The 121896-nt window shown below is 40.1% G+C and overlaps 2 protein-coding genes and 2 long non-coding RNA genes across 10 annotated transcripts in view; 1 reads left to right on the plus strand and 3 right to left on the minus strand.

Moving 5' to 3' along the window:
- C3H5orf47 (chromosome 3 C5orf47 homolog) overlaps positions 1-12781 on the minus strand; it is a 16017-nt gene extending 3236 nt beyond the window's left edge. Inside the window, exon 1 of the mRNA XM_049707862.1 lies at positions 12433-12781. Coding sequence (XP_049563819.1) covers positions 12433-12781 — 349 coding nt within the window. The remainder of the gene's footprint in view (positions 1-12432) is intronic.
- A 19051-nt stretch (positions 12782-31832) lies between these two features.
- On the minus strand, positions 31833-96290 carry CPEB4 (cytoplasmic polyadenylation element binding protein 4). Of its 6 annotated transcripts, XM_004272014.4 has the most exons (10): positions 93782-96290; positions 76371-76452; positions 57722-57772; positions 48779-48802; positions 46867-47040; positions 42401-42490; positions 41918-42036; positions 40406-40520; positions 38708-38889; positions 31833-36232 (listed from the first exon to the last, which is right to left on the minus strand). In XM_004272014.4, exons 1-10 carry the CDS (start codon positions 94904-94906, stop codon positions 36005-36007), a joined length of 2190 nt encoding a protein of 729 aa, XP_004272062.1. In that variant the 5' UTR covers positions 94907-96290; the 3' UTR covers positions 31833-36004. The 6 variants fall into 6 exon arrangements, with proteins under 6 accessions (XP_004272062.1, XP_033287987.1, XP_049564051.1 ...); XM_033432096.2 differs by lacking the exon at positions 48779-48802; XM_049708094.1 differs by lacking the exons at positions 76371-76452; positions 93782-96290 and adding an exon at positions 69501-69699.
- On the minus strand, positions 80693-93775 carry LOC125964026 (uncharacterized). Its single transcript, XR_007476533.1, has 2 exons — positions 88017-93775; positions 80693-87798 (listed from the first exon to the last, which is right to left on the minus strand). It is a non-coding gene; the product is annotated as an uncharacterized LOC125964026 (long non-coding RNA).
- A 10989-nt stretch (positions 96291-107279) lies between the features above and the next one.
- LOC125964028 (uncharacterized) lies at positions 107280-119946 on the plus strand. Of its 2 annotated transcripts, none has more exons than XR_007476537.1 (3): positions 107280-107456; positions 112665-112786; positions 119636-119946. It is a non-coding gene; the product is annotated as an uncharacterized LOC125964028 (long non-coding RNA). The 2 variants fall into 2 exon arrangements; XR_007476538.1 differs by lacking the exon at positions 119636-119946 and adding an exon at positions 113611-113680.
- Positions 119947-121896: the final 1950 nt, after the last annotated feature.

Raw genomic sequence — 121896 nt, forward strand, 5'->3', positions numbered from 1 at the left:
GACTTTAAAGGATTCACTATCCTGAGAATTGACAATTATAAATGTCTCTTGAGCTCTCTTTGGGGATATTTACACTTGTTGGTATATTTCAGATCACTAGATAATACCAGTTTACCAATTAGCTAATACTATATTGGAAAAAAATAAAACAAGAAAACTAAGGATAAAGTACCTTGGGGGTGCCTAGGAGATCTCCTTCCTTTACTGATTTGAAAGGTGAGCCCCCAAAAGGACAGCAACAGAGTAAATAAATACCAAAAACCACATCTTGCCCCAGGTTATCTCTATAGTCTTTCTTCTCTGTTCAACTCCAGGTACACATTATGCTTCCAACTGCACAGGAGACCATGTGGTTCCTCAAATACATCTTGTTCTTTACCCCTCCCAGTCTTTGCACATGCTGTTCTATTGGGCTAGACCACTGTGTGCATGCATGCCTGTACACACACATACAGACATACACACCTGCCAGGCAAATGTCTACCTGCTCTTCAAGACTCAGCCCACACATCACCTCCTCTCTACAGCCTTCCCTCAAACACCCACAGCCCCACAAACAGCGGGATAGACAGCACTGGTTCCAGGAACAGGTTCCAGGGACACTTTGTTCACAGCACTCAGCACACTTTTATAGCATGTGTTTATACTGTTTCTGCCACTAGGCTGTGACCTCCTGGAGGGTCAGTGTCACTGTGTGCCTTATTCATCTTTCTATCTATGCTACCAGACACAGAGTAGGTACTAATAAAGGTTTGTCAGAGTGATAAGCTTCCTGACTCTACTCACTAAACCATGCTGCCTTCCCAAATATTAACTGTGAGAAGAAAACCTAAGGGATTGTGTGTCCAAAGACAAACCTGTACAACAATGAGCATGTGTTCCCTGAAAGCTTTTATATTTATTCTCCTTTTCTCTGTAACACTCTATATATACCCCAACCCTTCCCCACCTCATTCCTGCCCTAGCACCACTCTATACCAGGCTTTCTTCTACTCCTCCAATACTTAGCTTTCCAGGGTTGGAGGGCCTTCTCTGATTCCACAAAGCACCCTATGCTCAGTTATCATAGGAATTATCACATTGTTTACTTGAGGAGTATGTTCTATTCTTCATTAGAGGTCCAGTACTGTATAAATTAGATACACAATAAATATGCTGTTTGTTGAGTGAAATAGAGTATGTTCTAAAATGGTATGTCCCTATTTAAAATGATGAAGGGGAAAAACCTACAACCAAAATTACTCTACCCAGCAAAGATCTCATTCAGATTTGACAGAGAAATTAAAACCTTTAAAGACAAGCAAAAGCTAAGAGAATTTAGCACCACCAAACCAGCTTTACAAGAAATGCTAAAGGAACTTCTCTAGGCAGGAAACACAAGAGAAGGAAAAGACCTACAATAACAAACCCAAAACAATTAAGAAAATTGTAATAGGAACATACATATCGATAACTACCTTAAGTATAAATGGATTAAATGCTCCAACCTAAAGACGTAGACTGGCTGAATGGATACAAAAACAAGACCCATATATATGCTGTCTACAAGAGACCCACTTCAGACCTAGGGACACATACAACTGAAAGTGAGGGGATGGAAAAAGATATTCCATGCAAATGGAAATCAAAAGAAAGCTGGAGTAGCAATTCTCATATCAGACAAAATAGACTTTAAAACAAAGACTATTACAAGAGACAAAGAAGGACACTACATAATGATCAAGGGATCAATCCAAGAAGAAGATATAACATTGTAAATATTTATGCACCCCACATAGGAGCACCTCAATACATAAGGCAAATACTAACAGCCATAAAAGGGGAAATCGACAGTAACACAATAATAGTAGGGGACTTTAACACCCCACTTTCACCAATGGAGAGATCATCCAAAATAAAAATAAATAAGGAAACACAAGCTTTAAATGATACATTAAACAAGATGGACTTAATTGATATTTATAGGACATTCCATCCAAAAAAAACCAGAATACACTTTCTTCTCCAGTGCTCATGGAACATTCTCCAGGATAGATCATATCTTGGGTCACAAATCAAGCCTTGGTAAATTTAAGAAAATTGAAATCGTATCAAGTATCTTTCCCGACCACAACGCTATGAGACTAGATATCAATTACAGGAAAAAACCTGTAAAAAATAGGTCTTCCCTGGTGGTGCAGTGGTTGAGAGTCTGCCTGCCAATGCAGGGGACACGGGTTCATGGCCTGGTTCAGGAAGATCCCACATGCCACGGAGCAGCTGGGTCTGTGAGCCATGGCCGCTGAGCCTGCGCATCTGGAGCCTGTGCTCCGCAACGGGAGAGGGAACAACAGTGAGAGGCCCGCATACCGCAAAAAAACAACAACAACAACAAAAAAAAAAAACTGTAAAAAGTACAAACACATGGAGGGTAAATCATACACTACTTAATAACCAAGAGATCACTGAAGAAATCAAAGAGGAAATCAAAAAATACCTAGAAACAAATGTCAATGAAAACACGAGGAACCAAAACCTATGAGATGCAGCAAAAGCAGTTCTAAGAGGGAAGTTTATAGCAATACAATCCTACCTTAAGAAACATGAAACATCTCAAATAAACAACCTAACCTTACACCTAAAGCAATCAGAGAAAGGAGAACAAAAAAACCTCAAAGTTAGCAGAAGGAAAGAAATCATAAAGATCAGATCAGAAATAAATGAAAAAGAAATGAAGGAAATGATAGCAAAGATCAATAAAACTAAAAGCTGGTTCTTTGAGAAGATAAACAAAATTGATAAACCATTAGCCAGACTCATCAAGAAAAAAAGGGAGAAGACTCAAATCAGTAGAATTAGAAATGAAAACGGAGAAGTAACAACTGACACTGCAAAACTACAAAGGATCATGAGAAATTACTACAAGCAACTATATGCCAATAAAATGGACAACCTGGAAGAAATGGACAAATTCTTAGAAATGCACAACATTCTGAGACTGAACCAGGAAGAAATAGAAAATATGAACAGACCAATCACAAGCACTGAAATTGAAACTGTGATTAAAAATCTTCCAACAAACAAAAGCCAAGGACCACACGGCTTCACAGGCAAATTCTATCAAACATTTAGAGAAGAGCTAACACCTATCCTTCTCAAAACTCTTCCAAAATATATCAGAGGGAGGAACACTCCCAAACTCATTCTACGAGGCCACCATCACCCTGATACCAAAACCAGACAAGGATGTCACAAAGAAAGAAAACTACAGGCCAATATCACTAATGAACACAGATGCAAAAATCCTCCACAAAACACTAGCAAACAGAATCCAACAGCACATTAAAAGGACGATACACCATGATCAAGTGGGTTTTATCCCAGGAATGCAAGGATTCTTCAGTATACACAAATCAATCAATGTGATACACCATATTGACAAATTGAAAGAGAAAACCCATATTATCATCTCAATAGATGCAGAGAAAGCTTTCGACAAAATTCAACACCCATTTATGATAAAAATCCTCCAGAAAGTAGGCATAGAGGGAACTTACCTCAACATAATAAAGGCCATATATGACAAACCCACAGCCAACATCATTCTCAATGGTGAAAAACTGAAACCATTTCCACTAAGATCAGGACCAAGACAAGGTTACCCATTCTCACCACTATTATTCAACATAGTTTTGGAAGTTTTAGCCACAGCAATCAGAGAAGAAAAAGAAATAAAAGGAATCCAAATTAGAAAAGAAGAAGTAAAGCTATTACTATTTGCAGATGACATGATACTATACATAGAGAATCCTAAAGATGCTACCAGAAAACTACTAGAGCTAATCAGTGAATTTGGTAAAGTAGCAGGATACAAAATTAATGCACAGAAATCTCTTACATTCCTATACACTAACAATGGAAGATCTGAAAGTGAAATTAAGAAAACACTCCCATTTACCATTGCAGCAAAAAGAATAAAATATCTAGGAATAAACCTACCTAAGGAGACAAAAGACCTGTATGCAGAAAATTATAAGACACTGATGAAAGAAGTTAAAGATGATACAAACAGATGGAGAGATATACCATGTTCTTGGATTGGAAGAATCAACATTGTGAAAATGATTGTACTACCCAAAGCAATCTACAGATTCAATGCAATCCCTATCAAACTACCACTGGCATTTTTCACAGAACTAGAAAAAAATTTTTCACAGTTTTTATGGAAAAAGAAAAGACCCCAAATAGCCAAAGCAATCTTGAGAAAGAAAAATGGAGCTGGAGGAATCAGGCTCCCTGACTTCAGACTAAACTACAAAGCTACAGTAATCAAGACAGTATGGTACTGGCACAAAAACAGAAATATAGATCAATGGAACAAGATAGAAAGCCCAGAGATAAACCAATGCACATATGGTCACCTTATCTTTGATAAAGGAGGCAAGAGTATACAGTGGAGAAAAGACAGCCTCTTTAATAAGTGGTGCTGGGAAAACTGGACAGCTACATGTAAAAGAATGAAATTAGAACACTCCCAATGCCATACACAAAAATAAACTCAAACTGGATTAAAGACCTAAATGTAAGGCCAGACACTCTAAAACTCTTAGAGGAAAACATAGGCAGAACACTCTATGACATAAATCACAGCAAGATCTTTTTTGATCCGCCTCATAGGGAAAGGAAATAAAAACAAAAATAAACAAATGGGACCTAATGAAACTTAAAAGCTTTTGCACAGCAAAGGAAACCATAAACAAGACGAAAAGACAACACTCAGAATGGGAGAAAATATTTGCAATTGAAGCAACTGACAAAGGATTAATCTCCAAAATTTACAAGCAGCTCATGCAGCTCAATATCAAAAAAACAAACAACCCAATCCAAAAATGAGCAGAAGACCTAAATAGACATTTCTCCAAAGAAGATATACAGATTACCAACAAACACATGAAAGAATGCTCAACATCATTAATCATCAGAGAAATGAAAATCAAAACTACAATGACATATCATCTCACACCGGTCAGAATGGCCATCATCAAAAAACCTACAAACAATAAATGCTGCAGAGGGTGTGGAGAAAAGGGAACCCTCTTGCACTGTTGGTGGGAATGTAAATTGATACAGCCACTCTGGAGAACAGTATGGAGGTTCTTTAAAAAACTAAAAATAGAACTACCATACGACCCAGCAATCCCACTACTGGGCATATACCCTGAGAAAACCAAAATTCAAAAAGAGTCATGTACCAAAATGTTCATTGCAGCTCTATTTACAATAGCCCGGAGATGGAAACAACCTAAGTGCCCATCATCGGATGAATGGATAAAGAAGATGTGGCACATATATACAATGGAATATTACTCAGCCATAAAAAGAAACGAAATTGAGTTATTTGTAGTGAGGTGGATGGACCTAGAGTCTGTCATACAGAGTGAAGTAAGTCAGAAAGAGAAAAACAAATACCATACGCTAACACATATATATGGAATCTAAAAAACAAAAACAAAAAAAGGTCATGAAGAACCTAGGGGCAAGATAGGAATAAAGACGCAGACCTACTAGAGAATGGACCTGAGGATACAGGGAGGGGGAAGGGTAAGCTGGGACAAAGTGAGAGAGTGGCATGGACATATATACACTACCAAACGTAAAAGAGACAGCTAGTGGGAAGCAGCCGCATAGCACAGGGAGATCAGCTCGGTGCTTTGTGACCACCTACAGGGGTGGGATAGGGAGCGTGTGAGGGAGGGAGATACAAGAGGGAAGAGATATGGGGATATGTGTATATGTATAACTGATTCACTTTGTTATAAAGCAGAAACTAACACACCATTGTAAAGGAATTATACTCCAATAAAGATGTTAAAAAAATAAATTTAAAAAAATAATAAAATGGCATGTCCCAATTTGTGAGAAACATGCCACTGATTCTGAGTGGGGCACAGACATAGCGCTAAAGAATATTAACTCACATGGTGAGAAACTCATTCCCTTTCAAATTCTTTTTCAATCTTCTGATTACAGCTAGGAGAAAGTCTGAGTTTGTAACTAGTATGTCATTAAGACTTTTCTAAGACTTGCTAATCTCTCTTTATGACTGCAGCAACCTCCAGCAGGCAACTTATTTGGCTAGAATTTAATATTGTTTTACCTTTATTAGATTGTTTTTAATTAATTTCTATTTATGGAAAATGATACATGTTTTCCACTGAGGTAATGATGTAAAGTGTTCTAAAAAGAAAATTAGTTGGGAGGAAAAACATGCACCTATTTAAATAAATACATTAAGTAAATGATAGTGCAGATGATGTGCAGATAAAACATAGGAAAATAACTTAAGTTTGGGAAACTCAGCTCTTCATATACCCATATGTATCCTTCCCTCTAAGTACCTACAACCTTTGGAATACTACACCAGCATCACTTCCAAATGTTTTCTGTTTGTTAGTCTTACATAACCTAGACATATACTCCTTGAGGTCATGATAGGAGCCATCACGTCTATCTGTATTAGTTGGGAATATAAAATATGTCAAGGAGTATAGCGGATGGGAAAAAGAAAAAAGGCAAAATTATTTCTTCCACTTATTTTGTGTACTTTACTGAGGCTATGGCTCCAGTGTATACCATAGATTTTTGTCCCAGCTTATGCTTCAAATCTGCCTCTCCTCCTCTTTCCACACACTCTGACCCAGTCAAAACACACTTCTCCTTCTTCCCAAATCATTATCCATCCCTGATCCATACTCAATGCTTCACTAACATGTTTTTCCTACCTGTAATCCCCTCCTGTCTCAGGAATATGTGTAAATTTCATGGAGCTACTTCCACCACCACGAAGCCTTCCTTGATTTCTTCATCCCCAAATTATTCACCACCTCCAAAGCATTTATTTGTACCTCCACAACAGCATTCAACATCCTCTACTATATATAAATTATGGGTATGTATCTCAAGTTCTGTGAGAACAGGGAACCAGCTTGACTGATTAGTCTTGTTTGAAACATTAGAAGAGTTACCTGACTTGGCTGCCCCTGGATTTCTAAACTATAAGACATCTCAAACGGCTTAAAAGTTTATCTTCCAGAAGTGTCTGTATCTCTGATAACTCGACTCCACCATTCAAAAATCTGCAGTGATTATAAAATTAGAGTCCCCAAGGCATTCCATAATGTGGTCCAAAACTAATTTTTCATTCATTCAATAAATATTTAGTGTATGCACTATGTGCTAGACACTGGGCTGATCACCTTCTCTTCCCTTAAGCCATTTCTGCTGACTGTGCCAACATATACTGGGCACCTACTCTATACCAAACACTGTGCTAGGCATTCTGCATGCATTACTTCATTTAATCTTCACAGTAGCTCATTAAAGTAGGAACTATTATCCCCATTTTACAGAAAGGGAAACTGAACATCAGAATAGTTAATTAACTTAGCCAATATTACACTGCTAGTAAATGAGAAAGCCAAGATTATGACTTTCTGACTTCCAAGCCAATGCTCTTGATAATATCCACTGTCCCACTAGCAATTTCTCCATTCATTACCTTGATTTCTTCCTTCTATGTCTCCCTTTTCCTGAACTACCAAAGCCCTTCTAAGTTGTCTCTCTTACAGCACTGATGCCTGCTAGTTTATATTTCCATTATTCACATTATTCATTTATAAGTCCCTTGAGAATAAAATATTTGTCTGATCTATCTGTGTCACTAGCACCTGACTTAGTGCCTACAGTATGGTAGATGTTAAATAAATGTTACTGAATGGGTTAATAATTCACCTTTGTTTCCAACAGAGAGCCAGACAAAAGTATGCAATGAATGTCCACTTAACGTTAATACTAAATACATCCAAGAATGAGTAAAATCATTAAGCACTTAGTGATTTTACTCATTTTACTTAATGAGTAAAATCATTAAGCACTTAAGCACTTTCTGGCTTGATTGAAATATAAGTCTACCTCAGGACCTCCTTCCCTTGACTCTATTGTTGGTTTCACAAGCACAGCAGAGTGGTCACCGAAGTTAATGGCTCCATCATCCACCCAGCTGCCCAGCACATAAACTTCAGACTTGGCCTCAACCCATCCTTCTCCCTCTTCCAGCCAGTCATCAGTCCTGTCCATTCTGCCTCCATTGCCACTGTCTTAGTTCAGGCCTTCTATCTTTCTACTTTATTACTGCCTCAAAACTGGTTTCTGGCTTCCAATCTCTCCCAATCCCACTCCCTCCCCGTTATCCTCCCTCCAGCTCTGATCATGTCACCCCTGCCACAAAGGAATGGCAAAAAATTCCAAAATTTCAGGACCAAACTTCAAAACAAACTGCATTATTGTTTGTTTCCCAGAAGAGAAGCCAACTAGAGGAAAGCCATTCTAGGTCAGCACAAACCAGCTACAAGAGCAGAAAGCTGGTTTCACAATCTCAGCTCTTTGCCATCCTGTTATTTCTACCTGACTTATGTGGGGATCTCCAGCACTAATTCATGCATCCTTTCCCTTCCCCGATGAGCTTCTTCACCTGTTTTTCAATGTTCTTCACTTCCAATCCACTATCTTAGTGCTGGACTACTATTTGTCTCTTTGATCTGTTGGTGCTAATGCAATACCAGATCCATTTTATTCTTTCCTCACTTCCTGCTCTCCCCCCTATAAAGGTGAAGAGCTCACCAACACCACCATACTCTCTCCAATTCCTAGAGTAAACCTTTTATCTGTTTTTATTATTCAAAGGAGGGGGAAACCTAGTGCTAAAGTGTCTTATACTACCCCTAAAATTTTTTAATCACCAGCGCAGGGGCCAAAAAAGACAAAAAACCTGAGTGCCTTTTAGCAATGGGACCTTTAGAGGAGCATGAAGTCTAAAATAGTGCCCCTGATGAAGGATCTCTGAAAAGCTTATTCTCAGGAGTCAATCAAGTTACACAGAGTACAGTTTTATACTATAGTAAATTTAAGTAAGTTAAATTATCAAAGTAAAATTAAGTAAGTTCTGAAAGGATACCAAAAAATATATTTATATATTTTTCAACTTGAGCTTCAGTCTTGCCTGCCTCCAATGCAATCTCCCGTATACAGCATGAACTAAGTAAATCTGACCCTATTACTTCTCTTGTTCAAAACCTTTCAAGGCAGAACTTCTGGGTAGCTCTAGACGATGTGATGGGGTTGGGGGGAGAGGCAGGGTATAGTAATCAACTTCCCAAAATTTCTCCCCAAACAACTTTACATTACAAAAATTCTACACAAAACCACACCCTCAGCATTACTTGAAGACAGAGAACGCTGGAAATGAAAAATAAATGTAAGCAAAACGAGAAAAGTCATTACATCGTGGCACTATGATCCCATTTGCTCAAACCTCACCCTAAACAGGGTTTTGTGGCCAGCAAGGAAGAGAAAGGAGGGACCCTAGAAAAGGTGGCTGCGGGAGAGCTGGAGCAACCAACAGCAAACTGAAATCCACCCTAACTCTGAAAATACTAGAAGATAACCAGGCAGATCACAGCACAGACTATAGGAAAGAATTTCAATGTACGATTTAAAGGGCCAGACGCCAAAAACGTGCACTTTAATGAGACTGATTTGGTTAAAGGGGCAAGCATGATTTAAAGGGATAAAAACAACTTAAAGGGACAGTCTTCCAATCTCTTGGCTTATGGAGGAGAGAAAGAACCAAAAGGAAAGCTCATAAATTAGGTCACAAAGAAAACATCAGTAACGTCCATAAAGTGGAGACATTACAAACAACACTCTGATCACATGCAATAAAACTAGAGTTTACTAGGAAAAAGAAAAAGTCCTGGAAATTTTTGAAAAATTAAATCTATTAAGCAACTCTAGAGTGAAAGTGATAATACAAACTGAAATTACAAAAAAATATATTTTTAAATGGTGACAATAAAACCACTATACATTAGAATCAGTGGGATTTAAAGTAGTGGTTAGAAGAAAACTCATTGCACTAAACACTTTTATCAATAAAAAGGAAGAAAAAAATTAATTAAATTTCTTGCTCAAAATAAAAGCACACAAGAACAAAGTAAACCAAAAGAAAGTATACATAAGGAAATAATGAAGTTTTATCTTTATTATTTACCTTTATTATTGAGGAAGAGACTAAAAACAAAATACCTAATTAACAAATCAAAATCCTGTGTTTTTAAAAAAATTAACAAAACACTGGTGAACTTGATCAAGGACAAGGAAGAAAGCACATACATCAAAAAAAAATGAAAAGGGGGAAATAACCATTGAAACACAAGGAATTTTTAAAAATCAAAAGACACTATTTTGCAGACCTCTATGCAAATAAATTTGGAAACCTAGATGAAATGGATAATTTCCTAGGAAAATACAGATTACCAAAATTGACCCATTAGAGTTGGAAAGTGTAAACAGACCAATTTCCATAGAAGATACAGAAAAAGTTATTAAGGAATTATCCCACAAAAAGCACTAGACCTAGATGGTTTCACAGAATTCTACCAAACCTTCAAACACCAGATAGTCTCAATGTTCTATAAATTATTCCAGAGCACTGAAAAGGAAGGAAAAGTTCCTAATTCCTTTTATGAACTAAGTATAATCTGATACCTAAACCAGATGAAGAAGTACAAAGAAAGAAAAACGACCCTGTCTCAAATTCCAATGCAAAAATCCTAAACAAATTATTAGCAAAGAGAGTCTAACACTATATTAAGAAAAAAGTACATCATAACCAAGTGGGATTTATTTCAGGAATGCAAAGTTGGTTCAATCTTAGGAAATCCATTTGTATCATACACCATGTTAATAAATCTAAGGAAAAAATATTATCTCCATAGATTTAGGAAAGCCTCTGACAAAATTCAACACCCATTCTTAGTAAAAACATTGAATGAAATTAAAATTGAAGAATACATTTTAATGTTTTAAACATACACCCCCTTAGTCTTAAAGCCAATACCTTATTTAATGGGGAAATACTAGAGGGATTTCCCCTAAGATCAGGAACAAGGCAAGAATGCTCACTATCTCCACTATTATTCAACATTCTATTCATGGTATTAGCCAGTGCAATTAGACAAAAAAAAAAAAAAAAAAAAAATCAACTGCAGGCATAAAAATGGGTTAAAAAGAAATAAAATTATCTCTATTTACAAATAATATGATAGTATACCTGGAAAATCATGAGCATTAATGACAAAACTAATTCAAATAATAAATGATTTCAGTGAAGTACTAGGATCAAAAATTAACGTACAAAAATCAGTAGGCTAAGTGAAAGAAGCCAGTCACAAAAGCGCCAATATTCTGTGATTCCATTTATATGAAATAGGCGGAATAGGCAGATAGGCAAATCCAGAAATTTGCAAATTTGGTATTTTCCAAATTTGCCTATTGTCCAGAATAGGCAAATCTATGGAAACAGAAAGTAGTTTAGTGCTTGTTTAGGGCTGGGGTTGGGGGCAGTGAAGGGGCACGGTGAGCGACTAGTTGCTAATGGGTACAGGGTTTGTTTGAGGGGGTAATAAAAGTGTTCTAAATTGATTTTGATGATGGTTGCATGACACTGTAAAAAAATATTGAATTGCCCGTTTTAAATGGGTAAACTGAGCGGATTGTAAATTACGTCTCAATAAACTATTTTTTCTTTTTTTTTTAAGCACAGGTAGAGGGATGGGCTCTCAAAAAGAGGTAGGACTTTTCCAGGTGATGGAAATGTTCTAGATCCTGATTGTGGTGGTGTACTATCAGGTGTATAACTTTGTCAAATCTCCTGAAAGTTGTTGGGTTTGTTTGTTTGTTTGTTTTAATCAAGAGGCTTTATATACACAAACAATGAACATCTGGAGGACATTACGGAAGAGGAAACCCCATTTACAACAGCAGAGAAGATTAAATACCTAGGAATAAATTTAACAAGATACATGAAAAACCGATAGAAGGAAAAATTTTAAAAACATTCCTGAAAGACACAAAAGTTGAGTGAAAATGGAAGGACATCCTCTCCTCTCTTTTCAAAGAGGAAGGGACATCATTAAAGATGTCGGTTCTCCTCAGGCTAACTTATAAATTCAGTGAGTCCTGAAAGGAATATGGACACACACGCCAAGGCCCCCATCATTCTGAAGGACTTCAGCGGCTCCATCCAAGAGCCTCCCCTCTCGGATTCGGAACTCAAATGACCTTCACTTGCCCTTCAGCGCCCTCTCGGGGCAACACCGAAGCGCAGGTCGGGATTGTCTCTCAGCCTCCGGACAGACAGGAGGGCCGACCACTGCCCGCGGCCAGCGCCAAGGCCTCTGAGCGACACTACGAGCCCGGAGCGGCCCACCGGGAGGGAGGCTGACTGGAAGCTGACAGGGAGGCCGCGAGCTGAGAAGCCGACCGCCCTGAGACTCGGACCCCAGGCAGGACGGCTGCCGAGGAGGACGGAAAGGCGGGCTGACCAGCCGGCACCCTCCACAGGCCGGGGGCCCCCTCCCGAGTCCCCGCCCGCCCGGCCCTTCGCGCCACCTGCATGTGCCTCCTGCCGAGGCCGGCTCCGCGAGCTCGACGCCCGCGCCGGAGAGGAGGCCGCGGGGGCCCTGGGCGGGGAGCCGGGGCACAGCTCCCCGCCGCCCGCTGCCCCCGGCACAGCCGCCTGCGGCTCCTCCCGGCTGCGGCCGGCCCCGAGCCCGGGCCTACACAGACCCTGAGCCCGGCGGCCGCCCAGCTGAAGGACGGCGCCGCATTGGTGCGAGCCGAAGCGAGTCACGTAGACGAAGCGCGTCCGGTCCCGCTCCTGCTCACGGCCCGCCGCCGTCATCGCTGCCTTTTTCGCGCAACCGCCGCGCAGTGCCCTCAGCGGCCAGCCCAGCGCGACTGGGGGCGGGCGACGCGCGGAGGAGGGGGCGACCTGGGGGCCAGACCACTGTGTGTGTGAAGGGGGGACGGGTAGAGCTGAGGGGCTGGACCACTGTGCACTGTGTAGGGGGTGAGGGGCGAGCTGTGGAGCAGGACCCTGGGGGCGTGGGGGGCGGCAGGTGGGTTGGGGCGAGATGAGGGATGAGGGAACAAGTAGGGGAGTGAGAGAGGCTACAGAAACCGGTCACCCTGTGGGCAGCGGGGAGAGGGGAGTTTGGACCACTCTGCACGGAGTGGGGAGCAAGAAGGTGTTTGGTTGGGGGGTGGATGATGGACCACTCATCTGAAAGGTGGAGTTAGAGTTTGGAGACCAGATCACTTAGGGGTGGGGAGCAGACCATGACGGGCAGATCTCTCTGAGAAAATGAACAGAACCAAGAGCAGGTTGGGGGGAGAGGGAAGAGACCAGGTCAAGTAGCTTTACCATGGACCATCTCTAAATCCATACAGCATTTTACAGAAGATCTGGGGCTCCAAAATGTAGAGTGACGTCCCCAAAGTAATAGACAGTGACAGAGACATACACTCTTAAACTTCAAGAAATTGGATTATAAATATGTGTAGAAAAGTGCACGAATCATCAGTATACATTTGGATAGATTTTCACGCAGTGAACACACCCACGTAGTATCCGCTGAGGTTAAGAAATGGCGCACCGCAGAAGCACATCACGTCCTTGCCCAGTCCCAATCCCTTTGCCTTCTTTCCTGATTTCAAACAGCATCAATTAGTTTTGCCCATTGTGTTTGACTTCTTTTACTCTGTATGTCTATGAGACACAATTTATTGCATAAGTTTATACATCATTTGAATATACTACCATTTATTCATTCATTCCACTGTAGAGGGAAATTTGGTTGTTTCCAATTTAGGGTAATCATCAATCAGTGCTTCTGGGAACAACTATATATATATAGTTGAATATATGTTATAGGATATGTACCTTAGTGTGGAATTGCTTAGGGTATTCATATGTTTAGCTTTAGCAGCTACTGACAGACAGGAACCTGAAGTGGTTGTACCAGTTTTCACTCCCACCAGCAAAGTATGAGAATTCCAGTTGCTCCACAGGTTCACCACCCTTTGGTGTTGTCAATCTTTTTCATTTCAGCCATTCTAATGGATGCGCACATTAGGACTCTCCAGAAAAAGAACCAATAGGATGTGTGTGTGTAGACAAGTCCATAATCTTCAGGATAGGTCAGCAGGCTGGAGACACAGGAAAAAGTTGATGCTGCAGTTCAAGTCTGAAGGTCTTCTGCTAACAGAATCCACCCTTCTTCAAGAGACATCATTCTTTTTCTGTTTTTTCTATTAAGGCCTTCAACTGACACCATAATGAGGTCCATCCATATTATAGAGAGTAATCTGTTTTACTCCAAATCTACTTGTTTAAATGTTAATCTTATCTAAAGAATACCTTCACAGACACACCTAGCATGTTTGACCAAATATCTGGGTACTGTGGCCTGGGCAAGTTGACACATAAAATTAACCATCACAATGTGGTATTACTTTCTTATAATTTGCATTTTCCTGATGATGTGTGAAGCTGAGCTCATTGGCCATTTGGATATTATCTTTTGCATTTTAATCTCTTGCCTCTTTATTTTTTTGGCTGTACTGGGTCTTTGTTGCTGTGTGCAGGCTTTTCTCTAGTTGCGGTGCACGGGCTTCTCATTGCGGTGGCTTCTTTTGTTGCAGAGCACGGACTCTAGGCGCACAGGCTTCAGTAGTTGTGGCATGCAGGCTCAGTAGTTGTGGCTCTCGGGCTCTAGAGCGCAGGCTCAGTAGTTGTGGCACTTGGGCTTAGTTGTTCCGCAGCATGTGGGATATTCCCAGACCAGGGCTCAAACACGTGTCCCCTGAATTGGCAGGTGGATTCTTAACCACTGCACCACCAGGGAAGTCCCTCTTGTCTATTTCTATAGGGGGTTCTCATAATGTTTGCATTCATTAAGAGGAGTTCCTTACATATTCTATATATTTGCTATTTGTTAGTTGTATATATTGCAAATTTTCTTCTCATCTGTGCTTCACCTTCTTATTCTCTTTATAAACTCAATAAATAAAAAAGTTTAGGGACTTCCCTGGTGGCGCAGTGGTTGAGAGTCCGCCTGCCGATGCAAGGGACATGGGTTCGTGCCCCGGTCCGGGAAGATCCCACATGCCGCGGAGTGGCTGGGCCCGTGAGCCATGGCCATGGCCACGGAGCCTGTGCTCCACAACGGGAGAGGCCACAACAGTGAGAGGCCCGCGTATCACAAAAAAAAAAAAAAAAGTTTAACTGTAACGTAGTCCAATATATCAATGTTTTTCTTTACTATTATACTTCTTGTGTTTGGTTAAATAAACCTTTGACTATTGCAGATATTCTCCTCTGTTATCTTCTAGGAGCTTGACTGTTTTATCTGTATATTTAAATACTCAATCCACCTGGAATTGATTTTTTATGAATAGTATGATGTAGAGGGACAAGATTAATTATTTGTCCGTATGTATATCCAGTTGATTCAGGCTAAAACTTCCAATATAATATTGAATACAAATGATGATAATGAACATCCTTGTCTTGTTTCTGATCTTAAAGGAGAGTTTCAATGTTTCACTATTAAGTATAACATTTGCTGTAAGTTTGTTTTTTGTCATATCATTTAACAGATTAAGGAAGTTCCCTTCTATTTTTAATTTGCCAAGAGTTTTTGGTAATAAATTGGTGTTAAATTTTATCTGATGCTTTTGCTAAAATCTATTGAGACAATTATTTTACTTCTTTATTCTGAAAATGTGATGTATTACATTGATTGATTTCTAATGTTAAAACAAACCTGCATTTTGGAATACGTCCAACTTGTTTGTAACATATCATCAATTAATATGTTTGACATACCTCTAAATTTGATTTGTTCGTGTTTTGTTTAGATTTTTTACTTCTATGTTCATGAGAGAGAATGGCTTCTTCCTTACGTATTTCGTAGAATTCATCATTGAAGACATCTAGTCATGAAGTTTTCTTTGTGAGTAAGGTTTCTGGTAATCATAAGATTATTCAGATTTTCTATTTCTTTTTGGGTCGGTTTCAATAAATTGTGTTCTATTAATTTGTTCATTCCTCCTATCCTTTAAAACTTGATGGCAAAAAACATGTTCAAATATGTTTTCATTATCTTCTTAATGTCCCTAGGAGCACTGTGATATCCCTTTTTCATTCCTGATACTGTTACTTTATGCTCTCTTTTTTAAAATTTGATCTCAACAGTAAGTTATCAATTTTATTAATCTTTTCAAGGAATCAACTTTGACTTTGTTGATTCCTTCTATTGTTTTCTAATTATTTTTATACTATCCTGTGATGGATACTTAAATCATTGATGTTAAGCCTTTCTTCTTTTCTAATGCAAGCATGTAATGCTATACATTTTCCTCTGAACATAGCTTTAGCTGCATCCCACAAGTTTTGTATGTCATATTTTCATTACTAGTCAGTTCAAAATATTTTATTATAATTTTTATAAGACCTATGGGTTATGATAAATATATTGTTTCACTTTCAAGCATTTAGGAACTCTCTACTTTTTGTTGTTTATTTTTATTTTTATTCCGTAGTGGTTAGTGACCATACTCTGAGTGATTTCAGTCCTTTGAAATTTTCTGAGACTTGTTTTAGGAGCCAGCATGTGGTCCACTTTTGGGAAGTATCTGTATGCATTTGTAAAGTATGTGTATTCTGTAGTTGTTGTGTCTAGTGTTATATATATACAAAATTAGATCATATTTGTGAAGTGTCTTATCTGGGTTTCCTATTCCAAGTATACTTGTTGATCTTTCTTTGATCTATTTGCCCTATCAATAGATCAGATTGTTCTATCAGTTACTGAGAGGGGTATGCTAAAAATTTCCCTCTACGGCTCTGAATTTGTTTGTCATTTTGGTTATATCAATATTTACTTTATATGTCTTTAACTGTTGTTAGGTGCCTACACATTTAGAATCATTTTGGTAGTTTGACTCTTTTATCTTTAGGAAGTGTTTCTTTGTCTCTAACGCTGCTTCTTGTCATATATTCTTGTGGTTAGTGTATCATGGTGTTATCTCTTTCATTCTTTTACTTTCAACCTTTTTTCATTCTTATGTTTATAATGTGTATGGTAAGCAGCATATAGATTTTTTAAAATTCTAGAATATATTTTAAACACCATGAGACATTAAAATTATTATTGTTTTATATAGTCAATACTCATTTTGATTTTCTGATATAGTTACACTTTTCATTGTTTTCTTTCATTCTTACATATCCATTCTTCCAAATGGGGTTATTTTCCCTCTACCTAAAGAACAACCTTTACACATTACACTAGTATAGTTCCACTGGAGATGAAGTCACTTAGTTTTTGTTTACTTGATATGTCTTTTTTTATAACTGTATTTTTTTTTTAATAACTGTATTTTTAAGCAATCATTGCTGGGTATAAAATTCAAGGTTGCCAGCTATTTTTTTTTCAGCACTTTGATACATTCTGTCTTATGGCTTCTACTATTTCTATTGAGAAGTCAGCTGTCAGTCGTATTACTGCCCCACTTGAAAGTAATACATTCGTTTTCCCTCTGCCTGTTTTTCAGATTTTCTTTTTGTCTTTGCTTTTCAGACATTTTACCATGATACAACTGAGCATGATTTTCTTTGCATCTATCTTGCTTAGACTTCATAGTGCTTCTTGAATATGTAATTTGTTATCATTTATCAGTTTTGGTGAATTCTACTCTAATCTTTCCCTTCTTTTCTGAGACTCCACTACACATTTTAAATCTTTGTACTCAGTTCCATTTATCTCTTTTGCTCTTGTCTGTAGTCTCTGTCCTTGTTTCTCTTGAAGCTTCTGTCTAGTTATTTTCTACTGATCAATATAGCAGTTCACTAATCCTCTCTTCAGTACCATTTAATCTTCAATTAAACTCCCTTACTGAGTTCTAAATTTCAATTATTATAGTTTTCATTTCTAGAATTTCACTTCCATTCTGCTGAATTTTCTTCTTCAGAATTTCTTCAGAATATTTTCTAGAAATGTTGATCAGAGTTATTTTCAATACCATTATGATAACTGTAACAACTTTTTTCTCTCTTGTGTTTTGGTTATCTGATTTTTTTTTAATCCTGGTGTGATGGGGAATTTTTTTAACCAAATGCCAGATATTGTATAATTAAAACTGTAGAGTTTATTGAGGGGTTGGGATGATGTTATCTTTTACAATTTACTTTTGATTCTGGCAGGCACTTAAGGTAGGGGGAACTCATCTTAATCCTATCAGAAATTGAGTTGTTTATAGCTTGGCTTCAGTCTTTACATAGGCGAGTGTATATCTTGTTTGGTCTTACTCTTTAGTGCTTAGCTCTTCAGGTCTCCCAACTTAAAGTCTCGGGCCTTCACAGCGCTCCACCCGAGATCAGCATGGATGGATACTGACGGGGTGACCAGCAGGATGACAAGAGAGCCTGGTGGGTGAAAGGGGTTCACATAGCCAGAACCTTCTCACCGTTCAGTTCTCAGCCTATAGGCCCCTCCTGAGAGCGCCCACCCTGGGACCCTCTGTCCAGAGCAGCCCCTGTCCCCAGTCCCTCCCTCATACATGGTCTCCACCATGGCCTGAAACTGTCTTTCTCATTTAGTGGTTTACTTGTTTATTGAGTGCCACCCTCTCCCCACAACCCCACAATTGCTACATGAAAGTGAGGACCTTGGCCCTTTTGTTCCCACAGCATGTACCCAGGTGCCTAATACAGTGCCTGAAACACACAGGCCTTCCACTTTCATTTGTTGTATTAATAAGGAAGTACAGGCAGACCCCAGAGATATTGTGGGTTCAGTTCTAGACCACCGCAATAAAGCGAATACCGCAATAAAGCAAGTCGCACGAATGTTTTGGTTTCCCAGCTCATATAAAAGTTATGTTTACACTATACTGTAGTCCATTAAGTGTGCAATAGCCTTGTGTCTAAAAAATGTACATACTTTAAAAATACTTTATTGGTCAAAATTGCTAATCATCTGAAGCCCTCAGCAAGTTGTAGTAGTAACATCAAAGATCACTGATCACTATAATAGATATAATAATCATGAAAAAGTTTGAAATATGGTGAGAATTACCAAAATGTGACACAGAGATAGGAAATGAGCAAATGCTTTTGCAAAAAAAGGGAGTGGATGGAGTTGTCCAAGCAAGGTTGCCACAAACCTTCAATCTGTAAAAAAAGCAATATCTGTGAAGCGCAATGAAATGAAGTGCAATAGAATGAGGTCTGCCTGTAACTAAATGAATGGGCAGACAAATTACAAAAGGGCAAGAGTAGAAGGAATGAACGGCAAAAATCCCACAAGAACCATCTCTTCCACACAAGACCTTTGCAAAGAGCAAGCTTCCTCCTTTCCTGGGTCTTGCTCTCTTCCAGCCCCACCCCTCCCTGCATGCAGCCTCCTGCATATCTCCCAGAACTCACTTTCTCCCTCAGAAAACTTCACCCTGCCCAGGAGGAGCTTATCCCTTGGTCCCTTCTTGTGTCTTGGAATCCCAAGCAATGCCTTTGGTGTCCGTCAGGCAGGCGGTGGCCTTCTCCGCTCTGTCCTACCTGATGGGGAGGATGGTGGTCGGACTTGAGTCCTAAGAACCAGGGTGGATGGGACTGTCCCAATCCCAGTTGGGTCTCTCTGTCAGCACAGCTGCTTCTCTTTATTAAGTCACTTAGCGAAGATAAACATTCATTTTCTGTGGCTACATACAGGTCAAAACTCTGTGGAGGAAGAGCTGTTTATTTCCCCTGCTAGCATTAGAGGCCAGATCTCTAATTCTCTCCTGTTCTCCACCTCACCTTGCTGGTGCCATTTCAAAAGAAGCCACCCCTGTCCTTAAGTGTGTTTTCAAGGGATGGTACCAGCTTCCGCATATCAGCTCCACCAGCTTCCTTTGACTTTAGTCTTCTGATAACAGGGGGAGAGAGTGTGCTTGTTCATTCCACCATTTACCTAGCCAACATTTCCTCCTACGTAATCAACCCTTTGTACCAGGGTGTCCCACCTCTGCCATTCCACTGACATGACAAGGTCATTCTCCACTTTTGACCTTGCTCTCCCGATTTAACCTCACCATGGCTCCCCGTTGCTCTGAAGACAAAATGCAGTCCCCTTCATGGGCCTCATAGGGCCCTTGCGGAGCTGGCCCCTGCCTGCATCTTCACCCTCATCCCAGCTCTCCCTTGGCCTCCAGCCCTACCCAACCTCTGTCAGTTCCTCAAAGGCACTGAGTCTGATTTCACTATGAGCCACCGCGAGCAGCGTTTCAACTCTGCTCGAACCCTCTTCTCCTTGCCTCAGTTGGCTACTCCTTCTCATCCTTTGGAACTCAGCTTACAGCCTCCTTCTTCACAAAGCATCCCCCTCCCCAGGTGTTAGTTGCTCCTTATGTCCTAGGGCACTGAGGACCATCCTGGAATAAAGTTATTTCAAATTATAATCACCCGTTTACAGGTCTAACTCCGCAGCTAGACCCTGGGGGTAAGGACCATGTCTATTTTGCTCTTCTTGTGGTTATTTGCTTGCTTGTGCCTGAATCCCTCCAGACAATGAACTCGATGAGATCAGGGCAATGTTTCTGCTCACCATCATATCCCCAAGGCACCACAGCATGCCCAGCACATAGTAGGTCCAAAGGTGCCCACAGCCCCATGTTTTTCTCCACACCATACCACCAACTAACTTTAACTGAATGCTTTCTGTGCACCAGATTTGTGCTAACCGTTTGTATGGAGCGTGTATTTTATGTCTCACAATCACTCTATGAGATAGGAAGTGTTAGCCCCACTTCACAGATGAGAAGTAGAGGCACAGAAGAGGTTTAGCAGCTCAGCCAAAGTCACAACAGAAAAGTCTTAGAGCAGGGAATCAAACCTGGGCGGTGTGGCTCCAGCACTCACGCCCTTAACCCCTACTCAAGACTGTCCCTATCACAGCATCCATCCCACTGTGCGGTGGCCAGCCCTCTCCTCCCCTCCACGGAGCTTCTCCGCGTGAAAACAATTGAGAAGAGGGAAGAAATGACTGAATGGCTGACTCATTAAAGCAGCCCTTTTAGTTGCTCAGTTAGCTTCATCCACCAGGTGGCAGTCGCACCTCCCAGATAAAATCATCTCTCCCTTTATTTCCCCCCATTTCCAGAAAGAAAGAACTCAATTTTTATATTTACCAAGGAATGAGTAGTCTGAATTCAAACCTCGACTCTTTTCGGTTGAGCTTTTTGAAAATGGTGCTTGGAGAAAGTGCGTTTCTAATCCCTAGGCGCTGTGGAGTGCGTGGCCCCCGGCTCCTCCACCAGGCTGGTGGAGAAGTTCAGCGCCTGCCTGGGGGGTGCCCTGCATAGAAAGACCGGGAGCAACTGTGCGAGATGTCTTTTCAGCCAGCGGAAGAGATGATTTGCTCCTCCCCCCACCCCTCATCAAACTGCTGCAGGAGCAGAAAAGCAAAAGATGCATATTCCTAGTCGTGAATTCCATTTGGCCAGCAGCAGGCATGGGGACATACGGTCCCCTGAGGAGATAGCCACAGATGACTGTCAGGAAAGGGCCTTCCCACCTCATCTGCGCCTGAAATGTTGTTCCTTCCTTCTCCACTGGCTCTGCCACACGCTTCTGGCAGCTTCCACCGTGTTCCTGAGAGTGGAATGGGTTTGGGGACTGAAATGGTTCTTGCTGCCAAGCCCACCTTGACTTTCCAAAAGCCAACCCCAGGACTTCGAGAAAGAAAGAAGCCCAGGCCAATTCCATAGCAGGAGGAGGGAGGCAAGGGAAAAAGTATACTTTATTATTTATTTATTTATTTATTTATTTATTTATTTGCGGCACGCAGGCCTCTCACTGTTGTGGCCTCTCCAGTTGCAGAGCAGAGGCTCCGGACGCGCAGGCTCAGCGGCCATGGCTCATGGGCCCAGCCGCTCCGTGGCATGTGGGATCTTCCTGGACCGGGGCACAAACCCGTGTCCCCTGCATTGGCAGGCGGACTCTCAACCACTGCGCCACCAGGGAAGCCCAATATACTTTATTTTTAAATGAAGAAATTGTGATATGTTTTAAATGCTTACATCAAACAAATAAATGCTTACATCGAACAAATAAATGCTGTTAACCCCCAAAATACAATGTAACAGAATTATGCTTTTCTCTAAGAAATCCCAAGAGTTACTTTTAAGACTGGATTCTTTGTGTTACAAGCAGAGGAATGGCCCTGAGCTTAAAGGGGTGTGATGGCTCGATTCTGTTCTCCTACTTGTCATTGGATCTCTATGGCCATTGTTTAATGTCAACTGTCTCCATTTTTGGCCCTTTGTGAATGAGAGGATCTTGGGTCCCAGGGGACCTAGCCTAACACTGAGTTTGTTGGGACCAAATGGATGGGAGGACCCCACCCTATGGGGAATTGAGAGAGAATCCTCTAGGCCTGGTAGCAGGGAAACTCAGCCCATTCCCCCTCCCCTGCTGCCTCACCATCACTAAACCAACACAGAATTAGAGCCTGTTCAATGCCACTAAGTGCCACTTGTTACTTGTTAAAGCAGGATCTCTTGTGCCCTTTCATACAAGCCAAGCATTTCAATGAGACTTCAGAGGACAGGGAGGGGACTGGGGTAAAGATTGCCCTTTGTAATCAACACCCTCCTTTCTGAAGCTTCTGTGTATCTGGGTAGGATTAGGACAGGCCTTGTTTCCTTCTGCTTTCACAAAGGTTTTGCCTTTGCCGAAGTGTTCCGAGGGAGTGGGGTTAGTACTGCATGGTAACTTGTATCTTCTCCAAAAATAGTGCAGCATGTGGGATTTTGCCAAAACCCAAGTCATTCTCAGATATCTTCCTCACTCCCCACATTTCCTCAAGCCAGTGTCATCCACTGACATCCACTGACGTTCACCGTCATCCACCATTATCACTCACAGAGACCACTGCCACCCCCTCCTAAATGGTTCTTCTGCTCCCACTCTTGCTCCCCTACAATCTATTCTCCATGCAATTGACAGAGTGATCACTGATCACTTCCCGTCCCTCTGCTGCAGCTACTCTTCGGTGGCTCTCCATCTAATTTAAAATAAAATTCAAAATTTTTACCCTGGCTAGCAAGGCCCTGCCTTCTCTGGCCCCTTGACCTCTCTGAGCTTATCTCATGACCCCTCTGTCTTGTCACAGCCTTGATATATCAAGCTCAGTCTTGCCTCAGGACCTTTGCATATGCTGTTCCCTTGCCCAGAACACTTTTCCCTCGGATTTTGGCCTGGCTAGTTTTTCTCGTATTATTCAGATCTCAGCTTAAATCTTACCTGTCAGAGATGCCTTCTCTAATCTCCCCAGTTCAAGTAGCCCCTTCCCAGTCTCCACCATATTATCCAGTTTCGTTTTTCTCATAACACTAACAGTAATAACATTGTCTTGTTTATATATGTGCTTACTTGGCGATTGTCTGATTTCCTCTTCTGAATATAAATGCCAACAAGATAGGGACTTTCATGGCTTTGCCCCCATAATATTGCCAGAGTATAGAACAGGGCAAACACTTAGATGAATGATTGAATGAGTAAGAAAACTCCTTGATACGATTCTCCTTTGCAGATTGCCACCATTGGCTAACAGAGAGCAAGTTCAAAATTCAGATTAGTGGTTCTGTGAATAATTATAAAACCTTATCTTTGTAAGGCATTATCTCCTGAGATCCACCCAACAACTCCCAATGCTGGGTGTGGGCATCACATTTCACTAGGGCTCAGATTACTGAAATGACTCACCAAAATCACATAGACACACACACACACACACACACACACACACACACAGCTTAGGGCTCAAATCCACGTCTTTGTCCCCAGAATGTAAATGCCAAGAGGACAGAGACTTTATGTGTCTCATCCCCACAGTATCCTCAGAATAATGTGCAAATATTTGTTGACGAAATGAATGAATAAATGAATGAGCAAACTCCTGGACAGAATTCTCTCTCTGGGACTAAGGCAAATTCTAAGACATAGCAGCTCCCAGCCTCTCGCTGTATCCGGCTGGTCTGTTCTAGCCTCAGGAGAGAGAGCTCTTTGCTCCTCCCCCTACCTCCCCCCGGGGGCCTGGGTCCCCCAGTCTCCAGTCCACAAGCTGCATCCCTAACCCAGCCAGACTCTCTTCTCTCAGCACCCACACTATCCCTGTCCTTGTTACTCCAAGGCTTCCACAGGGACTTGCTTCTTTCTCCAGCCTCCAGCGTGGTCTGAGAAGCTTGTTAGAAGGGCAGAGTCTCAGGCTCCCAGGGGGGCTGAACAAGAACCCACATTTGAGCAATATCCCCAGGTGAACTTGGCGCCCATTAGCATTTGAGGACTCTGAGCTGCTTTTATCGAGCATTCTGATCTCTATTTTGCTTGGGAAATACCTTAGGCTTGGGGCCCCATTGCAGCACAGCCATCCTCTTAGTGGCAGTTTTGAGAGCCGGCCTGGGAAAGAGAACTTACGTCAGGATCCTGTGCGTCACCCACTCAGCAAACATTTATTAAGCACTTACGATGTGCAAGGCGCGTGACAAGTCCTAAGGACACAATATGATTAAGACGGCATTTGTTTCCCCTACCCAAAAACGCAGGTACACAAATTACATAGCGTGATAATTAGTGTAATAAATGCTACTCAGAAGGAGCGCTTGTGATAACAATCAAGTGTGATGATGGTGAGTCGGGGCGGGGGGAATCTTTAGAAAGGGTGATTCAGGAAGTTCTCTCGGAGGTGATGTTTAATCCAAGCCCCAAAGGGTGAATGAGGAGCCTGGTCTGTTCTGAGTTGAGTTGAAGCGCGGGAGAAGGCAGAGCAGGGCCGGTGGATAATTTCTCACAGGAGGAAAAAAACGAGAGCGAACACCCTGCCCGAGGAAAGGGGGCTAGCGTTGGAGGAAGGAGAGGTTCGTCCGCTGCGTGGCTGGGCATGATGGAGACGGAGAGAAAAAGGAGAGGAGGTTGAGGTGGGAGCCGGGGCTGGATCACGCTAGGCGCCCAGGCCTGGGGAAGGGTACGGATTTTATCTCCAGGGCCAAGGGAAGCTGTTGGAGGGTTTTAGCAAAGCCTGGCAAAGCCAAATTTCTGTTCCGCTCTAGCTGCAGGGGGAGAATTGCAGCAGGGTGAGTGTGGCAGCGGGGAGGGGCCGCCAGGAGGCGCTGCTGCAGCCCGAGGGGCACTGGGCGTTCACATCACTTGATCCTCACCATCCCCTCCGTACAGAGATGGGTGGGGTAGGGTGTAATATCGCAGAGGGGAAGGGACTTTGCCGAGGTAGTTGCTGCCAGTAATGGCCAGATCTGGGGCAATAATGGTGACGATAATGAGAGTCTCTAATGTTTATAGTTGGGGTGTGTGTGTGTGTGTGTGTTTATGACTGCCTCATTTAATCTTCACCTCAACCCGATGGAGGTATTATTATTTGTCCCTTCTGATGAATGAGACCACAGATACTCAGAGGTTACCTACTGTGGCCAACGTCACTCAGCCAGCGGTGGCAAAGAGACAGAAATCCTGGGCGTCTCACCCCAGAGCCACGTCCTTAACCCTGGTGGTTCCTGTCTTTGGGGTTTGAACCCAGCTTTGCCTGACTTCAAAACCCATGTGGTCTCTACGATCCCACTCTGTGCCTGGGTCACTTTGCCTACAGTTTGCCACTCATTAGGGCAAAGGGGAAATAATCGAGGAACTGAACATCGTACTTTCTCAAAAGCAGTATAATGGAGCTGTCAGCTGAGAGACCCAAGGTCTACTTTCCAGCTCCACTCCTCTTTTCCTGTTTCTTTCCCTAAAGAGAAAGATTCCAGACAACCAGGGTCCCAAGACATAGCCCCTTGGAGTTCATGCTCATGCTGGTAGCACAGACTCAGCCCCTCTGTTGCAGAGTGTGGTCGCCCCATGGGAGGATCCCTGTTCCTAAGATGGGAAGGAAAATAGCAGGAACTGAGCACAGCAGCAGTGGGCACTGGGCCTGGAGTCTCTGCTTTCTCCGTCACCATAGCAACTCTGCCGGGGTGGATCTGGTTGAACCGTGAGAATAAGCAGGAGGTGGGAAAGCAGCATCAGAGGGTTCCACCTGCTGCCAGTGACCCTGCCGCCCACTCCTGCCCCCCCCCACCTAGTACAGGGACTCGCAATTCGTAAGGGTGTAGATAATAATAATAGCACAACAACTGTCATTATGATGCTACTAATTACAGGTAAACATATTGAGTACTTACTCTGTGATAACACGCACTAACTCCTATCAAAAAAAGACATGGCTGGAACCCAACTTTCGAGAATTATGGAGCTCCACTCTTCATATGTAATTCAGAAAAGAAACTATTATGATATAAAACAAGTATAAGGAAAGCCAAAAAAGATTCCAATTTCCCCCCTTTATGGGGGACTACAGCGTCACTACAAAATCGCCTCGCCCTGGGAGAGAGAGAGATGAGATTGCGATCAGGAGTGTGGGACGCTGTGTCCTGGTTATGGGGTGTATGGGGGTGGAGGGAGGTGCCAGTGGCTTCTGGACACTAAATTGCACCTGACAGTTGCATTCCACTGCCCTTCTCCTCCCATCCTTCCCATTCCCTCCACGCCCGCCTTCACCTACCCTCCTCCCCACCACCTTCTGACACCCCTCGAGGAGGGCTGCTGATCCTGATTTAAGTCGGACTCTTTAGGGCAGTAAATCTGCGTCCCCACTTGCATCCCTTCCAATTTTAGAATTTTGTATTTGGTCCTTGATTTGAATTCTTTGGGTGGCAAATAAAAAGGAAGTTACTGATGACTGTGTTTGGCTATGGCCTTAGTATCTCCCTCAGAAGAACCATTGTGCTGCAAATCTATGTTCCAGATTCTAAGTTGGTTCTTCCAGGCTCCACAGTGTCACATCTGTTCAGGAACAGCTGTTCAGGCTGCAGCAATGATCAAAGCTCTACATTCCAGAGCTCCGGTGCTCTAAAAATGGCAAACACTTCTTCTTTCTTTCTACATATATATAAAAATCAGGAACATAAATTCTCTGTAGAAATCTATTTTAACGATTCTGACATCTCAGCCCAGAAGCAAAATACTCAAGGGCTGTTCTGAAATTCAACAGGGCACACCAGTAAGAAAGCCTTTCCCCCGCTCCTTTGGATTTTCAGGACTATTTTTGTTCTGATTACAGAGATGGTGCAGAGTCTCAAAGGATGAGATTCATGAGGAGGCTTGATTTCTATATAGAACGTGTTGTTCAATTATAGTTCTACAGAAGGAAGTAAAACCCTTTCTCTTTGGTGGGATTTTCCTTGAATCTCAAAGAAAATCTGATGTATGGTTCTATACCTGTGTACCTTATCTGTATCTGTCTGTCTTGTCTGTCTGCCTACTTACCTACCTACCTATCCACGTAACCATCCATTCTCCATCCGTTCATCCAACCATCTGCCCATCCATCCATCCAGCTAACTAGAGATCCTTCCTTGGCACCCACGTGATAATGATTGGTTGGACCACTTCTTCGTCACCCGACAACTTAGCGGGCAACATAACAACCACAAGGAATAGCCATCACCTTATCTTTAAAGACATCCTTGTCAAACAAAATAAAGGAAAATAATTTTTTGATGGGTTTCTAAAATGGTATGTATCCTTTCGGTATAACGTCTTGGTGATTTCTTAGTCAATGCAGGGCGGGGAATAAAATTTTACTAAAATTTCTTTCTTGTTGGAAACTTACAAGGGGTGAGGAGAAACAGCACCTGGGTGTGAACCCTGATTTTGAAAACTGGTTAACCTTTCTAAATCTTGACCATGTTTAAAAGGAGCATGCTAACAGTACCTGCCTCATAGGACTGTGGGCAGAGGCAGAGAGGCACGATGCCTGCACCTGGTAAGCACTCCATCGATGCTAGTAGATGTTATCATTATCATGATTATTATTCTCACGGCCAGAGCTGCTTGTGTTTCTGGGATCTGGGGGTTCACAGTACTAGAGAAAAGGCCCTTCCTTTTTCCTTGTTTCCTGCCCCCCAAACTGATACGTGTCTTTTCCTGGTGGTGAAGTCAAAGAGAAAGGATATGCACTCAGGAGTCTGTAGTCCCTTGAAGTGAATAGAAATGACATTTCAACTCCCTTGCCCCTACTCCTGGAAATGTATACCCCAGTCTGGCTGCTGAATCACATACACACATTTAAGGGAGGCCAGTGGGGCAGACAAGAATTGTAGAGGTAAACAGGAGCCCCCTTTGGCCTCATAGATGGAAGCGCTTTGGCCTCCTTACCTGGCCTCCCCTACCCACCTATATGACCTTGAGCAAAATCCTTTAACCAAGAACCAGTTCTTGGGGGAGCAAGTGACCTCATGCGTGGACTCCAATCAAAACTCACCTTCTCTCTAGTGAATTGCTTCATCACCCTCTCTCTATACTTTCAAATACGAGAGCTTGCACCCGGATTAGGTTTAGGAATGACATTTTTTGTTTTGAAAACAAACCTAACTTAAAAAAAAAAAAAAACCCTGTCCATTGCTATTCCAGGGGCAGTGAGGTTTATAGAGGAAGAAGGGTTGTGGTAGGTGGGGATTGGAGTCCAGGCTTCACCACATACTAGCTGTGTAAGCTTCCAGGTCACCCAACTGCTCTGGGACAGGACACAGTTCTGTATTCTGTTCAGTGCCTCACGGGGGGAGGGGGGGAATGGGGGTTAACCTGCCAAAGTACGTAAGTGCCTGATGCACCACAGTCAATCAGCAGTCGCTAGCTTCCTCTTCCAGAACCAAACCATCGATCGTCCTCGCGGTCATGAAGCCATTCCACATCCCCTCCCCCACCCCACACAGTTAAACACACAAGGGGCCACTTGTATTTTCCTTCCAATATGAGAGGTGAATTATGCCTCCATTCGTTCAAATAAGGAGGCTCAGGTCTTTCCTGGATTCTGTCTAAAACCTTTTACGGTTTCACAGACTTAGGTTACTGCCAGTTCCCTTCCTGCTAACAAGTTTTAAATGCCCTCTTGTGTTTAGTGGGGATCCTTCCTGGCTATGTTTGGTTCTTCTCTCTTTTGGTGTTGGGAGTAGGGTCGGAGAAGCATTGAAAATAATCTCTTTAAAAATGGTGACATCTGCTTTGATCGCAGTGACATTTTGATGGTGTCAAAGCCCTGCTTACTGAAATAGAACTGCAATGAAAAGGTGAAGAAAGTGCAGGCTGAGCTTCTGGCATTGTATTCACTGATTCACCACCCTCCGCCTCCCACTTACCCACAAGCAGGTTTTTACCGACGCTTAATCAGATTATCCGCAATAGCAAACACTGCGGGTTTGGGCACACGTTGGATTTTGACGCTGCTGTTCATTTTTAACTTCCTTGAAACAAACTGTACTTTGCCAACTCTGGTCACCACAGTGAATCACAGTAAGACAAAACAATGACACCCAATTTGACTAGAAAAAGATTCCAAGTTAAAATACACCAACAAGACTCAGCAAGCCAAAACAAAACGTTCTCTAATAAAAGAGACCGAATAGGTACTGCTAGATAAGGGGCTCATAGTAGGGTAGAAATATTCGTTTTCTGAATTCTTAAGTGTATTTGAAGCCTGTGGTCCCTATTCTCAGAGCATGGGGTGTGGGGTGTGTGCTGGGGGAGGTTGGCAAAGGAAATTTCTGATGGAGGCAAATGATATGCGTTATCAGAAAGGTAGACAGTGCACCACAGATTCAGAGTACAGGTTGCTTGGGTGACGTGGTATTTGTGGCACTCGTGAGAAATAAGGGCCGATCTGAGTCAGCGAGGAGCATAATCAAAATAGCATTGCAAGGTGATAGTTTCTGCTGCAGAGTAAACTCTTTTTCTCCTGGGGTGGGAGCAGAGGGAAGAGGGAAGAAAGGAGGTGAACTGGAAATGGGACAGGGGTCAGAGGCTAGGCAAGTATGTCGAACCCAAGTTCAATGCAGACCATGGCAACAGCCAAGGATATGACTCAGGCGGGGCAGGAACAGGAGCCCTTGCAGAATACAATCCAAAGTGGGGTTCTAAGGCTGACACCAGCAAACGTACTACCAAGTAGAGCAGTGCACCCAAAGTATGTGCCGTGGGATCCTGCATTACCTGGAAACAGAGTCTACGGTCAAAGCAGCTCAGGGGGAAAACGCTTGAAACAAAGCAACTAGGTTTCTTCACTGTAGAACTTCTCAAAGCCTTAATAAGTCAATTGCCTATTTTCCAAGAAACAGGATGCTTTATTTTCAGTGCTAATTTAATGACAGAACTTTTTATTTTTTTTGTCCTTTTCTCGCGGTAAGGACTATCTTAATGCTCTGAAGATGAGAATCTGGGAAACAAATATTAAGAGTTTCTTGTTTATTATTCTGTCATTACATACTTCAGAAAAATAATTACCCTTTCAATGTGTTTAACTCACTTCATTGACACCTTCAATGTTCCTTAATTTTTAAAATCAGGAACTTATTTTCCCAAGGACTTTCTTTCTCTGACTTTAAGTATTTCTCAAACTTAAAAAAAAACTTATTTTCCTTCTGAACTGTGTATGAATACAAACCCATTACCAAAAGAAGTTATGACATAACTTCATTGTTAAGGACCGTTAAGAATGTAGTAAAGAGCTTTCCTTGTTGGGTGGGTTTAGGTAAGCTACCATTGAATAAAATAAGAAAATGCAGCCCTTATAACCTCACACAACCTTTCCAGATTCACTATTCCATGACTTAAGACACCAGAAGTACTACACCTACATATTATTTCAAGATACCAGTTACATCACTTATAGTTGATATATCACTTGCCTAAAATAAATATTTCCTCAAATAAAGAAACTAAATCTACTCATGTTTTTTTCTTCCCCCCTCTCCTACAGTGCTGAAACCATGCCAGCATGCCCAGGGATACAGCAGAGGTGGCAACCAAATGTCACCCACATCTCCTATGTCCTTGGGGCTTTCTCAGGGGCCCTTCACTGAACTCTGAACTTAGGTTTTGGCTACTGCCAGCCAAAGCTTCTGTGACCTAGTACTCCTGGGGGCTCCTAGGCACTGCTGGTTCAGCCTGAACTCTCAGAAACCCCTACCGTTGGAAGAGTTGTATATTGGGAATATTTAGACAACTTAGAAGCAAAAGACCTCCAGAGTCCGTTTGTCTCAGGACAAGAACTGCTTCTTCTAGTCTTAGGAATACAATACCCAAGGTAAGAAAGAGCAGAAATTAAATTTGACAAAGCAGGATATATTCAGTGTTATGTTTTATGCTATAATAAACCCTTAAAAGCTTGGAAATGCACTCTAAAATACAAATGACTAACACATCACAGTATTCAGTAGTCCACATGATTTATGGACCAACCCAAAGATAATACTTTCAATTCACATGCTCTACTGATTTTAATCCCAGAGGCCACATCCTGTGACGTCAGGATCTAGGGAGGAACTGGGTGGTTAAAATTCCAGAGAGACTTGTTAACAACCCAGATCCTCTTGTTAGAGTGGCCAGAAATCAAGGTTCTTCACTGACAAAGACCCAAAACTAAACCTCTCAAATACTCATCTTCCCTATTAAGTAAACACGTGTTCCCTTACTTTCACTGGACATTTGGCCTTAAAGCAGATGACTGAACGCTCGGATCCTGGGCTTAGGCCTCACACACATGCTGAAGGCTACAAATGAAAAGACCTCTGCAGGGCAGCGTGTGAACTAACAGTGCAGGCCAAAGACGACCACCCCTGACATTTATGGGTTTACATAAGCAAGGCACACTTGCCAGGAGTACTTATATGACCGGACATCTTTTCATTTCAGTTCCTTCTGCTTTGGCCAAAGAGTACATTCCTCATATTTTTAAATGTTATATCCCCAACCGTGGAAGCATAATCTACTTATGTTGAAAATAAATAAGTATATTAAAAGAAAGCTGAGTTAAAAGTTTTATTCATTCAACATCTCACATTACAAATATTTAAAAATTATATGCATACTGGTATAAATAGTCATTTGCAAACTATTTAATAACATTAATTTTCCACTAGCACTTCAACAAATGAACTCTTTTAAAAAAGGAACTGTGTTATATAACTTAAGAGTAGAACATACAAAAATAGGAACTTAACGTGAAAATGACTTTAATAAAAAATGAATTACCCTTATTTAAAATGCTATAATAAATACTACAACCTCCCCATACACAGTAAAAACTATATGGAAATTCAGCCAAGTAGTACAATTAACTGACATACTTAAATAACTTTTCCTTCTGATAATATGAGCAATACACTGGAAAAAAAAATTAGGGATTAGTAAAAACTAGACACCCACTTGCTAAAAGTTTCACTTCCAAAAAATATAACAAAAATCTGATGAAAATTATAAAAACTAATTATACTTTAAATTTTAAAAATATAAAAAATAAAACAGTTGAATACAATATTGTCCCAATTCTTACAATGCTATCAATCACAGTAGCTTTAAAATAAGATAATAAAATAAAGCAAATGACCAAAACCTCTTTTATTCCATTTTTAAAAATAATCTCAAATTTACATTAGTAGAAAGATTGAGTTCTGATTCTTTTCTTTAGAAACACCAGCAAGAAAGAGGATTACTCTTAACAGTAGAAAATGACATTTTTAAATGTCTGTAATTAAAAACAAAGAATTACACTGCAAAGATCTTTCAAAAGTTTGAAATAAGTATTGCACATAACTTGAAGTTAACTTGCCACAATTCATCACATTCAAGTTTTAAATCACCTTTTAACAGAAGATTCAACTCTTCAAAACAAAAAGGGTGAATTATCAAGTCTTTCCAACAGCACTCTCATAAAATGCTAAAGTCATTCACTGCAAGTTTTATTTTGCATTCTGCAGAGGTCTGTGTATGGAGAAGTATATATATTTTACCGAAGCTTGGGGACCAGAAGGGGAAGGGAGAGGGTTCCTTTACATAGAAAATAATCAGAAACACTTTATTTTACATTGCAAAAATAACCATGTAATTACTCTGTAACTACATTGTAAGTACATGGCTGGTGCCATGCTAGTGCGCTAGAACTACATGCTTGGTACATTGAAGTGATACCCTAAAATCTGTAAACTAATTACATGTTAATTATGTTTTGAGTTACATGGTAACTCCCAACTACAATCCCATGTAATCTGAAGGACATGTAATCAATAAAGTCCAGAGTAATAGATAATAATTGTTTATGCCCTGTAAATTGAAGTGTAACCAAATAATCTGTAAACACGCTTGTCACACAATCACAAGTAAATATTAGTAGAATAACAATTTCTTACATTAGTCATGCATACTAACATTACACACCTGTCCCACGGCAGGCTATTTTTTTTTCTTTATATATAATTTAAAAGAGCAGACATCTCTGAATCAAACACTTAACACCAATTTATTAATATTAAAAATGGCTAAACATTCACCAAAAATGTCTGCATTATGAATAATTTTAAAAACTTAGTAAGAAGCTGTAGACAATTTTGTTATTTTAAATTTCTACCCTATGCTTATGCATTTCATTTTTTTTTAAGGAACTACAGTGTTATCTGTCATTTTCATGCGAATTTTTTTTCGTTAATTTGTGACTTTACATAGACTATTTCTTAAATTATAGGTACACCAATAGCTGGTGCTGGGGAAGGATGTTTAAGCAACATGCTTTCTCTTCTCTGCAGACTCTAAAATAGCATTGCCAGTGCACAACATTCATAATTTAAAATGTATGCAGAGCACTGAAATGTATAAAAAGCAGAATATAAGAAAATAAAATTTATTAAAATTATTTATATTAAAAAATGAAGTATATGAAGATCTCTCAGTAATAAAAGTACAAAAAGCTACTCTTTGCAATATGAAAAATTGAGGTATTGCATAAAGAGATATCCCGTCAGTGAAAAGTGTGCCTAAAAATGTTCACTGTTGGAAAAACAAGATATACAAAAGTAGTGCATAACAAATATACATTATGTGCATGACAAAATAAGTTAGCTACAAAAACACTGTACCGAAATTCAGCAGGTCATGTACAAAGGGAAAAATTATTATTCAAAGCTAGTTCTTATTTCTTGTTAGCTCATCACACCTGTTTACTGAGTAGGAACAGCACGATAGCACACCCCAAGCCACCTACAAGCACTGAAAAGAAGAAGAAGAGGCAAATGAACATTCCAATTAGAATTATGTCGTTCAGGAGAAAAGAAAAAAAAGTCCCTGACCAGCTACGCAAGAGCACCCTCCATTCACATGACCGCTTTCAATATTTGCAGGGGATTCTTTCAAAGCAGCTCCCTTTCTGTATCTAACAGACAGCAAATGCCTCCATTTTGACCTTTGGAACTTAATAGGTATATAGTTCATTAAAGCCTGGATTAAAAATAAAGGACTGCTTTTCCAGATCAGTAGGGGTCATCAGCCAGGTGGTTCCACCGCACTCCTGGGGCAAGTCTTTGGTTTTGAAGGATCCAGATGGTACTGTTAGGTAGCACAACTAGCAAGATTGCCATTAGATTTTTTTTTTTTTTTAATGTTTTGCACACTGATGATAATCCTTTTCATGGTGGATAGGGCATTTCATAAGAGACTGTCCATAAAAATAAAAGTTACTTCCATGACCAGGGCTTCAAGAGACTATTTTCAATTTACCCCTGAAGCATACTGTTCAACACATCATAACGCCTTTCAAAAGCTAGTTTTATTTATAATAAAGCATGCATTACTTGATGAAGTTGGCACTTCAAACACTGACTATGTCCCATGCTAAGTTCTGAAACTGTAATGTTATTTTATTTTATAGGAAGAGTAAGATAAACAGACGTACCTTTGCACAGATTTACACAGTTACTTAGTTCAACAGTGCAAAACACTTTGCAACTACTTAACTTTTTTTAAACTTTTTTTTTTCGTTTTCTATGTTACAACTAAATTACAGGATACCCAAAGTAACTTTAAATCTAAAAGTAAGCCAATCGGCAGCCAATTTGAATATTGGTTTTGTCTTCCAGTTTGGGCTACACACGGTAGTCTAACACAAAATCAAAAATGATATCCTTGAGGTATCTCTAGATCTGTTTGTTTTTTTTTAACGTCAAAATGGAGAGCAAAGGCTGACACCTGATGAGTGTTAGTAAATTAGGATATAGAGTTTATATATAACATCAAAAATAAAATTTATATATTTGTTCTTTAGGAGAGGAAATGCTAGTTTTCCCACCAGTTGTCATTAACTCTAGCTTTGGTAGGTTTCCTGGGGCTGTGACCAGATAAGTAAAAGTTTAAAATAAATAAGTGCACTCCCCTCAGAAGTAAATGTACCCAATTTTTATATTCTAAATTTAAAAACCTGTTTAAAAGAAAATAAACCTAGCTCTGCCTACTTTACTATTTTTTTTTTCTGATGTGGTAGTAACTTTGCGGCATAATGAAATCACATTCCGCCTCTAAACCCTTAAAATTAGTTATAATGCTGCTTCAATCTTGCTCATGCATTTGTGTTTGCTTTAACACGCTCTCTCCTGTTAATAATTGTTAACTTCTTCCATTGCTGTTAAAAGAATAAAAAGGGGACGGAAAAAAAGAGAGAGGCAAAAAATATGAAAGAAAAGAAAGAGAAAGGCAAAAGCACTTCCCTGGGGGAAACCCCGCGTCAGGAGAGATTGATAGTGTTATTGTTATGTGGTTATTTTAATAAAAGTATTCTTATCTGTTACATTATTAACAATAATTTAATTAAAAACCCAAAATACTCTATTGTTTCATTTCTCTTTTAATATTTCTCTCTCTCCTCTAAGAAAATGTTGCGGGAAGTTTGGATCCTCTTGGTCTCCAGCAAAACAAGAGAATGAAACTTCCATGCAACATGATGGCAATACGAAAAAGGAGTTCATACATATTGTTTTCAGTGACACGAGAATCTACAAAATGCCTATATTATAGGTCATTCTTTCCATTAGACTTATTGTTAAGTTACAGACTGCACAAAAGGACATGCCAGCATGAAGAGGTTGAGGAAGGGGGCAGAATTAACAGAAGAGTGCACTTATTCTGAGGCCTGAAAATGAGCACTGTAGTTATCCTTTAGTTCCAGCGGAATGAAATATGTCGAGGACGGTCACCGCCTTCCTTCACCAGGGGCTTGTGGAATTCCCTGCCAGCGCGAGAATGAATAGCAGCCCAGCAATATTCACAGTAATACTGCAGACAGGTAACATTAGCACAGAAAAATGGAGCAAATTTTCCCCCACAACGGGCCCCCTGACATTCATCACACAGCTGATCGTCCAAGACATATGGCTTAACTTCCACCTGCAATCAAAAATAAAACAAGGGTGTTTACATTTCTCAGTGAATGGACCAGGCAACTCTTATACCGTGTACGTACATTTCCATCCACTGTCTGAATGAGTCTGTGCCAAGGTACCCCAAAGGAAGAGTCAATAATTCTTTTACTGAAATTAGCTGTCATCATTTAAGAAATAAACTGGTAAGGCTTTTATGCCCATTGTTTTACATTTTTGTCTTATTAAATAAACAGTTTTCAAATGAAAAGCAAGATCCCAGCAGAAAGTTAAGAGTGAAGCCAAGTTAACGTTTACGAACATTATGAGGTTAAACCCACAGGAGAGTTTTCATAGACACAAACCGTCACTTTAATTAGTGGATCTGGATTCTTGTCATATGTGGAATTATAATTTACACAAGACCAACTGAGAGATTCCCAGTGCCACAAAATAACACTTCAATGTACAAATCAGAGGGAAGCTGCCTGCCTTCTGCATCACAAGCCTCTGAGCTGTAATAAGGTTTGGGTCATGGTTTCTATTTACAGTGTACACATCTTGGGTTATAATCACAAACCTCGAACTCCAGGAAAACAAGATGCAGCCATAGTACTCATAATCTAAAACCTTGCTTTGTTCTTTGTCAGGAAGAATGGTTTACTTCAGTCTAAAAGTCAGAGGTGAATTTATAAAACTGGGTCTGTTCCAGTGTTCAATAGGCCAATGTCATTTGAGCCTCTCAAGCATTAAAAATAACCTGGCTATTAATTCTCCAGTGGGAAAAGAGTTGGTTATTTTTAGTCTTGGAGAGACTCATGATTGAAACTCCCTTATACCAGGCTATGACTACCACTGGTGCCATCCACTTCTGACAAGGAATCCTGAACAAGGTTAGCTGTGAACAAAAAGAGAAGAATGATATGGAAGGCAGGAAGAGCAGATGTAATCAGAGGATTAGGCTTCTGGCCCCGAGGCCATTCCATAACATCTACAGAACGGCAGGAACACTGGTCAAAGAATTGGATCCTGGAGGAAAACAAATTACGTCTGAATTTCTAATGGCTAACCTTACAATTCTGAAACCGATGATGGAATGAAGCGATGAGGTGGGAGTGTCCGTTTACTCAGATGTACATATTTTTTAGTGTGAATAAAAAACAAGGAGGCATGTTAACATATACTGCAACTAATCCTGCCCCCCTCCTCCATGTTTACAGTATAATGTATACCTTTCTCCTTAATATATTCACAGTATGATGATCACTACCATGGGAAACTTTCAGCTGCCACCGATGTGGAATGTACATGAAATGGAACATAAGCAGTAAGTGTAAACCACTAGTGACTTGATAGTTTCTACGTACTGAATTGAGAAAGGCACAATACAGTCAATCAACAAAGACTTTTCTGAGCACAATGCCTTGGAGTGTTGGATACCTAAGTCAGCCCTAATGAAAGTGCCAGTCTGCCACGAAATGAGGAGCTGACACCAGAATGTAAATCAACACATTGCTTTCTTCATCAAGAAGGTCTTTCTATGAAAAAATCTCAACTGAACTATAAACACTGTGCTTATTAATGCAGCAGATTCACATTCTGGTATAAATTCCTATGTCACCACAAACTCCTAACAAACCATTTACCAACTGGCAGTCGGTTCACGAGCCGTATTTTGAGTAGTACTGGTGTAGGATAGAGTTCCATCCACCAGAACATAAATCCATGAGGACAGGGACTTCTTGCCCTAGGCACTAGAATGTTTGTTGAATACATGAAACACAAAAATAAGAAATTCGTGAATGCAAAGAAAAAAGACATATACTGGAACACATAGTCTCAAATACAATACATTAAAAAACAGAAGAGTTAACTTTGAGGGTTTTTTTCCAGGCTTTTGATTCGGAGGATAAACACAACAAAGAGGAATATAAAGTGTGAAAATAATGCTAATGAACTACTACCTAATTTCAGGCAGTAAAATAGATTACAGATGAAAGGATTCTGAGTTCTACTTAATCTGTTACAATGAAATATTTCTTATACATGCCGTCCTAGAAATGAATTTACTCAATCATTTGTTACATAGGAAAATAGGGCTTGCTGAGGTATTTCTGATATCCCAGGTTTAAAAAAAAAACCGTGAGGAGATCTCAAGGGTGTTCATGTTTGTATAGTTGATATAACATAGTACAAAGGATTCGGCAAATATGCACTGAATGACTAACTGAATAAGTGAATGGATGGAGGTGATACCTTAGGAAAGATTAAATGGACTCGAGCAAAGTGACTGTAATGTTCTGGTTAGGCTATTGAGAAAACTAAGAGACAGAAGAAATTCATATGAAACTCTTAGATGTATCCCAGAGCATGCATCTAATGGGTCCTACGGGAATAACTATCAGCTGTCAGTTTACTGTCACATAAAATTCCCCCACTCCAAGCTCGGTGATGACATAGACGGCCATTTCTAGAACTTGCCAGAATGTAGTCCAGGACTTACCCGTTTATCTATCTCTCCATGCTGCAGCTGCACGAAGCGGGCACTGATAGCAGCTATGTAACTCTGTTGATTAGAGAATGCGACTCGCCCAGCTCCTTTTGGGTATTTCAGCTCAGGGTCGGTATCAATCCCAGCATAGCACACGCCTCCATACAGCCGGTCCATTATCATGGCAAGCTCCACTACATACGGAAGGAGCAAATGGGACATTTGAAATCAGGAAAATTCATCTGGCTCTTACATCAAAAGCAGTTCATCTGTCTGTCATTACAATAATTATTAAAGTGAAACTAGTTATTATAACCAGTTATACATGTGTTCATCTTTAACCTACTGTAACTAAGGGCAGGGACTCTGCTGAGTATTTCACATATGTTCACTTTTAATCTACACAACAACCCTATGAAGTAGGTAGTAATTTTCTGGGGAAACTGAGGCACAGAGAGGATGATTAATCTGTGCAAAGTCATGGGTAGTTAAGTGATTGTGCTGCACTTGGCACCCTGGTCTATCTGCTCTACGCCACGATGCACCATATATTTACCAGTTAACAATGTACTGCTTAATATAAATGATCATTTGAACACTAGAAAGCTGATTGGCAGGCTCTTTGGGGGTCCTTTGAGCATATTTCCAACAAAATCCTTTTTACCTTTCCTTACCGTGTAGCTATTTGCCAATTTTTCACATAGAAGCTTGAAGTAGTGCTTCCCTGGTGGCGCAGTGGTTAACAATCTGCCTGCCAATGCAGGGGACACGGGTTCGAGCCCTGGTCCTGGAAGATCCCACATGCCGCGGAGCAACTAAGCCCATGTACCACAACTACTGAGCCCGCGCTCTAGAGCCCGCATGCCACAACTACCAAGCCTGCGTACCACAACTGCTGAAGTCCGTGCGCCTAGAGCCCGTGCTCCACAACAAGAAAAGCCACCACAGTGAGAAGCCCGTGCACCACAGTGAAGAGTAGCCCCCCTCGCTGCAACTAGAGAAAGCCCGCACGTAGCAACAAAGACCCAACGCGGTCAAAAATAAATAAAAAATAATCAATAAAAAAAAAAAGAAACTTGAAGTAATAAATGCATCTTCTTCTCCATGAAATGTTACAATTTTGAAACTGCATTCATGTTCATTTTATGTTCTTTATCTCACTTATACTATTAAACCTCAAATTACTTGAAGTTGGGGATGAAATTTCTTCTGTAAGCACTGCTCTGAAAACACAATGCACTGCTAAGAACCCTGCTGTATTTCAGATCTCAGTAAGCAGCTGTTGAGCACATGGGGACGTGGAAAACAAACAGCAAACATCTCGATACCTAACCCATCCCTGAAGGGTTTTTTTCTCTCAGATGATGATGAGAGCGATGAGCATTAGCATTACGAGACCGTGCGCTAAGCACTAGGCATCCACAATCTCATTTAATCCTCAAAACAACTCTCCATAAAGGACATACTTATAACTCCACTTGACAGATGAGGAAATTGAGAATTAGAGAAATTAATTTGAGCAGGGTTACTCAGCTATTAACTGGAAGCAGAGCACATGAATTCAAGCCCAGTTACTTGGATTCCAGAACTCTCACTCCTAGACATGAACTCAAATGCTTATGGAGAATTTATCCTGAAAAATCTGTATATTTCTTATGCTAACGGATAAATAGGGTTTTTTTGTTTGTTTGCTTCTTTGTTTAATCATACCAGCTCGCAATGGTCGGGGAACACCACCAACAAATATAGTTTTTCGTGGGTCAAGAGGCTGTGAACCATCCATCACAAAGTCACTGTCACTGAGATTCCAAGGCCGAATCTGTACCTAGAGAGTGTGCAAACCAGAATGTCTCATTCTCAACACAGACAATTTATGGAGAAAGGAAGTTTAAAATTATTGCAGAGTATTTTACTTTTAAAAGCAATAATCCATGTCATTACAAATCAATAAAACTGGAAAACTAGAAAAGACTTACAAGTAGCATATTCCAACCTTTCATTTCACATTTAAGAGTAGACTAACCAAGGTGGAAAGTTCAATTTAGTTGCCTATTATAACCCAAATCACTTAACACTAACATGCCCTTAATTATCTGTAAGTTAATTAACTATTTTACAGCTTATTTGGGCCCCTCTCCTACGCAGCACCCCAGTAGCCATATAATTTAAATTTAGCACGGTATTGGATGTTGATTAGTATTCAGTGCTATGTGAACTAGGACTGTGTGTCCAATCCTATGTCCAGGAAATGCAAACTACTCCTGATACTAACAAATCTGTTACATTGTTTCAAAAAGCATTTCAAAATAAAAATATTGATGATATCTGCAGTAAGCTTTTTATGATAAAACACTTCAGTGTGTCCATTACAATAACCAAGGATCAAGTACCTCAATTCAATTGTTTGCGTGTATAAACTGTTACCAATGCCCACACCAAAGGCTAAGGGGTTGATAGTGGGGTATTCCCAACAGGTACACCAAACTAAGTCCCAAGGCCAGAAGGTCCCAAATTTAAATACCTAAATTTAGGGACTGGCAGGGAACAAGCAAGTCAAATAGAGTCTAGCCACAGAAGAATTCTGGGACAACCCTAAGACACTAAGAGGAGCTCCACAAATCACTGTTTGAGCTGAGCCCACTGGCGCCTCCATCCTGAACTGGACCCCATCACTAGGTACTGGCTGAGCGATACCAGATTGTTGGTTTGCCAGATTTGTCGAAACAGGCTAGTTGCTACTATTCCTAAAGACTAAATTTTATAATAAAGAAAAACTTCTTCAAAAAGAAACAATATGCAATGTACATTTATGTATATACATAATTCATTTTACCTGGCGAGTACCATATGCAAAAAGTTAAGGATAGTATTGGGTAAAATCTTGATCAAAGAGAGGAAGGAGAAAGACAGATCTATTTGTGATTTGAGTTCTGTCATTCAGAGGAAATTCAGCTACTTTATATTTACCAAATGCATTTCCAGGTGAAGTCTTTTAATAGAAAGATTCACCAATATTTTAACTAACCAAAAATTCAATGTCAAAATAATGTGCACAAATATACAGAATGTCAATGCTAGGAACCTGACAAAAACAAAACTTTTTCATTTCGATTCTACTTAAAACATGTCAATTAACAGATACATAAAGATGTCTGTGGGTTTTTCGGAGCTAACAAATAGAGGCAAAAATGAGAAGCTATTTTCATGCTAGACTGCACTTACTGGCTTGTCTTTGATAGTGGGACTTGATACACAAAGGTAGAGTTTTCCATCTTCTTCAATACATGCATCAATGAGAGCCTGAACAGAGCTTTCATCTTGAAATAGCAGGAATGCATAGCCTAATAAAAAAATTTTTGAAAGGTTTATATTTTTCCTATTTTTAAAATAATTCTTCGAGGGAAAGGAAGCATAAAACTAAGGAAGGGAAAAGGTGTAGAAAAAAATGAAAACAAACAGAAACCCCTAAAAGTTAAATCTCACCCTAAATCTGATAATATCAACATAAAGTTCAGTTTGGTATTATCTTGAAACCTCTTTTAGAGTAAAATTAAATCTGAATTGAAAGTACATACTAAATACAAATTTTAAAGACATATTTGGGAAAATGTAAGTTTAACAATGAAAAATTGTACAGTGAAGGTAAACATTTATGAAAAGAACATAAGGAGAAACTATGCATGTATATTGAATATTGAAAATTACCTTTAGGAGGAAAATAGGATTTGCTCTCTGCTTTATGAGGCCAATCCACAATCAAAGGGCCAAAGCGACGAAAACTAGCTGTGATCTCATCTAATGAACAACAAACCAAAAAAGTAGATTGAAGTATTTTTATGTTCATTTTTGGGAAATAGTTTAGAAAAAAAGTTTCCTATCTACTATTTACAAGAATAGTACACCAAGACCTCCCACATCTCCTTCATCTGGATTCCCCTTACTGTTAACATTTTGTGTGTCTTCCGCCTCTTCCCCTTCTATCTATGCATGAATCTATCTATCTGTCTATCTATCTATCTATCTATCTATCTATCTATCATCTTTTTCTGACATGACGCTCTATTACCCCCAAACACAACTACTGGTACCTGCTCAAAGCAAGGTACATACTCCCTTATGTACCACCAAACAACGCTGCTTCCAATCAGGAAATCAACATTGATAAAACACTCCCAATTCACAGACTCCATCCCAATTTTAAACTATCACAATATATCTCTTTTTTCCTTTCTGATCCAGAATCCTATCCAGAACCATGCTACATTTAGATGTCATGTCCCAGGTCATCAGTCTTTTTCAGTTTACAATAGTTCCTCATTCTTTCCTGTCTTTTACATGCTTAGTAGCTTTAAAATATACAGACCATTCATTCTGCAGGATGGCTCTCAACCTGGGTCGGTACTGTTTCCTCATGACCTATGCATTCCAAACAGGAAAACCACCATAATGATGCTATGTCATCCTGTCCTTTCACTAGGTATGTTAATCTTGTTCAGCTAGTCAAATTGATACCTGCCTGGTTTCTCCACCAAAAAGAAACCATTTTCCCCTTTGAATCTGATTAGTACTTTGTGGGGGAATATTGTGTTATCCATTAATATCCTGTTCCCTCATTAGACTTGGCATCCACTGAAGACTCCTACCTATATCAACTACCACAATGATTACTGCCAAATGCTGATTACCTATTTCTATCAATCCTTCTACATTTACTAGTTAGTATTATACAATAAGGAAGAGTTTTCCCTTCTCCCCCATTTATTTAGTCATGTATTTATTTATACCAGTATGGACCTATTTTATTCAGTGGGTTGTAATCTGATTCTCTCCTCATTTATTTTGATGTTCAATCTGTCTTCAAAATTGTCCCTGATTTGGCCAGTGGGGGTTCCTATGTCCTTTTGACCTATCCCCCCATCATCCTTCAAGGGCTTCCATACTTCCTGGCCCAAGAAGATACTCCACGCTTTCATCTTGTTCTTTCTCTGCCCTACCCTTAGAATTAGCCGTTTCTCCCCCCACACCCCAAGAAATCCTCATTCCTTTCAGTGACAAAAGATATTCAGAAACTGAGATTTGGGTATTCCATATAGTCATTGCTAGTGGTTATTTATTATTTCTAATTCTTCTCAGAGGACCAAGCTAGGAAATATATGAATATACACACAGATACATTTACAACTGTTTCTGTATCTGTGTACATTTATAAAAATGAGTTCATACTGGCAATTGCAAAGTCCACTCCAACATCCCGTGTTTTTCTCTAGCCTTCCCCCCTCCCCATGTTTGTAAATTCCCTTCTCGCTATGAGAAACTAAGTTCTCATCATCCTCAATATGTTGGCTTCCTTGCTCAAAGTAACCCATCTTTCAGCTAGCTGCCCTGGCTGTCTCCTCTACCTTCCACCTCTGCACCCTAGCACTTATTGCCCTGATTTATTGGGCACCATGCACACTGCTGCTGAGGCCTCCGAGCAGGCCCCTCCATGTGTATACCTACACATGCCCTCCACTTGGCACCCTCTTCCCCCTCACCAACCACCTTCCTTGGACACCAATATCTCTGAGCCTTATGAAGAAGGTAAAGGAAGGGCACATGGGATGGACAAGGAAGACTTGATCATATTTTCCTATTAATGTAAACGATACCAGTTATGCTATATTATATATTTGGAGAACTAATGAGTAGACTATAGGAAAATAAATTTCCAGGAAACTTCTAGAAAGAGTAGGTAAGCATATGTAGATAAGACCTGGGAGTAGGGCAGGAACAGAAAAGAGAGATGAGAAACACGTTCAAATTTCAGTCTGGTAGAACTGTTCTCATCTCCTCCAGATTGTGAAACAGTAGTCTGTTCGAACAGCTATGATGCCTGTTGCTATGGTACCATTTAGCTCGTGTGAGACTGATAAATAGGGGAATGATGTCAGTGTAACCTAGACATTATACGGGTTCACAAATGACTTTTCCTAAGCAAGGTGAGCTAGCATAGTGGGAGAACCATAACCTTCAGCAGGAAAGGAAAAAGCCCCCAGCTTGTGTGATGTGCAGGTAGGAGCCCCCTCAGCTCTATTATAAGAAAATAAAAAATGAGCACAGCAACCAAGCCTCTCTGGTCAGAGAGGTGTCCCCCCAACCTTGCAGGGCTCTTATGTCCTGCGAGTTTCCATTCCTCATCTGCTCAGAGGTCCACTTTCATCTGCATTGCCTCCAAGCTAGCAAGCCAGCATTTCTGCTCTATTGGTTTTGTGCATTTTCAATATTCCTTGAGGCAGCCTCTAACCATACTGAGCTGCTTGCCTGAACTGTCCAAGTTATTTCCAAGGTACTAATTCTCTTTTTGTTAGTGCTTCTGGTACAAAATTCATTAGGTTCTAAGTGATCGGCCTCTAGCCCCTTTTGCCCCATAAACTCTGTGATTCTTAGTGCACAACTCTGCAGAACACAGTATTCTTCATGAATAGGTATTTCACATTTTAATAGAAAGGGCTGCCTGCCTAAATTGCTACCAACTTATCAACATACATGGTCTTGAGGATAAAGTAAGATGACTAACACAATTCCCATTAATTTTGCTCAGTTTAAACCACCTCCTTTGCCAAACTGGTCAAATTTACCTGTGCCTCTAAGAATTTTAGGAACGATACATTTAAGATTGCTTAGTAATTTTCCTAAAAGATACAGACTAACTAAGCCAGAGAAGGAGCTTATCCCGAGCAAGGTCAGATAAAATTCAGTCTCCTCTTTCTGTATATAAGCACATAATTTCCTCATTGAAGTCCATCCAGGGCTCAGGAGTGTTAAAGATTTGACCTCTAAAGGCTCATAAAACCTAGAATCCATAATGCTAAGGAAAGTGACGATTCCAGCTAGAGAAAAGAAAAGGTCACACCCAGGAGCTTACTGGAGTGAACAACATCATGATGAGGTGTTCAACCCAGGATGAACACTTTGAACAGAAGCTATGCCTTCTGACGACAGAACGGAGATTGAGCCAGTCTGGCCTGAAATTTCAGCACAGCTTCCTCCAGGACATTTTATCATAGACACACATACACAAAAAAAACCTGTGTTTATTTCAATCTTTGGCTGTTTTGAAGCCATTGTTGTTTCAATCTTCCAAAAGACTGATCATCTTAAGGAAAATGTAGTGGCTCAGTAAGTTTAACCTCAATCTAAATGGGAAGTTATTAAACCTCATTATTAGACCTTATAGATTTTTAGAGAAAACTCTTCTATCCTCCGTAACATTTCTTTCCATTTCCATTCAGGAAACCAAGACAAAATAGATTAGGAACAAAGAGCAAGCAAGGATATATGGTTGCTATATGGTCGCTACTTTGACTTTTGTCAGGGTCACTTAGACCCACAGGTGAATAAAATACTTCTGGACAATAGTCCTCTATGTCTTTTTGCATGACTGGCTCCTTATTCAGGTCTCAGCTCAAATACCATGTCCTCAAAGAGGATTTCTTTAACCACCTAATCTCACAAGTCTCCCTTCTGAGACTTCACTACATCACATCAACCTGTTTTCTTTTCAGTACTTATTCTCTAATATTTTCACACATTTTTTATCCCCCTTCCCCCGGTAGAATGTCAACTCTATGCGAGCAGGGGCTTTCTATCTTATTTACTACTTTAAACAATCCTAAGAACAGTGCATAACATTCAGAAAGCATGTAAATATTTGACAAGTGAAAAAATACTCAGAAAATGATACGACTCCAGGCTATATTTTTCAAAAGTTCAGGCTTATTCTAAGATTTTAAACAATTAACTGTACATTTATAGAGCACTCATAAAAGGTAGAAAATAGGAAAATGAATAATTGAATTTGGCCAAGGAAGGACACACAGACAAAAATGCAGTTAGCATCTGTGTTTGCCCAACAGCAGAATCCTTGAGAGGTTTTCCCAGTGATGTTTGCTCTTTTTGATTTAGTCCAGCCACTTGCTTCAGCGGGTTCCCAAAGTCCTGCTCCCTTTCCTTCTGTGAACTAACCTTACGTGTTGTGTTAGGAAGACAGGACAAGAGAACAATGCAATCACAACTGAACACCTGGAGCCAGATAAGACTGTTATTATAATAACAGCAACCATTTCCTATGCATTACCTACTATGTGCCACAGTCTGGGCACCATGCTATAAACGGCTCTTTCTAAATATACCTTCATCGATGTCAGGAGGTAATCCGCCCACAAACACCTTGCGAGAATATCGTTCTACTCTTTCTCCATTCTGGTGAGTGAAGCAGTGAGGTGAACCCAGGCCACTATGAAGAGGTTGATCCCCACGGCCATCATCCAAGAATCCATCTTCCATTGGAAACAGTGAAGACTGACCTGGAACAGAAAGCAGGAAAAAAAAAGCTAACAGAAAATGTTCCTTGCCACTGATTATCTTACACAAGAAACAAGGAAAACAGCAGATCCAATAAAACTGCTGCTTTTATTTTTCTCACTGAACAACAAATCACTTAGACATGCTCTTGAATTTCCATCACCTTAAGGTCCCAATTGAGTCAGGGAGAAAGTACATGGCTCAACAGAGGGCTGCTCAACCATCCCACTGGGATCTGGAAACTTGAGTGAGGTGTAAGTACAATAGGAGACAGCACTCTTTTGAAAGCAGTTGGCAGCAGACTGCACCACCTTGGCAGGGCCCCACGGCCACTGGCAACCTACACATGTACACTAAGGATTAAATTTGACCATCAGATGCTAGATCACTTAAATTTCTTTAAAACATCATACAATATAGCCTGCCCAATTTCCTCTAAGAATGTCCCTAAAATGAACAAGTTGATTTTCAAAGTGAGCACTCAGTTTACCTTAACTAATGGCATGCCATCAAAATCCACTTGATGCTGTTATCCAATTTTGTTGGCTAGTCTTACAGAATTTAAGATTTTTAGGCATGCTAAAGATAAATTTTCTTTTAGTTGAGTAAATATCAGCTGGTACAGGTAGTGTCTAATTCTAAAAACTAGTCATTACGTTTGCTGTTAGAAAATACTATCATACAGAATATAAAAACAGAAAAGACCAGAGATGCCAATGTGGTTAATATTCTTCCCATACTTACCTGTCAGTAAACTATGAACGTATAAATCATAAGCAAAGCAAAGAGCTACAAAGAACTGTAGAATCTCTCAAGCACTGTTTTGTCACTTTTCAGGCTGCCAATTTACTTCTAGGTACTACATAAGGAATTCGTTAATGGATTCTGCAGAAATATATCTTAAGTGCTCTTCTTTTACTGAAACATTCCAATATCCTTTTGTCACCACACTTGTCTTCCTTTCAACTTTCATTATTAAACACAATTGACAGTATATTTGTTATGAATTTACCCTATAAAACCACAGTTCAAAAGAGTTATATAATGAAGATAAAAAGTGACTCTAAAATTGGAGGTTATTTCTGGATCTTCAAAAGTCACTTATATTTTAAAGCTACGTTATTTAACTGTCTAACTTACTTTCTTATAAAAAGGCAAAACTATAGTACAGGAGGCAAAAAATAAAGTTTATTCAGGCAGGCACTCTAGGAAATGAGTCTTTGAAATTCTCTAAAATGTGTAGAGCTTTCCCCCCCAATGTTTGAAATTTATAGGATTAGTCATCTACTTAGTTCGTCTCATTTTAAACAAAATGCAGTATTATGCTCAGTAATAAATAGACAAATAAATAAAAATTTTTGAAAGCAGATTTAAGCTATTCAAGCATAACTGAACCTCCAATATAATCAGGTATTTTGGGACCAGTCACACTATATTTTCCTTTTTAAAGATTCTTAATTTTGTTCTCCTAAGAAATTCCTTTCACAAAGGAAAAAGGGAAACAAATCTTCAGATATAAATAAGGTGAGTTTGAAATTATTTCAATTCAAACCCAAATCCTACCATTCTGACTCCTTCAATTTAGAATGTCTATGTTAACTATAACATATAAAGTATGTATTGATCACAGCTATGTTTCATTCCCCCTACCCGCTTCCCAACAAGGGTTAGAAATTGAGCAAACTTGGGTCCTCTCCAAATACAACTGATACATTCAAAAGTTAGAAACAATAATGTTACCTCTCCTTCGCCCATATGTCCTTGCTGCATGTCAAATGAGAAAACAAAAAAACAAAAAAACAACCTTTCAAACATTGTCAAAAGAATCAACTGTGATTTCATCTACCAGCTTTAGAAACTGAAAAAAATTGGCTGTATTCCTCATTTCCTGGTAAGCATCTCAAAAAAAATATGGAATTTGGATGGTGAGAGGTCAATTTAATGCATTCCTTCTTTTTTAAGTTCAAGGACACTGTAAAAAGTGTATTGAGCCTTACTTGTTTTAAGGGAAGCTTTCTGCTCTGTCACCCAAGGTCCAAACTAGTATGAAACTAAGGGATATGTAACATGATCTAAACCAACTCCTACCATATTGATCTTAATTTCTCCCAGAATTCCCTGCTAACTAGCCATTCAGTAGATATTTCAATATTTAATTCATGACTTTTTCGCCACTACAGGATAAACAGCAGTTTTATACTATTTCTCAATTATTCCCTAATAAAGAAACTCATAGCAAATGAAGTCTTTAGGAAATTTATAAACTTCCTTTTAGCCAGCTTCTTGTCCCTAATCAAATCTTCCACCATGGCCCAAATGTTGAAAAGTAAAAAGTATGGCATTTTATCACAAAGTAGGTTCCAACCAAGAAGAGAAGAAAAAGAATATAATATAGTATAATACAATATAATATAGACTTATAATTATTATATGTATATACCTGAATACTCAGAAAATGGCAGTATAAATTTCAAATCAGGAAACTTCTGAGAAAATGTCTTCCCTCAAACAAACTGGAACTTGTATGTGCAGTTTGTCCAAATACCCTAATTCTATTCAACAAACATTTCTTGAATGCATGCCTGATCTTGCTAAACACTATGGATGAATTGCACATGGGTCTGACTACATGGAACTTAAAGGCCAGGTGGCCACATAAGCAAATAACGGTAATGTAACCATTACAGCAATAGGCATGTTAAGTGTTAGGTGCAACAGAAGCAGAGGAGGAGGAGAAACTCGTTCTGATTAAAGAGACAGAGAGGGGAGGGTGTGGCTCTGAGATGGACCTTAAAGAGAAAACAGAGAAAGGGCATTGCAAGACCTGGCAGTGGCATGAATAGGGATGCTGTAATGCTCAAGGAAAGATGCCGAGAATAGCAGCATACACAACAAGTGAGGTCTCTTGACTGGAAAGGAAGTTTAAACAGGAAGCTGGGATAGGTTTTCCAGTTAGAAATTATAGCACATTTTAAGAGATCACTACACTAACTGGTCAGGGTTTTCATTCTTAGCCCTCTCGATAAATGCTAAGTAAGTACAGCTCAGTTATAACTGAGTTATAACTTAGAAGTACCATGTACCTATTTTCCAAAATGAAATTATGTCTCATACCAAAATAATTTCTATCATTACTAGATAACATTGAATTTCACCAAAGTACTTAGGCAAATGGATTAAAACCAGTAAAATCTCCCTCAGCTGTTAGATTTTCACTTTAGTAGTTCTTAAATTTGGGGTGGCAGTGGATGTATTTTCTCACTTAGTGAACCTGACAGAGGTTAGAAAGACAAAAATATCATAGAAGTAGTTGTTTAAGAATATTCTATTCATACAACTGCTTCAAAGACAAGGGAGTTTGGGGAAATTAATTATTTGAATATCTTGGTTCTGTCAATCTTAAAAAGTTGATTGATGCTTCTTGGATTTCTGAGAAAACAGATATTTGAAAAGAGTGGGCTTTTAAAAGCTACAAAATTAACATTAAAAAATCTCATAGCTTCCGCTATTTCAAAAATAAGTAGAGTTTCAGGAACAGTAAAGGCTATATAGATCAAAAGCAAAAATCAAATACTCTCCAAGTCTTCAAACGTGTACTTTCAAACTTTGATTCTGTACCACAAAATTAAGCTGCTTAATATAAAAGAATTCATGATTAAATTCCACGATTAGATTCTAAAAACTATATTTAGAAACATTTTCCCACATTTAGGGAAAACAGGTTACAGGTGTACAATGCTTATAGCTACAAAAACTGCCTAATCAAATAGGCAAATTAATATAAAGTATTACCAAAAAATAAAAACAATGACATTCTGGAGCACAGAAAATGAGAATGTTTAAATTTTTTATTTCCACTTATTATAATGCTATACATTATTTTAATGTAGATTTTGACATATGACATATATACAGGAAAGTTGACAAATCGTAAGTGTACAGTTCAATGAACTTTCCATACCATGAACACACCTATGTAACCAGAACCCAGACATTAACAGAATGAATGGTAAGTGGTACCACTTCATCTATGTACAAAAGAGGTACTTAAGCACAATTCTCTCACCTATTTCAAATTATACTTGGTGAAACATATTATGATGAAATACTTATAACACAGAGCTTCACCACTTTCCTGAGGAAAATGTCTGATTTCCAATCTTATGATTGCAAGTGTTGCACATTATTTGATGTTTTTCAAATACTGGAGGAAGCGGCAGTTAAAAAAAAAATCACTTTAAATATGTTTAAAGAAATCTATATTTTGAAAAACTTCTGGCTAAATCAGCTAAAATAAACCCTGCTTAGAATTTTCCGTGAATTACCAAAGAGTATATACACTGTTAAAAGTTTTCAAAAATGCATACTATTATTAAATAAAAATCTTCTAGTTCCCATCAGAGTTAAGATTAATACTATTTATATGTTTATCTTTTATATTTATTATTTAGTTTTGATTTATATAATTTAATGTTCAGTATTAAAATGATTCAAGAATTTTTTTAATGGGCTGGAAACATTATGGCTATAAATTTTTATAACTTCTGGATGCATGTTGTTATTAGATCTATGATAAATACCTTATTTCCAAAGTGTCTTTACAAGATTGCTTAAAAATGCCCTATATTCATCAGTAAATTCCCTCTAGTAAAATTTCAGTAGTCTGGCATTCTAGACTTGCAAAAAGGTACAGAAAGACTTACCGGGTCTTTTTCAATACACATTATATATATATTTCATTATAAAAATGAAAATATCATTTATTTATCTCTTTAAAAGTATCTTTTTCTCATGTTATAACATTTGTTAGGCACAAAAGGAACAAATTATCCATAATAGTGATATGTTCATAACAAAAAGTGCAGCCATTTAAAAAATATGGCACATATTCATGTGTTCATATTAAAGCTCTCTAAAATGTAGTTTGCATGAGGTGCCTAAGTGTGTATTGTATGATTCTTATTACGTGAACTTAAAAATAAAGGAAATATAAACAGATATGTGGGAATGTACACAAATGTTTTTTCTAGAAACAACCACAAGAACCTTTGAGGATACGGACTGGGATGGGGAAAGAAGGAATGATTCCACTTCTTGTTTTATCCTTTTCTGCACCATTTAAATTTATTACTAATGTGTACACTATATTACTATATTTGCTAATGGACCCTTTTGGGTTTTCTTCTTGGTACTTACATTAAAAACAAACAAATGATATATTAAAGAAAAGCATCCTTTCCTACACGAGGGCATCTAATCAACTCTGTAAATAACAGGACTTTATGACTAGCTTTTAGTGGGCAATGAAAGACTGATCCCTATTCACACTACCTCTGGCCTACCTCAGCCTCTCCATCTACCTCTCACTGCCCCCATGTTGAGAAGGCAGATAGCAATGCTACTTGGAAAAACAAGGGGAGAGGGCTCAGATTAAAAGATGTTATCAAATAACTGACTTTTCCAGTAGCACCAAAAAAAAAAAAAGTATGTGGGGGAATCAAATTAGTAAGTCAGTTAAAAAGATATAAATCAAAGCCTGGAAGCTAAAAGGAGTTGATTTGTTAACAAAAGAATAAAGGTGGTAGAACCCAAAAGCAGAAAATCATCACAAAGACCAAAGCATACAATTCAACAGAGATGCGAAGAATCATTTTAAAGGATTTTATAAATCACCTCCTAATTTATTAACGGGCTCATTGTCACAACATTACTTTAGATGTATGCTTAAGAGAATTTCCTATGTCACACTGGCTTCTGTTTATACTAGCCTGCTGGCATTAACAATATTCAAAGAATGTTGATAAGGTATAATAAAGATACGAGAGGATTATTTATAAAGAGCTATCTTACAGAAGGGCAGAGTGTGAATGTAATTCTAGTTTCTGTATATCCCTAATCCTCAGTTTCTTATTTATAAAAATGGAGAAATGAAGAGAGAATCATAAAAGATACCACATGTATATATGATGGTCAGTCAGACAGACGCTCAGTAAATAATTTTCTTCCTCAAAAGTAAACTCATATGTATAAATTCTTAGATTGGTGTTCAACAGTTACTTTCAGCTTTCCATTACTATTCCAAGGCTAACAACTGTAGAGCACTTTAGAGTTTATAGTCTGCTTTCATATTGTCTTTTTCAAGAAGGGATCTCTCAACATGCTCCTTACTGTAGCAACTAGAACCATACAATATACATTTTCAGCATGTGACTATAATCTACATTTCTCCTGGGTAAATTTTCCCCTCCCTTTTCATAGATTTCTGCCCCACCCCCGTCCCCTTTAAGCAAAAATCTTCTCCCTTTCCTTCCAAAGAACTATAATTAAGAGGTGTTGTTCTATGCTAACCTTTAAAAGATCTCTTACTAATCTTCTCTTCTGGGAGGAGCAAACGTTTTAGCTGATGCTTCTAAGGGAGAGACATCCACAGAGGCTAGGAAATACATACATACATGCACCTGTTCGAAACTAATTTACTGGATTGGCCAAAAAGTTCATTCAGTTTTAAGTAAAAATGAAAGACGCATTTTTCATTTTCACGAAGAACTTTATTGAACAACGTGTTCACTGACTGAATGAACTTTTTGGCCAACCCAATATTTTGCTGTTCTATAACTTTCCCTGCCACAAGGTTCATTTTTGAAGCAGCTAATCCTAAGGGCTAAAGCAGTGAAACGGGAGGTTAGGGAAAAAAGTACCACGCACGAGCACTTTTATACAAAGGTAGTGGTGGTTAAATATTAGTTTTCTTGGATAAAATAAAGCTTCAAGTTGGGTAAAAAGAATATTAATCATTTAATCTGATATCTATCTCAGAGCTAAACCAAGACACACCAGAGGAATATAAGGTGAGTCTGGCCTATGCTTAGCACTCCTTTCGGACTTAGCTGAGAAACTGAGTAAGTTTCAGGCTTGCTTATCATAACATAAAATGGATATTCTAACTATCTTCCTACTAAGTATAAGATTAACTAGGAAACGGCATCTGTTACAGGATGAATAGTGTTCCCTCCTCAAAATTCATATGCTGAAGTCCTGACCCCCAGAACCTCAGAATGTGACTGTATTTAAAACAGGACCTTTAAAGAGGTGGTTAAGGTTAAATGAGGTCACCGGGGTTGGCCCTGATCCAATGACTGGTGTCCTTACAAGAGATTAGGACACAGACTTGCACACAGGGGAAAATCATGTAAAGACAAGGAAAAGACAGCTACCCTACAAGCCAAGGAGAGAGGCCTCAGAAGAAATCAACCTTGTTGACACTTTGATCTCAGACTTCCGGCCTCCAAGACTGGAAATAAATTTCTGTCTAAGCCACTCAGTCTGTGGTACTTGTTAACAGTAGTCCTAGCAAACTAATCCCATATCCAGAAAGTAGCTAGAAAATTGTTTTGTTTTGTTTTGTTTTAATACATTTAAAATCCAAGGATTTTCCCCAAGAATGCCCCTCAAAAATCTCTCTATGACTAATAACAACAATAATAATTCCCTAGAACATGCAATTATTATTTGTTGAAGTATATTGGCAGTGTCTTTTAAAAGTCATGAGTGGTAATATGAGGGTAACTGCATAATCTGAAAACTGATGACTGAGCATAGCCAAGGGGAAAAAAGAAAGCAATCTGAATCTGATCCACTGGATAAGTAAGCTCTTTTTATCTTTGTACATGCAAATTCCAATATTATTCCAATATAAATTGCTGAAGCTAATAGACTGACTACTCTGAATCTTTTTTTCTTTTTATTTATTTAGGATTTAAACCCCACTTCTTTCCAAAACGCTTTGTGATTGCTTGAAAATTTGAAAACAAGTTATACAATAAAAATCATGTCAAAATTCAAATGTCGATGTGAGAACCGTCCTTCACATTTTTATTCAAACAAAGCAAGAAATGGTTCTCAACTCAACAGAGGCTTGGAAGAAAAAGCTCTGAAAGTTATAGTTGAAGCAAAGTAGAGTATAGCTATATAATCACCTTTCTAAAGGTTTTTAAAAGCCTGAGTAGACTATTTAGGTGGACAGGAAAGAACAGCTCCTGATGGTTCCTTAAAGTCTTAAAATTGAATAATGAATATAAAGCAACACAACATATCTGGCTTTTATTTTCAGTTTTAAGAAAAAGCTGAATGGATGTAAGATGCAAAGGGACTGTATTTAAAAGTAAATAAAGTTTCAGGTTATCGCTCTGAATAAGACAAAGAAAGCATGTTCGTTCATAGACAATCATAATCCCTTGTTTTGTATTTTTTTCCCTTGTAAATCTTTAGCACTAATATTCCCAATCCCCCCAAAATGACATTCTAATTATTTAATTTGACTACATGCCAAGTGCTATGCGAAATGATTGCACATGCACTTAAATCTCCACCACAGTCCTATGAAATAGGTAGCATTTGTGATTTTTAAGTTTATCTTCATTAAACATAATGAATGGATTATACTAGATTTTCAATATGGGGATCCCCAAAACCTGAGCTATACTGAGAACAAAGCTACTAAGAATCAACATATGAATGAGATCAATTTATCTATAGAAGCAATCCACCACAGAAGATGGTTCATAAATTTGACTGAAGAGAATGGGCAATGCCTAAGGACTGTCTTAACATCCCTCCACCCCCACCTTGCTTTAATTTCAAGATTTTTAAGCAGTCTTCCAAAACCTGCACTTTGCTATCAAAGAATGGGTCTATCAGTAAATTCTAGCATCTGGTCTACCCAGAAGTTGTACTCCTCATTATGAATGCATAAATTGGCACCCGGTCCTAGTTGGCTTGTTATTAAGAACTAGCACTTGATCAAATCTGACAAAATCAAGTTCCGGGACCTTGCAAAGCTGAATACTGGATCTGAGAGCATGGCAGCCATAACCCCATATTCTGGGTCTTGCCTGAGGAGCCAGCAAGTTTCCCCTCTTTGACATCTCTTTGTTCTTTATCATCCTATCTTTCAGTCTGAGGTAATGTTAACCGCAGTCAGTATACTTCTATAACAAAATTTCCATGTCTACAACAGTAAAAACCATCTAGTCTCCTTCTAGAATCTATGGGCCAATAAAATTTCAAAACATAAACATTCAGAGGGGAAAGTTACCTTTCTTTTTTCTTTGCCAAGTAAGGGTTGTTAAAACATAATCTATTCTTAAATGAAAGAATATTAACGGGGCGGGGGGGAGGGAAGGTAAAAGGAAAGAATCTCATAAAAGACTCAAAAAATATTAAGTGAATTGGGCTTTAAGGGAAACCCACTAGAGAGTGTTTCTTTTTCTCATCTCAACAAAGATGACCCCAGGGGCAACTGATCTAATTTAGCGACTTCATGAAGCAATTGGGACAACAAAGAGTTGATCACTTTGCCTAAGATCACACAACAGTATCTCAAATCTTGGTTCCCTGTGATTTCCAGCACTTGACTCTGGAACTCGTTCCACAGGAAAAGATGAAACCATGCTACAATGGCAAGCCTTATATTACCCCCCTTATCCTGATGCCACTGTCACCACTGTGTTTGGTTTTCGGTCTACACACATTTACACTGAGATATTATATTTTGGCATTATTTCTGGCAAATGTAGCACGAAAAGACTAAAGACTAATGAACAAGTGAGGTTTTTACAAACCATATAGTCTCCAGAGGATCTAATGCACCCAGTAACTCTCATAAATCAAATCTCCTTCTAACATTTCTTGGCTCAACAATCTTACATTCTACAGAACACTGATTTTAAACACTAAGCAAAAAGAAATCCAGTCATAAAAGCAATTGTTAATTCCTCATTCATACTATAGCATGGACAAGGAGTAGGATTTTTTGGTTTTGCTTTGTTTGGGGAATGAGCAGAATATAGTTATTTGGTCAAGAGTAATTCACAGAAGTGGTGGGACTGAAAATGAGTTTTGGCAAATGGAAGGCATTAAGAACACACAAATTTGAAATCCATATTCAACAGTAAAAGAGTGGAAAAGAAGTAAACAAGACTTCTATATTCCACCCAATTATTTTAAACTATAGTACTACAAAAAAGACAATTTTTAATTCTTTAATTCCTTCTGTGAGTAGATGGCCCCTCCTTCCGTGTGAAATTTAGTTTGCTTCAGAATATGCACATAAAAAGAGAACTCAACAGCGCAGTGGTAATATTTAGAATAGGCAAGGAGAATTTACCGAAGGCACTGCAAAGGCTAATAAAACTTCATTTTTCTTGTTGTCATTAGACAGCAAACAGTGAATGACCTTGTCCTTTGCAGTGTCAAGCCCTGTGGCCTCAGGCTGTTTTGTCTGACTTTCGATCTCTGATTACCTCCCCTTTCTCCTGGAACACTTTTCCAACTACATGGAAATGGTTTTTATGTTGACATTTCAAAGGTCACTCTACAGAAGCTAACATTGGATTAAGCCATTCTTTATGTGTCATTATGGGAGTCTCATTTATTCTCATTGTCACCAGTTTCAAGACAGCAAATTAGCTGGCTCTCAAAGTTTAAAAAAAGTTCCTGCTCTAATTTGGAGGAATAATAATTATCCATAAAATAGGTGACAGATTAATAGCAACTTGCATATTCATTACAGAGCAAACTAATGTCATTTCTCCACCTGCTGAGGCTTAACTACTGTATTTTCTACCCAGTACTAACTTGTTACAGTTCTTTGAACTTCACTAAGGTGAATCAATTATCACTTACCATTAATAAGCAGAGAGCTATCGGATCCTGGATATGAATAGTTTAGACGACCTGAGGGTAAAAGAAGGCCGTTACTAAATTTATTTTTTTTCATAGATGGTTTAAATGTATTCAACAACAAAGCTGAATTAATTGTTTAATAGGTATTTAAAAAGCCGTATTATGAGATAAAACTTAGCTGTGCTAATAAACACACAGAGTCAGTTGACATATCAAACAGCATATTCACAAACATTCAAAAAGGGAAAGTTTCAAAGTGGGAAAATAAAATACCCCTTATATTTAACTATTCGGTTATTCTAATTTCCAAATCCCCATCCAAAGGAAATTTTTATACCATTATGTTCTAATACCAACTCATAATAACAATCTTCATATTTTTCCCCATAAATGTGCAATTTTTCTTTCATGTGTAGTTTTTCATAGCTTTTTAAAAGTATGTAGTTAGCAGTAGCATTTTTTTATATAATTCGTAACAAAAGTGCCAGTCTTATGCCTACATGTACAGACACACTAATGGGTTTAAATTCAAATTTCGGGGAGTAAGTACAGAAGGTAAAGAGGCACATTTCATTGTACTTACACATGAAGAAAATATCAAAGTACACAGCACAATGCCCAGAGGCACAATAGCATTCAGCAAATGCTGGGTTAATTTCCTTCGAATTTTGAACCTAAAATGGGCACCCAAGATACCCTCCAGAAAAGGGTTTGTGAAAGTCTAAAATTTTGGGAGGATGCTCTACCTTCCAAATTGGTAGCCACAAATAAAGGCGGGGGGGAATGCATTTCTGTTTTGCAAGAGTTTCTACATGCAAGTTGAGGTAGCTAGACTACACATCATGTAACTAGTTCTATGCTATAAGTTACAAAACTCACTATGACAACATTTTCATGTCTCCATATTCCCCATGCCCTTCATAAGAATGGTGGAGAACCCTCAAGTCTCATTCATCTAAGGAATGGATAGGGGAGCTTCACTGTTAATTACCCACCACTGTCGAGCACTCTATACATCAGAAGCAGTGTGAGAATTTAAAATTGACTCAGAATTACAAACATTCCGATTAGGAAACCAGCAGTCTAAACTCTGACTCCACAGAACCACAACAGACTCTCTAAGACAATGAAAAGGTGGGTAAGCAGAGGCTCTCCCAGGCCTGGAGGCTGGGGCAAGCCTTTCAAGATGCCAGGAAGACTCCACCTAGTTCCAGAGAACACTGCGGGAGCCAGATCTAATACGTGGTCCTATCAATCCACCAGCCACACATTTACAACTCTTTAAAAAGGAACTTTAGACCACAACTATCCTTCAGTCTCTCAAAATCCTACTTCTTTGAAATAGTCTCCACAGAAATAAACTTATGCCATGAAAAGAGAAAACTGTTCTCTGTGGCTAACAGCTTTAATTAATCCACGTGCAAACCTTGGAGTCTCATGTGAAACAAAATCTGAACTTAATTTTTCTACCATTTAACACCAAATACAAGGATTTAAAAAATTAAGTTGTTAATTGCTCCACTTAAAATTTCAGCATGTTCCTATTTAGGGAAGAGAGGTAGGGATGAAGATGGGCAAGGAGGAGGTGAAAATTAATTTTGATATTTCAATTTCTTCCTAAAAATTGGCTTCATTATTTAATGCTCATATGCACACAGTCAAGTATCCAAATCCAGTGAATTCCAGCTGAACTGCTTTAACTACAAGCCCAGATCATATGACCTGTCACAAGTATTATCTTTAAAAAAGCATAGACTTGAGATGCTGGAACAAGAACATGACCTTAACTGTTAAAAACTTGGGAGGGAGGGAGGGAGGGAGTGCTGTTTCTGAATCACTTGACTCAAAGTAGCAGCTGATTTTCCATGATGGAACATTTGCATTAATTTTGTAGCTGTAAAACCCTCTGGTAAATGAATTAACAGCTATCACTCATACCATTTTTATTTATCATAAAACATGTTTTAAAAAGATGATATAAGTCAACACAGAAACAAAAATATTTAACAATATTAACTGAAGTTAAGAAAATGTTTTGCTATTTCTAAGAAGATACTCTAATTGGGTATCTATAATTGAAGATACTCTTAACACTCCAACTGAAACCAGGGCTGTTCCATATGAACTATAATGCTTCTTACTTGATACTAAGGAAGGATAATTAACGATGAGGATCCAAAAAACAAATTCCCAAACTAGCTGGCCCAGTTTAACAAATCAAGTTCCACCTTATCAGAAACTCACCTTTGGGGTACCTTTTACGGAGAGAGAGATAAGAATATTTCAACTTGACAGGCACAAAAATATCCCTTAACTCAGTTCTCTCAGAGTCTGCCTCAACACACACCTCCTAAAGAGATGCCACCCTCCACCCCCAAGGTAGGTAACGTTTGAGACTTTTTCTGATCCTTAGACTTCTAAATGCAGTAGTTCTAACCTTCAGCTAAGACAATAGAGCACTGAAGAATCAGTGGCAAAATTCACAGTTTAACTCTCAAAGTGATACTTGTTTTTATTTTTTGACCTATTCTCATGAGTCCTGTCAGGCTGGAATTAGTTCTGGCCTCTGAGTAGTAAAGATACCTGTAATATTTTGTTAAGCCAGCAGCAATGCCTTCTACTTCAATTTTAAAATATTAGCAGTGACATTAAGAAACCTTTGAAAAAAACTTTCATAATGCTTCCCTATCCTACCTGCCCTTTCCTTCTATAAATTTCTTCTGTAATTAAAATATCTAGAGTCATCCACTCATGACATCTATTATGGAGAATATATATCACTTCCTTTCTGGAAATTCTCTGAAAGCTCCCATTATAAGTGCCATGGGACAAGTGCCTTGTCTTCTACAAGCCTTTCACCTTCTCCCTGTACCCCTTTTATTTCTGCTCTAATATTCTCTCTGCTCTACGGATGCTAATTTTCACCGGCATTTTTGCATTTTCTATTCCATGGCTAAATTACTGACAATCCTCTCCTTCCCTCTGAGACAGTGGCCCTCTTTCTTTGTTTCCCATGGAGGATATTTTCAAATCTTTTTTTGTTTGCTTGTTTGTTTTTCAAATTTTTTTCCAGGGCGCCTTTCCCCAAAAGGAAACCCCCTTGTTATATTAACTCACCAGATTTTATTTCTATCTATATTGCAACAGCCAACCTTCTCACGTAATCATTTCAGCTACTGGCTAACTTTCTTATCTCTTTTAAGTAATAGCCCCCTTTAGGAACTAGAGCTTTTTTTTTTTTTCCCTCTGATAGAACACAGCTTGTGGGATTTCAGTTCCCAAACCAGGGACTGAAGTTGGGCCACGGCAGTGAAAGCCCAGAATCCTAACCACTAGGCCACCAGGGAACTCCCAAGAGCTTTTTTCTTTTTAAAACGTAGGTACCTCGAGTTTCCTGTTTGGGCACCAGGTAAGCATTTAATTAGTTCATTCCACTGAACTTAAAACACCAGCACTTCACAAATGAATAAAGTGAAGTAAAATAAAAATCCCTGCGATATCTAAATATGAATATAACCCAGTGTTTGTGGGTTTTGTTTCATTGGTTTTTTTGATAACTCATCTATCTATAAACATAACTCAGGTTTGGGCACATCTAGAATTGAATTCCTCAAGGGAGAAGGAAGGCATTAGGATTTCAGGCAAGTAAACCTATTTAGTGGATAAAATTCAATCTTTGGAGGCTCTTGGTATTGATTGTGTTATAAATGCAAAGAAATACTGCCAGCTCAGCAGTCCTAACCTTAAGGGATGCAATGACAGGAAAAGCAGTCATCTCTGGAGGCCAGCTGTGGCATTTGGAGCCAGAAGCCTGGCATACATCACGCAAAAGGCATAGACTATATTTGGTGACATGACTCAACCTAGCCAAATATAGGCAACTGATACAGTGTGACTCTGGGGAACTACACTACCAAATTCTACAGCCTAGAAAAGATTCAGACTCGAACTAGGCAATTGTATGCTAAGCATTTGCGAGTTGGAAAGAACCAACATTTATCAACCAGAATGACTAAGAATTGCTGGGGGGAGGAGGTGCTCAAAACAACAGTGTATATTATCATATTCTTTTAAGACACTAACTAAAGTAACTCAGTTAATGAGATGGAAGGAGAAAAGACTAGAAGGAAATACTCTAAAATGTTTCCATTATTTTCAAAATTAGGTAAAGTACCCTTGTTTTCTAAAATTTAACCCAGATACTATTGCTACCGATGATTCAGCAGTAAATGATACAATAAATGTTGCCATTTCAAACACACAAGCAACGAAAAACATCAAATGGTCTATAGCACTATTAGATTTCATGCTATGGCCTTCTCTTTTTCAGTCATGCCAGCATTGTTGGGGTCATGGTACAGGCCAAGGAATGATAACAGGGGATAACTCTGCAAGGTTGTCTAAAATATAGCCATGCAGTCCAAAGAAGTGACAAGAAGCATGAAATTCTGGGTTAGTATTTTTATTGACTCACAGTATAAAAACCTAGACACTCCAACAAAAAAGGAGAGGTTTTCAGTGGACATCGTTAAAAATTTCTCATAGGGAAAGGATAGGCATGGACTTAGGTCCATTTCTAAAACCGATTAAAAGGTTTATGCACATGACACAACACACACACACACACACACACACACACACGTACACACACATACATACATACACACATATACATTATTTGTTATTGTTTAACTAGAGATGCTTCTCCTGATTTTGCTCCTGCTAATTTTATTTAGCTCATATCTAAGTAAGCCAAAGCTATACTGCCATAAATAATTTTTTAAAGGAGGTGCTGTAACTGCCTTTCTGCATCTGCTGTTTTTACCAACACTGCCTGAGACTTGCAGCAAGATGGCGCTGTGGGGGCCTGGATGACGCAAGCAAGGTCCAAGAAATGTGGAATAAATTCAATTTCTGAATACCAGCTTTATACGCACACAAACGCAGAATACGTATCAATATGAACTAATAAAAATGTGCTCACTATGTTCTATCATTTAATGATACAAGGATAATCATTTTTAATAATTTCTTCCAATGACCTAAAAGTAACTCCCCAAATCATAATCAGTAACCTTATTCTACCCCCTGACCTATCTGTGATACAACCGACTTCCAGTAAAGACGTTTCCACTCAAAACTACAAAGGAGACACTGGCTGGGGCTGACATCAACTGGACGGAGAGTCTTGCCCCCTCCAAAAGAGCCATTTAAATTACACACAGTTTAGGCTACACAAAACCCCTCTCCAGGACAGATTTGACTTTCAGTTTAAAGACCGGGGCTTGTAAAAAATACTTGAATTCTCTTGCCTACCTCTCTAGGTTCATCTCTCACAATGCCATTTCCCTTCCCACATGAGGTACTCTGCACGTTCAGAACTACGAGCCCATTAACTTTTACTTCTGGGTCCCTCCCTCTGTCTGGAACGCCTTCCTTTCTCTCTGGCCCCAGTATTTCACCACTCAAGCCTCCGCCGTTCTGTCCAGGTAGCTTCTTTCTTAGGCCTCACATCCTATGGAAAGTCCCTGCCTCAAGCCACGGGCTCCCTGGTTCAGACAGCCTTATGGGCTCCATAGAGCACGCTTTACACTTATTATGCTATATATATATATATATATATATATATATATATATATATATATATATATTTTTTTTTTTTTTTTTTTTTTTTGCGGTACGCGGGCCTCTCACTGTTGTGGCCTCTCCCATTGCGGAGCACAGGCTCCAGACGCGCAGGCTCAGCGGCCATGGCTCACGGGCCCACCTGCTCCGCGGCATGTGGGATCTTCCCGGACCGGGGCACGAACCCGTGTCCCCTGCATCGGCAGGCGGACTCTCAACCACTGCGCCACCAAGGAAGCCCTATACTATATTTAAATCACCTATCTCTAAGCTCTGTTCCTAGTCTAGGGCAACAGAATCTTTGAGGATAGATTTCACGTCTTGCATCCCAGAGCTTAGAGCAGAGAAAGGTACTCAATAAATAGCTGTTGAATAAGTGAATAAAACAAAGCTAGCAGCTGGTGGTCTCTCTGCCATGAAACACCCAGTGAAAAGTGCAGAGTTGGACCAATCCCATCTTGTGAGATAGGTCAAATTACTCAGTTTCTCTGAAGTAAAACAGAGATATTTCTATTTACATGTGACAAATTCATGAGATAATTTTTGCAGAAAGCCCAGAAAATTCTCCCAGTATAGAGTATGTGCTCAATTAATATTAATTCCTTTTCTGTCACTAACTTATAAGCCAAAGATAACCAACAGTTTTCTACTTGTGAGAGAAAGAAAGGAAGGATTCCTCTTAGCCAAATAAGACCCAAACTGGAACCTTGGAGAAGGGAGTGGCTATCTGCGGGATTTTTGGCTTCAGAGAAATGAGAGTTTGCTAACGTTCTGAGTTACAAACAAGGATATCACTCTTCTCTGGGGGAGAGAAGAGAAAAAACCTAACTCTTTACTTTTATGATAGCCAAACAGGCAAAGTAGCAGAAATATTTTAGGAAATGTGAAAATTCAAAGGAACTTAAAAATGTTCCTTTTAACAAAAGCCAAGGAGGATCTCTTCTGTACCAATAGCTCAGATCTAATTTTTCAATTGTGATCGGATAGCTGAAAACCAGAATGTATAGTGGCCAAAAAAAAAAAGAAAAGAAAAGAACCTCTATCTTTAAGGTAAGTAAAGCAATGGGATTTGTTTCTACAGATTGAGGAAGGGTTCGGAATAAAAGAAGGTTTCATAACAAAAGAAGGTTTGCTTTGACTATAACTCAGGGCAGGTGCAAAGATGGAAGATCTAAAAGCATCTAAGAATTTCAGGCAGAAGGGAATGTCTAGAGAGTCACTAGCAAAGAGCTGACCCAATTAAGGAATTTGAAAGATTTCCTACTGCCAGTAAATCTAACAACAAACCAGCAAGCAGGAAGGCAGGCTATTTTTATCCCTGCCAGAGGCCTTCTGACTCTGGATGCTGCATTTAGAGGACAGAGCAACAAGATAACTTGCCTTAAGAGGATGTTATGATACCAGTGATTAATGGCAATATTTTAAGCTTTAAAAAATTAGGCATAGTTTTTATCCGCAGTAAACCAGCCAAAGCCAGTTAAAAAAAAAAGAAAGATAATATAATGGAAAGAAAAGTGGAAAAACAGACCAATGGATAGTAGAAAAGCTGTAATAATCCAGAAACAAAGCCAAGGCAGTAAATTAAAATTCTACCTTGCAAAAAGGTTGATTAAAAGAAGCATGTGTTATAAGAGACATATTTTAAAAGAACCAGTGAATAAAAATAAATAATTGTAGAAGTGGCCAGAAGGTAAAGATGATGTTGAGCAACGGCTCTCTGTACTGACATGAAGAAGACCAAGACAAACTTAGGAAACCCCTAGGTACTATAAACTAAGTTACTTGCAAATGATTGAGAACTTTAGAGATGAAATAAGCCATTCTTAACACTGGTTACTTAAGTGCAAACCCCAAAAAGCCATCAGCAAAGTCAGTAGTTGGCCTTCTGCATACATATCATCAACCCTAATCACTTACTTAATATAAATTCTGATGACTTTATTGAACCTTCATGAAGAATGCACTTGGATTTCATGCCTAATCTGATTTCATCTTTTGTTGTCTCAAAAGGCCAGTTCTTATTTTCCTTTATCAATACTAAAGGCACTGAGTCTTCCTCGTATTAATTAGCCCTCAAAACTAAAAAACAGGCTGTTCAAAGATAACTGCAAATTATTTGGAGAATAAGTTGCATGAGGCCAAGAGTCTTAGTTTTTATTTCCTGATATATCCCAACAGCCTGAAACAGTGCTTGATATTTATTTGTTTTAAGAACAGCCTCCCACAGCTTCAGACTTTACATACATATCTAAAGTGGTTCTCAAAGTAGAGTGAGGCTGAGGTTGAGGAGGGAGAGAGTCTATCTGAATCACTTCCAGAACACATATGCTTAAGTCTCATGACAGACCTGGTGAATCAGAATCAGCGAAAAGAATAAGCCAGCTTGGAAAAGTTCCCTCAGTGATTCTATTTTGACCTCCACCCTCCAAGAGGCACCCTTCAATAAGAAATCAGCAGGTGTGAGATCTGAATCTTTTACAGAAGATTATGATAAAATACAGATTTTAAATTCTGTCCCCAGTCTCCTACAGAGAAATTAAGAAACCTGAATGCCTGCTCTCTGTCTAAAGTATACTAAGACAAACTTTTTTAATGTTTGTTTCCCTCACAAATGCTACACAATAAATACCTAAGCTACTGAACCAGAAGTCAGAGGCTATGTGTTCCTATCTTGATTCTCTAGGCACCAGTTAGTCGAGTGACTTTACAAAAGCGGTTGTATCTCTCTGAGCTGCAGTTTCTGCAACCGTATATTGGAGATCGCAAAACTCACATGGAAGGTTATTATAAGGATTTAAATTAGAGATAATTCTCAGAAGTGGCAAAGAATAAAAGCCAGAGAAATGGTATCAGAAGTAACTGCCCTTTCACTTGAAACTGGTTGTTAACACTGTTTCCTATACAGAATGTCCAGGTCCACCTCAAAAAAGAAATATGTAGCTCAGCATCAAATGTGTCCTGTGGTCTACTACTACTCGGGACACGGAATACACTCAAATGTGTGTGGGGCTGGAATACAAGCAGAAGCTAAAATGTAAGGTACTTCCAAACCATGTGGTTGAAGAAAGCCATCTCCCCCTCCTAACAAGGGCTACCATGTTACTCCACTCCAGGGTGCACCCCTCCTGTCACAGGGCTCCCCCTGCCCCCTGGCACTGTGCCAGATGTAGCCTGACAAGTCCACACTGCTAGACATGCCTCAAAAGGCAATAAGATGGCTTCAGATGCCAGAGACAACATTCCAAAATGCTACTTGGTGGAGATGATAATCTAGGATAAGGTAAGCGACTCCTCCTCACTCCTCTTTGTCCTCGTCCCCACTATTTCCTCTATTAAATTCCTTTTTTTGTTATGTTCTTTTTTGGTAATGGGGGACATTCTAATGGTAGGAGTTTAAAGCGGAACAACTAGAGAAGTTCTTACAGCAGTGTTTCATAACCTTCCATGATTATTAAGACCTACTTCAATCAAAATATTTCAGAGAGGCTCCCCACCATATCAGCTGAAGCCCTCAAGCCCCACGCCAGTGGATACTACAAGTAAAACAACCACAACAAAAACCCTTAATAATAAAAGGCTACTATGAATTCAGCAACACCTTTAAATATATTTTCATTGTATTACATCAGCATCCATGTGCTTTTGGAAGATAATCATGCAACACATACATGACAAATCTATCATCTAACTAGAATGCTTGGTTCTAATAGGTTCCTAGACCCCATCAAGTAATTCCCATGGCTGAAGAGGCCCGTGGTCCACAAATTGAGAACAGAAACATTATATCAAGCCAAGTTTAAACAACTGCTTCCTTGACATAGTATTTTTGGGCCTATCTCAAAAAGAAAAAATGCAGTCTAGAAACAAAGCCTTCACTCAACTGAATAAATTTGATTGATTTCTGGTTCTATCCCTTCTTACAAGCTACTCAATATTAAATGCTGCCACACCCCAACTCACATGAAATCCATGATACTTTCAGTCATTCAACTATAAAAACCTTCAACTTTGTCACTGAGAAATACCATGCCAGAGAGACTGCGTGGAATTGCTGATAGCAACTTAAAGATCACTAAATTCAATCCCTCCATTTCCTCCTGCAGGTAGAGAAACCAGGATCTAGAGGGAAGTGACTGACTTAAGCCATGTAACTGTTAATGGCAAAACCAGGTCTTAATACACTCCTAAATGCTTCTCTTTATTTCTAACAATTTGGTAAAGTCTATTATAAGCTAACAACTTCTGATCTTTTACAATAAAGAGATCAAGTGGCCAATTTAAATATCTCCATTTAATTAACCATGCCAGACATTTATTATTTGGAATACTATAGCCAGTAGAAGTTAGACTTTTTTTCTTTTCTAGATTCTTTATACTAATTAACACTAATTACTCATGGCTGCTCTTCAGAATGAAGATCTGCACTTTAGTGCTGGTTTCTCAAGAATTAAAAAAGGGTCCTCTAATTGGTTGATTCCTCCTTCTCTTCCCAATGCATAACAACTGGCATCAGCCCAGTTGGATTCCAAAGAGATTATGGAACTGCTCTCCCTTCGGAATTCCACTAATGTTCTTAATTGACTGGTTACCAGGTAATACCCAGAATAAAACAAAGCCTTGCTTTTAGAACAGAGTGTGCTAGTGTGGGACTGAATTCAGACTCGGTCTATCAGACAAGATAATGAAGCCCAGAGGCAGCCTAGCCATCTCCATATCTGATTTGAAAAGTAGTAACTAGTTTAAAACTAGCTAAAAGGTATTCCTTTTGCAAATTTTTACTGCTGAACTGCAACAAATGCATCAAGTTTTTTCTCTTTTCCCTCTTGTAACTTAGGTAATGAGGATAGTGGCAACATGAGGGGAAAAAACTAAGGAGTAGTGAATAAAGAAATTCACAAATCAGGTATACACAGCTGCTAAGTGAATCAACTGCCTACAATATTCAGGTAGAAATTCCATGCCTGTCAGGAAGAAATAATTTTGTGGCACAATTGTGCAACTATTCTGCTTCCTGTTGTTAAATTGAATGCAAAGAGAATCTTGCATATTTTTATGACAGCTATGAATCAGGTGGCATTGCTTCCACTCCCTTAAAGTCAGCAAATAACATATTCCAGGATTATATAACAGGATTAAAGAAAGTCTTAAGACCTTCACAGACAACTCACCATTGTATTTACTCCATAATCAAAAAGGCTTTCATTATGCAGATTATTAGCGTATAGGGCTGTTCTAGTAGCTGTCAGGAAATGAAACAGCAAGTCACCTCTCTACAGAATTTTATAATATAGAAGGAAAAAACAGAAAAATAATAAGTGACACTATCAAAAGGTACAATATATTATTAATTTGGACATGGTGCATGAACAAAACGGATCTCTATAAATGTTCTGGACCTCCTTCTACTTTTTTACACGGTAGGGACGTCCCTAATATTTGACACTGACAAACTGCTGACAAAATCTGAAAACCTTACTACTTGAATTTATTCAGATTTCATTTCTGAATGGAAAATATTTTTGTCTGTCCACATGGTAATATCTATACTTACTAAGCTGTACACAGTACTTAGTGTGAAAATGTACAAGATCACAGAAAAGCACTCACTAATGTGCTACCTGACTGCTGCTTGTTTTTTGATTTGGTATTTCTAAGTGTTAACTGTCACACATAGTTTATTCCTTTACCAATCCCTGCCCTGAATGTGAGTCTAACAAAATCAAGTTACAACAGCCATAAAGTACGTGAGCCTTAATACAGTTGTAAAGGAAAAAAAAAAAAGTTAATGAGTTAAAAGCACCTTTGAAAGAAATCGTTAGGCTCTTCAACCTTCTAATAACATAAAAAGTTTACTGTCATTTTCCCCTCTGCCCCCCTTTACCCTCATCTCTCACCCAGGTAAAAGCAGAGTTGCAACAATGTTTTAAGATACCTACTCAGTTTTCCTGGGCTCAAGACTCTCTGTGCTCAATGTTCAGGATTAAGATAAGGGACTGCTTGAGTAATTATGGGCCCCCATCACTGATGACATACGACAAATTCCCCCTTTGTGACAACTGCTCGTATGATTTTCGGAACAAATAAGAACAAGGGTCAATATTCTATCACAAACACATGGAGGGCAGAGGACAGAGGATCACTACTTTGTACTTACCAGTACATATTATATAAAAAATCGGGCAGATGAGGATCTGGCCAAGGCACAGGAGCATTTAGTATGAACCAAGTTGGTTTCACTTCAGAGCCTAGAGTAAGGAAGACTTCAATCCAAGGCTACGAGCACATCCGTGTTCACAAACATCACATTTTGTCCTCCCAGGCATTGCCCTTTCCCCTCCTCCCCTTGAAAAATTTAAAACAAAATAAAACAAAACAAAAAACAACAGCAATCCTCAACGTGGAAAAGTATAGTCACACAGTTTGAAACCGACACCTCTGTAAACTCTGCCTGCACTGTGCTGTGAGGAATCAGAAAAATCCTGACCAACAGTAAACCAAAAAGGAGACAGTGGGTCCGAATTACGAATACACCCTGCACCAGTAATACACAGAAAATCATGCCCCAGCACTTTGCCCCCTTCTTCCTCACAAAGGAAGTTACCTCAACACAGAAGCCCAGGTCCCATCCTACGGCACAACTAAGTCAAGCAAAAGAGAAAGAATGTTTAGGATGTTCCATTTCAGCAGTCAGGAAAGGGAGAGTGGGGAAGGAGAGGAAACCACCTCACTTCTAATAGCCACATGCGAAGTTCAACTGTAGCCACGTTTATGAACTGTATTCTTTGCTGTGTGCCTCACTCCATTACTCATGAAGCTTCTAGGCGTAAGGCAATTTTCTGCTCCCCAGAGACTGCAGCCACTCCCCTGCTATGCTGCTTTGAATTACTTGGTATCACCCAAGCAGAGCAAGAAAGAACCAGCCGAGTTCAGGAAGGCTCCAGCCAGGTTTGCAGGGCTGCTGCCTGGAAGACTCTGAATCTTCAACACTTGTAATATTTAAAGATCCCCCAATTCACCAGAAGACATTTGATACCACATAATGGTAATTTGTTAAGAAGGAGAAATTTGATTATGAATCCAAGTAAAATTTAGCCGTTTTGCTTTATCCGTGTCTTCCTTATGGTACTTTGTATCGTGGCCCATTAAATATCCCTTGAAGAAAAACATCCATCTAATCCTTTAAAAAGGTGACTGGGGAGTAGGGTGCAGAGCAGTGCATAGTTGTCTCTCCTCAAATTGCCACAGGCAAACTGATTTAAATAGGAAAAGGTTAAATACTGTAAGAGATTACATCTCCCCACAACTATTTCAAATAAATCATTTAAATAATATTACAGCAACAGGACTTATTCGGTAAAAGTCCCTTTCATTTTTTAGAACTGTATTTACTCTGAAACTCAGATTTATAACTGAATGATATTAAATTTAGTCCTATTGTCAGCAATTCTCATGGAAAGTTTCCAGAGCTATCTCAGTGTACACAAAGTCAGTATACAATATCTGTTCAAAACATCTGTATCGGTATACAACATCTGTTCTTGAAAATACTGAGCTAAGTGACTGCAATTTGGAGTATAGGAATATTAAAACAATTGTGGATCGAAGGAAAATTTAAGGTTTTCTGGTTATTATTTATGATATCTTTTTAAAGCAGCACTAACTTTATTCCTTCCCCTACTGTAAAGATATAGAATTTAAATAATTATCCCAACAGTCTCTCTCTCCCACAGTGACATAAAAAATCTTATAGAAAATTAACAAAACTGGCTTTGTGTACTAAACTTTCAACTGAGTTTCATGATTTTCTTCTAGAGATTATTATAAATGGTTCTGCTTAGCAGCAAAGAAAAGAGGCACAGATGGAATCATCACTTGCCCACTCGTTGAAGCATTTGTTTCAAACAAATTCACAGCCATGAAAAATAGTTTGGAGAGGGCCCCTAATTTAATGTGTAGATAAGGAAAAAAAAATCTCAGAAGTATTTTAAAATGCAAGGTCACAGTACCTTCAGCAGTCTGGAATTAAATGCATAGCATTTTTGGAGTAGGTCCAGCTCTTAAAATAAGTTCTTATTAAATTAATGCATGAGGCAAGTGAGGCAGTAAGGTCTAACACACTCCCACTACTTACTTGACTGACATATGCAATAGGTTTCTCGGGCACAACGGGAATATGTAAAAGACTGGCACTTTAAACAACTTGCATTTCTGAATGCAATCATCATTGCCCACATGCAAATTAAGTATTTAAAATGCCTGAAACTCAGAGGGACTGGGGTAGATATGCTGAGCTTCCCCTTCCAAAAACTGGAAGCAAGATACTTCCTATAACAATATGAAGAGTGGAAGACTCTAATTTCACAGTATTCTGAGGAAAAATAAAATGATATTCTGATTCATAATTTAGTTAATTAATATCTGAAGAACAACTATATAATGTTTTGACAATTTACAGATTGCCTTTGTTCTCTCAATAATTTTGCTGTCTCATTTGGCTTTCTAGTGAAATGAAGCAAACTGGATATTAAATTGTTTTCATATATATGATTTAAAACACTCAACCACTACTATGAAACTCTGAATTGTTCTACTCTGACATCTGATAATTTTCAAATACTCGTTTTTGTCTCTTTATTCCAGTGCTGTCTCCCTCTGCTTCCATTCCATGAACTACTGCTTCTTGGTTTATACATATATTCCTTTATTCCCTTCACATACAGGAAAGAAAATTTAAAAAGTCTCCTTAATTTTTAGAGGTTTCTCCTACTGTACACTGAATGTAATATCACTTCATGAATCTTTATTTCACTGTGTCCAAACTATGCTTCATAAGGGCTGAAAACAGATGCACTCGCACGTGTTTTTAATCGATTTCATGCTGCTCCATTTCTAAACAATAAGTAGCAATTTCACAGGCAGGAAAAAACATAAATAACAGTAAGATACAATACTTCCCAAATAATCATCTCAGCATCTACAATAGTAAAAGATTTTCCTGTCCAGGTGAAGAAAATACTTGATAAGCCTAATAATTATAGTAGCAATGCATAAGCTGCCATCTCAGAGATCAAAATTCAAAAATTAGTCTACAGAGCAGGCTCTTAGCTTGTAAGACTGGGTGTGCAGTGAGGAAAATGAAATCGTTCTCTGGGGAAGAAGTGCTACAGACTGTCACTGGTGTTAGTTATGGAGAAGGCAGTACATAATTTCGTGGATAAAAATACTACATACAGACATGCCAGCTGATCAGTGAAATGACATGGAGATAAGGCAGAGGGAGGACCCTTTTCTTCTCCAAGAGGTAAACCTCTGTACATGGAGAAAATGACGGTAGCCTTAAAATTCTTAGAAAAACTATTTTTAAATGAACTGTAAAAATATATATATAAATTATGAAATGAAGGCTAGCTATTTGTTTGCACATTTCTTTAAAAAAAAAAAAGGTTGCTAAACAAGCCAACTGGAATCAACAGCATAGTCATAAAAGATAAACTCAAAAATTATATTTGAAAGTTCCTAGGCATATTAACATCTTGTCTGTTGATGGCAAAAATAAAATAAAATTTTAAACCCACTTCATTAAGGGAGATTTTTTTCTTTTTCCCCAAAAGGAAAAGGCAAATTCAATTTGGGGTTTCTTTTTTTTAATTTAAATAAATAATACAGCCTTAACAACTTCATTCAATTGACAGGTCTTGTATCAATTTTAGGCTTCATTATTTAAACACATACACACAAACGACATATCTACGAGGAATTGCAAATGAAAATAAAAATAAATGAAAAACAACAACAACAACAATAAATAAATAAATAAATGAAGTCATTCATAATATATTTTATAGTTATTTTTAAGATAAAACTAACCCAAATATAAAACCTGCCTCCATATGATAGTTTTTTAAAAACAATTTTCAAATTAATTTTTTGAAAGGCATATTATTCTATACTAGTCTCATAGAAATAATGCCCATTTTCTGTTTTATCTGTTTCTAAGGAAGCAGAGCACATGAAGAGGCTATTTATTCATTTTCAAAATGGACAGGCAGTTTTATATACTTACTTTAAAAGGACAATGTGTTAGATTTTTTAAAGATATTCAGCTTTTATTATCACCTTTAAACAAAATTTCACAATAGAACCACTGTTAAAATCAAACAGTTTTCCTAAAATAGCTATCTAAATCAGAGGCGAGTTTGACAAGAAATAAAGTATTCCCCTGAGCAAAACTGCATTGCGATAGACTACAATGGTATAAAGTTCATCATCTTGGTTTAAAAAAAAAAAAAATCAAGCATAACTGCAGTCTGGCATTTTAGGACCATGAACTCATCTGTGAATTCCTTACTTCTCTTAGAAGGAAAAAATACACAAAGTTCATTTAATATGCTTAAGTCTCCTTGGCACTCATATTGAAACCGGTTTTCTCATTTGATAAGCATGAAAACAGACTTAATAGATGTTTAGTAATACTCGATACCATTTATTGAGTGTCTTCTCAATGAACTGGCAGTATGCTGTATTTTACAGACATATGATATCATTTAATCCTCATAACTACCACAAGACTGTAGTGGCAGAATGGCAATTTATTTTTTTATTCATTTTTTTTTTTTATGGTACGCGGGCCTCTCACTGTTGTGGCCTTTCCTGTTGCGGAGCACAGGCTCCGGTCGCGCAGGCTCAGCGGCCATGGCTCACGGGCACGTGGGATCCTCCCGGACCGGGGCAAGAACCCGCGTCCCCTGCATCGGCAGGCGGACTCTCAACCACTGCGCCACCAGGGGAGCCCCAGAATGGCAATTTAAATCCAGGTCTATGTGACTGCAAGACCCATGGTCCTTCCATCATGCCACACTTCCTCTTTTATGTCATAATTTCACAAAACATTTGTGTTCCCACGTTAGGTCAATCAGTTAATTTTTTCTGTCACCAGACTTAACTTTTAATTATCTCTACAGAATCAGCCTAAAGAAACCTAATTTAGGTAAAAAGTGGTAAGAATAAATTTAAAAGGGAATATAGAATAAAGGCAGAAGTTTACACAATGAGCCACTTAGCAAACTAGAAGAAAAAATAAACCTGAGTTGTCCTCACTGTATCCGATAAACCAAGGAAATGTTGTTAATCCTATTAGAATAATGTGTGCAAACTCTTACATAAATACTAGTTAGAAGCTTACTTCTTAGAAGCATCACATAATAAAGTGTTTATACTGCTGCCATTTGTAAACTGTTTTCTCTGATAAAAGACATAGGTACTTATCATGAAAATGAGTTCTAATTATTATCCCTATTATCTAGTACATAAGAGAAGAGGCTCTCAAAAAAAAAAAGTTGCTGAGGAAATCAATTAAGGAAAAATGTGTCCTTTAGAAACTTTTTCTGTACTTAACTTTTAATTCTGAAACAAGCATAGATTCACATCAAGTTACAAAGAGTAGTACAGAGAGATTCTGTGTACCCTTTTTCCAGTGTTCTCAACTGGGAACATCTTACATAACTATAGTACAAAACCAGGAAAGTGAGACTGTATAATTCACAGACTACTCAGATTTCTCCTTTAGCTACTTTATTTTAAAGTGTGCAGTTTTTCTGGTGCTAGACAGGGCCTTAGACTCTCCTAATTTTTCTGATGGGAAAACAAAGGTTCGAAGAGGCTGAAGGACTAGCCAAAGTCAGAATGCTAAGAAGTGACCAAAAAAAAAAAAGCCAATTCTGAGAGACCTCTTTCCTCAGAAACAAAGTATGCAATCAGATTACAGGCCATCAGAATTCCCTGAGGAATTCAGTCAAGCCCTTCAAAATAATCCCACTTCAAAGTTAGTTCATCAGATGGACACATATTTTTTCACATATTATTTTTCATTTCTCCAGACCTCAAAAAAATTCCTCATAAAAAAATTTATTGTTATAGGTTTGCTGAAAAATAGTTTTACTGCATCAGTAATATGATAGACCAAACTCAAAGGAAAACTAGGCCAAGCTGGTTACCACTTGAAGTCACAGGCTCTTTGCCACCTTTGATCCCAGCACAAAGCTGTGTTGGCACAAAGCAGGCTCAGAAACATTGGACGAATGAATGAATGAATGAATGAATGAATGAGCGAACGAACAAACAACTTGTGACAGGACCAAATATATCAAACAACCCAAATGTCTTTAAAAAATAAATAAATAAACTCTTCAGTCTAGTAAAACGAGATTTTTTGCAGAAAAATATTTTATTTTGTGGGGTAGTTTTCACAAAATCAGAGCTAGAATGGCCCTTAGAGAACATCTAATCTGCTCATTCTCAACTCTGGCTACACATGAACATCACGTGAGACACTAAAAAATATCATAAGCCCCACCCCACACTTGGGATGGGGTCCAGGCACCTGTATTTTTAAAGCTCCCCATTATTAAGTCCCTTACCATAAGAGTGGTTCTAAGTCCCCTATTAAAGATGAAGGAATTGAGGCCTAGTCAAACTGCAATATCTTATTCAGGGTAAAAGAATTGAGACCAGAATCCAAGTGGGAATAGCACTATTTTTTTTTAACATAATACAGAAAAAGTATTTCAAGAACTACAAAGCTTCATCTTAACTTTGAAACTGTTGGCCATTTTAAAAAACATGAAACTAGGCCAAAAAATCTATCAACATTTGAACTCTTCCTAGTGTATAGGCACTGTCATTGGTGAACAGACATAAAGGTTTTGCGGCACTTAGCAGGTTTTGCCTGAGAGATTAAAAAAAAAAAAAATTAGGAGTATGGTTCCCATCTTTCCAGTTAACTGCCCTCCCTTAGCAATTAGTAACTCTTGTAGGTAGTTCCTTAATTGGTATTGTGAAGGGCTTACAGCGGATGCGCATAAAATGTTTGTTTTTGAACAAAAAGAGGTACATGTATAAAATTGATGGAACTGACTGGATATAAAATATGAATCTATAATATTTGCCATATTGCTCATCATGTTACATAGATAATACACATTTTAAACTATTTACTAAAATCAAATAGTTACATTTGGAAAATTACCTTTAATCGAATCATTTTCAGCTCTCATTATGTCAATGAGTGAACTCTCCAGTGAGTGCATGTCAAACGTCCTGGGACGATCCTGTAAACACAAACAGCCACAAACCACTTTTAAGACAGCATTTAATTATAAAAGAGGATAATAAGCTGTATTTGATGGGACACATCAAAAAGTGGCAATTTTCCTCCCTCTCTGTATAAGGCACATTATTACTACATTTTATTTTTAACACTTCCAAAACACCAAAACCACAAAAGTTAGGTACCCAGGGCTCAGCAAAGATTGATTTGATTTCTAATAATAATTTCAATAAAAGCATAACTTTCATGAACAAAGCAAAAACAAACTAATTTTCATATGATTAAGAATATTAAATAAATGTAAAAATAGAATTCATAATCTTTCTCTGTCACTTAAGATTGCAGTCATGTGGCAAAGCTTCCCAAACTTGCTCCAGCAGTAATCTACTAAGGTGGCATCTACATGTGCTATTCAGAATAGCTATATTTACTTATAAGCCAAGATCTGAAAATAATCATCAAATGTCTGTAAGACCACTAAGTGGTCTTACAAAGTATTCTTGTGCAAGTATGTGCAAAGTATTCTTGATTTTTCTGCCATTAAAGGAAAGACAGGGTGTGGAGAACACTGCTGGTCTAAACCCCGGCTTAATGAAATGCACTTCATGAGTGGGTGAGGAATCTGAAAATATACAACCACCCCAACTGCTGGGGCATTCTTCAGGACAAAAAGTACTAGAGATAACTAAAATTAAAGTTTAGCTTGACAGTGAAAAGTAGATGAAAAAGTTTTCAAGTTAAATACTGAAGGGGAAGAAGTAATACATGTTTCTGACCCACCTTAAGAATAAATAAACACATTAACACATATAAAGACCACAGCAAGGGTATTAAAGAAAAGGAGGTTTCCAAAGCCCTCTTTATTACATTTTCTCTCTCATTACTTTTTTTTTTTTTGGCGGTACGCGGGCCTCTCACTGTTGTGGCCTCTCCCGTTGCGGAGCACAGGCTCCGGACGTGCAGGCTCAGCGGCCATGGCTCACGGGCCCAGCCGCTCCGTGGCATGTGGGATCTTCCCGGACCGGGTCATGAACCCGTGTCCCCTGCATCGGCAGGCGGACTCTCAACCACTGCACCACCAGGGAAGCCCTCTCTCATTACTTTTTAACTCAAAGCTTTGGCTTTGTAAAAGGATTCGCCTCATTTTATCCCTTATTTTTTTTTCCACACTTGTTGGGATCTCACTTTTCCGCCTTCCAGCTTCTCTAGAACTTTAAGGTTGATAGGGCAAAAGTAGTCCTTTTGATCATCCTGACATTTCTCCTTTGTCCTTCCATAACACTACTCACCCTGTACTATTATTATCCTTCCATAAAATAGGGACCACCCCTCCTGACCCCACCCACCACACAGATATCCAGTAATATTCACTGAATTGTTTTAGGATACAAACTTTTTTTTTTTACTTCTGCAACCTGAGGGGTCCAAGGGCAGTTACACTGGGATATAATCCATATTTAAAGTAGAGAGCATTACAGGTTTTTTCCCCCGGGGTGGTGGGGGATGAAGATGGGAGGGGAGCAGATGCCTTAACATGCTCTTCGGCTCCAAACTGGTATGGCTCTTCCAGAATATCTTTCCCACTTTTCCTCCTGATCCTTTCCTCATTGTCCTCATCTTCTCAATACGGTCCATAGAGAGGCAGGAGGACAGGTGGCCAGAATGAGAATTTCTAAGATTAGTGTTCACAAAAAGGAAAAACTCTTCTGTTTTTATCCTTCCTCATCTCAAGCCCTGAATTAAATCAAAACTTTATTGCACATTCTTTCGGAAGCCAAGTGGATTTGAGGCATAACTGGAGAAACAAGTTAAGACAAAATTCCGCTATCTCTTTCTGCAGTAGTTGGATTTGTCCTCCCTCCAACAATCTATGCACCACACTCAAAATCAGGCCAGCCACTATCTCTTCTCCACAACAAAACCAGTCTTGGAGACACTAATGCTCAGTGTCTGTTCCCTTGCCTATGTTCTCTGTCAGTTTCCCAAGGGTAGGAAGTATGTCTTACATCAAAAGTTCCCAATGTTTGTAACTCCCAAAGGGTGATGGGTGTGCCAAGATATCATCTCCTCAACCCACAGGACTGCCCAGAGGGCCTGATGTGGCAGGAACTCCCTGGCAGATGATTTCTATTTCTATATTATCATTTTCTATGCGTGCCATGATGTGAAACAGGTTGAGAAGCCTTGTTCCACATATCTGTATCACTGTGCCTCACACAGGGCCTGGCAGCTTAGAAGCCTGCGTATGTTTCCTCAACTGAGGAATGAATGAATTCCTTCAAGTAGTTTATTTTAAATGTTGGAAATATTTCTTTTCTCCTATTTCCTTATCTTGAGGTTTGTTTTTATACATCCCCTTTCCGGCTATAGAGTTGTAGGGGGTTTTCTGGGTCAAAATGTAATGGTGGTGGGGAGAGATGGAAGAGGAGACCTCAGCCTTTTTTTTTTTTTTTAATGCAACTAAAGTAGTAAGCAACCTGTGAACTTCCAGAACTTGCATTTTGCCAATCACTGAATGACAAGAGCACGCAAGAGAATCAGTCGATAAAGAATATTATACAGTGTTTTTGTTTGTTTTATGACAGCTGTTTCCATCCAGTAAGTAAAGAAGCCTCCTTTTCACCTATAATTTAGCGAAGCCACTTCATACCGCCCCCCCAGCCTATTGCCTAGAATATAAAGATTTTTGCTAAAATAACCACTGACTTCTAATTGGTACCTTAAAACTAAAATCCTAAATGAATATTTAAATTTTCAGTAATGCTTTGTGGGATTAAAAAACAAACAAACAAAAAGCCCTCTATCCTTTTTACACTTATACTAGCTTTCCTTTCATTCATCACGGTTTAATACAAGGATGATAAATAAATACCAATATACAAACTCTGATCAACTGGTACTGACTCTCAGATGCAATGTGTTGAGAAGAATTTTCAGGCTCTGAATGGAATTAGAAGAAAACAGTGTCTCAACAGACACTTGTAAGTGCAAGATACAGACCCAATGGCACAAGCACCACATTTTTGCCAACCCTGGTCTAATATGTACTCCTCCCCACGATCCAACCTTATTCGCAATTACAATTATTATAAACTACTTTACATTTGTATAGCACTTTGTTTCTTATGATGCTATGGTAATTCAGAGTTTCAAGCCACGTATTTTGTCAAGTAAACATTCTGTTCTCAGAGAGGGTCCAAAGTTTATCATTCTTGATTTCTCCCTCACTGACTTTTTTTCTGTCTATTTTAAGTATCTAATTTTACAAAAAGGACCAAAATGTAAATGTCTGTGTCATTAAGAAGTAGGTGGAGGGGTACAGACACAAATAAACCCAAGGAATAAGAACAGCACAAACAATGTTGGTTTTCCTGCCCAAGAACCAAAGTGACAAGTCAAGAGAGCTTTGATTTCTATATTTCATCCTTTGATTTTTCCTTTCTGGCTTGCTAATTGAGCCAAATATCAAAACCACTTACCTGTTTTCTAGAATCCATTTCCCAGAAAGTAAACTATAAAATAGAAACCTTGTTAAGTGACAGCTCTTCTTGATTGAACTTGAGCTGATGATCAAAATATGAACATCAGCCTAAATCAGTGGAACCGAGCATTAGGCACTAGGAAGCCTGCAGTGTCATGTGAGCTTGGCATTTTCATCCTCTAGACCCTTTTCCTGATCCGAAAAAGGAAAGAGTTTGATTAGATCTCTAATATTCCTTTCCCACAAACAAAATACACTTGTATTCTAGCTTTCCGATATCCTAAGATAGTCTGTGCTCTTTCAAGATTTGCAGTTTAAATTATGATGAGTATGGAAGGAATCAAAGATGTGAACAAGAATGACTGATCAAAGTTTATCACTTCTTGCCCACAAAAAGGTGGGGGGGGGGTCAATGACTGATTAATAAGAAAATGAACTTTTATAGTCTTAAAAGGACAGTCACCGCGTTTTCATTATGCTAAACATAATGCAAAATAAGAAGCATTTTCCAAAAAACTTACTTAAAACAATTTATTGAAGGGGGATGTCCTGATTTCCAATAAAAGTTCAAAGACTCTATTGTAAAACAAAAAAACACTCATCTGCTTCAACCCACTGCTGCCAGTTTCTCTTGGCAGACTACAGAAATAAAAAGCAGAAAAGCAGAGCTACCCTTTACTGAGCATCTACTGAGTACCTGACATTATTCTAGGTACTTTTTAAATACTGTCTTAATGTTCAAACCTCCTTTTAAGTTAGATTGTATTATTCTCTTTTTTTTTTTTTTTTTTTTTTTTTTGCGGTACGCGGGCCTCTCACTGTCGTGGCCTCTCCCATTGCAGAGCACAGGCTCCGGATGCACAGGCTCAGCGGCCATGCCTCAAGGGCCCAGCCGCTCCACGGCACGTGGGATCTTCCCAGACCGGGGCACGAACCCATGTCCCCTGCATTGGCAGGTGGACTCTCAACCACTGCGCCACCGGGGAAGCCCTATTATTCTCATTTTAATGACAAAAACTAAGACTAGAGAAAATCCACAGTTTACTGCACAGACAGGTTACTGCCTAGTTCAGCAGCTTAGTCAGGATGCAAGCCCAAGTTTCACTCCAAAGCAAATGGGCTGCCTTGGGTAAAGTAATGGTCATGGCAGTCAAAAGACCACATTAGTTAAGATATATATTAGAATAAATGAGATACTCTGTCTGCCATAAGGGTCCTAGGGGCAGGAATGTGCTGGCTAGTACCTGGCAAACAGTAGGCACTAAAATATTACTCAATAAATGAAAGAAAGAACAAAAATTATGTATAAGAGTAATATAGGATAATATCGGAGATACTAAAAACATAAGAAAAGATAAAGAAGCTTTATCTTCCTTCTTCCTGTTGAGATGACAGATAGATGTGGTCCACAAATTAAAGACCTAACACAAATGTATCTCTAGGTTAACTACGGCCAACCACAGGAGCAGAAGTGGTAGTAATAGCAATAATAATAGTACCAGCAGCTAACGTTTAACAAGCTCTAATGCTTTACATGCATATTCTCATTTATTCCTCACAAAAATCCTATACAGTTAAGTGTTAAGTTATTATTCCATTTCACAGATGAAAAAAGTGAAGTTTAGCATGATTAAGTAACTTTACCAACATCAGGTAATGGAGAAGGCAGAATTTGAACCCAGGCCTTCTGACTCTAGAACATTTCATGAATGAAAATAAAAGACCATCAATTATTTTCAAGGCTCAGCAAAGCAAACTTGATTACAATGTGTAGACCTCTTTTTATTTTGTAAAAATTAATTGTATTTAATATATTGAGTTGTAACTTGTTGGTTTCAGTTTCTGTCATCTCTACTTCACAGGACAATTTCTAAAGGAAAAACCACACAAGCCACTATGAAAATCAAAGTTGATAAAAATAACCTTCTGACAAAACAAATTAGTATTTCAAACAGCAGGACCTGTCCTTTTAATATACACCTGAATAATCCTGACTGCCACAGCAAAATAGGAAGACCTACGTAAGCAAAGAACTGATGACACGTCTTTTTATAACATCCCAGAGTAGCCACAAGAAGGACGTGAACCTGTTGGGTCTATTACAATCAGGATGAACAACCAGATTGCAATTATGCCACAAACCAAAATTATCATTTTTGTAGCTTTTAAAAAAAAAATCCAGATGGATAATGTAAGCCAGTGTTTCTCATACTTAAGAGTATATCAGAATCATCTGGAGGTCCTGTCAAAACAGACTACCGGGTCAACCCGCCAAGTTTCTCATTCAGTAGGTCTGGGTAGGGTCCAAGAATTCACATTTCTAACAAGTTTCTAAGTGAAGACAGGGACCACACTTTGAGAACCACTGAGTTAAGCAATTCCATTCCACAGGTTAACTTCATTAGATACTTGGGGGTGTGAGTTGTAGCTTACATCCTGTTGACAGCTGTGATGCAGTCCAGCTTAAATATTCTACATCAACCATTCTAAGGTTTCCTTATGAAGAGAAAGGGCTTTGCTCTCAAAACCCAAATCAAAGCCCTCTCTTCCAAGCTCTAAGATGCATAAATTGGAAAAAAGATTACAATTCAGTTCAGTTTCAACAGAACAACCACCTTGACCACTCCACTAATTGTTCCTGTCTTCTTATACTTGAGTTAGTATGTTTTAGCATTACTAGACCTGGTCTAAAACACAAAATGTACTTAATTGAACGTGCCCACATTATTAAGAACCAAAGCCAAAATTCAGCTACTCCCTTTACTCATTGCCTTCCTATAAAGACATACATTACTGTGAGCATCACTTCTCAGACTGCTAGGTATCTGTATCAGCTTATGGAAGTTTCTCTTTCCGGCTTAAACTTTCCCTGGTGAAGAAGGGAAAGGAAAATATTTTGGTTTGAAAGGCAAAGTCTATGCCAGTGTATAGCTGCCAAAATAAATAGGAAGTCTAAGATGCCAGCACAGCCCATAATTAATCAAAGGTAACTCTGGGAGTTTTAATCCAAAATTTGCCAAAATGTAAATATTTTTCTTGGATTAAGTATTTAAGGCCACGGATACCAAAGGTTGGCAATATAGTCAGCTTTCAAGATTCCACTATCAGATGACCCTTCCATCCCTGTGCAGGCACAAGTCCCTTTTTCCCCATATCCCCCTAGAACGCTGACAGCCCACATGATATTGACAAGTTCTGTTACAGCTACCCACCCCCTCTGCCACTGGACTGCGAGCTCCACTCACCTCCACAGCCACAGACTGTAGCAACTGTGCAGCATCCAGTAAGTCCCTCGTCATCGTTACCATCATCATTAAAGTGGCTAACATGTCCCTCCTGGCTCCGTGTTGTGTCTCAGATGAATGATGTATGATTTATGTACATTAGTTCCTCACAACCATCATGTAAAGTGGATACAATTATCACCCCCATTTTAGGCAAATGAGTTCTGAGAAGTTAACTACTTGCCCTCAAAGTCACAAAGTAAGTGGTGGAGTCTGACTTCAGAGCAGAAGCTCAGAAAAGTGGTCCATTTAAATGAGCTTTGTCATGACCTAGAAATTCCAATCTATCAACACCTGCAAGGTATGAAATCCTTCACTGTATACAGGGTCTGAATGCAGAGAACAAGTGTCAGAGGTTAAAGTGAAAGAGGTAATTACCTGAAGTAGGAGAAACCACATTTAATAGCATCTCATATTTCTTAGCAGGATCCCTCTTCAGTCAGTGCTTTCTCATTAGGACCGCTTTATAATGAGGCAGAGTCTTCCAGATCTTGGGCTACCAAGTGCTTCCTAATAGAATAATAAACTATAACAAAATGAATCAATGTCTTTGGGGTATTACCCTGACTGGATCAATAGCTCCATTTTCTTCCACATGAACTGATGAATCTGATCTCTCCAGAAAGCCTTTGAGAAAATTTTCTTTTATCCCACCTTCACTAAATAAACCACATTCAGGTTCACCATTAGAAATCCTTAAAGTGGTAAATATTTCTTGTCACCACTTGACTGTATTAAAAACACAACTTGGCATTCTAGACTTGATTAGTCAGTTCCTAAATCAATAGACCCCTTCCTCTTGTTAACTATTTGCTCATTTTCACCTTGCCTGGCAGAGGGAAATAATTAAAATCTAGTCCAAGACCTGCGTGTAAATCACCACTTAGAAGACAACTGATCTTGACACTGCATTGTCTCTGAACCTTGATTTCATCATAGAAATAAGGATCCTACCTCCCTTATAAAACTGGGGTGCGGAGAAATGAGACAAGGTCCGCACCACACCCGCCAGCTAGGAGATCCTCTCAATAAACATTCCCTCCGCCCCTTCTCTTTCTGGTGAAATGGCAAAAGAGCCCGAAACTAACATATTAAATTAGGTATTGTTTGTATCTGAATAATTCAGCTGTTCTCTGCTATTTCCCATAGCTCACTTTCATAGAGAAACAAAAAAGGGGAAAAAAAAGATATTTCCTACCTAATAAGCTATTTGGGGCAAGAGGTCATTAGTTCAGGAAAGTGGGAAGAGCTACTAAAACTAGGCCCTAAGGAATGAAGTCATTTAGACCCTCTGGCCATTCCTCTATCTTTGGCTGCTTACTGGCAGTCAGCAGTCCTCTGCTATACATCTGCTGGGCCTGATCAGGGTCCGGAGTCAGCAGAGAGAACGGTCACCCAAATACACAATCTTTATTCTTAAACTGAGGCTTGTATCCTATAACCCATAACATCCATAATGTCTCTTCTCTTTCATGAGCCTTGACAGCAACGTCAAAAGGCAGCCTGTGCCCAGTGTCGGCCTCTGGGCCCTCACAGCTCCCCCCGCCACATCCTTAGCTCTCCAGTCTCCGGAGCAGAAGGCACTTCTCAACACGCAGGCACAGAGCAAGAGGTCACCAGACTGTACAGTTCACGAGGACGAGCATGTCTGCCTTGGTCATGTACTCCTAGCACACAGTCCATTGAAAGCATCAAACATTTGTGGGTTGAAAAACAGCAACAGATGAAAAAAATGTGATGCAGTCCAAAGGCCTGCAAAAGACCCCAAACCTTTAAATTTCCCTTTGGAAAAACAAAAACACATTAACAAACAAAAACACAACCAAAACGCTCTCAGTCCTGTCCTGTTCTCTCTCCTTTTGGAGATCCTTCCCCCAAGTCCACAGAAGCCTGAACCCAGAAGGCGGCTGAAATGAAGAGAGGAAAACTGAACAATCTCCTCCCAAATTTGTGGTCATCAGCTGATGTTTTGGTGTCTTGTTGGATCTCTTTTTTTTTTTTTTTTGACAGCCATGTGACCACCAGCACCCTTCTTGACCTAGAAGGGAGATGCGGCCAATAGTGGTTTCTTTAGAGATTAGCATCAGGTTGAGCAGTGAAACAGGCTGAGCAGGTACAACAGAAATGTGGGCCTTGCTTCAATTTCTCACTATCTTTCTTTAAAAAACAACTAGAAGATATTTTTGTATGTTTTTAAGGGGGGAAAAAAAGACTATCTTTTAGAGACACATACTAAACCATTTACAGATGAAATGATACAATACCTGGGAAATGCTTCAAAATAACATGAAAGCAGGAAGAGACAGTTAGGAAGATGGATGAAAGAGGACTGTCCAGGAGCTGATCATTGTTGGAAGCCAGGTGACATGTATGTACATGGGAATTTGCTATACACTACTCTATTATTGAATATGTTTAAACTTTTCCATAATAAGAAATGAAAAAGACTTGGGGGGAAAAACTTTATCCAAAGAGGAAACAAACAAACAAACAAAAAAACCAGTTGGTCACTAAATTTTCCAGCAATGTTCAAGAAAATGGGAGCATCATCTGGGCTGACTCCCACTATTAAGTATTGAGTTTATTAAACAAAATTATAGTTCAGATTATAAAATTCTTCTTTAGAGTTAAACTCAAATTACCATATACCAGTTACACAATGGTTTTCACCTTTTAAGAATCTGTGCTATTTGCAAAATTTTGAATTAATATTTCTATTTGATGACTTTCTTATACCAACAGAATCTTTTGGAAGCCAAATATTAGGCATATTTCATTTTACTTCAAAAACACTGGACAAAAGAAATGTGAAAATGAAGGATCAGGAAAGTTGAGGAGCTTGCCTTAGGTCACACAGCTAGTAAGTGGCAGAGCCATCGTTGAAACTCAGATCAACTCAGATCTGACTTCCATATGATAATTAGGAGGTTTTTCTGAGTAGCAACTGTTCTTACATTGTTTGGTTCTTTTTAAGGTTCTTAGAGACAGTAAGGCTACAGCAGTTATTTTACTGACTAGCACCAGATGCATTCCTCAAAAACACCTGGGAAAACTATTATTAAAAGTATGCTGCATAACATTTAAATATAAATATGGCTTTAAAGTGTATAATACTGAGGAATTAACTATAACTTATTTTAGAGCTAAAAGCAAGCAATGACTGGGATATATCTGGTAAATATGCAGCAAATAGAAATTGCCCAATCTAAATACTCTACAATATGAAAAGTACTTCTTCAGCTTAAGACTTTAAACTTTAAAAATTCAGTTTGCAAACATGAGGGAGAACCTGTAAGTGACTGATGGAGTTTTTTTCCTTGACATGTAATGAGACCTAAATTCTGTGACCCACAGGCTAAAGTTTGCCTTTTGTAGTACCATTTTGTCACAGAACTTAAAAAAGCACATGTTGTGTACAGGTGTATATTTATAAATGTGACCATTAATAAAATATTTGGAACTGTCATTTACACTCTGTTTCTGTTATACCTAAAGTTGAACCTGTTAGTTTGCCTTGAAGTTTAAACAGCTCATGGATTAAAATGAAATATAACTATTGAGCTAGTTGCTAATTTGTTTACAATGATAAAAAATGCATGTTCAGTATCATTCAAAGATTAGCACAGGTCAGAAATACATTATGAATCAAATCAAACAATTTTTATGAGATATCTACCTATGCCTAGTCCATAACATAGCAGGTACTCAATAAATATATGCTAAATAAATTAATTAAAATATAAAAAACAGAACTTAATTCCAGGATAAAAGCTAAAATATATTCAATTCAAATCTATGGCACCTTTTCCTGTCTTTTAATGAACAAAATCATAAATTCTTCATTAAAGTATGGTCTCCTTCTAAGTGTCCATTGACAGATGAAGGGATAAAGAAGATGTGGCACATATATACAATGGAATATTACTCAGCCATAAAAAGAAATGAAATTGAGTTATTTGTAGTGAGGTGGATGGACCTAGAGTCTGTCTTACAGAGTGAAGTAAGTCAGAAAGAGAAAAACAAATACCGTATGCTAACACATATATGGAACCTAAAAAAAAAAAAAAACAAAAAATGGTTCTGAAGAACCTGGGGGCAGGACAGGAATAAAGACGCAGACGTAGAGAATGGACTTGAGGACACAGGGAGGGGGAAGGGTAAGCTGGGACGAAGTGAGACTTATATATACTTATATATACTGCCAAATGTAAAACAGATAGCTAGAGGGAAGCAGCCGCGTAGCACAGGGAGATCAGCTTGGTGCTCTGTGACCACCTAGAGGGGTGGGATAGGGAGGGTGGGAGGGAGACGCAAGAGAGAGGAGATATGGGGATATATGTATATGTATAGCTGATTCACTTTGTTATAAAGCAGAAACTAACACACCATTGTAAAGCAATTATACTCCAATAAAGATGTTTAAAAAAAAGTACAGTCTCCTTTAATGTATACAAAAACAATCAAATGTTCTAAATTTCTTAAAAATAGGCAAAATCTTTCAAACTACTGAAAGATGCAGGCTGCCAATGCTAATAAATGTTTAGGTATATAAACAATTATTAAAACTTCTCTTCGGGCTTCCCTGGTGGTGCAGTGGTTGAGAGTCCGCCTGCCGATGCAGGGGACACGGGTTCGTGCCCCGGTCCGGGAAGACCCCACATGCCGCAGAGCGGCTAGGCCCGTGAGCCATGGCCGCTGAGCCTGCGCGTCCGAAGCCTGTGCTCCGCAACGGGAGAGCCCACGACAGTGAGAGGCCCGCGTACCGCAAAAAAAAAAAAAAAAACTTCTCTTCAAGAAAACTGATAATTCTGCTAAATGTTTTATCTGTCCTGGGTTGCATCTAGCTTATTTAAAAGTAGTACTCTGAGAAGTGGAGCATATATGATAAGACAAGCAAAACTAAGGACTGCTCAAAATCTTTCATAGATACCCAAGCTTTTTGTAGTTATTTTAATTTCCTGATTTTACTCAATATTAGAGATTTTAATTTTATTTTAAACAAAAAAATGTAATCTACCTAATACGGCCACATATTTAAAGTACCTTAGAATAACCCTTCACTGCCAGGTCTGTGTTCTCAAATTTAAGTGACTTGCTCAAGGTCACACAGCTAACTAGAGTTCAGATCAAACGTAAGTCTGTTTGGATCCAGGGCCTGTGCTTCAGTCTACTATATTTTTGGCCTCACACAATAGCCTTTCTCAGTAATTATCCAAGTGTTAGCTTCAGAAATTGATTAAAAATAGGATCTATATAGATCTTTTATCTTTCTATTGAGAATTTTCTGAAAACCTTAAAGTGTAACTCCTTCTGTTCCAATATTATACAATAGGATGAGAATCTACGCTAACTTTGAAGTAAAAAATTCTATACTGCTATAAATTTATCATGGTAAAAATATACTTTAATTTCCTCAAGAACAATTTTGTTTGAGCAATTAAATACAAAATGACTTTTGTCAGGAAAAATTAAAATGAATGCTCATGTTACAAGCTCCCTGCCTTAAATAGAAATATATTATCTCATCTGTGATGGGACCAAAAACTGAGGTAAAATATAGTGCTGAAAAAATGTGATAATGGAACCTCAAGCTTATTTTCCTTAATAGAAAGAGCAAAAAAGTCGTAAGGAAAATAGATTTAGACTGTAAAATTCAAAATAGGCATATGTTAACTTTAAGACTACTTTTCCATTTCTTTCTCGTGAACACCAACAAAAATTATTCTCAAAAGCATAAACTCATGAACTAAATAACATCTTTCTAGTTGCAACTAGCAACAAGCACATTCACTAGGCTTGCAATAACCAGGTTTTTCCTGAAAGATGTTGGAACAGTGTGTTGATCATATTCCATGGCTTCCCTGAAGACACATCAAAAAATAATCAAAAAACTACCCTGCCCAAGTTTCAATTCCATCAGAAAAGCAATTAAACCTAGTTAAAAGGCTTTCTACAGAAAGGTGTAAAATGGTATCTGGTAAGCTTTTCCCAAACTTTTCCAATATTTCAATTCTGCTGGAACCAGAACCAACCAACCCATACCTTACAGTTAAAAAAAATTACTTTCCCATCTTCTAATATAGATTAATACAAAGTCAAAGAAAATGTTTCCTATATCCCTTGGGACTATATGAGAAAACAAAAAATGTAACAACGTTGCACTTTAGGTAATTTTAATATTGATAATTCACCATGACTTTCAGACCCGAAGCGATGCAGTAACTTTCTGTTTTCAGATATAAGATGCCATATATAATTTTGAGGATCAATAAACTGAAAACACAAGGAGAGTTATTAAAGTAACATAAATTATTTGCCTGGTTAAGACAACTTAACAAATCCATGGTGACCAAGTAAGAGCAAATGGGCTCCAAATCCTAAAATGTCTCCCTATCAATCAAGTTTTAGGATCATCTTTGTAACAGATTTTGTCTCCCCCCTTTCCTTTTTCTTTTCTTTTTTTTTTTTTCTTTTTGGTCTTCTTCTTGGTTCTTAGCTAATGGAGATGGGGGCATAACTGAGCTGAATATAAGAGAGTACTAGGATATATAGCATACATTCTCCTTTACATTCCTGTAAGGACAGAAGATCTAGGCACCCCTCCAAAGAACTGCTATATTCAAATTAATTACTGGCAGGTGCCCCAATATATTATTTGGTTTGGACATCAGGATTCCAGGATGTGTTTGGCAGGATGGGTAGGATTTTCCTCCCCTTAATGTAAGGGTCAAATCATGCCTTTAGTCACATAAACATGGCCCTTGTTTCTTCATTTTGAAATTAAGACAATAAAACTAAGCCTCATAGGGTTGAGAAATCCTATACATGAAGTGAGATAACATATGTGAAAGCACGTAGCTCAGTACCTAGTATATAGTACGTACTAAAATCAAACAAAAAAATATTGATTTGAATATTATTTGTTTAATATTTTGAAGTTGACAAATAAATATATTCTATTATTTTCCACTTTTCAAAACTTTATAATCAGCTTTTAATCATCAGGTATCAATGATTCACTGTAAAAATTTTTCTCTCATCTTACACGTTTCCGGGAGGCATTTACCGCTGCCCCCATCTGTAACATGTCTATGTGAAAAGACACTGTAGTATAATGGTTAAAAGCCAAATCTCATGTGTGAATAGTAATAATAACAATAATAATTTCTACTTCATAGGATTGTTGAATGAAGTAAATGAGTTAATACATGTAAAACACTTAGACTATCAAAGGCATGTTAGCTATTATTAAATACATATTAGTTTAGTTGTATCTGAAAACTGGATTTCAGGCATGTTATCTGCATCCACATAATGAAAACTTTAAGCTAAGCAAAAATAACTTAGAAACAAATTTTAATACAAAGAAAATCCCAAAATATAATGCCTGTCATATCAGTTATTTAGAGGATTATTCACATATTTGGAATCTTTGCTCCTGCTCCATAAACATGGGTAAAAGAGAAGGTTAAGATTGGCCCCCAAAATTAATTTAAAATGTCATCATGAATTTTAATTCACTGTATGTACCCAAACCTAAATTAAACAAATGTAAAAACCATTCTGATTCATTTCAAATTAAAATAAACACTGCCCAGTATTAGTTACATTTCAGGTAAATTATTTCCTTTTAATATAATAATTCCATGTTAGCCTTTGATTGAATGCCAATATTATAATATAGCCATGTAAATTCTATCCTGTAATTTCTGTGGTAAATTTTAAGATCTCTCTATAACACCTAAGGAATGCTTTCTAAAAGCAACGGAAATTGAATTACTAATCTATAAAATGTCTTTCCTAAAATTAATAGTGTTTAAGGCAATAAATTTAAGTAAGATAGCAGTGTTTAGAAAAAAGTATGGACTGTGATTGCAGCAGTTTAAATTTCACAGTAGCTTGCTTTAGAATCATAAGGAACTTAGGAATCACCTAGGTCACCACCACCCCCAATTTTATGAAGAAACTGAGGTCCCCAAATGCTATGACACTGATAGGGCCAAGACCACAACCTAGGTGTCTGGGCTCCCAGTCAAATAAATGTTTCTTCAAATCTTTTCATATCAGATTTAACCAAGTAATTCATATCAACTCAAAACAGTATTTTTTGCCAAAAAATTATTCAAAAGAATAATTCTCTAAAACACACACACACAGAACTGCATTCATTTAAGTAAGCACCACGGTACTCAGTTTACTAACTTCTTATATTTTCAAAACCCTATTAGGAATTTCTTGTCATAAAGATTCTTTTCAAATCACTTATTTTTATTGTGACTTACAACTCAACCCAATGCTTGCTCTCAGCTCCCCATCTCCCAACCTCTCTCTTTCTCTCTCTTCACTCTCTCACACACAGAAATATACACACTCTCCTAAAAATGGTGGGGATGGTGAACAGAAAGCAACAACTTAGTTTCTAATCCTACCAAATTTCAGCCAGGTATATTGACTCATCCATTTTCCATTCTCAGCATAACAGACAACAATTCTAAGGGAAGAGTTAGTTTCTAACAGTATCTTTTAGTATCAATCTTAGTCTACTATTATTTCATACACCCGCTTAATCTCTAAGAAACCATCTGATTAAAAAAATTTCACATGTTAAACACATCCCATTAGCTCCATAAAAATATTAATAATGTGCATATACATATAGTTGATACATTTTCTGAAATTTTTATTTTTCCCAAAGCAAACCTTTATCAAAAGTCAGTAAACTGAGAATGGAAAACAAACTATGAGGTCACATAAATTCATTCTGTCACTTTATAAGTAGCAAAATAGAAAAGAAAAGTATTTTTAATTCTGAGCCAATCTTAACCCAGTTAAAATGTTGAGAATGCCGTCTTAGATTTTTTCAATTAGGAATATATAAATAATTCATAAAAGTTACCTTTGCATTAAATTTCCCTTAAATTTATGTTCAAAGGAATATCAAAACCAACTTTTTAAAAACAGACTTCATGGGATTGCCAATGTCTTCAACAGCCTTTCACCTGACCACTAAAGCATAATTGCTCTCTTCAGTTTGAGTAAAAACCCGTTCTAAAAACAAAAGCCAACAGCTTTTTTTATACCTGGGCAAAAAAATTATTGAAAAAAAATTTTTTTTAACTAGATTTCACCAAATATTTTAAGATACATCCTAATCATTATACCTGAATCCTTAGAGAAGGGATATTTAATTCCTTGGAATGACACAGGGTTCTCTTAGCAAACTTCCCCTCCCTCTGAGCAAATTATTAATTAAAACAGATAATTCTACTTGTGTTGACATCATATATGGAGACATTGCAATTATTTTGAAATCTGTCTGAGCCTTTGCCGAAAGATCTCTAAAATAACCCTCTAGATATAGCACATGTGTATGCCTACACATGTAGGTAGCATTTTTTAATCCTTGCTTTTTAACCTAGAGTTTGTACTCTTATCAGCTGTGTGCTCTTGGGCAAGTTATTGTATCTTGCTGATACTCAATTTTCTCATCTCTAAAATGGGGATAATAACAGAACTTATCTTGTGGGGTTTGTTCTGAGGACTGATTCAATGTTAGCTTAAAACCCATATAAATTTCCTAAACACATATAAATGATCATACCCCCAAAGTATACAAATTTAGTGGGGCATCTGACGTTCAGTTAACTATGAAATTCCCTTTATCCTATGTCTATCAACTAGACTGGCTGCTCATTAATTAAAAAACATGAAACAATGTGACTCTTGCAGAATAAGGATACACTGGTGGCAAGAAAGACAAGTGATCTTTGCCTGGGTCTATTTTTAGGAATGGTTTAATTATCTACACCCCCAGTGTTAACACGGGAAAATAAACAAATGGGTGAAAGGCATCATAAAAGACTCACTCTGAGATCAACAGTTTCATAGTATGCAAAAATAATTGGGTAATTGGGGATGAAGAAAATATTTAGATCATTTCTCTAGCAGTCCTTACTGACACAAGGCAGGCCAGAATTTGCAAAAAGGTTTAACAGGAATTGCCGAATTGATGAATTCAAACTGTTCAGACCGCAGGGTTCAGAGAGGTTTCAGGTTTAAAATATAACCAGTGAGAAAACCATAATTCAATAGCTGGTTTTCAGTGAATCACTACCTTACAGCGGACAAAAATTAATTTGCGAGGTTATATAGTTATGCAAACGGGTAGAAAATGCTCATCAGTTTCCACAATGAAATATATTTATATCTACATTATTTATTCTCACTTAAATAAGTAGGGAAAAACCAACCACGATTCTCTTGTCAGGCTAGAAAGGTATTATAGTTAATAATCATGACATCACTAGCTACCTGGTATTCATAATTATGATAATTTATACGATCATCTAGGGGAAGATAACAATTAGAAATTTACCAAAAAAAAAGCTGAATATTTTGTTCCAAATTATACTCCTCTCCTGCCAAAATCATGTCTGGTAATTAACTCATTTTCTAAGAAGAGCTCTGATATGAATACAGACAATTCAAACTCTCTTCGTTACATAGATATTACACCCTGCCGTTTCCTTATTTCATCTTAATCTATTAATGGAACATAATCTTACCGGAAAAGGAAAAATGTTGTCAGCCCTGTTCAAGCTATCTTCCATCCAGGATTTAGGAGCAAAGGCAGAGCTGGGGCGAGCGTACTTCTGGAGCTGAATATGATTGCTTGCAAAATTTTTCTTCAAAGGCGAGATGGAGTTCAGGGGCGTTATTCCTCCATTCAGCCCTCTGCGGTGATCTCGGCCTTGGGAACCTCCCCAGCCACCATATCCACCACCTCCTGGGCTCCAGGAAGAAGACGGTGTAGGAGAGGGGCTCTGGTAGCTGCTCCATGGAGAGGGGGGCTTGTTAAGATTATTCGCCAAATGAGGCAGCTGGTTAAAAGCAGCATTTCTATGTGTGAAAGGTGGGGGATGGGGACTGGCAGGAGACCTCCTTTGCTGCTGATGCTGGCTGTGATGATGCTGGAAATGAGGGTGATGGGGGTGGTGCTGTGAGAGAGGCCCGATCTGAGGAGAGAAACTGCCTCCAAAGCCAGGGCTGACATGATGGGGAAAATTTTGAAACAACAGAGCACCGTTATTAGCCGAAGCAGCCGGGACCCCTCCCTGGTGAAAGAAACTTGCATCTTCATTGATGATTGTAGAGGAAGAAGGCGCTATCGCTGCTGACCAGTTACTGAAACCAGTAAGAGACGACGCGCTAGATGTCAAGGGTTGGGTTGAAGTACCTAGCCCCGTGGCTTCTTGATAATCAAACCCTGTCAACACTGGTGATTCGATTCTTATTTTCTCCTTCCCGTTGCCGTTTTCTGAAGAATTGTCCCCTTGATTTTCTTCAGATTTTGCCTTCTCAGTTTCAGGCAGTATTCCAGCTTCCTGACCTGGACTGGGGGAGAGCTGCTGCTTTTCTAAAGGGTCTTGCTGTTCCTGTTGCTGACTTTTTGCCTTTTCTGATCCCAAGATCTCATCCTGAATGTTATGGGTAGCCGGGGCAGGAAAGAGCCAAGCTGACCCGGCACTGCTGCCATTGGCAGCTGTGTTATTATTTATAAAAGCAGCGGGGCTGGGGGTGGCATTTTGGTGATGGTGTGGAGGCTGCAGATGTGGATGGAATCTGACTGGAAAAGCAGATTTATTCCCAGTATTGCTTTGCACTAGCACTCCAAACCCGTAATCCCCCATTTATTATTTTTAGGCTCAGAATCTTATGATAAAAAAAAAACAACAACCTGATGTCTCACGCCTTTGTATCCTCTACCCCAAATTTAAGTTGCTTGTTTGAAATGTCTTATTTTTAGCTAGCTCAAAGATCGCAGCTTATCACCCTAAATAGTTCAGATTTGGAATTCTGGTCTCTGAAAGAAAAAAACTAAAAAAAAAAAAAATGTCTTAAAACATTGACATGAATCCAACTTATTCTAGGAGGGAATACAAACGCAGAGGGTAAAAATCAAGTCTTTGGTTAGTAAAATAGGCGCTTTCTTTTTCCAAAGGAAAACGTACATGAATGACAAAAACACAGCTTCTCAAGCATCTATGGATGTAGAAGAATAAGCATTGCGCGGAGTAAAAATATATATATATATAATTTAACAATCACATATGGTCTTCTTCAGCAGTTTAGATTCACTCACATAAAAATTAGAATAGGGCTAAGGGGAGAATACGTTCTTTTCTTGGCAGCTTGGTTAAAAAAAATCAGGAATAATTTAAGAACATTATATATTATATATTTATATATATAGATTATATTAGGTTATTTGGGGTGGGAGGCGAATTCCTGGTTGCGGGAGAGGAAATCAGCATTGACTAATGGAAAGATGATTGCAGGGAAGTTTCTGCTGTTCCTGGTCCTGTTTCTGATCTTTCACGGGGTGCAGTTTTGGCCTCTGGGGCTGTTCCTGAAGCTCTGGGTGCAGATCTTGCTGCGGTCGCTGTTCCTGGGGCTCCCCCCGGCCTCCTCTCCCCCATGAAATGGGTTGGAAACACCCGTTTCTCCCTCTTGGGGGTGTCGCGATCAGGACGGATTAGAGAGACTCGACGAGGACAAGCTGGCGGCCCCGGGGTGCGGGGACCAAGGGGTCGACCTGGAAGGTCCTGCGGTTTCGGCCTCTACCCCTCTCTGCGGCTCCGGGGTTTTTTTCCCTCATGGGACCCAGGGGCGGTTTGTTCAGTTCTCTCAGTTCGATTCTCCGCAGGGGGGAAAAAAGAGGAAAAATAGGAAAACCCCACCAGCGTAGTTACTCTAAAAGAGAAGGGCCTTCCCCCCTTTGCTCGCTCTCTCTCTTTTTTCCCCCAGATTTTTTTAAAAACTGTAATTTAGAAGGCTTTTGTTTCTCCTCACGGTTGCTGGGCCGTCGTCGCCGCCGCCGTCGCTTTACCCCGGTCCCGCAGTCCCCGCTGTCGTAGTTGCGGACTCCGCCTGGCTCTTCTTCTCTCCTCCTTCCTCCTCTGCTGTCGCCGCTGCCGCCGCCGCCGCCGCCGCTGCCACCGCCTCCCGGTGCCCGGGTTCAGCAGCCGCGGCTGAGTCCTTCTCCTTAGGACCGAGCCGAGTGAAATGACAACCAGCTGGAAAGACCGAGAGACACTTCCGGTTCGAAGAGGGAGGGGTGGGTTAGGGCAGACACCCCGCCCACCTGCTGAAAAGCCAATCAGCTGCTAGAATTCAGATTAGGCCACACCCCCCGGCTCAGGCGCCCTCCCAGGAAGGTCGAAAAGTTATCTCGAGAGACGCCCCTTCCGTCTGCGCCTCGCCCAGTGAGGCCTGGCGCCTGGAACCCGCTCCCCCGATCCAGAGTGAGCGCAACTGGTCGCCATCTTTAGTGTGGGCAAAGGGCTCCTGCGCTGTTTATCTCGCCTAACCACGCTCTGCAGGAGGAGTATAGCGGGACGCGTGGAAGAGAACGGATTTCGCTAGCACTGCGGTAAAGAGTCCAGGTGCGGGAGATCGGTGGGGCAACCCCTGAAACCGCGGATGAACGGGAGGACTGCCCATAGTAAACGTGGTTCCCCAGGCATCACGTGCTTTGACCGGAGCTCCTCCCCAGAGGGATCTGGAAGAGGAGGCGGGTTTTCCCGGCAGCTGTGCGGTGCCTGGAGTTGCGTATGTCCTTGTCCTGAATGTAGACCTCACGCGGGACTCTCCTTTCACCTTCCATTCCCCCACCCCCACTCCTCCTGCTTAGTTTAGGCTCCCGTCTGGTGCAGTCTCAGGCACAAAGATACAGCTGCTGTAAACGTCTGTGGCTGAGCCCTCATCCCCGTCCGGCTCTAGTGCACCCTTCTCGCTTACTAGAGGGACATTTCCAAAACGAAAAGCTTGTTAGGGTCCTCACCTGCTCAGACCTCTCTGCGACTGCCCACTACCTCCTTGAAAAAGACCAAACTTTTTAGTCTGGTGTTCAAGGCTTTTCCACTCTGGGGGCAGTATATCTTAACACCTCGTCTCCCTCCAACCGCCCCACACCAAGGTGCTCCAAATATAATCTCAGCGCCTTTTAACCTTCCCTTTCCTCACTTCTCCACCTGGTAAACTCCTGTTTAGTGTTAGGAATCGGTTCAAAAGCTGCCAACTCTGTCTTCCGAGCTCCCTCTTACGAACATCCATGGCCCAGTGTACATCTCATGCTTCTTTATCACCCTCTATTGTAATGGTTGCTTATGTCTCCTGGACCTGTGGTCAACTGTGGGCTCTCTGAGGAGGGAATCTTGTAGATAGGAGTCATCAGTGAATGAATGCTGAAGAAATGAGTGAACAAACCAACTACAATGAAATCTTTCCTGAATGACAGTCCCTTTTCCAAATCTGAATGATTTCATTCCTTATGCCATTTGGTTTGGGACTCACATCTCTCAAACTTTAATCATTTAGGTTGTTCATTTGCTGCTCAAGGGCTCCATGTCTTGTTCATAGTTGTACGTTCTCACCACTATGACCACCATCAGGACCTAGATTAATGCCTTGCTCTCAGCACTCGCTCTAAAGATGTTGAATAAGTGAGTGTTTTCCTTTAGTAGAAAACGAGAAATGAAAAGAAATCAGAGGAGAGCCACGAGTGACTATGGCAAGAGTCGGGAATAAAAAAGGGAGAGATCAAAGACTTTTAAGAAGAATCTCATGAAAAAAGGTGGCTTCCATTTCATTTCCCTAGCCTTTCTTCAATGACCCCAACTTCTGCTGTTTAAGTTTGTCAATCCTCCCATACTTCCATGTAGAACACCTGTTTGGGACCTTAATCGGTGATTTTTTTGTCTTTTCGTTGTGCCATGAACATGAGTCTTGTCTCTGTAACTCTACTTTGAGTTCCTTAAGTGTTAGGGATTGGGTCTGATTCTGCTGTTTATTCCCCACAACTGGACATACCTTGAGACTTAGCTGGTTCAGTTAGGTGTCACTTCCTCCAAAATGAGTTCCCTGACTGCTCCTTTTTGTAGCATCTTACAGATTCCTCTCATTTACTCACTGCTGGTTGTCAGTGAGTTAGTTTTTTCACGAGCAGAGCTTGTGTCTGATTTATCTGTGTGTCCCCAGTGGCCATCAGAGGGTCTGGCACAGAGCAGACTCAGGACATGTTTATCGAATGAATGAATGAATGAATCTTCAATGTCCAGTAGATGGTTGAGAGTCTTTTGGGGCTGCCAATTCTTAGTGACTAAACTGGCTGCCATATTTGAAGGAAAGAGGGCTATCTTTAGAACCAAACAGGTAATTTGAATTCCAGATATGCTACGTCCTAGTTGTAGAGCTCTGGGCATCACCACTACAAGCCCCTGGTTCCTCATAGATAAAATGTGAATGATATTCCTCCCTGGCTAGGAGGTGGTAAATTACATGAGATACAAGTGAAGTGCTGGGCTCATAAGAGGTTTTCAAAAATGTCAGTTCCTTATTAACATATGAAGCGCAGAGAACCACTTCTCAAGTGCCTTTTGCCTAGAAGCTGCATGCATGAGTGAATCCAGGAACCTATGTTGGTTTGTAGAGGGAGGAGACACACCAGAGCCATAGTCAGGGTGCTGCTAGGTCAGCCTGATCTTTTAAGGCTAAATCAAGCATGGGCAGTAGGTTTGGGCTGGGCTGAAGCTAAAATGATCTCTGAAGACATCAGGTTCCTGGCTAGGGATTAGGAGCATGGGAGAAGGAAGCGGGAAGCAATTCTCTTGAGTCAGTTGCCTACTCAGAAACCCAGGATACCCAGCTCAGGGCTGCCCTCCTTGAAAACATTCTGGCCTCAGAAACTGTCCCAGGTAACCATGACAACAATTCAGCAGCTCTATTTAGGATTTCCAAAGAGATCAACAGTTGCAGATGAGTGCTGGCTTGAACACTTTGCTGGCAGAAGAGAGCACCTCCCATGAAACATGCTCACTGGTAAGCCTCCAGGTTGCAGAGAAAGCAAGCTCTCCCTGGACATTAAGGTGCTACCAGATTTTTTTTTTTAATTAAAAAGATTTTTTTTAAAACCCTCCCTCCCTGTCCATTAAGGGCTGACACACCTTCAGAAAAGTTGTAGGCTAGTGAATGGACCCTGCTGGCTACAGCCCAGCCCCCTCTGGGGTTTGAGGTCAACCACACCCCAAAGTCGGAGCCTCCCAGGAAGCAGGGCCCTAATATTTCCTTCATCAGCCTCTCTTAAAGCTTGGCAGGCGATATAAATCTCACCTCATAATCACACAGAGTGAACTCTTCCCCACGCTAGCTAATGTCCTCCACCACTGCTCTTGAAGCACACACTGTCTTCTCCCAACAGCACACACCCAAGCTCCCCAGGGGCCTGTCTAATGACTTTAGCAATCAGGGCCACCACCCATCGTTGCCCAGGTTGTGCACTGTGCAACTCCATAAGGCACCACAGACTATTATGTGAATACCCATCCCCCTGTTGCACAATGCAGTGGCCCTGCTTTGGTTCATTTCCATGAGACACCGAGGCACATTATGGAAATATGACACTCATACACAAAGCCACCAGATACTACCATAAATTACATGAACACATGCTCATCACATGGAGAAATATGTAAAGCAGTTGATCTTTTTAGATTTGGTGGCCCAGGAGCTTTCTCTAATGGAACTGAAGGACACCGTGTCCTTGGTGTTGTTTTGGGTAGGGAGCTGTAGTGAGAAGACAAGTCCGGGCAAGTACATGGTCCAGTCCCCTAAGAGATTAATACCCAGCAGTTATTTTGCTTAGCAGCGTTAATAAGGATTCTAACATAGTAGAGGAATATATATGTTACTGAAACGAAAAACATATAATATTAATATTCAAAAGCAGGTCTTGTGAAGGTAGGGGAAGAGGGAAGGATGGAATTACTTTTGCAATATCCTCTTTTCCAAAACTACTTGAAAGCTCACTACCAGAAGGCAAGACAGACAGAAAGAGAACCACGTCCTGAAGGCAGGTTTTATTAAACCCACCTCTGATCTTCACCCTGTTTCAGTGTTGGAAAGCAGGCACATTTACTTAGAAAGCACCATTGGTTTTTTTACAGTTAATTGCTGGGTTACATTTTCTCCTTTTGTTTGTTGTTTTATAACCTGCAAAAGCCCTCTGCATTTTAAATACTGTTTTCTTCCTGCTTTCCCACTTAAGGTGTTGTCATTAACATGGAGTCCATAGTTAACAATCCATTTTGGTGGGGAGCGGTGAAGTCAGTTCTTCCAACGCAATGTCACTGAACAAAAGGTTTGGAAAGGTCCAGGACAGAGACGCGCTTCACTTGATTTCGCCATATCCCGGCAAAGATTTAGGTGAGCTGGAATGGAGGGTTGACCTTCCAAACTGTGACATGTATCACATGGGATGACTTGGATTCTTTTGTGGTTCCAGCCACATATGTGGATGGGCTGTTGACCTAGATTACCCCTGGCTGTTTTGATTGGACACACTTCACTTCCCTGTATCAAAACCATGGCCAGGCTGCCAAACAGCCACCATCTCACACTCTGTGGCTAGACTAGAGGATCTTCACCTACGATGCTGGAAAAAGAAGAGCTTTTTGGAGCTCACAGGGAAGCTACAGAGATCAGAGATCTGGGAGTCAGAGACCAAAATTTTAGCCCCAACATAGCCTTGAGCTCACAGGCACTGGTCCAGTTTGTCCAATGATTTCCTTTCAGCCAGAATTTTTACTGCCAAAGGAGTTTCACTTTGGAACCCGTAAGCAGTAAAGTTTCAGAGAAAGTCATCTATATAAAAAAACACTAAAGATGGTTCTTTCCTTTTATGTCCAAATTTCTTGCTCCCCTATTCTTGGAGCATATATATATATATAAAACTAAAGAACAATTATAAGAGTTGATTCGTAAGCATCCAACCTCAAACTTTAGCATGCAGTCCCCATGGGAGCCCATCAAATGCAAATTCCCAGGCCCTGCCCCCACGATATTCTGATTGTTTTCTCATAGTGTTTTCTCATAAAGTTATAAGGTACTAAAGATTTTCTCATAATAATGCAAAAGCACAGAAAATCCAAATGAAGCATGCCTAAAAGAAGTGTCTTTCTCACATGAAAGAAGTTTGCAAGAGTCCATATAGCGCTGGTGGGGTAGTTTCAAGAAGTCATCAGAAACCAGGGTTCCTTTTATTTCATTGCTTTTCCCTCCTCAGAATTCAGCTTCTACCTAGGATCTAAGATAGTTGATCTCGCTCCAGCTATCATGTCTGTATTCCAGACCAAAGGAAATAGAAGAAGACGAAGAAGGACACAACCGTTCTTTGAGGGAACTTCAGAAGACATACACATCACTTTCGTTCTCTTCTCATTGGCCAGAATTTGGCCATATGGGCACACCTAATGGCAAAAGAAGTTGGGAAGTATAGTCTTTATTTCATGCTTTATGTATTAAGCTAAAAATGTATATTCTATTATCAAAGGAGCAAAGGGAGGTGGATATTGGGGGTGGGGCATGTAGACCAGAGAGGTTTCATGACTACCTGAGGTCTTATAGCCAAGTCAATGCCCTCATTTTGCAGTTGAGGAAACTGAGGCCCAGGGAAGGGCCTTGTCTAGTATAACTAAGTTATTTTGCCCAGGTATCTTGACTCAAAACTCTTCCCTCTACTCGGTGGTCCTCAAATTTTAGTAAGCATCAGAATCACCTGGAAGACTAGTTAAACTGGAATTTCTGATTAAATAGGTATGGGATAGAGCCAAGAATTTTCCTTTTTTTCTTTTTTTTTTTCATTGCCCTATTACTTTTATTTTTTTAAATTTTTATTGGGGTATAGTTGCTTTATCATATTGTGTTAGTTTCTACTGTACAGCAAAGTGAATCAGCTATACGTATACATATCCCTCTTTTTTGGATTTCCTTCCTGGACCTGCTCACTGAATTTTTCTAAGTAGAGAATCTAATGACCTTACTCCATTGCTTAAATACTTTCAAGTGGCTTCCTTATGTATTCAACTCTATTTTTCAAACTTGAGTGATTTTCATTCCAGCATCCCAGTTTTTGCCATATGGATGTAGTTCCTGCATTGTCATTCCTTTAACATTTTTTATAAACTGGTTTATCTTTAAAAAAACAAACAAATAAATATGCAGTCAAGACAACTTGATTAGCCACCCGAAATGCTATAACCAAAAGGTAATTATCACATTTAAAATAATGAAAACAAAATAATGGTATTGAATTGCTCCTAGATCCTGTGAGTATATCACCGGCCCTAAGTCTGAGGCTTTCTTTCTCTTTGTTAAAAAGGAAGATTAATAAGGTTAGAGAGAGGTGCTAAAGACTTACTATCCCAACCTGGAAAGGTCGTCTTTACCTAATGAGAAGGGCTGAAAAAGAATGGAAAAGGAGCGAAATTTCTCATTGTGTGATTCAAGATTATATACTGTCTTGTCTGTGTACCACCTACAACTATCTCATATACCCCACTGGGAAGGGACCCATTCTCTGGAAGGCACTGCCAGACTCCTGAGTGTGGCACCCCATGCACCTGATGAACTGGCACCTGCCTAACATTTTAGCATCATCTCCTGCCACTCTCTGAGAGCACTGTTCCAACCATTCTGAAAAACTTGAGGTTCCAAGTACTTACAATGTCATGAATACTATTTGCTGGAAGTAACAGAATGCATGAGTAAGAGTGACAAACAGTAAGTGGTGATTTTTCTCACACATCAAGAAGTCTAGAGGTGAGCAGTTGCTGATGCTGGCTGGTCAAGTATGACAGGGCTGTGGATTGGAATCTCTGGATGTTCTTGGCCTCACCTTCAGGGTCTTAAGATGTCTGCCACAGCCCCAGTCATCACACCATGACATTCAGAAGCAAGACACAGAGGGCTTCAAAGAGCTGAGAGTTTCTGGTCACGAGCTTTCCTCTGCTCAGGGAGGAAAGGTCTACCTCAAGGACCCTCCAAGCACACTTCCTGTTATATGTTTTTGCTCAGGATGGGGTCACATGCCTTGATCTAGACGAGATCTGGGCCCACCTTCCCTGAGACCAAAGGATCCCAATGTGAAACAAACAGAATCAGAATTCTGCTAGTGAAGGAGCAGGAAAGTCTTTGGAGGAATCAACAAGCATGTCCTATGCTCACCGCACAACTTTCTTAGGCCTTTCAGTGTATGTCTGTCTGCCAAGAACAGCTATCTCGTTTGCCAGGGGAGATGGGACTCAAGCACCCTCACTGCCTTCTCTGACCCCCCCAGCAGAGGTGGGCATCTTCTTCCAGGTTGGCACAGACACTTGGCCACATAACTATTTATGTAATTGGCTATTTAGATCCACCCACTGGAGTTGCTCCTCCAGGTCAGGCACTTTTCTTTCTGTTGTGGAACCCCTAAGCCCGGCATTATGCCCAGCACACAGTAGGCCTTTAATGAGTGTTTAAGGTTGAATTAACCAGTTTTCTTTCCTCTTGTTATACAAGTCATAAGGAAGTCCGAAGTAATAAATGTTAGGTTGACTTTAACAACAAGCCTTGGAAAATTTGGGGAATCTCCTAATAGCGTACATCAAGTTTCTATTGGCATAGCATAAAACTTCTACCACACTGCTGATCTTTTGGCGAATCAGTGGCTTTATAAACTTAGTAAACCATTTCAGTCTTGTGTAAAACACATTGTACAGGGTAATAGCTTCATTTGGCCAAGTCATCTTAGGTGCAGTTCCACGATTGCATAAAGCTAGTCTTTATTGATATACCCTCCATGTTAAACAGCCTGTTAATGAAGTGTGCCTTGAAGCCATTGAATAGTGCAGATACACACACGTACACACACACACACAAAGTTATCACCACCTGAAAACAATGGCAGAGGCAGTAATTGTATAATATTAACGAACAATATCACATACAGTTGGATGTGCCAGTTTCTAACATAGCTGAGTTGATTCTCAGTAATGGGTTTCTTGAAATGACCTGGCCCCCACAGAAGTACCGTCAGGTTCAACAGCCCATGTAAAATATAATAAATGCATAAATAATTTAGCAAGGGAAATAGGTAGCATTATGGCCGCACTTCTGTGCTGCTCTTATTTAAAAGCCTGGCAGCTTGGTAGTTAGAAACCACTATGTCCAGGGGTGTTGTAATTCACCATTTGCTTGGAGTTGAAATGAGGCAGAGGAGAGCTCCAGGCCCCTAGCTCATTTCTTATTTAGAGGCAGGGTTTTTTTGTTTGTTTGTTTGTTTGTTTTTAATCGATTTGGCTATTTAAATTCCAAAAATAGAAAGAGGAAGAAGAAACACGCTTCAAATTTAGAAGTTTAGAGGCTAGTTGGAGTCCTCTTAGGCAGGCCCTGGGATGTGTTTTTTTAAGCAAGTGAGTTTACAAATTAGTTTCATTGTGTGTGTGTATGTCTTTTTAATCCATGTATGGCAACTGATGAGGCAGTGTTTTTCAAATTCTAGTTCTTTTTGTTATCTCAGACACATAATTTTTGCTTTATTGTTGTATGACCTATCTTATTATTCATCCACCATTTTGCCCAGGTATCTTGACTCAAAACTCTTCCCTCTGCTCGGTGGTCCTCAAATTTTAGTAAGCATCAGAATCACCTGGAAGACTAGTTAAACTGGAATTTCTGATTAAATAGGTATGGGATAGAGCCAAGAATTTTCCTTTTTTTCTTTCATTGCCCTATTACTTTTATTTTTTTAAAATTTTTATTGGGGTATAGTTGCTTTATCATATTGTGTTAGTTTCTACTGTACAGCAAAGTGAATCAGCTATACGTATACATATGGACTCAATGTTTTAGAACTTAACTAAATGAGTTGGAAAGAAAAATTCTGTTATCACCAATGTAAATAGAAAAATCAATACACCATGCCATAAATGGATGCTGTCATTTATTTTTTCCTAACCCACACTAAAATAAATGAGTCAAGCAAATGCCTAGTAATAGAAATAAGAGTTCTTCTGTGCCATCTAAAGACATCTCAGAAACCGTCGGTGGCACTTTTAGGGAAGCCTGGCTTACTGGTTGAGTAATACGTACCTTTCGAATCAGGCAAGATTGGTTCAAGTCCCACCTCTGACATCTGCCAGCTGAATGACTCATGAGCAGGTCTTTTTGTCTCTCTGAGCCACAGTTTCTGCATCTGGAAAGCGGGGATAAAAAATTGTTGAGCAGTTAGTTGAGAGGATTATATAGGTAATACATGTAAAGCTCTTAGGATGGTGCCTACCTATAGCAAGTGTCCAAGAAATGTCCCCTATGATTATTATTCATTTGTGATTGGGGAGATGTGGGTCATCACAGAGAACCAACCACCAACAAATTCAGTCCAGAACAGACAAAATGTGCTAGGTGTCTACCATGTGACAGGCTCTGTGGTAGGCCCTGGGGACGTGGAGGTAATTCTTGAAGTGACAGACGTGTACAGAGCTAATGACAGTGCTACATGGGAAGTGCAGGGAGAGGTAGGTTCCCAGGTTATTATGGCAGGCCAGAGGAGGACATGATGAGAGTCAGTGGCAGGGAAGAAAAATGAGCAGATCCCCAAATCAGGCCTTTCCTGATAGCTTATGGGGGACATACATCAGTACTAGGAAGTACCAAGTAAATTGGATTTCTGCTGGGGAGGAGAAAGTGCATGAAATTCAGACATATATACAGCAGTGGAGACATACCATTTACTTATGGGCTTAAGTGACATTAATGAATTGGTGAATATCATTTTCAAAACTAAATGGTGGTCAAGCAACTTGTAAATGGAATTTTAATTTTCTTTCCTTTCATAGAGGCCACAGTGATTCACAGATACTTTTTAATTTGGCCAGCCGGATGATTTTTGTGTTTTTTTCATTATTATTATTACTTGGTAATGTAAAAACTATGCAGTTTCATAGGAAAACCCAGATTTGTGTTCTCTCTTTAAAAAAAGTGGAAGATGTAGCCATCTGAATCCATTCCCCACATATGGCAAATTAGGGCTGGCATTGAGTAGCTGCTGCTCTTGTACGATGGGGCATCTGCTCTACAACACTCCCAAGGCGACAGTGCTGCCCTAAGACTCCGGCAAGTGGGGGCCCTGCCCTTGACCCCATGCAACCAAGGGATGCCTGCACTGCCTCGTCTAGACCAGGCTGCTGGGCCCTGGCCACGTGACCCAAGCCTGCTTCCAGAGCCTGCAGAGACCTCTTTCCCAGTTAGTTCTCCCAAGGGCGAATAGCACTGCTAGGGAGTATACCCCATGCCCAAGGGGTGGCCAAGACAAAAGCTGGAGGGAGGGAAGGGACTGAAGTTTGAATGTGCAGGCCCTGGTGTCCATCCACCTGTACAGAGTTCCTTGCTGTGGGGGATGGAGTCAGGCATGGGAAGAGAAGAAGAGCAGACGGTGTGTTGAGTGGGGTGGGGAAGCCCTTGGCCTGGGGACCAGTTCTCCCCATCATCTTCAGGTAAGGAACCCTGAGGAGTCTGAGAATTCTACATTGAACTTGGCCTTCCAGGTCATTATAAAGGTACATTTGTCAGGGTAGGAGACTAGAAGTTACTTCAATTTGTTAACTCGATTTATAGCTTGTGAAGTATTTAGTGATCTGGTAGATGGACTTCCATTTAAACTTTTTCCCAGGGCCTGCAAAATATGAGGAGTGGGCCTGCTGGTGGATTTCACTCCTTTCTCCCTGCTGCCTGACCCCCATTAGTGCTGAGTTTGTGGTTCCCAGTAGACTGTGAGCTTCGTGAGGGTGGGAAGTATACCTGATGTTTGCACTTCATCTCCTCACCCCTAGCACAGTCCTCGGCTGGGGTACCCAATTCATACTGAATGAGTGACTGTCTAACCTGAGAGTTGATAGTTCAGGTTAGTCCCCTTGGAATTATCTTCTGTCATAGATGTCCACACATCACAGATTATTTAAAATTGTCTCCTTAGCAACTTCATTAATTGCTAGAAATGATTTTGGTTATTTGTTTTTCTGATGTAAAATGAATTTATGTACACGGTAACATAATCTGAAAGGTTTTGTAAAAAAAAGTAAAAAGAAGAAGAAAAGAGCATCACACATCACCCTCATTCCACTGGTAAAGCCATTATTAACATTTTGATATATTCATTTCAGTCTTTTTTCATATGTTTCTTTTCAGAGTTGAGATCCTACCCAGAGATTGATGACAATAAGCTGCCATGTTCCAAACTTCGAGCGGCTTTCTGGCTGCTGTTTGTCACTCCCCGTGATGCCTTTTAAAAGATAAATTGCATGAGAAACTTCTAGATTTCATGGAGAAATATTGAAGTGAGGAGCATTACAAACATTTTCCCAAGAGGTGAGTGATGTGGTTCTAAAGTTTTGTGCGTGCGAGAGTTTGTGATTTACCCTACTTAGTGATCATTCATCATTTTTATCAACATCATGATCACTGTCAAGGGTCAAATATTTGCCATCTAGTTTTTTACAGCCTTCTTCTGTTCAGCTCGATGTGAAGAATGCTGCCCACACTTGGCCCCCTCTCTTTCAAAGCCAACAGACTGCCATGCATACATGCCTGTTGTGCTGCCAACCGTCCCCAAACCCTGATCAGGTGATGCCTAAATACCATGCACCACTGAAATGCTGAGACTGTCCAGTGTAACAGGGGAGAGGTGACTAAATTCCAAATTGCAATAAGCATGACAAGCCTATAAATAAGGGTGCCATGGGGACACGGAAGAGAAGCTGCCTTACTCAGCCTGAGCTCCAGGGAGGGCTTCCAAGAAGAGGGGATATTTGAGAGCTGTCTGGAAAGCTGAGCTGGGGGTTGGCAGCTGCAGAAAGGAATCGGGTGTTGGGTTGAGGCCCCTTGAGGGTGTGGCTGGTGCAGAGGAGAGGACCTTAGCAACATTTAGTGACTCTGCACTATGTATCAGGGGCCATGCTGGGTCCTCAGAAGACAGAAATGGCTAGGCTGGTGAATGAATACATGAACAGACCTTTGGGTGACATCCTACCTGATAGGATACTTCAGAACTACATCCTGATAATTAAGCCCAAATCCAAGGCATTCTACATGATCCCTAATTAAAGTAATGTAAAATGTCCTCTACAGTTCGGCAATATCTATTAAAATAAAAAGTGTGCATATCCCACGATCCAGAAATTCTATTTCTTGGTTCCTACTGTAGAGACAAAACCTGTTCAAATCACTTGCTTGTGTAAAAGGGTATATATTGCAGCACTTTTTGTCAAAATGAAAAACAGTTGGGATCAACCCAAATATTTATGCATAGAAGAATGGCTGTCAAAACTAGGCTGAATCTATCCCATAGAAATGTATGGAAAGTTAGAAAGAGTAAAGTTGATTTATATATACACAGTAAAGGCTATGAGACAGATAGCTGAGGAAAAAAGTTACATAATACGCATACAATATATCATTCACGTAAAAAAATTCCACACACAAAAACCACCATGTTTTCTATAGTTACAGAGACATGAGAGTTTTTATTAGTTCATAGATATACATTTTATATAAGCACACAGATAACTAATTAAATGCATTGATTAAGGGCTTTTTAACTGAAAACGGTGGCTGCCTTTGAGGGGTTCAGAGATTGGAGGAAGTGGTGATAAGAGATACGGGCCTTACCTTTTAAATCTTTTTACAAGGAGCGTGTATGCTGTGAATGACTTCTGCAATTAAAGGTTAACTAAAATGGTGAAAATGTTCTTTCAGGGTAAATCAGTACCACTTATTCAGAATCGAACTGAGCAACATGAAACAAGACACTAAATTGTTCCTACCCTATGACCCAGTAATTTTCCTCTTGGGAGTCCAGCCAAAGGAAATAACCCCAGAGAGTCACAAAGATTTTCATATAAAGGTGTTCAATGCATTATTATTTATCAGAGTGAAAAAAAAAGGGAATCATCTGAAATGTCCAGTAATGGGTGACAGCTTAAATGGTAAGTTTGCATAATGGAATGCTGAGTAGCCATCAAAACCTGTTGCAGAAGAATTTTGTCGACTTGTAAAAATGTGACCAAAGTCATATTAATATAAAAAGGTGAAGGTAGAATGATCTCAAATATGGTATAAGCACAAATACACATACATAAGACCCACGGGGGTGAGGTAAGGGACCCAGGAGAGCTATTTGACTGCGCCTCATGTTCACCTAAGGTCTCAGATTTAGATTTTTGACATCATCTCTAAATGCAGTTCTATAAATAATCATAGGGATACTCGCACATAGTCACAGATATACTCTTGCTAATATCATGTGACTCTGATTGTTGCCTGTAAATATTTAAAATACAGCACAGTTTTTTTCCATCCTGCTTTAGCATTTGCTTCACAAATAGAGGAAGCCAGACTGGTCTCACTGGCTGAGAGACCCCATTCTGCCACAGGTACAGAGGATCAGAAGGAAATACCCCGAACGGGAGTATACAAGCTGGTTGCCTCTTGGCAGTGGGATTTAGATTTTTTTAATGGCTAGTTTTCTGTTTTTCCTAAATTTTCTACAATGAGCATGATAAATTAGGAGTTTGGAGTAACATATACACACTACTGTATATAAAATAGATAAACAACAAGGACCTACTGTAGAGCACAGGGAACTCTACTCAATATCTTGTAATAACCTATAATGGAAAAAATCTGAAAAAAATACATATGTGTATAACTGAATCACTTTGCTGTACACTTGAAACTACCACAACATTGTAAATTAACTATACATCAATTTAAAAAAAAAAGCTCCTAGAATAAGAGTTTTGAAAACAAACGGGAGAAAAACAAAACAAAACAAAAACACAGAAGAGGAAGCGTCCTCCTTTAAAACACAAAAGCAGTGCCTGGCTGGAAAATGTGCCACATCAGGATGTCCCCGGGCGGAGTCCTCGGCAGGCTGGCACCAGGGCTGGACAGAAAGAATGCGGCTGGACCCTGCTCCAGTGTGTCACGGGAAGGCCAGCGCGACTCCGGCCCCCGCCCCTCCTCCCCGGGTCCTGCTGGGTGAGGCCAGAGCAGTTCCGCAGACCAGAGGCGCAAGAGGATTCGGGTTCAAAGCCGGACCTGGGGTTTCGAGGGGGGGAGATTGTCCCGGCTCCTGATCAACCAGGCGAACCTGCGTCCGTGGCTCTAAATCAGAGTGCGCAAGAGCGGGGAGGAGCAAATTTGCAGGAACAAATGGGACACTCAGGTCGGGCCGATAAATAAATCCCTTTATCAGGGGACTTCAGAGCGGAGGATTTATTTGCATAGCCGACAAGCTGCACACTGGTTGGCAGGCACAATAGGGTGAGAAAGACAAGAATCACTAGATTACGGTGGAATCTCTTATTAATAGATTTGGGCCTTAACTCTTGACAGGTTCACGGTGTGTGTGTGTGTGTGTGTGTGTGTGTGTGTGTGTGATTGTGTGTTATAGTCAACAAAAATGAACACTCCTTCCCACCACCCTCCTCCCCCAGGCTTTTACTTCTCACTAACAAAGCGGGTGTAACTGGTTCCATCAGTCGAACAAACACAAGGCCATCAGTTCTTCCCCTGGTGAGGAAATTGCTCCTGCGTCCTCACCGGAGGAACACGTGCTCTGATAGGTCAGGGAGCACATTGAGTGTCTGGTGGTGAACAGCTGGGGCCAGGAGCCAGCACCCTCATTAGAGGAAGCTGCTACTATTTCCAGCCCGCCTCTATTCACTGAAAGCAGGTCATTACAAACACAGCGCGTTTTTGCATATTAGCCAAATTAAAAGAATAATATGTTCTCTCCTTTCATGTGCTATACTGATAAATCCCAATTTATGAATGAAACATGCTGATTAGTTAGTTAAAAAATAATTAGTCCCAGAATGTGTTTCGGAGTCGGAGACTTAATGAAAGCACACACAAATACTGTTTCCCAAGTATTCAGTACATGTCTCTGAAAGAAAAATATTCATAAGATGCATCTATGAGAGACTAATGATGAAGTAGCCTGATCTTATTTTTCTTTCTTTCTCACCATGTGGGTTAACATTTGGATGTTATTTGGTGCCTGACAGGCTGGTCACTTTAGAAATATGGGTGATGGCTGTTCTCCTTGATTGAATCTCGATTTTCAGATTGTCAAGAGAAAGGGTCTCAGCTCAGAAGCTCCATCTTGTTCTGGAGAGAACCTTCCAACCCTGCTTTGGAGCTTTCATTTCTGGGTCCAAAGGTTAATTACAGAAAGACTGGCAGTGGAGAACCAGGGGGTAGCATCCAGTGGGGTCCATTAGATTTTCATTGTGTTCCCACAGCTGGGAAAACCAATATTGGGTTTCAGACAAAATCTGAGTGTTTTGGCCACTGAGAATCAGAAGGTTCCAGACACTCCAAGGACATAGGGGCATAAGGATGACCGCCAAGCCAAGGACCTTTAACCCAAATACCAGCTGACCATTCCTAACCCTGGAGGCTGTACACAGCACAACTGCACCGTACCATATACTACAGCTTGTACTACAATGTATATTATAAAAACCACCCTTGCAAATGCCTTCACTTGCCTATCTGATGTATGTGGTACAGTAAGATGGTTTAGCTTCCATTTTTGGACCAGATCATGGTTTCTTTGATTGAACCCCCAAAGGAGTATATGTTTGCATTTAGGAACTTGGCTGTGTGGAAGTCACACCGAGATGCTTTGGCCATGAGAGGCCTGTGGGAAGAGAGATGAATCAGGCTTCACCCCATAGTTACTTCAGGGCGCAGGCCATTGGGAATTAAAATGTTGTGTTTTTTTTCAAATATGTATAGTGCAATTTACATAAGTGAAACAGTCCTACTCCCCTGCAGGGTATGGGCTAAGGGAATAAGATTTGGTGTCAGACAGGTCTGGCTGTCCAAACTGTTATCATATTCCTCTGAGTTTCCACATGTGTATCTGTAACTTTGGGATAATAATAACTAACACCGATATAACACTTGCTATGTGCCAGAGGATTTTAGGTGATGTGACTTCGCTCCTCTAATCTTGGCAATTCATCTCCCTCTGACAGGCAGCAGGGAACATGTAGCAGACTACAATAAATGGCAGCTCCATTATTGTCTTACCGCTGCTCTTCAGTTTCATCCCCTGTGACTACCCATCCCACGGCCTCCATTTCATTCATTCGTTCAACAAACATCTCCTGACCACTCTGGGCTTCTAAGGGACCAGAGATAAAGAAGTCTCAATAGCCCCCTAACTGACTCTCTCTCCTGTCTCTGCTCTTGAAGTTTGTTTGCCTAATGACCAAGCCCTCACAACTCAGCTCAGGCATCTCCTCCTCTGTGAAGCTCTCTCTCAATCCACCACGAGCTGATATTCACCCAATTCCATGTAAAGACTGGAATCTGTTCTGACGGGTTAGGCGACCATTCTGCCTGGTACGTTAGTACCAGTTGTAAAATATCTGGAAAATCCCCCCGACCTCCCGGCCCATCCCTCTTTCCCTTACTCCACTCTGGGGTCCCACAGCACTTTGCATGCATCTCCATCTTTACTTTATTATCCCGCATTTTCATTGTTGGTTTTTCCTCTCCTAGCTCCCCTACCTGACTGTGAGCCCCTGGAGGGCAGGGTGGAGTATCACTCATCTCCAGGGCTGGCCACTAGAAAATATCAATAATGGAGAGAGAGGGAGAGGAGAGAGCAAGACGGATAGAAGGTAAGAAACATGGGGGGAAAGGGAACTGGTATATTTTTGGCCCATGTGCTGATCACCATGAAGAAGTGACCACAGGCTATAAAGCTGTCTTTATAGACACCTCCCCCAGCCATCTGCCCCAAAACTCTGGCACGAGAAATCTCTGCCTTTCCTATAAAAATGTCAGCTCATATGCAAATTGTATATAAATGTTGAGTATTATTTGAGTTTTACATTTGGAAAGGGAAAAAAAAAATCTCTTGCTCTTGCCTGTGTCTGTTTCATTGTCCGGCCCTTTGAGGCGCTGGTCTGTGAGTGTCTGTGCCAGTGTGTGTGGCTGAGAATGGACGCTTTATGTGCAAAGGAAGCGAGGCTTTTCTTTGGCTGCTTCTCTGAACCCAGCTGCCAGTCACAGGGCTGGCTGCCTCGATCCACTTCAAGCAAGTCTCCCGTCTGTGTTTTAGCTCTGTATTGAGGAGGCTGCTGCCTTTTCAGGCAGGCCTTTAGGATATCTCTTGAGTCAGGAGTGTCCTGGGGCCATGGAAGGCCCACAGCCCAAGTGCCAGGTAGCACAGGGCAAGGGCACAGAGCCCTGATATGCCTTCTTCCTCGGGAAGCTGTGCTACAGTGGAAAGGAGTCAGGCAGATAGCACCAATGTGGCTCTAAGTCTTCAGCTGAGTGATCTAAGACAAGCTCTCTGACCTCTCAGTTTCCTCATCAGAAAAATGGGGAGAGCAGAATTGCCACCTCGATACAGTTACTGTGAGGAATAGGTGAGATAATGCATCTGATCACATTTGGTGAACGGAGAGGTTAGATGCACATGTCAATTCATTATTAACAGGAGGTTCAAGTTGAAGTTCTAGCTGAGGCACCAAGGTATGACAGCTGCTGCATTCCACAGGAGGGGCAAGGCCAGCCAAGAGCAGAATTTACAAAAGAAAATTCCAAAAACCAGTCAAACCCTTCTCAAGGCTCTCCACCACTTTGGAAGGTAGGAAAGGGGTGGGCTGTTGAAATTTTGGGAAGGTTTTGTGATGCCTTCTTTGGAGAAGGAGTTTGTGCTTTCACCCTGAGTCTTAGCCCATTGGGACTCTCAGAGAGCTTGTTTTGTGTGCCCTGCAGCTGGAGGATGTGGTGGGCCTGGGCCTGACCTGTGCTCAAGGGAGCTACAGTGGCTGGTGGCAGCAGAGAAGGGGAAGAGGGACATGGCCCTACAATGGCAGGCCAGAGATAGGTGAAACGGGGGCCAGGTATTGGGGACTGGGGGGTTGTCACATTCAGAACCACAGTAGGAATGTCAGCCTGGGATCTTTGTGAAAGAGATCCTGTCCTGAAGGAAGTGCTGGAAGGGAGAGGCCGAGATGGGGAATGGCGGGGACTGGCCAAATGGAAAGCCTGGACTTGTCATCATGGGTGGTCCAGCAGGGATATCTCTAGAAAACCTAAGTGCGAAACTGTCAACTTCAAACATCTGTCAGACTCAGAGAGGGCAATGCCAGCCTTTGACAGTACCAAACAATTGAGAACTTTCCTATCCCCCTTACTTTCCTTCTCTATCCGCATGTGATCCTTGGAGGGACCAGAAACTAGGTTATCATGCTAGTGGGGGAGCAGAAAGACCCAACCCGCAGGATCCTGCTGGCAGCAGGCCCTGGTGGAAAGAGGGGAGAAGAAGTAAGTAACGAATTGAGGCAGTTGTCCCTGACTTAAAGTGACCACATGACCTTTTATTACCTAACAGCGATTAGAAAACTCACGGGACTGCTCATAATCTCATTCAGGAGTGAGGAACAGATTACTTGCAATGAATAGGTTTAAAGGGAAACGGGAGACAAAAATCAAGTTGTTTTTATAAGAATCCTGCTCGTTCAATGTATTGGATACATTATTTTTCCTAAGCTAGCACTAAGCATGTGCTAAGTACTGTGCAAAGCACTTTATAGTTTCAAAATAACCACAGAGGTAGGTGCTATTATAATGTCCATTTTGCAGGGGAAGAAACTGAGGTTCAGAAAAGTGAGATAATCTGACACAGGTTGCAGGATGGATGGCGAGGGGCCGGGATTGGGAGCCAGGAGTCAGGCTCTAGACTGCCATCCTGCCTTCCCACTTCTGTGTCTCAGTAGGCAGATCAGACAAGGGCTAAAGTTGTCCAAGTATACGCAGCTAAAAATACTTCAAGGATTCACAGGAATTTTCACAATCCCTTTGGGGAAGGACTTCAAGGAGGCATGTTTTGGTTAGAATGACTTGGTTTTAAATCTCAAGACCCACTCAGGCTAGCTTAAGGAGAAAGCGGGGAGAAGAACATCGTCATAAAGATACAGGGACATATTCTGGAAGCCTGTTCGGCCCTCTCTGCCTCCACCCCTCTCCTTTCTGGTTCTTATTCCTCTTCCTTTACCCTCTGCACAGTCCTTAATCCTTTTGCAGATTGTAGCTGCCTCAACTCTCGGGTTAAGTGTCCCTCAGTGCCAGGCCTGCAGAGGACAGTTGGCTAAATCCTGATTCCAAGTGCAGAGAAAGAGTCAGTTTAATATATACTGTGCCTGGCATAATCTTAGGCACTTGGGATTTAACATTGCACAAAATAGGAAAAAAAGAAACAAACCAAAACAAATGCTGCCTTTGGTGGTGGTGTCCCTTCCAGTGAGATTCTGATTGGTCTATCTCAGGTCAGCTGACCTCTTCCCCCAGCCCAATCGAATATGCCCAGGGGCGGGATCACAGAGGATAGCCTCCGTGGCTGGAAGCCCAGCCAGGAGGCTGACTTGGGTGTGGAATCCAGGACATCCGGTTCTTGAAGCCAACCCAGCCAGAAGATGTCAACCTGCCTTGGATCTGGTTCTAGCAAGGCTTCAGCCCTCCATAGTGGCAGCTGCCCGCTGCTAGGTCCTATTGGCTTTCCCTTTCAGCAGGGCCTCTCCCTCATCAGCTTTGTCCCCAGTCTCTTTCATGCTGGGATTGACACACATTGTCCCCCTTTGGTGTTGGATGAAGCCAGATCTTATTTTCCTGTTGCTTTTTGTCCATCTCTCCTCTGTGAGTGAAGGCCTTTAAGGAGGAAACAGGGTAGTCTCCCCCTGCCCTGGTGCAGACAGCCAGGGGAGGCAGAGGACAGACTATATACTGGGGCTCTTGTCCCCCCAGATGGTCTCCTCTGAGGCAGTGACACTGCTGTGTACAGCTGGGCCTGGCTGTGGGCGCCTGGCTGAACCGGGCCTTGTCAAAGTGCCCTCATCCTTCATTGTCCCACAGGCAGGGGTGGTGATGACCTCAACTGTTAGGGTCCTCCCCTGCTTCCTGTTTGATGGCCACCGTGATCAGCTTGGATAGTACCAGCCACTGCTTTTCGATTGTCTGGGTTCTGGGCCTCCCGCCTTCCTACCATTTCTACAGCCTGTTTTTCCTTTCTTTCCTTTTATTTATTTATTTTTTTTAATGTGAGCTACTGCGCATTCAGTAATGGAATAGATTACATCAGATGCTGTGTTTGCCAGCCTCAGTGCTAAGCTACGCATCTCACTGCTGCAGCAGAGGATGATGCCAACCTCGTTTATATTGGGATGCAATTCACAGGGCAGAATCCCCCCAGACAGGCTTCTGTAGGATCCCTGAGTTTTGTCAGTTGAGAAGCATGGTACTGTCTTCTTGGTGGTTAAGAATGTGAATGTCTGAGTCAGAGCAGACCAGGATTCCATCCTGCCAGAGCCACTTAATATGCATGACCCTACGTATGTAACTTAACCCTCAGTGCCCCAGTTTCCTCGTGTACAATGAGGTTAATAATGGTTTCCTTGTTGCATCATTGGAAGTTGAAATCGGGATAACGTATGGAAGATGCTTAGCACAGTTCCTGACAAGCATGGTAATGACCCAACACATGGCAGCCATTGTTAATATCTTCATTACATCCCTTCTCAAGCTCTGTCCCCCCAATAATCCCTATGGCCATAGAAACAGTGTGCTGGAACCAGGCTTTGGAGTCAGACAGATCTGCAGAGCTCTGACAATCACATATAGCTCCTAATCCTGTGAGGATAAAGTAAGTACATAATCATAATAAGCATATATAAGTGCTTTACACAGCTAACTCACTTCATCCTCACAACAAATCTGGGAGGTAGGTACCATTATCGTATACACTTCACATATGAGGAGACAGGCATTAACAAGGGCCTTAAGTAACTGGTTCAAGGTCACAAGTTGGTAAATAAATAAGGCGGGGAGTGGGTAGAGTCAGCATGTCTAGTCACTCTGTCAATTCCACTCTCTACCATAGGAGTTCAAAAAAATGTGAATTATATTTCTACATGTTGCAGATGTAAAATGACAAGGCGACAGAGCAGAATGGATGCTTGAGACAATGTCTGTGTGAATCTGTGAATCATTAGGGAATATAGGCAAGCCGATGATACAACCAAATGAGGTTAAGAGTGCCTACTGTATACCAGGTGTCCTCCTGAGGGTTTGGCGTGTGTAGCTGCAAATTAATTCTGAGAACCACCATGCGTGGTAGATGAATAGGCCCTGGTGGCTCATGTGAATTCTGTCCACACATATATTCGAGGTTCCTAATCTCAGATGAGGCTTGAAAACCACTTTTCCTTAGAGCTGGGGAAAAAAGTGACTGGCTGGTCCAAACCAAAGAGCAAACAGGATGTGCAGAGATTCGGAAGGGCAGCTTCATCATGGCCAAATTCCCAACCTTATTTTCCACGTGGGCCAGAAAAATATATGCGCAGAGCAAAGTGATCTCCAGGCTGAGAACCTGGAGGTGTCAGTCAGGGGCTGGCAGGAAACAGATGGCATGCTCAAATTAGGCAATTCGAGGAGCGTTTAATAAAAGAGCTATTTACAAAGGTGTGGGGGAACCACAAAGATAGCCCAGTTCCCCGGGACTGGTAATAACTGAGTTCTGTCACCTCCCCTAAGGCCTGAAGAGAGAGGGGGAAAAGTGGTGACCAGAACCGTGAGACAGAGTACTGTGTGGAGAGTTCCACCTGGCAGGAGCTGTGGCCTTGGGTAGAGGGACTCAGCCAACCCACAGAGGCCCAGCAAGGCGGAGGCAGAGGAATAAATACCCCAGTCTCACCTTCCTCCCACCTTCCCATCTCCTGTTCAGGCTCCCCATTGTTTGAGCCTAACCAGGAACCAGAGGGTAAGGGGCTCCATTGATTGAATCCACCAAGGTCAGCCTCCCAGGGGCAGGCACAGAGCAGGGTGAAAGTGGGTGGAGTATGGGTCTGGATGGGCACAGGGAAGATTTCTGGGACACTGGTTCTCAACTGGAACCACAAAGAGGCCGTTGCCCACCCTGGGACTGGAGATTCAAAGGCAAAGAGAAGTTTTGGATCTTAGGGATGGTGGCCTGTTCCAGGGAATGTGGAGGTGGATGGCTGGTACCTGACTAGACTCGTGTTGGCCCAGCTGGGAGCCTGACATCACCTTCTGTCCCTCCACACTTTGGATGGAGTCTCTCAACCAATTCGAATTGAATCAACTGTTGAATCTCATTTTTCTCTATGGCTATATTCTCTTAAAAGCCAGAAGTAGCCAAAGAGGACTTTGCAAACAGGATGTCTCTGACTACAAACCCATTTGTGTCCTTCAAACGTGGCATACATTTCCCTTTTGTGATGTCTCTCATGATGTTTGTGTGCATGTGTCCCACTATTTAAATACAGACCCCACAATGGCATGTTTTTTTGTTTGTTTGTTTTTTGTTTTTTGCGGGCCTCTCACTGTTGTGGCCTCTCCCATTGCGGAGCACAGGCTCCGGACGCACAGGCTCAGCGGCCGTGGCTCACGGGCCTAGCCGCTCCGCGGCATGTGGGATCTTCCCGGACCGGGGCACGAACCCATGTCCCCTGCATCGGCAGGCGGACTCTCAACCACTGTGCCACCAGGGAAGCCCCTGGCATGTTTTATTCATCTCTGTATGCCTGGTACCTGACACGAGACTGACATACTGTAGGATCCCAAAAATATTCGTTAAATCTTTATGTCCCTATAGTCCTCAGCAGATTCCAATTTAACCGGCATTTATTAAACCCCTACCACTTTCTAAGCACTGTGTCAGGTCATTTTCATATCAGTTCTCTAATTTAATATTCCCAACAGCCCCTGTTATTCTCCCCATTTTTACAAATGAGGAAACTGAGGCTCAGAGAGATGAAAGAGGCAGAACCTGGATTTGAACAGAGTTCCACTTCCCTGGTCTAATGCTCTTTCCTTTCCTGCTCAGAAGGTGTCCTCTGATTGGTCATTGAACAGTAACCTCCTGCATATGCATGAACTGACTGCATGAATGAGCTCAGCGGAGGCTATGTGTGTGTATGTGGTTTGTGAAGCTCTGAACATCGCTGATGGTGCTGACCTGTTCACAGTGCTCATCCCAGGTTGATGGCTGCTGCCAACTAAAGCACTCATGGATATCCTCCCTGTAAAGTCTCCCTAAACCCACCCTGCAATATGACCATGAGATCAGATCCGATGGATGCTGCCCCTGAACTCAGCTCCAAGTTGGATGCAGGAACCTGGCTCTCTCATAATTGGCTTGCTCCCATTGATTCAGAGCACATCTATTTCTGACAGTTTCCTCTTTCAAATACTGAAAACATGAAATTGTCAAGTGCCTACCCTTCAGTTGTTCTGCAACGGAGCTGCCAAAATTCTAATTGCCCAATAAAATCCACCTGTCTTAGAAGATCCCCAAACACACCCCCACCCACCAAAAAGAGAACAAAAGTTAAAAGCTGGTCCTTGTTATGCATATTCCATATGCCTTGAATTTGCATATAGTTCTCTCAATCCTCATAGCAACCCTGAAGATAGCACTATTTATTGTTAACTGTATTTTACAGGTGATGGGCCTGAGGCTTCCAGATGGTGAGGTGTTTGTCCAAAGTCACACAGCTAGGAAGTGACAGAGTGCGGACTCAGGGCGGATCTGGACTTCTGTCTCTTGCCCGTGGATGAGACCAGCCCGAGGGACCTTTCTGCTGCTTTTAAACCTGCTGGCCTCAATCACAGGTAGTATCACCTTGATTCCTGCTCATTACCTTCTGCCCTATTTTACTGAAGATTCAGGGCAGATTTGAATCTGGCCTAGAAAAACATCTTCCTGACCCCTCAGAGAGGGAGAGAGAGAGAGAGAGAGAGAGAGACACGAAGGAAAGTGTTTCTAGGCTGTTCTATAGAACTGAAGGCATTTCCATGACAATGCCTGCCAGTCCTCAGGACACTTTAAGTGTCTCCTCCTATGGCCCTATCTCCCCTTCTAGGCAGGGGGCTCTTCAAGGGCAGCGTCTGCATCTGATCCTTTTGTCTCCTCTCACACTCAAAGTCTCAGTGTCCATCCACATTCACCGAGCACTTTCCACATCAGACACTTTCATAACTGTAACCATCTTTCCTGTTTGTGGCAACCCATGTGGAATCGATTGTACAATTAACCCATTTTACAGATGAGGATATTGAGGCTGGGAGTAGGGAAAGAAGTTGCCCAAGGCCACAGAGCTAGTCAAGGGCAGAGCTGGGAATTGAGCACCAGCTGTGTAGCCCCACCGTCAGTGATCTTTGTGCAACATCAGCAGCTACATCTGCTGAGCAGGTGCTCTGTAAATGTCCTCCTTGAATGACAAAGGAAGGAGGCAAGGAAGGAGAAGAAGGAGGGATATTGAAAACTGTTGAAGACAGCAAAATAAAGAGAAACAACAGAATTTTTCAAAGCAGTAAATTGATGGAAGATTAGAGAAATGGGTCTAGGGTCTAACTTCCTTTCTTCTAAGGCCACGAAAAGACAGGCACACCCCCAAGATCAGAGAAAGGAAAGCACGGAAGCAGCTGGAATTTGAGCTTCCCAGTGGACCATTCACTGGGCTCTCTGTGGGGATAGACACGCTCAGAAGGTCCACCTCACAGCATCAGGATATGCCTCATAGCTCTGTGTCCAAAGAGTAAGATTCTTTTCAATGAACTTGAGCAATTTATAGATATGATATACATATACCTACACGTGCAGTGAAGTTAGAGGTCTCTGCCCTTGGAGTTAAGTGACCAAGGATCAAACTCCAGGTCTATCCTTTCCTAGCTGCCCAGCCTTGGATAAAACTTCTTATGTCTCTTAACCTCAGTTTCCTCATTTGTAAAATTGGCATGTCCTCATTTCACAGGGGGCTAGTACATCAAATTAAGTAGTGAACATAAGCCCCTAACAGGGGCCTTAGTTAAATGTTTCCCACATCATTCTATCTAATAAATTCTTTTTTTTTTTTTTTTTTTTTTTTTGCGGTACACGGGCCTCTCACTGTTGTGGCCTCTCCTGTTGCAGAGCACAGGCTCCGGACGCGCAGGCCCAGCGGCCATGGCTCACGGGCCCAGCCGCTCCGCAGCATGTGGGATCTTCCCGGACCGGGGCACGAACCCGTGTCCCCTGCATCGGCAGGCAGACTCTCAACCACTGCGCCACCAGGGAAGCCCCTAATAAATTCATTTTAAATGAGGAGAGACAAAGTAGCCCCCACTGCTGCAAGTTCCAGCTCTCCACCTCGGTTAGCACACGGAGACAGTACAGAGCAGAGAGGGTTTCCAGGGACTGTGGAGCCAGACTATTGGGGTTTAAATCTGGCTTCACCATTTGCAAGCCAAGTGACCTGGGACAACTTAACCTCCCTTTGCCTCAGTTTTTTCACCTGTAAAGTGGGAATAATTATAGGACTTCCCTCTTAGAGTTCTTAAGAAACATGTGGTCCCTTGGAACCCTGCCTGGCACACAGCAAGTGTTCAGAAAATGATAGTTATGACAGTATTGTCATTATTATTATTCTGTGCTGCGTGTTTTTCTTATGGCTGTTGCATTGCCCCCTCCCTCACTTCCCTCACATTTCAACTGCCGAGCTGCAGGACCCAGATCTGCAGGCCAGAGAGGCCTTACTTAAGCGAGGAGAGAGCCTCTTCATCTTTCACTGATGTCAGGAGGGCTCCTTATCAATTATTGAACAGTTTTTCCAGGAACCCAATCTAGAGAGTGCAGTGCCCTGGCTGCTGCAGAGCCTGGCTGGCGGGGGCTCCCGGAAGGCTCTGGGCACAGTGGGGATTGTTATCTGCTTGCTCTGTGGGCAGA

This window comes from Orcinus orca, chromosome 3 (genome assembly GCF_937001465.1).
Source record: "Orcinus orca chromosome 3, mOrcOrc1.1, whole genome shotgun sequence".
In the NCBI taxonomy this organism is placed as follows: domain Eukaryota; kingdom Metazoa; phylum Chordata; class Mammalia; order Artiodactyla; family Delphinidae; genus Orcinus; species Orcinus orca.

What these genes read in the sequence shown, in the direction of transcription:
- CPEB4 (XM_004272014.4), bottom strand. Translation starts at nt 94,906, where the DNA reads ATGGGGGATTACGGGTTTGGAGTGCTAGTGCAAAGCAATACTGGGAAT. An exon ending in ACAACATTTTTCCTTTTCCG is followed by an intron (nt 76,453 to 93,781) that starts GTAAGATTATGT and finishes TTGTGTTTACAG; the next exon opens with GATCGTCCCAGGACGTTTGA. An exon ending in ACCTCCTGACATCGATGAAG is followed by an intron (nt 42,491 to 46,866) that starts GTATATTTAGAA and finishes GTTGTTCATTAG; the next exon opens with ATGAGATCACAGCTAGTTTT.